General features: G+C 37.8%; 2 protein-coding genes across 3 annotated transcripts; one reads left to right on the forward strand and one right to left on the reverse strand.

The window, feature by feature from the left end:
* Positions 1-13,740: 13,740 nt before the first annotated feature.
* Positions 13,741-104,974, reverse strand: LOC132129789 (cadherin-11-like). 2 transcript variants are annotated; one of them, XM_059541554.1, is made up of 14 exons: positions 104,846-104,974; positions 78,269-79,274; positions 62,408-62,702; positions 62,107-62,226; positions 58,894-59,061; positions 32,353-32,534; positions 25,396-25,652; positions 24,276-24,412; positions 21,845-21,966; positions 20,015-20,132; positions 18,917-19,243; positions 17,345-17,549; positions 15,748-16,114; positions 13,741-14,928 (listed from the first exon to the last, which is right to left on the reverse strand). In XM_059541554.1, exons 2-14 carry the CDS (start codon positions 79,025-79,027, stop codon positions 14,023-14,025), a joined length of 3,963 nt encoding a protein of 1,320 aa, XP_059397537.1. In that variant the 5' UTR covers positions 79,028-79,274; positions 104,846-104,974; the 3' UTR covers positions 13,741-14,022. The 2 variants fall into 2 exon arrangements, with proteins under 2 accessions (XP_059397537.1, XP_059397538.1); XM_059541555.1 differs by lacking the exon at positions 104,846-104,974 and adding an exon at positions 96,277-96,399.
* A 56-nt stretch (positions 104,975-105,030) lies between these two features.
* Positions 105,031-108,194, forward strand: LOC132129791 (E3 ubiquitin-protein ligase rnf146-like). Its single transcript, XM_059541556.1, has 2 exons — positions 105,031-105,198; positions 106,843-108,194. Exon 2 carries the CDS (start codon positions 106,844-106,846, stop codon positions 107,945-107,947), a length of 1,104 nt encoding a protein of 367 aa, XP_059397539.1. The 5' UTR covers positions 105,031-105,198; position 106,843; the 3' UTR covers positions 107,948-108,194.
* Positions 108,195-129,360: the final 21,166 nt, after the last annotated feature.

Below are 129,360 nucleotides of genomic sequence, written 5' to 3' on the forward strand. Positions count from 1 at the left end.
AAACACAGCAACATGACATTCTGATTGTGCAACAACTGAGTGGTGCAACAAATTCATTCCATTAAAAATTAAGGACAATATGTGCACACCTGCAGTGTCATCTGAAAATAGCAGACAACCAATTAACAAACAAATCAGAGACAGAGAGTTTTATTTAAATTAATTGTATTAATATTGGCTAAAAACTCGCTTGTTAGCAAATGAACACAAATTTGTAATCACCACTCTTCTAATTATAAATACTTAACATAAAACATTATAATATAAAAACTTATTTTACAAATACAGCCACCTGACACTCAGCTGTGGAGATTGGTCCTCTGTAGAGGACATTATATTTTAGCAAATTTCTCTGTTTGATTTCTAGTTGAGAATCATCATTGTACAAAGTTTGGTATAAAAAATAAAAACTGAATGGTGATTAAAAAATAAAAATCCCCCCTCTATAGAAGAAATCATCTTGAAATATTACTATTATAAAAGATATTCTTATGTTTACTTAATAAAAATGATCTTCACACCAAAAAGACATGTGGACCACGAGCTGAATCGGAATGTTCTCACAATTATGGCTTTTATTTGCTAAAGAAATATAACCAGATGACTGAAGGCAGGTTATAGATTGCGTACAACAGGTTTTTCAGCAAAGTTTGATTTGGATGACTTATAAATGTGAGTACTGGATATGATACAGCAGGCTTTATAGGGTTAATCAAGACTCTTAACCTCAGGTAGCAGATTTGTGAAAGTCAGATTTGTGAAATTCACAAATCAGCTCATCACAGTGATATTGTATGATTGATTGAGATAATAATAACTCATGACACATCAGAGTGGCTGGAAATTATTAGTGCTTCACTTTTTCATGTCTGTCCAGTTATCCCAGGAATGCATCAACAGCAGCTTCTACAAAGATGAGTCTGGTCTCCTAGCAACCGGCTCCTCTCAGCCTCCCTGTGGCTGATGGTTCTGATGGGCATTGTCCTCACCACCACAAGCTTCAGGGACAGAAGATGGGTTTAATCAAATGCATTGGAAGAGAGGGGAAGAGTAGGACAGGGATATCATCTGGAACAGCCATCATATTTCATGTCATTTTATCTGAGCAGGAAATGAAAAAGGGCAGAGACATACTGTAGTTCACCTGAGCACCGAGTGCCAGGGGTGTGTACAGGATTTTATCATTTGGATGGGAGATGGGGGCAAGAGCAGAATGAGAGCTGGCATCTAGGTTTGTCATATAAACCAGTCAGGGGGCAGCAAATTATTCATGCAATTTCTGTTAATTGTGTAAATTAATAATTCAGTTTTCCGTTGAATTTTAATAGTAGGTTAAATAAATACAATTAAATAAAGCAAAAAAACAAAAACAAAAAACAAGAAGCCATAGTTTACAGTGTATTTATACCAGCTAAGGAGCGTTGTAGGCACGATGTGGAGCTGCTATAAATTCACTGTAAACCACGGCTTCAAGGGCTTTATTACTTTTATAAAATAGTTACCACCCAATAAAAAATATTTAAACCAAAAAATTTATATATCTGATGTTACATTTTTGAAGTAAGTTCATTAAATGCTGTCCTTTCGCTAAAAAATAGTTCCTGACAGCCGTAAGAATGTTCTGATGTAACATGCCTCATCTGATGAAGCTCAAATCACACGCATACATCTGCTTATCTCTCAGCATGAGAAAACGTCAGATCTCACGCATGAGAAGAGTTTATTTGACGGAGGAAGGGTGTGGTCTTGAAACTAAAGGTGAATGATGCAACATAATGCCATACTTCATTTAATAAATAACAGATTTTGATGAAATAATACATGGAACAGTTTTGAGGCTGTATTTATGCTGCTAAGGGTGTTGCGCAGTGAACCGTCAGGTGAAGCGGTCATAGCCATGCTTTATTGTGAATAAGACACAGAGTATGAAGATAGCATTTTTGCGTATTTAGGTTTAAGTATATTTAAGTATCCCTTTAAATATGACCTAACCAAAATGAAGAATTATGACAGTGTTGCTGACATTGGGCACACCATGTTACCATCAGGTTATCTGAATGCATTTGTGAGAACGTGACTGTGTGTAAATTTGCAAATGATCCCTAAAGCATCCTAGGTGGATATGCAGCGAATATCAAACCTAGGACTAACTTTACTTAAACTGGCAGTAATCACTTTTAATCACATTTAACACAAGTGCAGAGATCTGTAGAACAAGAAGGTTACAGAATGAAATGAAATACGCAAACACTAGCCATGAATAAGCGTATGCCAAGTCATTCAGTATAGTTACATTTTCACAAATCATGCTATAAACATTCACAAGAGCACAAGACAGTAGACACATAAGTTGTCAGCTAAATAATGGCTATATATAAATAAAAACTATAAAAGCAGTATGTATGGTTGCATGAATAATAAACAACTGATAATATTATCCACCCTCATAAATAAATTATTACCAAATTTTGATGCAATAAATAAGGTATGATTTAAAATGAATAATCCCTCTAAAACAGAGAAAACCTCTTTCACAAACTGTCATCAACATTTCTGTCTCTTAAAGTGTTAATTGTGTATATAATTAGTTGTATTTATAGGGGTTATTATAGCACAATTCTATAATGATGCTATAATGATGAGTGATCGAAATCTAATCGGGGATTCGCTGCTGTTTCTTTGGCAACTTTAGAAGACAATTAGATGCCGGGTCATTTTTATGACATCATTCAGAACAGACTAATTAGACATCCTTGCAGAATCTCTTCACTTCGATGATTTCAGAAACACGAGTTTTAGGGAAAATTTACCAATTAGATGCACTCTCCAAAATAGAAAAAGTATGTTCTCTGCTCGTTGATATACAGTTTATAGACTCAGTCTTAACTCAAAGTAGTGTGTTTCACATACAATCTGACAACTCTACATCTGACATTATAAGATACTGTCTGAACTGACAGTTTCAGACCTAAACACCAGACACCATTATGTCTTCATTACATGGCATGAATGCTTCTCCTGAAACCTGTGGGGAGGACATCCCAACGGGTAACTGAGAAAAGAGCAATTGAAATCCAAAATTGCAATAAATTACAAATAAAAAAAATGTCAAACCAAATGTTCAATCACAAAAGTGATATTTCAGCGACATTTTGCAGGCAAAAAAAGGTCCATTGTGAGCACAGCTGACTCAGAGCTCACTTTTAGCCTACAGGTGTAAAGATGCACAAAAATGCAAACAGTCTGTCATTACTTCTAAAAAGCACTTTTGTTGCAGTTTGTTTTTGTTGTAAATGGAAAATTTAAGTGACCCATGTAAAAATGAGTGAAATCTTTGGAGGAAATTGTTTTGCTCTCACTTGATTTTGCTGAGCAACAGTCAACATGACCACATTTCTTTTTTTTTGTGGTTAGATGTGTTTCTAATAACATACATACGGACTGGGATCTCAGCACAGCCTAAGACTGATCCGGCTGTTTCTGAGTCGGTAGGAAGCAGCAGTGAGATCGGTCACGTGCTGAACCTTTAACACCCCTATTTTTAAACAAGCAGCTTTCTATTGGTCAGTGCTGTGAATTTAACTGACCAACTTGAATGTAAGTGTAATCTGCAAAGGGGATTTTTTGGCTGTCATTTGATTTTACTGAGCAACAGTAAATGCGAAATTTTTCTAATAAAATACTATTTTTCTGATTTTTTTTTTAATATGCCAATGTGAGGAAGACAATTAGTGTTCTTCCAAAAACAGTGTTCTTCCAAAAGCGTTATGGGATCTCAGCGCAGCCAGATCCAGATGAGTCGCTGTGTGTCCCAGCTGTACAGTAAGTGCTCTTGAACTAACATCTGAACCTTTGACCTCAACATCTGAAACTATGGAACCTGAACTGGATCCGGTCGAAACTGTGTAATGGTGTATCCCAGATCCAAGCACTTCTGAATCGGGACCTTCATCTTCAGGAGGCTTGGTGGATGACATCAGCGATGCCATCTCAGAGCTTAGGAGCCTTAGGATGTCTTAAGATCTGACTGATCGAGCAGAGCCTTTGGCAGAAGTGGGAGGGAGCATCAGTGGGAACGATCAGAGTGGCACTGATGCTTCTCCTGAAACCCCCAAAGAGAACATCCCAACAGGTGAATGTCAACAAAGCAAAATGTGCATGATTAATCTGTTGTTAGAGATGATTTTAATAACATACAATCTTCTTTTTCAGAATATGCCAAGGTAAGGAAGATCAAAAAAATTAGTGCGTTCTTCCAAAAGCTTTTTGGGTTCTCAGCACAGCCTCAGAAGAATCCTACTCTTCCAGAGCCGCCGTGTGTCCCTGAGCAAGCGTTCCTGAGTAGGAACGTCAAGTGATGGAGCTTTTGGTGTCAGAGAACTATATTCCTCAAAACATTTCCCAGTTGAAAAAATGTTTGGAGCAATGTACTGTATACTGTATAATGTACTGAGACACCGGTCACTGAGGTCTGGCCCAACGTCTTCTTGGGAAATGAGTAAGTCTGCAACTCATATTGATGAATATAAACCATGTGATAAAGCAATAATGTAATGCAGGAATCAAACACAGTTGTATTTCTACAATATTAATCCTCTTTAGTGAAAGGCTAAATTAGGTTGTTGTGTTCTTGTGCAGAGAGACAGAAAGAGACCGAACCAAACTCAAAGAGATGGGTATTACCCACATCTTAAATGCTGCAGCAATGAAGAAGAAGCTGAGGGTCCTGATGGGAATGCCATGAGAGAAAGACCTGAAAGGAAAGATTAATACAGGGGCCAAATATTACCTTACATGAACATCAAATATTGGGGCTTGGCCACAACACACAGAGACGGTTGGGCAACATGGGCAAATACTTCTTAGCAGCTGCCAGATTCATCCACAAGGCCCTGAGGAACCCAGAAAGTAAGATCTTTTTATCAAGTGTTCTAAAGTTTAAAATTGTTTGGGGAATTAGTTTTTTTAAATTTTCTTTGTTTTATTTTTACAGATAAGGTATGAATTAAATGCAGTGATGGTGTCAAACACTCACCTAAACTTTTGCTTGCATATCTGATGATCCACCATGACATGATGGTGGACAGAGCCATCAATCGCGTCATAAGCAACGCATCAAGCCCTCCATAAGCTTCCTGACACAGCTGATGTCCCTCAGTGCTGAACATGTGGAGCAGTGTAAACAACAGCTACAGGGCAACCAGGCAGCAAAGTGCTGCTAAAAACATAGTGCACAGACTACTTAAAACTAACACTTAAACTAATTTCACATGAATTTGAATAAAATATAAAAAAATATGGCATTTTGTGAAGCACTGTTTTTGGTGTTCCTGTTGTATTTGGTCTTGCATTTATATAAGAAGTTCCCTGGATGTTTGTTTATTCTCAGTATATAAAATCAAAATACAACATGACTACCATTATGTAGGTATTTCTGTCCACTGTACATATATTCAGAAAATGTTTTTTTTCTACAAGAACACTTTAATCAAAAGTGACAGTAAAGACATTTCTAATGTTACAAAAGACTTCTATTTCAAACTTGAAATAGAACTTTCTATTATTCATCAATAAATTATCACAGTTTCCATGAAAATATTAAGCGGCCAAACTGTTGATTAATAAACAATAATAATAATATATTTTTTCTTGAGCAGTAAATCAGAATGTTAGAATGATTTCTGAAGGATCATGTGACACTGAAGACTGGAGTAATGATGCTGAAAATTCAGCTTTGCATCACAGGAATAAACTACATTTTAAAATAAATTCAAATAGAAAACTGCTTTTTTAAATTGTAATAATATTTGACAATATTACTGTTTTACTGTATTTTTGATCAAATAAATGCACCTGGGTATAGTACAAAAACATTAAAAATATATATCTTCATTATTCCTAACTGTGTTCAGTGGGGTAATTTCACAGTTCTGTTCTAAATCAAATTGACATATAAGTGTGTGCATTTGCCTTTTCATGCGGGGCCTCGCTCACATGTGTCTACTAGAGCCCGACCGATAACTCGAAAAGAGCCGATTTATAAGCCGATATTTTGATTTTAAAAATAATCTGGATATTAGACCCATTTCCTATAAACTGCACTTACACAACATTCAATAGCAAAATATCTGCCTGTTCTATGTATGTGGGCTGTATAAACCATTTTCCAGAATGGATTATGTTAAAAAAAAAGCCTTAGATTACAGTCTCAATGACTAAACAATTGCACATTAAAAGTATATATTTTTTAATGATCAAAAAACAGTCTGGTTTTAAACATTTAACACTTTTACTTTCTTCCAGTTGAAGCTGGTTTTAACAGTCTGTGTGTGTACTGTAAATAAATTATAATACTAAAGTTAAAGTATTTGCAGAAGTAGTCCCACACTTTGCTGCTACAGCATTCACCTTTTTCAGCCATCTGTAGGCAGAAAGAGAGACATAGAAAGAATAAGCATGTGTATTAATAATATCACCATGTATCATTACTCATGTCATCATTAGAATTATAATAATAATAAACTGGGATCTCCTACATAGGCAAAAATGAGAAATATATATATATATATATTTTATTTGTCAAGCAATAGGCATAACCTACTTATATTTAACAATATTATTTCAACATGTTCCTGTTATGTCTGTAAAGCTGCTTTGAAACAATATGTAAAAAAAAAGCGCTTGTTCAGCTCATTTATTTACATGTCCCCTCTGGTTTAATCATTTCTGACGCACCTACTGTAGTAACTGTAACTACACTATATTTGCTCTCACAGACACATTCACAACAGACCCGTATATCTTCTCCTCTTCTCTTTGTGCAGTCTGAATCAAAACATCATCTTGCCTACTATTACCGGAAGATTACGGAATCAATTCGAAGTTGAATGGTTAACGTTAGTGTCATGAACACACCGCTGTCAATTTTGAGAAGAACCACCTTCAAACAAGTTAATAGCAAGCATTTAAGGGGCCTGCTAAAAAGGAAGCTATATTAGCGTTAGAGTAACGTAACCAGCCTGAATTCACCAAATTGTTCTCTGGACCTGAGGGTAGCCTCTTCTTCCTTGCTTCTCTCTTAATTCTCATCAGCAGGACTAGCGCTATCGTTCGCTTCTTACAATGGGACAGATACATGTTGGCTGCTGACCGAAAGGAGGAACAACAGACTATGAAAGAGCTCCCGCTAAACCTTTTTAAAACTCCGCCTACGCCATAGCGCAGCGCAAATTGCGTTGTATCTGAAGGGCAACGCTGAACCCAGCGGCAAGCGCCGTGCATACCGCGTCCTGTGTGAAAGGCCCAATTACGCGGTCATTATGTGGGAAACACACCGCAATAGAATAAGAATAAGTTAAACGCTAAAGTTATAGTTTGACCTCCTATTAACGTTCGCGCTCTTCCACTGATAAACATGGTATTAGCTTTGTGGCTAATCTAATATAGCAATGCATTAGCGGCTGTAAGTGATGTTACAGAATATTTAGAAGTGATAATGATAGGACCGTTAGCTAGAACTACCACACACTTCTTTATATACAGGGTTTGAACTAAATCTACAATCATTTCACATGACGAACGACAGACTCACCGTCAAAACAGTACATCTCCGTGGCTTGGCTGATCGCTTTCTTCTGTAGTGAATTTCTGGCGCTGTTGTTAACTCTGGAGCTGCAGAGCTCCCTCTGGTGGGCACACTATGTAACACTCATAACATGAGTGAAGCATGAGACTCTGTTTCTCATGTTTCATCGGCTGTTATAAATGCCGATGCCGATTTAAATGCAATTAGCTTATATCGGCCGATAATTTCTGCCGGCCGATATATCGGTCGGGCTCTAGTCTCTACAGTACCTCAGTCCCTCTGACTGTTGTTCTGTCTCCAGGCTGAAAGCTGACAGTGGCGTCCAGTTTTCTGATATGATGTTCTTTGATGATGAGGACAGGAACATTGTGGAGGTTGGCAGGCTAGGTAAGTCTCTGCTTACTCTCCTCAGCAAACCTTTAATGGCTGCTTCAGAGATCTGGAACTGTACAGTGAAAGTTGGAGACTGTTTGTTCGGTTGAATCAGCAGCTGATTCCTGCTCTTTTAGGTGTTCACTGTGTGATGGTTGATAAAGCCATCACCTGGGATCTAGTCAAGAAAGCACTTGAGCAGTTCAGCAAGAAGCAGTGAAGGCATTTGGTCCTGTGGAGCTGCAGCTGCTGCGAATGAAGAAGAATCCATTTGCTGTGCAAAAAACTGACATGTATAAGAGTGTCATGTTTAGTGGTTATTTCTGTGTAATCAGCCGTCTTTAACTTGATTGACAAAAGCAATTGGCAAAGACTTAAAATTCAGTTTTATCATTTAAATAGTTTATTTAGCACCATTTTAAAATGTTATTTATGTATTTTTTATTTTTTTGGTAAGTTGAGGTTCAGTTTATTCATATTTTTATTTTTCAATGTATAAATTAGTAATTCATTTCTTTAAGTGAAACACCTAGACTTCCATAGAAATTCACTTTTGCTTATTTTTATCCAAAAAATACTTTGTTAAATGGAACTGTACATGCAGCATGCACAAATTGTAATACAAAATGCATGTGAAATTTCCAGATTTTCTGTACAAAGAATACAATGAAAAAACATTTTTAAATTAATAAAACACGTTCTTAATTTTTTTGTTGGTCTCTTTTTTTAAATGTAATTTTCTCTCTTATTTGTCTCTAAATTAATTTATTTCTCCACACAAAATACTATTTTTTATATAAAAGTAAACATTCTAGTTTGTATTAAAAGATGTAAATATATACCATTTTAAAATAGTTTTATAATGTTGTAATTGTTTAATTGTCTTATTTTTAGTACTTAAATGTAATAAATTAATACTTGTATTCAGCAAGAATGCATTAAATTGATGGAAATTGACAATAAAGACATTTACAATGTTCTGAAAGTTTTCTAGTTCAAATAATTTCAGTTCTTTTGAATCTTTTTATTCATCAAGAAATCCTCAAGTATCAGCTTCCATAAAACACACACACACACACACACACACAAAACTTTATAGCATTAACATGAACTAAAACCATAAAGTTTCTTTAAATAATTTTTTTTCCTTTCATTTCACTTGTTTTTCGTGTTTGATATGTCTCATTTTTAGTTTAAGTAAGCTAAAATCTACATATTGAAAAAGGTAGCCAAACAAAAGCACAACATAATTACTGAAACTGTCTAAAATCAAAACGAAAACCGAAAATATTACGAAAAAAAGTTTTACTTCATGAGTTTTACTTCAAACTACGAAGTAATGAAGTGCTCTTCTGAGGAATCAGCCCACTGTAATTCTCTTCTCCCTCACACAGTGGTTTTGAGGTAGTTTGGGAGAAAACAAATGTTAATTAAAGTCCTTCATGAAGGTTCATTTCTCCAGCGAGCACACAAACAGCCCGAGGATATCATCATCTCGGAGCAGGTGACAGCAGGAACTCTCATAATCCTCATGACTCATGTCATTAGCACAGCTACATTTTCCCGCTTTAAATAAGAGATTGCTAACGGCTAGGGACCAGGCGGCCATCACGCCCTGCCTTCAGCGCTACCAAAGGTAAATTACAAACAGCAGACGACGCTGTCTTGAAGGTATAGTTGCTTAAAACTTTAAAAACACTTTATCTGTGGCGGTTTGTGTGTTTTGCTGAATAATTTAGCATCAGCTGGCCGCATAGCAAAAGGGCTAAAAGCCCGCTGGCCTCCTTTCCCTCTAATTTAACGCTATTCCAGTTTATGTTATTAATGGCGGCGTGCCTTTACCTTCTAGATCCCGGCTTTCTTCTGAATAAGTGATTCTGTGTCTCGTTGTCAATCTGTGCAGATAAAAGCAGAAAGTGCTGCACATCATGCAGTTCAATAGACAGACGGAAAGATGCCTAAAGCACGCTTCTACCTCGCTTTCTTCTTCGTTTCGCTGGAGTCTTGAGTTAGAAACCAAAGTGACAGTGCAATGAAAATGCATTTTCCCTCTGATCAGAATCTGTGATAGCGGCCTTGTCAGATCAAGACACTAACTGGTTCTGTATTTTGGAAGTTTGCGGTGTGACGGTCTAGTGCTGCTAGATCTTAAAATAGTGTTAATAATTCACTCCTGCTTAAAAATGTATGCCGTGGATTATAATTACGCACTGGAGCCACACTATAGGCTATCATATTTAAAGTTTTCAATGAATTGCAAAAAAAATTAAAATACATAAATACTTTTGCGTAAGATGGGCATTTAAAATAATTTGATATGAGCCGTTATGTATAACAATGGATTTTTAGTGAAATTGAATTTTATTCTCAATGAGATAAAGCTAACGCACAACCGGCACATCCGGGAACGTAACTGTCAATTTCGTCACCGCCCCTTTTTAGGGGAAAATAAACGAAATCTCCCATAGACTTCCATGCATATTAGCGGCAAAAAGCAACGTCCGTACACAGCCGGCAGGCGTGAATAACTTAAGAAATCCCTAAGACTAAACATGTCAAGTAATTTTATCTCCACCCTGCGTGACACAGAGCGTGAAAGATACATCCACAAACTTAAGTTTGGTCAATTAAAAACATGTCGCTTCATTCTCCCAGTGTCAAATTGGTGTAACATCCCCACCCAGTGGCCCCCACCCAGAGTCTTACCCGGACATTTATTCGTAACGTTACCTCATCGAGTCACCAGGTGAGCCAGTGAATGATTTTACTTCATATTTGAAAGTAAACATCTTTAAATGTATATATTATATATTATATCATATTGTTCCTGTAGCTCAAATGGTAGAGCATTGCGTTATCAAGCACAGGGTTGGGGGTTCAATTCCCCGGGAACACATTATAGGTAAAAAAATTAAATGTAGGTCGCATCTGCTAAATGCATAAATTTATTTATTTTTAATTTATATATTATGTCTTTATATTTAGAGTACCGAGTGCATTTTTCTGTCAAGCCATACAACTAGCCTGGCTTATCTTTCGTGGCCTAGTGGTTAGAGAGTCAGACTCCCAATCGAAAGGTTGTGAGTTCGAGTCCCGGGCCGGCAGGAATTGTGGGTGGGGGGAGTGCATGTACAGTTCTCTCTCCACCTTCAATACCACGACTTAGGTGCCCTTGAGCAAGGCATCGAACCCCCAACTGCTCCCTGGGCGCCGCAGCATAAATGGCTGCCCACTGCTCCGGGTGTGTGCTCACAGTGTGTGTGTGTGTGTTCACTGCTCTGTGTGTGTGCATTTCGGATGGGTTAAATGCAGAGCACAAATTCTGAGTATGGGTCACCATACTTGGCTGAATGTCACTTCACTATTAGCATCATACGCAATTCATGATATTTCCAAAACAGCAAGATTTTGATAATGATGGCAGGTAGACATGAATTTCAAATTTGGGGTTTTACAAACATTATTGGTTCACCCAACCACACAACAACTCTTTGGCATGTTGTAAGGTTAGTCCACTTCTTCGATCCAATACTGTATGGCTTTGTATGTTTGATTTCCCCTAAAAATGGGCGTGACTCTGTTCATAGACATTCTATGATGCAGCGCTGGTTGTGCGTATAGACTGTAAAAAAAACATGGACGTAGTGTTGGTAGCGCATAACCGTGCATCACTCTGGGGTAATCAAAAATAGGCAAAAAGGCGGGAGTTGGTTGCTGAAGCCACGCCCACCTACCGCGACGGCGGTGACAGCAGCGGCAATCCACCTGTCCCTCTAGTGGCCACGCCCTTAATTATGCAGAACTTTAAGGCTTAATATAATTTAAATGGATGAGTAATAAAAAAATGCACCCCCTCACAGTCGTCATGAAGGGTAAAATTAGCTATATAGACCAAAATCATCTTTTGCACCAAGCTGTAAACTTTTTTTTCTGCTGTAAAGTTGGGCATTTTAACTCCCTTTTGCAGCTAGCCTCAAGCGGCCAGTCGATGAATTGCAATTTTAGTCACTTCCTTGTTGGTTTCAAGAGAGGGAGCGGGAGGTTGCCGCTCGAACGGAACACATTAATACATAAAGGGTCCTCAAGTCTCCTTAGGTTACCATCATAATCTCTCACACAAAACATAGTTAACCATAATAACCCTGCTTATTGCTACTTGCACATATTCAAGCTCACATGAATCAGATTTGTGCCAAATATGAATATGCACAAGCGTGAATGATATTTCAGAGGCAAACATTTTCGGTTAATGACTTGCATTTCAGTCTCTTCATCACACAAATCTGTCATACGATTTCAAAAGACTTGAGATGTTGCACTTGGCTAATAAACAAAACTACATTTATTATGCTTATATAGTGCATTTAGTCCTCTTGAGAGACTGACAGATCAATGCAAACTTTCACTTTATGGAAAAGAGCACTGTAAACATTTCAGTGGCTTGGTTAATTACTAAAGAAATGCACATACGTCTGTGAATCCACATTTGCCAAAGTTCACTGTACACTATTTATTGAACATCAGGTGACAGTCAGTTTGACAAGAGATCATACAACACATTAGAAATGATCAGGATCTTCCAGCTGTGATTTTAAAGTAGGACTGAATTCAACATTTACATAAACAGATTCAGATTACCATAAACTATCTGGTCCAAAAGGCTTATTAGATCTACAATGATATTTACATCTGTACATGAGAACGCAAACAGCATACAGGACAAAAAAAAACAAAACAAAAAAACAATATGAAACAGGATCACATTCAGTTCAGAAGTTCACGGTCTCAAAGTTTCAATTGCATAGGTCCAAAAAAACTAAAAGGGTTAAAGAAGTGAAGCAGTTCAAGAGGTCTAAACCAAGCTATAAGCATCCTGACTAGTAAAGAAGGAAAAACCAGTCTAAATAACGGATAGAAATAAGCCATGCGCAAATCATCTTTATGCATTGACGTGTGTGTGGTTGCAGTGACCTAGTAAAAAAACAGCCTTTTATCATACCGCTGAGTTTCCTTGCTGTCAAAATCTATGCGAGAGAGTCGCCTTATTAATACACAAGCGTCAATATGAATTCGTCAGCAACTGTACATATTTCATGAGATTATTTTTCAAACAATGGCGCTTGTAGGGCTGAAATCAATATTTCAGAAATGAGATGTTTCATAGCTTTGGCTTGTCATGGCGACGTGAATTATTAAGTGAAGTGTAACGGGAAAACGCTGAAAGAGACGACTAAGACACGTGCTGCTAATATGCGTGTGTGGAACAAGACAGGCCCTATTGTGGTGGATTCCCCACCTAATATGCCATATTTAATGAGAAATCAAATCATCACTTACATATTACAGGCTGTGCAAACTGAAACATTTCTGTCATTTACTGAATTGAAAAAATACTGACAGATAATTCAGATACTTTTTTATGATTTCACTAATCACTAATCCCTCAATAAATGATTTTAATAGTGATCAGAAGTGAAGAAATGAAGATTTCAAATGCTCTTATTGGGGAGAGACAAGCTTTCAAGTGTAATATAAAAATATAAAAAGATATTTTTGTATGTATTATTTTAAATTAAAATGATAAATTAACATTGAATTATATAAATAATACTAAAAATTACACTGGTGAAATCATTTAATATAATCAGATACTGCTGATTAAATTGTGAGAAAGCCATGTCTGTTGTGTTTTTCACATCTTGAGACCATAATAACGGATTATCTGATCACCAAAAAATTTACAATGTATGTTAATGCTGAGTATCAAAGTCTGAGACCACAATGAAAATCGGAGATTGAAACCTGGAAATACAGTATGTGAAAGATTTATATGTTTGTATTTTACTATGTTAGCACTGTGTGTGTGGCTGGACGTCAAATGAATGTGAGTACTGTAACTTACGTAAAACTCTCTGTTCCTCTAAAACACTGACATACTGGTTTTTGGCAGGTCAATATAAAATTCTCTTTGTCCAGATTGTGCTCATTGGCTCCTTTCAGCACTTATTGCTTTTGAAAGCTCACGACGTGACATCACATCCTTCCCCTTTACTTTCATTTCCTCTTTAGTGTATTGCTTCCAATTCTTCTGTGTTTTCCTCCTCGGCCTGCCATGTCTCGTTCAAATCAGTTTTTTCATCTTTTTTCCGAATTTCTGTCTCACTGTCGTCTTCTGTCTTGTTCATTTCCTCCTCCTGATGTTCTTCTTTTAAATGCTCACCCTGTTGTTTTTCATTATCCTCTTTTTCTTTCGCTCGTTCCCTGAAAATATCAAGCAACCTGTAAAACTTGGGTCCCCACTCCTCAAATCTGTGTTTCTGTCCCTCTGTATCTTTTTCAGCCTCACTTTCGAGTGAGCTGAGAGACGTGGCCTGTGAGCCGTCCCCCTCCAATCCGTATGTCTGCAGCGAGTCGTATGGTGGCTGCATGGGGTCAAAGGTCACCAGGGCTAGACGGTGTTGAAGGAAATCGCCCATACGGTTTGTCAACGAATCTGCACCTGCCTTTTCTGAGTTCGCATGGCCAAGTTTCCCATTCCCCAAGCCCCACCCCCTTTCATCCAGCCCCGCCCCTCCTGGGAGGGGCATCACTAGGTGTGGCACATAATTCTGCCCGCCCACCCCATACAAGCCCATTAGTCCAGCAGCTTCTGGGTAAAGAAGTGTTGTCCCAGTCAAAGGTATCCCTCTGCCGCCTCTTAGCAATGTACCTTCCATTGTTCTGAACGGCATCTCCGTCGTACCCAGGCCAGATGTGCTCTGACTGGTGCTGATGAGCGGAATGTCCCCATTCTTATCCAAAGCCGAAGCAGGGACGGAGTCATCTGTGGTGATGGTGGAAATGGAGGCACGTGTGGTCAAGCAGTGAGGGGACGACTCAGGTTTATGGCTCACAGAAGTGCTGGAGGCCTCTGAGCAGGAACCGCTCTGACTGGAGTCCTTCATGAACAGAACCTGATCCGAATGCACAGACTGAGAAAAAAAAACAGTGAGGAACATGGTCAGGCTGTTTAATAGCTCAGTATTTATGTACTACATATTTATGCACTAGCGTTCAAAAGTTTTCAAAATATATTTTTTTAATGTTTTTGAGTTAAGTCTCTTTTGCTCACCAAAGCTGCTATTATTTGATCAAAATACAGTAAAAACAGTAATATTGTGAAATATTATTACCATTTCAAATAACGGTTTTCTTTTTGGATATATTTTAAAAAGTAATTTATTCCTGTGATGCAAAGCTGAATTTTAAGCATCATTACTCCAGTCTTAAGTGTCACATGATCCTTCAGAAATCATTCTAATATTCTGATCTGCTACTCGAGAAACATTTTTGATTATTATCAGTGAAGAAAACAGTTGTGCTGCTTAATATTTTTGTGGAAACAGTGACATACTGTATCTTGGACACTGTACTTTTTTCAGTATTCTTTGATGAATAGAAGGTAAAACAAAAAATATTTTATTTAAAATAGAATTTTTTTTTGCAACATTATAAATGCCTATACCATAATTTTTGATCCTTGCTAAAAAAAAAAAAAAAAAAAAAAAAATGATAAATACATATATAAGAAGTTTGAAGTTTTAAGAAGTTTTTTTTTTCAATTAAGTCGATATCACACCAATTTGTGGCTTTAAAGGAAGCACATCTCATCGCTTTAGAAATGTTTAGAAATTATAATTAAAAGAAACCATTTGTTTATAAAGACAATAAATTGAATTTATACTCCTGGAACCCTGCTGTTCTGCTCTATAGGATAGTAATGTGATAAATATTAGTGGGAAGAAGTTTACCTGATCCTGGCTGAGTGTGTGGCTCTCAGAGATGACCTCACTTCCTGTTTCGCTCTCTTTTGGAATGCTGCTGGTGGATCCGTCTGCTCTTTTCTGTTTTAATCCATCCCTGTTCTTGCCGATAAATACTGAACCGGATTCTAAAGGGCTGCCAACCTGGCCTTGGCTGCCAGGAAGAACGTAGGCCAGTTTGGCGAGGTCCAGCCTGGAGCTGAATGGGCCGAGTCTGTTTCTCGAAGCTGGAAGTGTCTGGATACTGTAGCAGTATCGTCCGTAGAGAGGTGCAGAGACGGGACGGCGCGGGTCCAAACCCAAACTCTGACTCCAACTGAAGGTTCTGATGCTGTCCAAGTTATCCTGAGAATAACTGTTATAATAACATAGAAATTAGGAAATTAATATGGATACATTTGTTTAAGTATTGAAGCCTAAAAATTAAAAATGGTGAGATAAAATCAACTTAACTCATAATTATTACTTTTTTATTTTTTTAACAAAATTTCGACTTAGTATCTCATAACTTCTCAAAATTGTGACTTACTGTCTAATATTTTTGACTTATGTTATAACTTTTTGTCATGATGTTCACTTATATCTCATAATGATTTTGTGCTTAAGAAACTTTTATTATCAATATTGAAAACAACTGTGCTGCTTAATATTTTTGTGGAAATTGTTATCTCTTAATTATTATCTCATAATTTCTTACAATATATGTAAGAGGTCGCACGCCTCTGGAGCAACTAGGGGTTAAGTGTCTTGCTCAGGGACAGATTGGTGACTCACAGTGGATTCGAAACACGGGTCTCTCACACCAAAGGCATTTGTCTTACCCACTGCGCCATCATTTATCATAAATATGACCTTTTTACGCTTTACGAGATAGTTATGAGAATATGCAAATATTGCTTAAAGCTTCTGTTTAACTGCACAGATGAAGCATTTCATTGGGCTTTTTAAAGGAAAACAGCATTCCTTGCAACTTTTGCACCAATACCAGATAAACCAGATACTTCTAAGTTACCATAAACATTTTTAATTAAAAGATTTGCATTAGTCCCTGTCAGTTGAGTCTTTAAAAATAGTGTTAAGTGTAAAGTATTTCACCAACTTGCCCAGGAGTATTACAATGACATCAAATAGGAATATGATGAATAGAAGACTAGAACACAGAGTGGGTTTGAACAGCATAAATATTAACTAGATGAACTTTGCACTGAAACATCTGTCAGATTTGCATTGTGAAGGCTCATTAAACCGCACACACTTCTGAGTACAGAGCCCTCATTAATCAGATATACATTTAACATCATTTAACATGACTGAATGCATTTAGAGCAACCAGAGATTCGAGAGGAAGATACACCAGTTTGTGTTTGTGGTGAATGTCAGCTTATATTCAAGCTGAATGATTCACATGGACTATTGATATAATATGGATTTTCTGGAAGCCAAATGTCAAGAAATGACATGATGTGATTTGAAAGATCAAATAGTGGCAGCAATAAATCTGGGAGATTCAAATTATGAAATGAGATGTATATTTATGTGAACATTAAAGTCATTTCTAAACACACACACGCACAAACACGCTCACATATTCTTGCTGTCCCGAAGCCGCGGTGCTCTTTGCATGCTTTGGGGGGCACTCTTCAGGGTCGCAATATCGAAAGCGACCGTATCTGCTTCGCCCCCTCCCTCATCATCATACGTGATGATGTTCTCCCTGATCTCATCATCCTCCACTGGAGACTGTGTGTCCCGTTTCTGCCTCCGCAACAATAGTGAGAGCGCTGCCACTACTATCAGGCAGAAGAGAACGAGAGAAAAATGACAGGAAGTTATTGCCATATTTCATGAATAAGGTACAAAATAGACAAATTCTTGATTTCCACTAAATAATCAATGAAAAGAGGTGCTTGACCTTCAGTAATTATCCCGGCATTTGATGTGTTTAAAACTCCTTTTCTTGCTAGGCTGATTTTATATTAAGTGAAGTGAAGTGTCCCATACTCTTTTTATACTCATTTGTGATCTGCATTTATCCCATCCAAGTGCAAACACACACACAGCAGTGAGTATAGTAAACAAACACTATGTATAGAAGTTCATTAGTTTTCACAAAAAAAAAAAAAAAAATTATATATATATATATATAGGAATTATAAAAAAAAAAGGTGATAAACATCCCAATATGGCACAATATACTGCAATGGAAAATGGTCCAAAATCTAGTTTCTTAAAAAATTTCTTCATTATTCTTAATTTGGAACTGAAACTTCAATATAGTGAATAATTATTAAGGTTTATTCAATGGTGTTACTAAAAGCTTTTTTTAATGTTCATTTTTAGTTTTTGTCTGGAAAGACAAGAAAATACAAATGATAGCTGTGTTGTTTTTGCAGAAATGCAATTCTATCATGGTAAAAACTTCCAAGAAAATGTAATAATATAATATAATAATATCTTTAAAATTCCCAGTGAGAAAACTGTGCACTAGTACACTTCCAATTTCAGACAATTTTTTCATTATCATACAATGTTGCCTGAATGATACAATGTTGCCACAATTTTCTGTAAAGCCATGTTAGATAAAGTTAATCGATTAACAACAAATAATTTTGGATGCAGAAAGGCAGTTTGTGGAGGATTTTTGCAGGTTCCCATGAAAGAGTCACTTCAAAAATGGTTTTTTTTTTATTTTTGGTGGAAGAGGGGGGTTAAAGGTTATGTGGCTTTAAAACAGTTTAAAATTGCTTACTTAAAAACTGCCCTTTTATTTCAGACAATCCATTATTTTGCAGGTGAAACAGTGAGGGAAATTATATGTTGCCATATGGCTACACAACAACACACCAAATTGTTTTTGTAGAAAATGCCTATTCCACCTCTCACTTACTGCACTAGCAGCCTTATTTAGTAAAGTTTGAGTGTTCAGTGTCATTTGGGGAACCTTGAGGGTGGGATTCCATACAATGCCCTCAGCACTCACGACTCTCAAAAACACATACAGATATGGAAGAAAAGCTGCAATTTCAAGACAAGTCAGAAGGCAAAGGTGGATGAAGACAGGGAGTGATGGACAGATGTAGCAACAACACATCATTAAATCAGACGGGTACAAAGACGGCGCAAAACCTGACGACATGAACTGAAAATCAGAACTGACCCAGAAGAGTCGACACACAGGCCAGGATGGCCAGCATAGCGGCCGAGCTGACGCCCAGCAGCAGAGAGTTTGACGGTAAAGGCAAACACGCCACCTGTCTCTCCCAGTCCAGCACAGATACTTTATCCTTCTCGTTCGTTTGTTGTTTTCGTTCTTCTGCCCACATGCCTCCGTTTTGGCACGGACATACCGTAACGGTAACCGTTCCTGTACTGCTGAGGTCTGAGGCACCGTCACGAAGCATTATGGGTATTTTTAGAGTAGGTAAAGAGGAAAATCGAGGAAAAGCCTTTAGGGATGACAAGAGCACCAAACTTGCTGTGTGGTCTGAAAGCAAAAGAAATTAAAAACAAACAGCCATCAGACATTTGACACATTATGAACAAAATTTTTTTTTTTTTTAGTATGCATAGTATACTAAATGTATAGTATACTAAATTATAAACATTTTTTATAATTCAAAAGATTCTTTTTTCTAAAATATATTTTATATTCCTAGTAATCAGATCATTTAATAAACATAAAAATACAATAAATATTATTTAAATTGAATAACAGTAATATATAGAGAAATGTTATATTAAAAATGTAAGTTATTATTTATTAATATATATATATATATATATATATATATATATATATATATATATATATATATATATATATACATATATATATATATATATATTTTTTTTTTTTTCTCATTACATTTGATATATTATTTATAATACAGATGTTTTCCTCACTCAAGACTTTCTAATGTTTCTTTCTGTGTTCCACTGCAAAAAATAACAGCTTACGGGTTTAGCCAGACATGGATGATGAATACATTTTAATTTTGGGGTGAGCCATTCCTTACAGCAAATTAGAAATCAGCAGATTGAAGCGGCGAACAGGACAAATGAGCGAAATGAAAGAACGGATTGCCGGAGCACAGAGAAGGGAGTTTGCCGTGTTCACTGGAGTAGAATGTGACAAAAAAAAGATAAATGGATGAATGTAATGAGGGAGGATATATGTCTGGACAGAGACTGGGAGGGACATTAGGAAAACTGATGGGAAGAAAAGACAGATGGATGACAAGAAAAGCGAGCACACCTCCCCGCTCTCTAATGGAGAAGTTGAGCGAGCTGCTGGACTCTGCAGGAATACTGAAGTGGATGGGAGAGTTGTGGCTGCTTTGGTCTTTATCCATCGCTCGAATCACCTGCACCACCTGAAATGCAAATGGAGAAATACTGATACAGTGATTTGCAGAAATAAGTCTGTTTTTGCCACTGAACAGCTAAAGGATTAGCAGTCTAACATGCCACGTCATGTTTGGGTTGACTCACAGTGCTCTGCGTCAATAAATATATCAATAGCTTATAGAAATGCACTTTTCTGAAATGCATTTGGTAAACAAATCTCTTTACAGCGCATTCGGTTCACTTTTCCCAAAGAAATGCAGAAAGTATTATAATTAATTGGTCAGCTGATCACTATTGTAAAATAAACCCTGACAGGGTGATCAGTGTCAGAACCTGTTCCTGTCTTGTGTTTTCCTCCCCCATGTGCTCCATGTTATGTTTATACCCTTCTTTGGTCTTCCTGTTCCTGCCCTGATTGTGTTTATTTGATTCCAGCTGTGTCCCATTGATTTCCTTGTTTCATTTTGATTATATAAACCCTGTGTTTCTGAATTTCCCTTGTCCGGAATTGTTTGTCTCTCCCCAGTGCTATGTGTGCTTTCCTGGTGTTCTGTTCATTAAAGTTCTGTTATTATTGGAGTCTCCTATGTCTCCTATGTCTCCTACGTCTCTGTGTCTCCTCGCTCCAGCACATTAGGCATGCATGACAATCAAAAATAGGTGTTGGAATTTATTTAGCAAAAATGTCCAGCTGACTGCACATAATTCTACTTATATAGTTACTTGCCATAATGCCATAAATATTCAAAAGACATGCAATCATGATGTGACATAAATGATTTTAATATGCAACAGCTATTGTAGGAAATCAGTGATTAATTATGCAATAATACTTAATTGCAGACTGCGTCTATTGATCAATCTGAATTAAGCATCTCAGATTTGTTTATTCCAGAAGAAATATTTATTCCACTGGTGTCTTTTATTAAATTGCATTTGCCAATATGACAAGAGATGACTTGCATTAGTAATTTTACTGTGGTTAAGAGTTGTTAAACATACAAACTAAAGATAAAACACACCAATGTGCGTATACTCCTTATATTTTAATATTTGTATCTTTTTTATTCAATATTTAATACTGAATTTTATAGATTTTATTTTACAATTTATATTTTGTATCTTATTTTAATGGTGCTACTATTGACCAGTTAGAATCAAGCATCACAGATAGTTTTAATATATGTTAGACATTTAAGGCCCGTTCACACCAAGCACGATAACTATAAAGATAACGATAAAGATATAGTTCTAAAAATCGTTCTCAATATTAAAGAATAGCGGAGTCCACACCACAACTATAACGATAAAGGCACAGAGAAACGATATCGTTGGAATCGCCAGAACGATTTTTTTTTCTGATGAACGATAAAAACATTGCCAACCAATCAAAATCAATCCTGCTGTAATGAGCTCGAGAATTTAAAGCAGCAGACGCGCGTCCGCTTAGAATACACAGACAATATAGTTCGCTGGTGTGGACGCTAATATCGTTATCTTTATAGTTATCTTAATAGTTATCGTTCTTGGTGTGAACGGGCCTTTAGTCTTTATCTTTTCTATTTTATATTTAATTTTATATGTTTTTACATATTTTATTACAATTCTTCAGTTCAGTTGTCTTTCACTGTCTTCCACTGTGGATGCTTCTTGGCCACAATAATCTTTTAATGCAGATCACGCTGCGTCATTTCAGACTCATACCATTGCAGCCTTTAAGGGGTCAAAGATCACTGACCTGTCCAGCAGTGCTGGAGTCACACACAGCTGTGTTGTATTGTCGGTCCAGCTCGGGGGCATTGTCATTGATGTCCAGTGTCTCTATGGCAACCGCTACCCTGGTGACTTGGTTGGGGCTGTCTAAGAAACAGAAAAGAAAAGCATGATGGGATATATATATATATATATATATATATATATATATTAGGGGTGTAACGATACGCTTATTCGTATTGAACCGTTACGAGGCTTTCGGTTCGGTACGCGGTACGCATTATGGACCGAACGGTTCGTTGGACTAATTAATTATATTTGGAAAAAAAAAAAAAAGTGAAATATAATGATATGCGTTCAACAAGGTAGCCCAATAACCCAAACGACGTAACAGGCAACGCCCCTGACACCCCCGAAGAAGAAAAAAACACCAACTTATATGTTTATGTTAGGCTACTCAGTCAGGCGCTCGCTCACTCAGTAATACACGCTGAAGGCTCGTTGCAAAATGGCCAATGCGTTTAACAGACCAGAAATAGAAGATCCTCCAATAACCAACAGGTCTGGTGTTTGGGTGCACTTTGTATTCCCTGTAAGCTATAATGGATATACTACCAAAAGCAAAAAAAAAAAAAAAGTCCTGCTCTTCAATCTTACCTCGCCCATCGAGTGCTTGAAATGCGTCAGAAACAGAGCGCGCGCACGATCAGTTGTTGGTAATTTGTTGTGTAGCGTGCCCGACGCCGCATCCAATGTAGACAGCACTGCTTTTGTTAACACACAGCTCGTAGAAACGGGCCTGGCAGCTCGTGCCAGTTCTAGACACGGTGAAAGTTTCCTGATTGTGACGGAAGGCCGAATTTACATGACACATTATAAATGAGCATAGTCTGCGATAGATACAGTGCCAAAAAGAAGAGAAGAGGATAAAGACAGAGGTAAAGAGATGTAGTGAAAGAACAATTTATTGCATAGGAGTAAGATACTATAATTTCATGGCAGTTATTTTTACCTTAAACTTAACGTTAGCAGTTGTTCTGAGTTCTGAGTCCCCAGACTGTGAATCATGTCAGTTTTAAGACGCATTTTTTATTATCACTTTTTTATTAATGTTTTACTCTACAGTTGTGCAGTTTTGGGGGGATACAGTACAGGCCAAAAGTTTGGAAACATTACTATTTTTAATGTTTTTGAAAGAAGTTTCTTCTGCTCATCAAGCCTGAATTTATTTTTTCAAAAATACAGAAAAAAAATGTAATATTGTGATATATTATTACAATTTAAAAAAATGTTTTTCAATTTATTATAATTATATTATATTATAATTATATATATATATATATATATATATATATATATATATATATATATATATATATATATATATATATGCTAAATCATGAACACAATGACAGGGTGAAAAAAACACACTCAACATAAAGAGTTATAGAGTTCCATATAAAAAGTTACATCTTTGTATTTGTTCATAACTACTACACTAATATAACATTTTCATTTTTTTTTATAAGGAGCTGTTTTTGTTTTATACAGTATGCTGCTAAGAAAACACCATAGAAGATGGGTAAAGAATAGCTCCATCATTGTTCAATGTAAAAAAAACAAAAAACAAACATACTTTGTTAGTTTTAATAAATAAAACATTTTTTTAAAAATCAAGGAAATGTATCTGCCAATTTTTTCTTTTTGCTGTATCTAAAACGTACTGAACCGTACCGAACCGAACCTTGACACCAGTGTATCGTATCGAACCGAATCGTGAATTTTGTGAACCGTTACACCCCTAATATATATATATATATATATATATATATATATATATATATATATATATATATATATATATATATATATATGTATGTATGTATGTATAAAGTATATGTATAAAGCAAAGTAAGTTAGAAATCTAAAGTTTTTAAGCTGCAAGTAGGTCAGCTAAATCTGACTGACCATGAAACAGAAGTTAACTCCAATCTGTTCTGTTACTGTTCTATATACACTCTTTGCTCTTTTGGGACATAATGTTGCATCACGACCAGAAGTGGCCCGAACGTCATCTGATGTTCTGAATTTGACATTACATAAAGCCATAACAGAGGCACACTTATCGCATTCAGAGCGTGTGTCTAATAGGAAAGTAATTACCAAATATGAGCTGAACAAATCCACTAAAGACTCCGAGTCACTTCTGGGGATGCAAGATAGTGTTTTATGAGGGCCAACGGGAAGCACAAACAGGTGACCTTGAGCTCGGGTGGACCAGACTCAAAAGCAATTCGAGTTTTCATTCTATTTCTCTTCCATTTCTGTATGTACGTGTCTCTGCCATGAGATTTCATGTCCACGGCCGATTACACGCTGCTATCTGTGTGAAATTGTCAGATGCTCAGACGTGATGTTGTCTCTTTAAGAGTGGTGGTGCAGAGGAGTTCTGGTACCTCTCTGTGTGGCGATGACGGTAATGTTATGCCATTGCTCCTGTTCCCGATCCAATTCCACGGCAGTGGTGATGAGGCCATTGTCAGAGGCGATACGGAACAGCGCCTCAGGGTCCGACTCGGGATCAATTGAGTACCTGAGAAGAAATGGACAGGAATAAAAGGAGGAGGGCAGACAGATTAGAAGATATAAAGCAGCCAGTCCATCAATAACCCACTTAAGCAAGTGAAACGGAACAGGTTTAGTGAAAACAGCCCACATTCTTCCAGAGACAGAGACATGATGCAATATGAGTTTTTTAACTAATAATGTAAAAACTGTATATGCTGTATCTGTAAAACTCACAAAAACATGTCACGACCATATCCTGGTAATATTTCACCCCAAAATCAAAGGAATCTGTGTGTGTGTGTGTGTGTGTGTGTGTCGGTCCACACGGCTGTTCAAAAGTTTGGGATAAGTAAGATTTTTTTAAAGAGGTTTCTTATATTATCTCAAGCTGTTATTACTGCCTTGCCATTAATAATTTATAAAAATTAATAAATATTGATATGATTCTTTGTTTAGATCTGGTTTTAAAATAATATATATTTTTTTAATCATTAATTTTCATATTTTTGAAGTTTAAAATAAAAGTGGGTAACATGGGTAAATAAAATTAATTTGAAAAACAGCACTAATAATAATAAGGTCTTGGTAAAAAGTTTCCAAAATCAAAGTTTCTGTTTTAATGTGGCCTTTAAAAGTTCCTGGCTCATAAAAGTAATTGCAGTTAATAAAATACTCTAAATTTTAATTAAAAAGATTGTAAAATCACTGTATTACAGATCTGAGCAACAGCATTGAGAATTATGAAAGATACTAAATAAATAAATGATAAATACATCATGGCAAAAATACTTCGGGGGAAATATGCATACTGTAATTATCATGAATATGTCTCAATGCAGAATAATCATACTTCTAAAAAAAAAAATTTTTTTTTTTTTCATTTTCTATGCAAAATACTTTTGCATTGATTTTGGGGTGACCAATGTGTGCTTGTGGGATTCACCCATTTACATGTATATGTGACTAAAAGCAAGTCATACTGAGTAAATAAAGTAAAAAGGTGTTTACTTGATGTTGTTACTGAGGCCTGTATCCGGGTCCACAGCGGCCACTCTTCCCACCACACATGCTGGAGGACAGTTTTCCGACACATCCAGCCGGTACCGTGAACGGGAGAACTTCGGCGGCTCATCTGCGTTCAGAACCGTGATACGCACCATTGCCCGGTCCTTAAACGGACCTCGTCTGAGGAATCGTGAGTCCACGTTTGGGTTTTGCACCTCCACTGCGAGAGTGTAGGTGCTTCGCCTCTCATAGTCCACAGCCTGGTGTTCCAAGATAAAAAACGCTCCCTCGTAAAAAACACTCATTTATTGAAACTCACATACACCATCATTCTTTTTACTGTGTTTTGGCACCAGGAAGGCGCTCTAAAATATCTTTTCATTTCAGTGAGATGCTGAAACTCCCATTTTCACTCCTTTTTTATCTCTGCACCTCACTTACAAAAAAAGCAAAACCCATACAGTCAAAAAAAAGCAATGTGTCTGGGTTTCAGTGCTTCATAACTTAAACTACTGCAGGGCTTGCTCTGCTGGTATTAAGATGGAAGGAAGTCATGGATGTGGTTATATTAACATCCATAACCGCTTCAGAACTGTATTAGAGGTTGTGGATGCACTTTTGACGCTGGACAAAATGAGATTGGAGAACCGTAGGTGTCCACAATCAAAGTGTCAGAGGATGCAAGTGATGTAAAATAACAGGACAACATTATGAGCCGGTCAAGAAAGTTAATGGGGTCTATTTTGATGTCATGTTGACCTAAATGAGGCCTTAATGGGAGTGACATGAGCACATGATGTGACCAACTGTATTTACATAACTTACAGAGAATTTAAAGCTGTAGAATCGAACGCTTCTGGCTACTGAAGCTCAATTTAACATGTTGTTGCATTCCAAAATGTGTGCCTGCAATGCACTGGCCGAGAATTCACATCTGCATTTGCAGATTTGTGTAGTTTTTTGCTAAAGGAAAAGTGGAAAATAGAGCTGTTACATTTAAATAACAGTGGATGGATGGATGGATGGATAGATGGATTCTGATGTTGTGACATAGGATTTGGGTCACACTGCTCTTTCAAGTATAACTAAAAGTATAAGTGGATTTGAAAAATAAAATGCACCAAAAGTTTATAATACTGTACTGAAAGGTCAGCAGAACAGTGTGTAGTGGTGCGTGTGCATTGGAGCAATGGGCATGAGCAGCGCTGTGAGCCGCTAACACACATGAAATGCTCTGTCACTTGTGTTAATCAACATCTCCACACGCTTCCTCTCCCTTGTTACTCAGCTGCATTAGTCTCTTTGCGTTCTTCCGCTGTCTTTTCGTATTCACCCCCCCACCCATGTCTCTGACTCATCTTGTTTCACACAACCTTCTCTTTCCTGTTTTCCTTTTTTTCTGCGTATCTCCTCGTTCTGTTTGTTCTGGCTGTCTTTAGCTTGCACATACACACCTGTCATTGAAGTAGTGAGCTCAGTGAATGGGTAAAGATCTCTCACTCACTCTCTCACACACACACACACACACACACAAACACATACATGTCTGTCTTTATAAGCACTTATCAAAATAGTGAAAATAGTGAAAATAGTGTGCGAAAATAGTGTGCGATTCATTTTCCAGTTTGATTATTTTGAATCAGCTAAAAGGTGGAATCTCTTCTCTTCTCAATTAGTTACATGTGACTTACCATCACACAAAGTCATTTTATATGCAAAGTTTATATGCAAAGTTTGTTTGGTTCGACTGAATCGAACACAAGTTCATTTCGTCCATTGGTGCAGATCTTTTGGGCAGGTGTGAATACAGAAATCGCACTCAGGTACGGACCAAACAACCGCACCAAGACCCAGCTGAAGTAGGGGTCTTGGCCTGCTTCTAAATTAACTCTTGTATGCTGAAGAATTTCTGTCCAATTAATGAATGACCTTTAGCACATGTGTGGTTCACTTGCAAAAAGAGCATTGTGAATGCGAACCACACCAAAAAAAAAAAAAACAAAACAAAAAAAAAACACAACACATTGTATTTGACCTTGTATTTTACTTGGCAGTCTATGGGACAGTTACAAGCCTCCCGGTTTTCATCCAAAATATCTAAAATTGTGTTCCGAAGACAAACAAAGCTTTTACGGGTTTGGACATGGGGATAAGTCAGGGGTAGGCAAGTTCGGTCCTGGAGAGCCGCAGTCCTGCAGAGTTCAGCTCAAACACTAAAAAAACCCTCACCTCCCTATAAACTTATTAATCCTGAAGACATTGATAAGCTTGTTCAGGTGTGTTTGATTAGGGTTGAAGCTGAACTCTGCAGGACTGCGGCTCTCTAGGACCGAACTTGCCTACCCCTGGTATAAGTGACTAATGACCAAATCTCCATTTTGGGGTGGAGTATCCCTTTAAGTCAATCACAGATTTTGTTTAGGGTGTTCTGTGAGTTTCATTGCAAAATATACCTCATTCAACCTGACAAATCAATGCCTGTGTGTACACTCAGCGGACCAGGAGCAAATGTATTGTTTTCTTTTTTGGAACTGAACTACAAGAGTGAACACATCCTAAATGTTTCTGGGTGGTTGCCAAGGTGTTTCCTATGCAGTTGATTTTTGAGGGTTATTAACCCCTTACCAGTCACCCCCATTGTTTGGTATGGAGACATTGACATGTGGTTGCTGGAGTGTTCAGAGTATTTGCTAGGACATTTTTAGTGCACTGTGTGTTTGTCACGTTGGTAAACCGTGATCTCTGGGTTTTGCACTTTGTGGGTGAAGTCTGTGTGTTACGCGTCAGCACTGATTAGTTTGTGGGCGTCTCCGTTAATTGTCATCAGCAACAGCTGTCCCTCATTACTCATCCCTATATATTGGCTTGGCTTGTAATCGACCTGGCACTCCAGGTGGACGCTCGGATTAACCACCTGGGTAGACAAGTCAGTCCTACACGCCATTATGTCTCTCCGGAAAGGGGCAGCTCGAGTCGAGAGAACATGGTCGGTCCCGTCTACGATCACGAACCCATGCAGGTGGGTAGAGCTCGGCTTTCCCGGAGGGAGAGAGAGCGGCGGAGGTCCCAAGGACTATGCTTATATTGCGGTGGCTCAAAGCATTCCATCCATTCCTGCCCGGTAAAAAGAGCCAGCCCGGTATTAAGTTTGAGGCTACTATCGGGTGGGATCTCCGTCGGGAAGTCCTCAACCACATCATCGACTCTCCTTCCGGTGAAACTGCGGTGGGAGAACCACACTCATGACTGTCATGCCCTTCTGGACTCTGGGGCCGAAGGTAATTTCATTGACTCTCTCCTTGCACGTCACCTGAACCTTCCAGTCCTTCCTGTGTCTCATCCCATCCATGTCACCGCACTCAATGGCCAGGAACTGCCACACGTCACCCACTACACTGAACCCATAACTCTGCTCACCTCAGGCAACCACAGTGAAGCCATATCCTTTTACCTCATGGACTCCCCTATAGCTCCCATTGTTTTAGGTCACCCCTGGTTAATCAAACATAATCCACGAGTGGATTGGGGTTCCAACACAGTCACCTTGTGGAGTGAAAGTTGTCATGAGTCTTGTCTCGTTTCTGCTTGTCCTGTTGTGCCTGTTTCTGTCTTTCAGAAAGAGACCATGGTGTTATCAAACATGCCCGCACAGTACTTGGATCTGAAGGAGGTGTTCAGTAAGTCCCGTGCTGCTTCTCTTCCTATGCATCGTCCCTACGACTGTGCTATAGATTTAGTGCCAGGTAAGTCTCCGCCTAAAGGAAAGCTTTACTCTCTTTCTATTCCGGAGAGGGAGGCCATGGAGAAATACATTTCTGATTCCTTGGCATCGAGGTTCATCCGCCCTTCCTCTTCTCCAGCGGGGGCGGGATTCTTTTTTGTGGGTAAGAAGGATGGTTCTTTGCGACCTTGTATTGACTACCCGAGAGCTGAACAACATCACGATAAAGAACACCTATCCATTACCATTGATGTCTTCAGCTTTCGAGAGGTTACATGGAGCATCCGTATTCACAAAATTGGATTTACATAACGCTTATCATTTGGTCCGCATCAGGAAGGGGGATGAATGGAAAACCGCCTTTAACACCCCTAGAGGGCACTTTGAATATTTGGTGATGCCGTCTGGGCTCTCCAACTCGCCAGGGATTTTCCAAGCACTCGTTAATGACGTGTTGAGAGACATGGTAGATCAGTTTATATGTTTACCTGGATGACATACTGATTTTTTCTTCATCTCTCCAGGAACATGTTCAACACGTCAGACGAGTGCTCCAGAGATTACTCGAGAATGGGCTTTTTGTCAAGGCGGAGAAATGCGTATTCCATGCACAGTCTGTCCCCTTCCTAGGGTATATCGTCTCTTCCGAGGGAATACGTATGGATCCTGACAAAGTTAAGGCTGTGATAGATTGGCCATCTCCAGATTCCCGTAAGGCCCTACAGCGGTTTCTGGGGTTCGCCAATGTGTATCGACGTTTTATTTGTAATTTCAGCCAACTAGTCTCACCTCTGATGGCCTTGACCTCCCCCAGTACTCTGTTCAGGTGGTCGGATGCAGCCGAGACTGCATTTACCAACCTCAAGAGCCGCTTCGTTTCGGCTCCCATCCTTGTAGCCCCTGATCCCACACGGCAGTTCATGGTGGAGGTCGACGGATCAGAGGTGGGGGTAGGAGCAGTTCTTTCCCAACGTGCTGCCTCGGACGATAATGCATTCCTGCCCATTTTTCTCTCATCGTTTATCTCCTGCTGAACGCAATTATAACATTGGTAACAGAGAATTGTTGGTTGTCAAATTAGCTTTAGAGGAGTGGTGTCACTGGTTGGAAGGGTCAGGGGTACCTTTCATTGTTTGGATCACTTCTTTCGGTTACATGGCCTCCCGGTAGACGTGGTTTCTGACAGGGGATCCCAATTCATATCCAAATTTTGATAGGAATTTTGTAAATTGCTAGGAGCGATGGTTAATCTGTCTTCGGGTTATCATCCCCAGAGTAACGGGCAGTCTGAGCGAGTCAACCAAGATTTAGAGAGAACGTTGCGATGTTTGGTCTCAAAGAATCCTTCTTCCTGGAGCCAACAACTCTCTATGGTGGAGTACACTCACAATTCGTTACCAGTGTCAGCCATCGGCCTCTCTCCGTTTCAGTGCAGCTTAGGTTACCAGCCACCAGCTTTTCCTAGTCTGGAATCAGAAGTCGCGGTCCCCTCCGCTCACGCATTTGTCCAGAGGTGCCACGCACCTGGATCAGAGCCCGCGAGACTCTGCTCCGGATGCGGGAGTGCACTAAGGCCAAGGCCGATCGCCACCGGTCAAAGCCTTCCATTTACGTTGTGGGTCAAAAGGTGTGGCTTTCTATGAACAATATTCCTCTCCATGCTGTTTCTAACAAATTAGCTCCCAAATTTATTGGCCCGTTTACTATCACCCAGATCATTAGTCCGGTGACAGTCCGCCTCAAACTACCTCCAGCGTACAGGAGGATACATCCCGCCTTCCATGTGTCCGAAATTAAACCCGTGTTTTATTCACGTATTAATCCGCCTACCCCGGTAGATGGGGAACCGACCTATTCGGTTAATCGTATTCTGGACTCGAGACGGAGGGGACGAGGATTCCAGTACTTGGTGGACTGGGAAGGTTACGGTCCGGAGGAGAGGAGTTGGGTACCTGCTAGGGACATACTGGATCACTCCCTTATTGATGATTACAATCAGCAGGTAGGCCCTTCTGGGAACTCCAGGAGGCGTTCTTAGAGCGGGGGGTACTGTCACGGTTGGTAAACCGTGATCTCTGGGTTTTGCACTTTGTGGGTGAAGTCTGTGTGTCATCTCCGTTAATTGTCATCAGCAACAGCTGTCACTCATTACTCATCCCTATATATTGGCTTGTCTAGCATCTTGTGTTCGTGAGAGCGTTGTTTCATGTTTGTGACCTATGCTTTGCATTCTTGTGTGTTTCTGCGTTGGATGTCCGTGTCTCCCCGGAACCCCATCCATTCTACGCAACCCACCACCAAGCAACACCACTTACCTTCGGCTCGCTTCCCCGCAGTTCCTGTGTCACCCTCTCCTGCTGGCAACTCACCTCCGCCTTCCGGATTCATCATTCATCACCACCATTTTTGACTGTGCATTCCTCCCAGCGTTATTTGTGTCTTAGTATTGTATTGTTTCATTGTCTTCATTAAATCTCATTAATCTCGCACTTGCTTCCTGCCACTCCTTCACCCAGTCGTTACAGTGTTTGTCTGGGTTTTTTGAATGGTTACCATCATCGCTATACTGTTGTTAAGGGTAAAAAAATTGCTTGTTGCTATGCAGTTGCTAGTGTTTTGAATGTTTGATGTGTTGTTATGGTTATATATATAAAAAAAATCAACTTAATTTCAACTTCATCAGCTACATTCGTCCTCAAAGACTGACAATTTGCACTGTCATTTTGCAAGTACCGTATTTTTCGGACTATAAGTATAAGTCGCATCAGTCCAAAAATACGTCATGATGAGGAAAAAAACATATATAAGTCGCACCTGTCTATAAGTCGAATTTATTTAGAACCAAGAACCAAGAGAAAACATTACCGTCTCCAGCCGCAAGAGGGCTCTCTATGTTTTCAGTGTAGACTACAGGAGCACTGAGCAGCATTAGAGCGCCCTCTCGCGGCTGTAGAATTCATTCGTTTTGACAGTCAATGTAATCCATATGTAGGGCAGCTACATTGGTTGCCATGGTAATTCAAGTGTCAGTATGATGCCTAACTACATAAAAGAATGTCTGTGTGGACACATAATATGATATATTCCTCATTCACTACTTATGCTTTTTTCACTTTAAAGACAATCAACAGTTTTGAGTCATACAGACTGATATAGCATAAAATTGGATTTGGTTCTAATTTGGTAATGTATGGAAGAAAACAACATTACTGTAGGTATTTCCGTTTCTTCACTCCCACCTTGTTTAATAAAATCACAGCCTCTTGGTTCAATCCAGTTATGTTGAAGGTGTCCCCTGCCTCTCCGTCCACGATCATAAAGTCCATCCGAGCGTTTTCACCCAGGTCTGCATCTGTTGCCGAGAGACGACCAATCTCCACCCCGGGGACGGCCAATTCAGAGACTGAAAATGACCACATAACTGCAGGAAACAGGGATGGTAAATAATCAAACACACAAAACACAGCCATAAAATAAAATTATAAGATCATTAATCTCATTTACATGAGGTTACTGCATCCGTACAAAACCCCTACGGCCTTTTCAAATCAGCTTGACCTCTATCCTAAACTAAAGTTTCATATAAAGCACTGCAACGGAAGTCATGCCTTGCCTTTTGTTCTCAAAGACAGTTTTTCTAAGACAGTTTAATAACTGGCTCTTCTGTCTTTGTGTGCAGCAGCTAAATCGCAGGCCAAAAAAAAACCTTGAAAAAACCTGCTTGAGTGTGTTTAAACCTAATTAGAGACAGCAAATAACGCAGGCAATCTACTGCATTCCATAAGAGAATGAAAAGTGTTTCTCATCTCACACGAGAGACACGCATCAGATCTTATACCATGATCAATCACGATAACAGAAACAAATGTGTTGCCAAAGAGTTCTGGTTCTCAGTTAACTTTTATGTTGTTTCTAGGGTGTTTTGGGTGGTTACTTAATAGATCAAGTCAAAACAGTGATATTCTGGTACATAAATACAGTTCAGGTGTTGCTACAATGTAAGTCTATGAGTTTTTTTTTCATCCTTTTGATCATCCATAAACCATGTTTGAATGCTTTCAAAAGTAACAGTACACCTGTCTTAAACGAAGCATGTGATTTGAGGAATCATTCATGTTTGTAGCACAAACAGATCAGTTATTTAGTACACTTAGTTCTGTAGTTCAGATTAATTACATTTATTAGATTTTTATTGGACAATCCCTAATTTTAAATATAAGTAACAGTACCTGTAATATAAGAACCACTAACAATATATATTTGTATACAGCAGATAGACGGGACAGATGGACAGATGGACAGACGAACAGACAGACAGATAGATAGATAGATAGATAGATAGATAGATAGATAGATAGATAGATAGATAGATAGATAGATAGATAGATTATTGTAGAATTACTAAAGTTTTAGAAATAGAACATTTGAGGAGCATCACTATAGTATCACTGCAAAAACAGTAATTATTAATTCCAAACATGCTTTTGGAAGAGGATAGCAGAGAGTCCGGGTAAGAAAGATCCAAAAAGAGAGTGTGATAGAAATATGAAGCAGGACACTGATGATTCCTTGCTTCTTTTAAGAGCCAAATTTGCTCCAGAACAGAAAATGAATCATGCAAACAACAAAGGCTGAGACAGTGTGATTCACCAGAGGCAGTTTGTGCCAGCTAATAACTCCTAACATTCATTAAAGCTGAGTGCAGCCAAGAGAAGATGATCACAGAAACACACTGTGGGAATACAATATGGCTTCTTTGCACAGTGTATTAACACTGTGTATTATTCAGAAGAGGAGAAAGGGATGAGGAGAGATTAGGGGAGAGATAGAAAGAACAAAAGAGGAAACGGCAGCAGGAGACCCTGGAAACGAAAGGGAAAAGAGTCAGGGAGAATGAAAGACAGAAAAGCAGAGAGTGTATTCATGTAGGAAGGAGGGAGGGATAGGGTGGAAGATGTATTGTGTGTCTCCGAGCTGTATTTTTCAGCTGTGATTTTGCTGCGTACTGATGCAGAAAGCTCTGAACTTTAAATGAAATATTAATCATGTGGATTTTGAAGAGAGGATCTGTAGGAAGGCACTCTACAGACAGGCCGAAGCCCTCTGAAAGAGACGCAACACAGATCATCATTATCTCTGACACGGTGATAATAGTCACCAGAATCATCAGCACTATAATCTACTTCATAATTATAATACGCACTACAATACTGTAGTCATTCCTCTGAGGGCCTACAAGAGTCAATCTTTTTAGCGTTCACCACTAAACAATCATTGACGTGTTTGGAATAAATAATGCTAATCATTAGCTAAGGGTCCCTGCTGCAGTTTTTAAACACTTCTAAATACTGTTTGAGTGTACTTCGTAGGGCACTTGACTAATCCCACGCAGTGGCGGCTTGTGGGTTTTAAAATAGAGGAGACACACTAATTGTATTGGTCTGGAGATCCCTGCTGATTGTTATTATTATTATTTGCTTAACCACTTTAAAATGGCTTTTTGGTGGCTTTAAGTCAGAAAACATAAAGGTAATATAAATTCACTTAACGTTACCTGTCCTATCACTTGAAACAAACATCCATCCCTTCTTAAAAGTCTGTGTTAAAAGAGAGCTGCCTGTTGTGCCATTTAATCAGACCTACTGTTGGAGAGGGGGAGTCGTGGCATAGTGGTTAGAGAGTTTGACTCCTAACCCTAGGGTTGTGGGTTCGAATCTCGGGCTGGCAATATCATGACTTAGGTACCCTTGAGCAAGGCATCGAACCCCCAACTGCAGCATAAATGGCTGCCCACTGCTCACAGTGTGTGTGTGTGTTCACTGCTGTGTGTGTGTGCACTATGGATGGATCAAATGCAGAGCATGAATTCTGAGTATGGGTCACCATACTTGGCTGAATGTCACTTCACTTCACTTTATAGTTCTAGCTCCCATTATTTTAATTTGTATATATGCTGTTTGAATGACAGATAGGAAAATCTGTTGGCAATCAAATATTCAGTATCACTCCTCATCATAAGTACTTGGTAAATTATCAGCCGGGCCCCTACGGGAGACGTTCAAACTAATAGCACGTAATTTACGTCTCTATGATGATTGGTTGATATACCAGAAGGGAGGCTAGCTCTAAACATCTCCTCTATGATGTTTCTTTTCTCAACACTCCTCAGAGATGAAAGTGAACACTCGATGCTGATTGGCTAATTTTTTTAACAATGGCGGCACGAGAGCTCATCTCTCACCTGGCCTCCCCCTCCTCTTCTCTATCACTTAGATCACTTAGCGGTTGTAATTACATCAGCAGATCCGGCACATTCGCGATCATGTAATGGTATTGATAACTGTGAAATTACAAACAAAAATATATACATTCTGAGACATGAACTGAAATGAATTGTGAATTTTATTAACATTAAATCGTCCTCATGTTCACCTCAAAATTTTGGGGAAGCTGTGCCTCTAACTTGCTAGTTAGTGATGGTATTAGATGTTCAGTTTCTCAGAAGAGACAAAAGGAACATTTTAAACATCTGTTAAAAGTATATTATAAAATAAAGTTTCTTTATTGGAACTGGTTTCATGAAGAATGTTTAACATGGCAAAAGGTCCTTTATACTGAAAAAAAGCTTCTTTAGATTATTAAAAAGTTCTTCACCCTAAGAAACCATTCTTTTAAAGGAATAGTTCACACAAAAATGAAGATTTGCTGTAAATGTAATCACCCTCTTACAATCCAATATGCAGGTGAGTTTGTTTCTTCATCGGAACAGATTTGGAGAAATTTAGCTTTACATCACTTGCTCACCAATGGATCCTCTGCAGTGAATGGGTGCTGTCAGAATGAGAGTCCAAAGAGCTGATAAAAACATCACAATAAACCACAAGTAATCCAGGACATCAAAGAGAAAAGCTGCATGTTTGTAAGAAACAATCCATCAAGACGCTTTATAAGTCCTTTAAGAGTCCTATATCCATAATATTGCTTTCTCTGGTGAAAAAGTCATGTCCTCTGAATCAGGAGAGAAATATGCACAGATCAAGCACCGTTTACAAGTGAAAACAGTCCAAATTCTTAACAAAATGTCGGTGGATTTTGATGTGAGAGGACAACAGAGGATGGGCTTTTCCACTGTGAAGCATGATCATAAATGATAGATTTCATCCAGACGTGACAGTTTTTAATGTTAAAATGTCTTAATGATGTATTTGTTTCTAAGAAATACCCAGCCTTTCGATTCACAAGATGTTAACTGATGGACTGGAGTCATGTTGTGGATTATTGTGATGTTTTTATCAGCTGTTTGAAATCTCTTTCTGACGGCACCCATTCACTGCAGATGATTCATTGGTGAGCAAGTGATGTAATGCTACAGTTCTCCAAATCTGTTCCAATGAAGAAACAAACTTGTCTACATCTTGGATGGCCTAAGGGTGAGTAAATGTTCAGCAAATTTTAAATTCTGTTTGAACTATTCCTTTAAGAACTGTTCACTGAAACTTTCTTCTATGACACCGCTGTAAAAAACCCCATTAGAAACCATTATTTTTAAGAGTGAACACTAATCTGAAAGCTAACAAACACACACTAAAACCCAAATTTTTTTTATTTTTTTATTTTTTCCCCCATGAGGAGAAAAAGTATTTTCGGCATCTTTGTTGTTGCAAACAATACTGCATGTTTCCTTGTTTCAGACTAACGAGATGGAAAACAAGCAAGCGAGCGGCGCTCCGGAACCAAACACAGCACTTCCAACAAACACAAGCATTCTAATCTTTTCTGTAAACTTCAGAAAGTTCAGCATTCAAAAAACCCAGGAATCACTCACAAACAAGACAGGAAAACAGGCTGTTGGCACCTGTGCTTTTATCAGTATCATAAGGTGTGGTTTACATGCATTCGATTGGAATTCATTCTGACTAATATTGGCGAAATGAGGCGAGGCGAGTGGGTCACATTGAGTTACGAGTCCTATAGTCTCACGCCAACTCACTGGACATCTCTTGCTCAGAGGTGACTCAATACTCACTCACACATGCATTTATTAAAGCCGACAGATATGGACTGATAGAAACCCATAAGCTTTATCAAATCCACAGTCACTCACACTCACCTCTCAAACGTTGATATCTTACACACATAGCACATACAGCAAGCATCTTATCTTCATAGACATCATCAAATATTTCATACACACATACACACAGTTGCTCCCTATGCCCAAGAAACCAAAACACACTTTCATATCTCTCCTTCAAACACACAGCACAGAGGTTTTTAGCACTTCGAGAGAGACACGGCAAGAATGAAAGCATTCACAGATCACGGGTCAGCGGGCGCAAGGCTTGTTTGAGAGTGACACTTTTTACAATGCAATGAATCGGCTCCTGTTGAGAGTCACAACTCGATCCATACCAGGACACGACATCCTTAACACATCGGCTGGACCTGTAAACACAGCATAGTGTCCTGAGAGACTCATGGGATGTCAAGTTAAGATTCTCAGAGACTTGTTTGCTCACTCTGCAATCATTAATCTCATAGAGTGCTGAATCTCTGACGAGGATCAATGTACAATCACTGTAAAGCAGTGTTTTCCAGTCCTGGCCCAACACTACACAATTTAGATGGCTTCCTGATCTAAAGAGGATACAAGACCAGAATTTACCATTTAAAGCAAATCAGTTTAGCCAGGGACCCTATTTTTTAGCCATGCATGTACAGCTCCTATCGATTTCAATTGAGAAACACCAATATTTATGTAACTAAGATGTTCATATTTTAAATACAGAATAAAATCAGACAAAAACAGCATTATATATTGTTAATCTTTCATTTAAACATGCAAAAAGCAGCATTTTTCAAGTTGGTCAATGCACAGGTTCAATATGCTAGTTAAATGTACACTATCATTCAAAAGTTGATACGATTTTTTACTGTTTTTAGAAGAAGTCTCTTTTGCTCACCAAGTCTACATTTATTTGATCCAAAATATAGTAAAAACAGTAATATTGTGAACAGCATATTGTAGCTGTTTTTTAATTGAATGTATTTTAAAATCAAATATATTTAAAATATATGAAATATATTTTATAATTTAGTGTCACATGACGCTTCAGAAATCATGCTGATTTGATGCTCAAGAAACATTTTATTATTATCATTTTATCAACAGTTGCTGCTGCTTAATATTTCTGTGGAAACCATGATGCATCAGTTATGTTTTTTTCTTCTTCTCAGGTTTCTTTGATTAATAGAATGTTCAAAATAACAGCATTTTGTAGCACTATAAACATTTTTACTGTAACTTTGATAAATTTTGCATCCTTGCTAAATACAAAAATTTATTTCTCCTTCTATTGACCCCACGCTTTTGAAAGGCAGTGTATGTTAGTTGAATATGTAGTCTCTGGCAGGGATTCTGAAAGACAACATTTCTGACACAGTTTTACTAAACACTGCATTAAAAAGCATTAGCACCTTCATTATTTTTCATACATTATTAGCACTGTCAAAGATATCCTGTTAACCTAATGTGTTACATTAAGAGATTAATTAGGTAAAATGTTTTAGAGCATTTTTTTACATAGTTAACACATTCTTCTAATGTTTTTATTTTTTCCTGAATATTTTATTTATAGGCCTTTTTGCATTTATTATATAGGACAGGGAGGAAAAGAGAGAAATCAGAAGAATGGGATCAGAAAGTGAACACGCGGGCTGTATTTGAACCAGCATTCCTGTGATCATGTGGCTCTTAAATGTGCAAATGAGTACATCGGCTGAATTCAGAATATCATAAATTTGTCATACTGTATGTGCCAGAAATAGTATGCTACATGCTCTCTATCCATTGTGCCATTATATATCACTGTGTGACATTCAAACTGATTAATTCTCTTTTGTGCAATCTCTAAAAACAGGAATTAGAGAGCGGGCGTCTCTAAAACTAGAGCTGTCAAACAATCACACATTTAATTTAATTATTTAAATGAAATGGAAATTAATTAAATTAATTGCAATTATACATATACATTTCTTAGAAAATTTTACAAATGAAGGTAAATATGAATATGAAATATATGAAAATATTAATAGACAAAAATTCAATTCAAAAATCGATTTAATGCTCTGGCTCTTTATCCAAAATTATCACATTTTTTATTAGCCATTTGAAACTGCTTTTAGGCTCATTTTAAGCATGACCAAGTGAGTCATGACCTGTTTTAATATTTTAATATTTGATATCAGTTCAGCAGGACTGGGTGTTAACGAAGTTTTTACTTGATATCTGCTACACTAAAAATATATTACGTATATATTACAAACTTAAAGTTTTTCTTTCTTTTTTTATTTTATAAAAACTTTATAAAGGTAAAAATCCTGGGTGCTCAGGGGACAGTGTATTAACCCTCTGGGCTTCTTCGGGTCAAAAAAGACCGAAACCATGTACGTTTTAAATTTTTCAATTTTTTTGCTTCATCGGAGGGGGATGAAACTTGGTGACTTTTGTTGTATTACCTATGTGAACACACAAAAAAATCAAGGAGATGATTCTGATATGTTAAAGGGTCGTAAAAAAAAATTGCACACTTAGCTTCCTACGGGTCAAAAATGACCCACATAGGAAATGAATGGGAAATACAAGAAAATCCGAAAACTCAGAGAAACTTTGGTGGTACAAACTACAGATCAGCCACTGTGCAGAAAAAAAGTGTACAGCAATGAAGGGGTGACATTCTAAAACATCAAGAGTGCAAATAAGACACCCTCCCCCCCACACACACACACCCACACACACAAACACACACACACACAGAGAAATTAACTGGTAAGACTGAAACAGCAAATTTTGCTATATTTTACTATATAATCATAATAACTCCAAAACTATAGCAAGGAGAGTCAAAAGGTAGGTATCGTTTGAAAGAACTCTTTTTAAATTTTTCAAAAATATAAATTAGATTACATTTAGACATTGTCCTGCAGAGAAATTGCGGATAAAAGACAAAATATATATATAATTTGTATTATGATTTTGCATATCTTTCTTATTTGTCATGGAATAACTCAGGAAGGAAATAAGGTAGGAGGAAAATTCTTTTTTAGTGAAGTCCCCCTACATGTTAGCTGCATCTGGATAAAAAATAATAATAATTTGGATAAAGGAATCAAAAGTTACAGCATTTGGAACAGAGATAGCCTTTTTGTACAGTCTTTGACGCCCCCTCATGGGCAATTGTTTCTCCATGAAGAATATCTAGTCATAAAAGCAATAGATTATGTTAATTTTAGGCTCATTGTAATTGTAATAATATGCTGTAAAAAATGAAGTGCCATTTTCAATGATCTGTGAATGTTTCATGAGCTGTATGATGTTTTTGACACATTGCAGTACATTATTTTATAGATTATGAAAAAAAAAGAAATTGTATTTATCACCAAATAACTCAGCAATACTTAAGATTTTTTCAAAGTGGATACATTCACTGTAAAGGTCATACCCTAAGCTTTCAAATGACATCAACTTTGTGTTAATCAAGGCAATATTTTTGAAAAATATGGTAATGAATATTTTCGCAGCTAGGTGGCGCCTGCTGGCGGTACACTCGGTTTTAGAGGGATTACTCAGCACTCGTTAAGAGTTAATAAATGTGATTAGATGCATTAAAAAGCTGAGATCCTAAGCTTTAAAATGATATATAGATTGTGTTGTTCCATTCAGTGGTTGCTTAGTAATTCGATTTTTTTTCTTTCCAAATGGGAATAAAAAAAATAAATAAAAAAAAGCTATGGCAGCCTATAGGCGGTTACAGGACATTACACACATTTATTATATTTTAAAGCCACTGGATGGCGCTCTTCTCACTTGAATTTTTTTTTATTTTAGGCCTGCACTCTATTTTGATGTGCAATGGTGCATTTATTGAAAAAAAATTAAAATTAAAATAAAATAAAAATATATATATTAATTCTAATGGAAAAAATTGCTCATAAAAAATATATAATTAATGCAAAGTATCATAAAAATCTTTAAAAATTCTAAATAATATACAAAAAATATTATTGAACAAAAATATATTTGATTGGTTTTCCTGGGAAAAAAAAAGTTACATTTTTAAGGCTTCGGTCTTTTTTGACCCGGAGGAAGCTAAGTGTAACCCATTTACGAAGAAGGTCCAATAAGAGTAATTAAATAGCTTTAAAATTTGCAGAAATCAACAACCACTACTAGGGTTATGCGGGTATAATATGTTCCTGTTGCGATTAATTGCTAATGCTTTTATGTATTATCATGGTATTGAAATTTGAAATTTAGTTCATAATACAGTATAATAGGTTGAATAACTCTTTTATTATAACAAAACTTACTGAACATTTAAATACAATAAAGAAATACAGAAAAATATATAAAGTTTTACTCAGATTAAAGTGCAAAATAACTATAAAGACCAATCTGTGTTGTTACGCAGGGGTAACCACAAGATGTTAGATCCACGCAAGCTTTTAATAAGAAACATCGTGGTCGTACAGGCAGGAGTCAATGACAGCAAACACATCAGGGAAGAACAGGCAGAATCGTGTTTGGTACACAGGCAGGATGTCAGGGTATCAAGCTGAGAATCACAGTCCAAAAAACAAGCAATATAGTCCAATAGGCAGGCAGCAGTAATCGTAAACCGAGGAACAGACAAAATAAGCAACAGGCAGGCAATAGAAAATGCTCAGAAGTGTAAACCGTAGTAAAACAATACCTCGCGATGAACACAAGAAAGCTGGCAGCTTAAATGCTAAAATCCAGTGAGCTGCAGCTGGAGAGTAATCAGAGTCAAAGGATGGGACTTGTGGGAAATGTAGTACAATAGTCACTGTGTGTGTGTATGTGGTTGTAGGAAGAGTGGCAGGTGCAGGGTGAATGGGAAATGGAGTTCAATGGATATGTGAAGTTTGGGCATTGATGGGCACTCTCATTTGTGATTATGACATAACAACCCAACCCCCCCCCCCCCCCCCCCCTAAGGAGTGGCTTCCAGACGCTCCTAACTAAGAACAGTCCAAAGTTCAGGTGGGAGGTGGAGCGGAGGTGGAACAGGGGAGGGATGGAGGGCTAGGTCCACATGGAAGTGGATTGGCCGGGGACCGAGGCAGTGCCGACAGAGCAGGAATCCAGGGTGGAGCAGGTGGACCTGGAGCCCACCAAGGCAGAGCAGAGGACCCCCACAGACGAGCAGATGAAACAGATGCCCACCAGGGTGGAGCAGAGGACCACCACAGTCGAGCAGATGGGACAGAAGCCCACCAGGGCAGAGCAGAGGACCACCACAGCCGAGCAGACGGGACAGAAGCCAGGGCAGAGGACCACCATTTTATGTCAAATCATTTTATATTTTTAAATGTTTTAAATTCATTTTAAATAAATATTTTTTTTAAATCATTTTCAAAGTTTTTAAATTGCTTGTTTTATTTTTGAAATAATTTTTCTTCATGATTTTTACTTTCTTTTACGTAAAGCACTTTGAATTACCATTGTGTACGAAATGTGCTATATAAATAAACTTGCCTTGCCTACCACAGTGGAGTCGATGGCACAGGAGAGCAAGTCTGGTCAGGTAAGACTGAAACAGAGAATATAATCAGGTTAATGGTGGCCTCCGTGGCCATGATGAGGCGGTTAGAGAGTTCCCAAACAGCCTCCATAGCCATGACAGAAAACTCAGGAATGACTTCCGTGGTCATATCAAGGCAGAAAGGGGACTCAGGGACGACCTCCGTGGTCGTGTCAAGGCAGGCAGGGAACCCAGGGACGACCTCCGTGGTTGTAACAAGACAGACAGAGAACTCTGGAATGACCTCCGTGGTGATTTCAGGGCAGACAGACAGTTTGTAGGCCATAAGACTGGATTTCTGGGCAGAAATGGGCTCTGAAGCTGATTCAAGGATAGGAGCTGTCACTGAAGTAGATTCATGGTCTGAAGTGGATTCGAAGACTGGAGTAGGCTCTAGAATGGTTTTAATGAATGGGACACACTCAAGGACTGGGATAGACTCAGAAATGGATTTAAGCCCTGGAGGGGATTATGGGCTGAAGCAGTCTTTGGGACAGTCTCATGGGCTGGAACTGTCTCTGGTGCAGACTTGTGTACGGGAGAGGACTCTGGAGTCAATTCATGAACTAAAGTGGACTCTGGAATGGATTCATAGCTTGGAGCAAGTTGTGGAATGGATCCATAGGCTGGAGAAGGCTCAGGAGCGGACTCATGGGCTGGAGCGGAGTTTGGAGTGGATTGAAGGGTTGGAACCAGCTTTGGGGCGGATTCATGGACTGGAACCGGCTCTGGAGAGGAATCATGGACTGGAGCAGGCTCAGGAACTGGAGCCAATGTGTGCGTAGCCCACACATACAAAATGGTTGTGGCCATGATGACCAGTGCTGCAGTCTCCGTGAGTTCAGGCATGGCAGCCATCTCGGCTGGGGGCTCAGGTGCGGCAGCCATTTCAGCTGGGTGCTCAGGTGCGGCAGCCATCTCGGATGGGGGCTCAGGCGTGGCAGCCATCTCGGCTGGGGGCTCAGGCGTGGCAGCCATCTCGGCTGGGGGCTCAGGCTTGGCAGCCATCTCGGCTTGGGGCTCAGGCGTGGCAGCCATACTGTCCGGAGATACTGCCGGTTTAGCCATCTTGTCCATAGACACTGGTGTTGCAGCAGCCATCTTGTCCGGAGACATTGGTAGAGGAGCCATCATGTTTGGAGATGATGGGAGAGGAGCCATCTTGTCCGTAGACACTGGCAGAGGAGCCATCTGTTGAGACGTGACGAGGCTCTGGAATGGTCTGCTGAGACGTGACGAGGCTCTGGAAGGTCTGCTGAGATGTGACGAGGCTCTGGAAGGTCTACTGAGATGTGACGATGTTCTGGAAGATCTGTTGAGACGTGATGAAGTTCTGGAAGATCTGCTGAGACGTGATGAAGTTCTGGAAGATCTGCTGTGATGTGATGAAGTTCTGGAAGATCTGCTGTGACTTGACTTGACTCATGAAGTTTAACTGTGGTTTTACTTGACTCATGGGGTAAATAGTGACTTGACTCACAAAGATCATTGGTGATTTAACTTTGTTCATGAAGATCAACTGTGACTTGACTTTGTTCACGAAGATCAATGGTGACTTGACTTGACTCAGGAAGACCCACTGTGACTTGACTTGGCTCGCTATTTTGTGAGCGTATGCAGGATTGAGATCCTCAACAACAACCACAGTAAACGCTTATCCAGGAGTCCACAGAACATAATCCAAGAAGTTGCAGAATGATGAACGAGGACCCTCATGAATTACTTTAGACTTTAAAGGTTGATTAAGGCCATCACAGAAAAAGTCTATTAATAGACAGTCTGATAGTTCTGAGCCATTAGCTAAAGCCAAATATTCCCCAATGTAATGCTCGATAGTCCGTGTGCCCTGATTCAGTGCTAGTAACAGACTGGCTGTGTTCATACCTGACCAATGTTCGTTGGATAAGCCGCTGGATCCATTCGTGGCGAGGTCTTCTGTTACGCAGTGGTAATAACAAAACGTTAGATCCACTTGCAAGCTTTTAATAAGAAACATCGTGGTCGTTCAAGCAGGGGTCAATGATAGCAAACACAACAGGGAAGAACAGACAGAATCATGGTCGGTACACAGGCAGAATGTCAGGGTATCAAGCTGAGAATCACAGTCCAAAAAATAAGCAATATAGTCCAGTAGGCAGGCAGCAGTAATCGTAAACCAGGGAACAGACAAAAAAAGCAATAGGCAGACAATAGAAAATGCTCAGAAGTGTAAACCATAGTAAAACAAGACCTTGCGATGAACACAAGAAAGCTGGCATCTTAAATACTAAAATCCAACGAGCTGCAGCTGGAGAGTAATCAGAGTCCAAGAATGGAGCTTGTGGGAAATCTAGTGCAATAGTCACTGTGTGTGTGTGTGTGTGTATGTGGTTGTAGGAAGAGTGGCAGGTGCGGGGTGAATGGGATATGGAGTTCAATGGATATGTAAAGCCCAGTTTGGAGTGCCCTCTGGTGGCCATGACGGGCACTCTCATTTGTGATTATGACAGGTGTCACTTTACAATAAGACCTCATTAGTTAAAGGGATGGTTCACTTTCAAGTTAAATTTTGATATGTTTTAGCTTACCTAAAGGGCATCCAACATGTAGGTGTCTTTGTTTCCGCAGTAGTTCCCATTTTGATATTTTAAGGTCAAACCGTTCTTGTCTGTGACTCATATAATGGAGGTCTATGGTCACCACCTCAAAGAGCATGCACAGAGGAGTCCAAATTAAACAATTCCCCATCGTAAGTACACATTGATGACCTAAGACATGAAACGAGCAGTTTGTGTAAGAAAACGAACAGTATTTATATCGTTTTTAAGTTGTGTGACGTGTGTGCACACTCTGGCTTAGTCTGCGCAAGCACGGAAAGCGCCTGAAGTGATCTCTAGCGCGTGTACGTCACTTCATAAAATGATTTGAATATGTTTTAGAAAGTAGTGTAGCTGTTTTATTAATGGGGTTTCCATGGTAAGGGCTGCATTTTCTGCAGTTCAGCGCCATCTGCTGTCTGAGAGGGAATGTGCTTTCATTCAGCACGTCTCTCACTTGTTCCCCCATGTGCTTCTCATTTCTTGCAGAGGCGGACAGAGTGCACAGCTTCATTACTTGAGTAAAAGTACAGATACCCCTTGCTAAATTTTACTCAAGTACAAGTGAAAGTACTACAGTCAAATGTCTACTTAAGTAAAAGTACTGAAGTACTTGTTTTTAAAAGTACTTGAGTATCAAGAGTACAAGAGTACATTTTCTAAATATTGTATACAGCCACAGTGCTTACATTTATGTACAGAAACGTCCTACATGGAGTTATGAAAAAAGGTTCATGTTAATACCTTGGAGAATGTAAAAGGAATTGAAAGTAAAATCAAGTCATTTTCATCTTTTTACCATGTTGCTTTATTTAACATTTCTCACTTGCCCACAAGGCAATAGCACAATGGCAACACACTGACAGAAGAGTTTTAATGAATTTTTTGCACTCACATTTGAACCTGACTGTGTTAAATACACCGCATACTCAAGAACACCAAAGCAAATGCTCAGCTTACATTAATGTGTAATATCAGAAAAGACAATTCAGCAATTGTGTGTAAATGTGAGTTTCTCTTTTTTTTCAGCAATTAAATCAATAAACCTAAATCAGCAAAGAAGGCAATATAGCAATGTTCTGACACGCCTCTGAACCTGACCACATTATACATGCAGCATAGAAGAGAAAATAATAATGATTAAAGAAAATCAGGTAATCAGCTGTGTTTAGGTCAGTGTACAAAGAAAGAAAATAAAATTCAGCTCATTTGAGTGACAGTATTGAGCCCCTTTCTCTCACATTGACATACAGGCAAAGGCAGGCGAAAATACTTTCAGCTGAATAACACCATTCTCACACACACAATCTATGTGTGACAACTCTGCGTGTGTGTGTGTACTGTACTTCAATTCAATCAAATGTCATTAAGTCTTTGGCAGAAAGCTGAATGTTATTGCTGATAGGCTGTCCCAATCAGTGGCTCCTACACAATCCAATCATGTTTGAGAGGGAAACAACAAATTGAGGGTTTCTGAGATTTTTCTTTTTTCCTACACGGAGACGCGTTTCTGTGAATACGCACAATTTTTTTTTATCGGATAGGCGTTTCGTCCCCACGAAAACAGGCATTATGGAAGAGTGAAACCGATGTTTTTTTTGTTAAACCGGATCCCAGAGTGGATAAATTTGAAAAACGCGCCTTTGTGTTTTCATGTGGACAGCGAATACGTATATTTTCTGAAACGATGACTTCATCAGCCCACGTCTCGCCCCTAGTCAGACACCGCTACGTCACAGCAACAAAAAGATGAACAAACACTGAACGATTGTCTTTTTATTAACTAGCATTAACACAGATTGATAAATGTATTATTCCATGTTCGTTTGTGTACCACGCGCAAGGTTTATGAGTAAGTCCATGTCTTCTTCTCCATTTTAAGTGTATCTCTGTGGCAGAATTACATCGCCACCTGCTGGTCTGGCATGTATACTACATCGTTTTGTGGTTTCATGTGGACGCGGATATTTCTTGAGACGAGGAAATAAAAAGATAGGATTGGGGTAAGCTCCATCTCCATGTGGACGGGGCAGAAGAAGTAACGGGTACTTACGGTTATGGATAGAAATGTAGCGGAGTAAAGAGTACAATATTTGCATCTCAAATGTACTTGAGTAAAGTCATGAGTACTCCTCAAAAATGATACTCGAGTAAAGTACAGATCCCTCAAAATTGTACTTAAGTACTGTACTCAAGTAAATGTACTCCGTTACTGTCCGGCTCTGCTTGCTTGTTTACATCAGTGTACACCTGCATCTTTCAAGCAGCATATAGGGCGTTGTGCATTTTGACCAGTTAATGAGGAAATTATTCTTAAATTGCATTCCAAATTCTGAATAATTTGTTATATATAATTATTCACAGTATTAAGAAGTGCCCACGATATCAATATTGTGCATATTCATTATTACCATGATAATTCATTACATTTATATAGCGCTTTTCTAGGCACTCAAAGCGCTTACATTGTCAGGGGGTCTCTCCTCATCCACCACCAGTGTGCAGCATCCACCTGGATGATGCGACGGCAGCCATAGTGCGCCGGAACGCCCACCACACACCAGCTTACTGGTGGAGAGGAGACAGAGTGATGAAGCCAATCAGCGGATATGGGGATTGTTAGGAGGCCATGATGGTCAGAGGCCAATGGGCGAATTTAGCCAGGATGCCGAGGTCACACCTCTACTCTTTTCGAAAGACTTCCTGGGATTTTTAATGACCACAGAGAGTCAGGACCTCGGTTTAACGTCTCATCCGAAGGACGGTGCTTGTTGACAGTATAGTGTCCCCATCACTACACTGGGGCACTAGGACCCACACAGACCACAGGGTGAGCACCTCCTGCTGGCCTCACTAGCACCTCTTCCAGCAGCAACCTAGTTTTCTCAGGAGGTCTCCCATCCAGGTACTGACCAGGCTCAGCCCTGCTTAGCTTCAGTGGGAAAATGCAATGATATATTGCATTACCAAATACCGGCACATGTCTAACCCACTACTAATTTTAGACCAGTCTTTTTTTTTTTGTCACCCCATTAATCAAAACAGCCATAAGTGCTGGTTAGTCTATGAAAGATGCTTTTTACTTCCCATATTGTAAACATGATAACATAAATGCAGTACCATTCATCTTTAGGTGCAAATCTCTTATGTTCTTCATATTCAAAACAACAAATTAAATGTAACCCATTAAAAAGTCAAGGATGTTGTGAATTCATTTCTTCAGTTGCTTTTAAACTGTTTGTTTTCACAGTTAAGCTGCTGTTTGCTTTATTCACAAACCTGTGGGGCTAATTTGGAGTGTGAAGTATGAATCAGCAATCACAGTGAAAAATATGATTTAACATCTTAAAATGTTTTGTGAAATTAAACAGATTAATCTACCAATTAATTATACTTTTGCATAGAATTTTGTGTTGCCTTCTTCAGCTCCAAAACTTATGTGTTCTTTGGTTTACCAGCATGCTTTGCCCATTCTTGCCCACAGTTCTTTTCCACATTGTCTTGATGATGCTTGATGAGTTTTTATTAACTATAACAAAAGTGCACTGGACTGACCTAAACTAGACCAGACCAGATTAGATGATTAGAATCAAACCAAGTTCACTAGACTCGAATTAAAACAGAACAGAGTAGACTAGACCAGATTAGACAAGACTAAAATAGAATAAAGCTAAGTAGACGTGACTATACTAGAATAAACTAAAACAGAATAAATGATTTTGTCTTATAGCTTTTTTTCAGGGCAATTCTAAAAAAAACATACTGTTCTTTTGTAAGAGACATGTGATATAGAGATGGATTCAGGGAGTCGATGAACACAAGTGATTATATAATTGAAGCACAACAAATATCATAAGCTATGATATTCAGCTAACGTTATTACACATTTCTAGGGAAATAAACTATTTTGAACAGTTCATGCGATTGAATTATGCAGCTAACTAATTGCGAACTTCATGATTCTCTAGTGTATCGACTGATAGGATCACATCCCAATCAGAATATAATACAGTAGACGCAAGTCGGTCCCTCGTGTCATCTTTTGACATCACGCCCACAGTCTCCAAACCTCCACTCACGTCTTTGAGCTGACAATCAATTACTGCAATAAGACAGCATCCGCTGCATGAATAGTATGCGTGTAATAAGCTCACCGCGGCTAACAAGTGGACAGAAGTGCAGTCAGGAAAATAGAACAGAGTGATTTAAAGTAGAAGAGAAATAAAGCATGAATCCATTTCAAAAGGTTACATCATGTCACACACAAACCTGAATGCCCACATCTCTTCTCTTCCTGCTGGGTAGTTTGACCGTGGACGTGGAAACAGCATTTGTGATGTTAGCAAACGGTGCACTGCATGTCATAAGAGGAGCTAATGGGCAGTGTGTATGCTGACAGGTATATAAAGAGCCCACACTGTGGCTCCTTGATCTTCATAACAAAATAGCCAATAAATTCAGAATTGATTTGCTCTGAAGGAGAGCTCATGGAAAATAAATGAGACCAAACTAGACTAAGACTGGAACAGAACAGAGAACACTAGACTAGAATAGAACAAAACAGAGTAGACTAGTCTGAAACAATCTTATATACTAGTATTTATTAATATTTTGAATTGGCTTTTATATTTTTTTGTTTAAATTTTAAAGTTTTAGTAGTTTGTTACATGCTTTTGCTTTAGTATTTTATTAGTTTCTTTTTAAATATTTCTATTAAGCTTTAATTTATTTTTAGTAATAGTAGTACTTTAACTTATTTTATTTTGGCTATTTTTTCATCTAATATTTGTATTTTACTTTATTTAGGCTTTTTGTCAATTAACAAAAATAACTTTTGATAGATTTAGTTAACTAAAACAGATTAGATGACTAGACTAAAACTTCTGTAAACTAGATAGGGAATAAACAGCGTAGTGTACTAAAATAGATTAGAACAGACTAGACTGGAATAAACTAGGCAGGACTAAAATAGAAGAAAGTTAAGTAGACTAGACTGTACTATAATAGACAGAGTACACTAGTCTGGACTACACTAGACCAGAGAAGATACACTAGAAAAACTGGAATAAAACAGTGCAGTGTAGTAGATTAGAATATAACAGAGTGGACTAGACTAGACCAGATTAGACAAGACTACATTTGTACCAGACAAAAACAGATTGGAACAGAACAGAGAATACTGGACTAGACCAGAGTATGATAGATCAGACTATAACTGGTAGACTAGAGTAGACATGATCCTTCATAAAATAGAATAGAATAGAATAGAATAGAATAGAATAGAATAGAATAGAGGAGTAGACTACAGAAGATATGATTCCTTCATACAATAGAGTGGAGTAGAATAGAGTAGAGTAGAATAGAACAGAATAGTAAAGTGGAGATGAGTATATAGACTTAGACTAGAACATAACAGAACTGGACTAGACTAGACCAGCCCAGATTACACTAGACTACAGCAGATTACAATAAAATAAAATATAGTAATAAGTAATAGAATAGAATAGAATAGAATAGAATAGAATAGAATAGAATAGGAGAGTGGAGTAGACAACAGAAGATATGATTCTTTCATACAACAGAGAAGAGTAGATTAAAATAGAATAGTAAAGTGGAAATGACTATATAGACTAGACTAGATAACAGAACTGGGGTGCGTTTCCCAAAAGCATCGTTAGCCAACTATGGTTGCAAGTTCCGTCGTTACCCACATAGTTTGACGATTCTGGGCCCGGTTCCCCGATAACGTTCACTCTTAGCGCGCTAAGAAGACATCGAAAGATATATCTTACCAAAGTTGTTGATGTTTCTAAGTGTGTTCCCCGAAGTGTCCCTTAGGAAGCTTCTTTGCCTCTTACGTCCAACGTTACAAGAGCGCTGTCCAAAGTCAGGGTGCTGAATTAGTTGGCATCGATTGCTCATGAATCGATTTTCCACTTTACGCGAAGGTGCAACACAGCATTAAGAAAGACTACACGTTCTATGCAAATGAAACATTCCTCAAATTATTACAGTAACATTTATTTTAACATAGTTTAAGTTATCAGTAAAATATAGACTATAAATTAAATTATCAAAGGGTCAGTAATGTTCACACGATATGTTGTGACGGTAAGACAAACTGGGTATCCCTCGCTAATCATCCATCCCGTTGTGCCACTTGTGCCGCTTCTTGACATGGGTTTAACGACTTATAAAAATTATATAATACACTTTAATATTAATGGCAAGGTACTTTACAATTAGAATTGATTGGCAAGCAGCTGCCGTTACTTCTGTTTAATGCGGTATTGATTGCAATTGGTTTATGTTTTTAATAAAAAGCAACCTATCTACAATGAACAGAGAGAGAGAGAGAGAGAGAGAGAGAGAGAGAGAGAGAGAGAGAGTTAGATACAAAATATGCTGGGGAAGCAACGTAAAAAAGGGCACCAAGCCTCTCGTCAGAGGAACTTGAAGTGTTGCTGGACCTTGCCACCAGGTAAGAAATCACACCCCTATAGTCCACTATAACCTGCACATTTATGGCCGCGTCTTCCTTTCGCGATAAGTAGCCTACGCCTGATCATTCACTGATGGATTGGCGATAGGGATGAGTGCCATCCACCAGGATGCAATCCCCGGCATGGCGCAGAAGGGCGTTGGTGACAGTGTGGACGCACTTCCACACAGAGGTCTTGATTAGGCTGTAGGCCTGTCCCACGACCTCGATGAATCTCTCTGTAGCAAAAAAAAAAAAGCGCAGGTCCGGGAAGGTCCAGCTGCTCCACAATGAGTTGTCTTGGGAGGGGATTTTTTTAAATATAGCCACGTCAGGCAAAATGTCAAAAGGGCTTAAGTTTTGCCGAATAAAAAAACTGACATGGACTAAACGGCTCCGAGTCCGACTCCGTCTTTGATTCAATACAAGAACACGTTGGATCGATAGTTGGTCGCTTACTGGACACCACCATGCTTACCCATTTAAAGATCTTAGCCATTTAGAGCCAAATTGTTTGCCAGATTTTAATTATCAAAAAAATGATTGCCAATTCGCTTTAATTACATTACAAAAAAGCCTAGGCTAATTACCACCTTATTAGTTCTGTAACCACATAAAGTCAACTTCATAAATAGGCCTGTATCCATTGCGAACATAATTTATTATGAGTCTTAAAAAATAACAGAAAATCATTGTTGAGCCACAAAATTGTCAACATACCATAGTTTGACTTGTACTTCGCTGCGCTGGGCTGTACAGTAGCGTCATGAGCTCAAATAACGCTAAGAGAGAGCTACGAATGGTCCAGACCAACCTTACGAAACTATGACTTACAGAAGATATACTTAGCGTACGAACGTTTCGGGAACCGTGCCATAAGGTTAAGAGAGAGGTTAAGGAATAGGTTAAGAACTACTTAGCGATAAGAACGTTTTGGGGAACCGGGCCCTGGGCCCTATCATACACCCGGCGCAATGCAACTCAAGGCGCAGCGCAAGTTTGTTTGCTAGTTTCAGTCCGGCGCCATTTGCAATTTAAATGACATTACCTGCAATTAGTTTAACTTTTGAGTGATATTTTTGAACAACTTAAGTGGGACTTTAGTATATTTTATATGTGATTTGAAATATGGTAAATATTTACTTCTGAATAAGCAATTAATGTGAACTAAAATATAACATTGAATATACTTCAATGTCAAATATCAGGTAATGAAATAGAAATTTTGTATATTAAATAATAATAATAATAATAATAATAATCTCTTAATAACCTAGTTACAATCAAAGCAAAAACACAAAATGGTAAACCCTATACATCTATTGACAAATCAATCTCTAAAACAAATAAACAAAAATGTTTTTTGCTGATGCACAAGAAAAACCCTACACTATACAGTTACACCACTTCAACTCACTTATTAGAAAGAGTCTGGAGAACAATGTTAATTTCACCATCATGGAAAACATCATTCTGTAAGATGTGTAAACCTGTTTCCTCATTGGGGACCTAAAAATGTCCACAAGGTCAAAATTTACTGGTATTACTATACTTATGGAGTAATTTGGTCCCCATAACATATAGGATTACTAACACACAAACGACACACATTTAATACAAAAATTATCTATCCATGTACAACAAATGAGACATTATTGTAAAACATTACCAAAGTGGGTTACTTGTACAACTGGTTTCACAGACAAGGCTTAAGACCAGCTCAAGACTAAAATGTAATTCTGAGCTGTTTCAACTGATAGAAACTTTCACTGACTGATCTTTAAAAATACCAGTGCCTTTGTTTTGTCTCAAGATGCACACCAGTAATGTTTTTTCTGAGGCATGTCAAGGAAAATGACTTAAATGTCCTTATTGAACTATGATCCTGGCTTAGTCTAAGCCCTGTCTGTGAAACCAGGCCATTAGTTCTCAAACCTTTACTAGCACCAACATTAAACAGGACCGAAAATCTTCTTCTAAAATCTTACTCCAGCATTAGTGAATGCAAGTTTGACTTAATTAATTAATTAATTAAAAAAAAATAGACCTCCAAATGAACTTGCTGGGACGTGCTGTCTGTCAATGTCCCAGAAGCACTAAACTTCACGTCATGAAGCTGCACACCAGGTCTCCACAGTCTGTGTGAACAGATGAAAAAATGATCCAAAGAGGCAGGAAAGTCCAAAAAAATTCCATGAGGAAAGAAAGAATAACAATTGTTATAAATCATATCCAGCCATTATCAATGGTTATAGTTTCAGTCTAAAGTTTATATGCACCTTGCATATCAGCAAAAATGATAATAATTTAAGCAGTAAGAGGGTAGAGAGGTTAAAAAAAAACTGCCCTGATGAAAAAGTATATTCAGCAAGGTGTGTGTAAGCTTTTGACTACATCTCCATCACCTAAGAGCTGAATTAACATTACAACAATCATCAGGGCAACATGGTAGAAGAATACTGGGAGATGTTCCTTCAGATTTCCCATAAACAGCAGAATTCCACTGAGCACACCATCTTCATTGACACTGGGCTTTAAAATTAGATGACATTTTTACAAACATTTATTATTGCTACATTACAGGGAATAAAACATAACTCTACCAATTACCAAAAGTATATAAATATCCCTTTTTCTTATATATATGCCAGCCGTGGTACATACAGGAACATCCTTCGTGAAGATGTGTGAGAGAATTTTATATATATTAATCATGCCTTGCAAGCTTCTCTCACACATCTTCACGAAGGATGTTCCTGTATGTACCACGGCTGGCACAGAAAAGCTACTGTCCTCGTCCTTTGGTTTGTTACCTGTAAAATATATGTTGATTAGAGGAGGGTCTGTAAATGCACAGAAAGAAATATATTACTTGCAAATGGAAAAGATTCAAAGCAGTACAAATCCATAAGCATACTGACTTAATATAGCACTTTTAGCTTGTCATGAGTGATCAGGGTGAGCTGACTGGTCAACAATTCATTACAAACATCTAACATCACCTCTTCAGTACTGGTCTGTGTCTCCACACTGTATCTCCATTAACAAAACTGTACTGATACTGCAAAAATGAATAACTCCAGATAAGTAGAAACATATTACATTATAAACACAAGCAGCATCGGAATATCTCGCTCTTCAAATGCAAAAAGAAAAAGAAAAAACAGCATTATTTCTAGAGGTGGTTGATATTTTACTGGTGGTTATAATATTGATTATGTACATTAAATATTACAAGATCAGATCTCTGAATTTTGTTCAGTAGCGCCAATTTGTTTAGTCCACACACGCGATCGCATTCCAATATCAGAATGCAGTCAGAGATAAATTATGCGATTAATTCAACCTCCTGAGTTCATATAGTAAGAACTGCTGATGAAATGATGAAAGCCACACGAATGCCAAGACTAAATTAAGGATAAAGAAAACATATATGAAGATATACTTACTTGATTCGCTCTCTGCAGCACATAATGTCTCATCTGTAATCATCCAAACGTGATGCTCCGTTGTCCTCTTCTTGTTTGTTTCCTTCCTCACTCATGGCACACGCGCATTTTTCAAAAACTGGTGAAGTAGTGCACCATCATGACGTAATATTTTGGCGCATGTGCATTAAACAAAAGAGACACTGCATGGTTACGTATTATTTCAAGCTTTCCATTTCTACTCAAGTTCAAGTTGTTCTAATTCGTTGAATAAACTCATTCACCTAACTAAAAGTCAATTTACAGTGCAGTTTAGCCTATATTAGAAACCAAATGTAGGCTATTTGAATCCAAATTAATTTGGTTTAGATTGCTTGCAATTAATGCACTTAAATGTGTGTTTAAGTGACTTAGAGCAACATAATGATATTGAAAGTATCCTGTACACAGATGTAAATGATGGTACTATTACATACAAATACAGTACAAATTCAGAAAATATTATGTAGAAAATTTAATTTATAGAATTCACAGAGCAGGAGCTGGTGATGAAAATTTCAACAATTCAAAGTTTTATTGGAGTATACTGTATAAGAAAGTGTATTGAAGTTTTTATCAATTGCATTAATGCACATAGTATATATTATAGTCTAAATAGTAATCCATTTAAAATACATTAACAAATGTAATTTTTGAGAACACACTAAAGTTGAAATTTAAATAAATTATTTTACATGTGCTTTAGTATATTGATAAATATATATAAAAATACTTATTTAAAATACAATAAAATCAAAATTATGTAAAATGTATGTTTAAGTAATACTTAATTAGACATTATCATAAAGTGCATTTTTATAAAGTGCACTTAAGCATGTTAAGACCTATTGTCATTAAAGTGTAATCTCTTTAAGTACACTTAAGTGGCCTTTAATTTAAATTATATGATATTATCAGACGCGTTCTGTCTTTGCGCTTGACAAATTCCGTCGTGTAAATAGCAAATCCGTCATGGCACGAGCGCAACTGACTTTTAAAGGGAATGGAAGATGAGACTCTTGATTGGTTTATTGCACGTTACGCCCAAAAAACACCCATTACTTATTAAGAGAATAGGGACAACCCGTTTAGACAATGCGCCCGGGCGCGCCAACCATTTTTCCGTCGTTAAAATAGCAAAAGTGGATTTGGACACGCCCTGAGTGCACCTGCACTGTGCGCTTTACACTTTGCATTTAGATCGTTAAAATAGGGCCCTCTGTGTTTCCCAAAACCATAGTTCAAACGAACATTCACAAACAGCGTCGCAAACTTACATGGTAAAACTATACAGGTATTCAAGGACAGGCTCTAAGATGGTTTAGATCCTACCTGTCCGATCGCTACCATTTTGTTTACTTAAATGGGGAGTCATTTCATTTATCATCAGTAAAATATGGAGTGCCACAAGGATCCATCCTAGGTCCCCTTCTATTTTCAATATACATGTTGCCCCTTGGTAATATTATTAGAAAATACGGAATTAGCTTCCGCTGTTATGCTGATGATACTCAGCTATATATTTCAACGAGACCAGATGAAACCTCTAAATTATCTAAGCTAACAGAGTGTGTTAAAAATGTAAAAGATTGGATGACCAATAATTTTCTCCAATTAAATTCGGATAAGACAGAGATATTAATTATTGGACCAAAAAACGCTACACAGAATTTTGTAGATTACAATCTGCAACTAGACGGATGTACTGTTACTTCCTCTACAGTCAGAAATCTGGGTGTTATATTTGACAGCAACTTGTCTTTTGAAAATCATATTTCCCAAGTTACAAAAACTGCATTCTTCCATCTTAGAAACATTGCCAAGCTACGAAACATGTTGTCTGTTCCTGATGCAGAAAAGCTAGTTCATGCATTCATGACCTCTAGACTGGACTATTGTAATGCACTTCTAGGTGGTTGTCCTGCTTCTTCAATAAACAAGCTACAGGTAGTCCTACAGGTAGTTTTACAGTCTCTGCACTGGCTAAGTTCCGTATCAGTTACAAATTATCATTACTTACCTATAAGGCCCTAAATGGTTTAGCTCCTGCATACCTAACTAGTCTTCTACCACGCTACAATCCATCACGCTCCCTAAGGTCACAAAACGCTGGACTTTTGGTAGTTCCTAGGATAGCAAAGTCCACTAAAGGAGGTAGAGCTTTTTCACATTTGGCTCCCAAACTCTGGAATAGCCTTCCTGATAATGTTCGGGGTTCAGACACACTCTCTCTGTTTAAATCTAGATTAAAAACGCATCTCTTTCGCCAAGCATTTGAATAATGTATCTTAAAATGTGAGTGTAGTTGTATCAAATGTGCATTCTTATTCTTTAGCTTGGGTTAAACTAATTAATTTTACTTTGTTGGAACAGCAGCTATGCTAATGATGTCTCTATTTGTTTCTATGTTTTGCCACGGGATTTACATCCTGTGGTAACTAGGATTTACACAAGCTCCAGTCTGGATCCAGAACACCTGAGAAGAGATGATGCTGACCATCAGAGGACCTCAGATGATGCTAACCCTGAATCAACAACAGAACTAACAAATATTGCTACAAGTGTGACTGCATCATATAATAATTATTAATTATTAATAATATTAATAATGTTCATCATCTGGCTTGACTACGTCTTGTATTAATTTTTCTACAAATCCTGTCATACGTGCACAAACTGACAGTCACCACTTATAAGCTATTACTAAATATTGTAGAAACAATTTTCTGTAAAGTTGCTTTGTAACGATTTGTATTGTAAAAAGTGCTATACAAATAAACTTGAATTGAATTGAATGGTAGAAACAACAGCTCTCGGTCTGTGGTTAGAAGCATAGTTTCTCGTTAGCAAGGTGTATTGGCTTAAATAAATATGCTTTTGGGCACAGTAAGCAAGTTAACATGCAGTGTAACCTATATATTACATTATATTTAAATATAAATACATTTTAAACTGTATGTTTGTGTGTCCTCTAAAAGTGCCTTTTTTTGAAGAGTGCGCATTTGCACAAATACCTAAGGGAACCCCAGAGTATGACGTAAGAGGGAACCCGCCATCAATCAAACATCAAATAAAGCAACATGACAGGGACCAAAACATAGTACATTAGTCATCAGGTGCCATGTTCAATACAGCAGTATCTTAGAAATGTCTAATTGGTTAAATAGCAGAAGTTATTTCTCCACCACATGCGTGTGACGTCATCAACAATGGCCCTATGTTGTTGAACTAATGTGGTCCAAATGACGGAGATGCGACCGTGTTCGGGAAACAGTTGTAACTAGCTAGTTCAATGCATCATACTGTGGTGGTTAATCAGCGAGTTACGTCGTATGGGAAACGCACCCCAGGACTAGACTAGACTATAGACTATAGACTAGAACAAAACAGAGTAAACTGGACTAGACCAGACTAGACTAGACTAGACCAAACAACAAGAATAAAACAAAGTTTAGTAGACTGGGCTAGACTGGAACAGATTAAAATAAAATTAAGTGGCATAATAAAGTACAGCAGATTACAAGAATAGATCACAACAAAACATAATACCTTAAACTGAACACAACAGAACAATAAAGTGGAGTAAACAAGAGCAGACAGACTGTATTAAACTGAATTTGTGTTCTGGAGTAGTGCTGGATTCGTGACTCACTTTGAGTGAAGCGAGGTGGGTTGTCATTGACATCACTGAGGTGCACGGTGAGAGTGGTTGTCCCTGTCAGACCCCCTTGATGGCCGCCCATGTCTCTTGCCTGGAGCACCACCTGGTACTGCGCCTGAGCTTCCCTGTCCATATCAGGGACCGCTGTGCGCAAGATACCTGCCAAGAGAGACAGGAACAGATCACTCACAGCAAACCTCACTTTGCTTTGACAATACTGAGCAATTTTCATGCCAGTAAGATAATTAGGTAAAACTGAAGGGAATTAAAAGCAATCATATTGAACATCCTACACCATCACACTGCTGTCCTGCCATGAGTTTCACCCACAAAAACTAGATATGTATACAGATAAAATACAGATCTGACTGCTTCTGATGTGTCCAACATGTATTACAGTAGATGGGACAGTCACTTGTTCTTACATGTCAGTGAGAATTGTCCATTTATTGTACAACCATTTTTATGCCTTGAACACTTAAATCTTTGCTTTTCTTTGATGTATTCTACACTGTTGCTGATCTTGCTGACTTGTGACCAAGATAATCTTATCTAGCTGGGGAACATAGATTAAATTGCCAAATTGACATATTAATCTTCAAAGCATGAATCAGAATGTACTGAAAAACACAAGCCAATCAAAAATATTTTTCCTATGCCATCATTGCCGGTCTCTTTTGGAAAAAAATAAAAAATAAAAAATGTAACCTTACTGCTCCCACACTTCTGAATGGTAATACACACACACACTTCAAAAAAAATATATATATTTTTTTTGGAAAAAAAACTACATTTTTAATGGACAAAACATTTTATAAAAAAACAACTCAATATTTAATATTTTTAGTAAATTAAAAAACATTTAAAAATGGATCATTCTTTTGTGCTGAAATCTAAAAAATAGAGTAGAACAGAATCTAGTCAATACTCATAATCTTAAAAATAAAAGAAAAAAATGAGCTGAGTTTATGTGTCTAATGCTGTTGTTGGACCACAGCCAAACATGCTTTGTACTTACTAAAAAAATCCTTTACTTAAGGGGGTTATGAAATGTAGAACCAAAATGTTCTTCATACTTATAAGAGGTTACTTTACAGCAAAAAAATACTGCAAGTTTCATAACTCAGAACTAACTCTGCAGTAAAAAACATGAATTATTATTTTCTACTCTTCTGAAATGGCCAGATTTGAATTTTTATTGCGAATAAAATAAGCACATACTGTACTGTATATGCAGAGCCTTTTGTAAAACGACAAGTAATCATGGTACTTTTAAACTGATATACTGGAAATTAAGCAAGCAAAAGCAATGAACACATTGAAACAGACCGTTGCAATTATTGTGGTTGCATTGCATTGTTCAATTTCTTCTGCCTCAGGCTCAAACATATACAGCTCTATCACTGCACTTGCCATCTCCAGTGTCAAAACACATGACATGCTGTAAAAGAGGGGGTGTGGGTCAGGTGTGATAAAGATAGCCAATCACAGCTGTTTACTTTTGTTACCGCAAATAGTAACATCCTTTGAAATTGAGTGTTTTTCACAGTGAAAATGAGGGTGGAAAATGATTATTATTTTTTTACAAATATTAGACCTGTTTTGGTGAATTTTTTTACAATTTATAATTAAAATGCACAAATTAAAGAACACAGACACAGCCAGCGCTTTTCAATGCGCAATGCAATCTACCAAAAGCAGTGCACATAAGAGCAGGGTCGCAAACAAGAACCGATGCTAATCATGTACGTACATGCAATCTACTAGTGAGTGACATGACATACAGTCAAGTATGGGGACCCATATTCAGAATTCGTGCTCTGCTTTTAACCCATCCAAAGTGCACACACACAGCAGTGAACACACCCACACACTGTGAACACACACCCGGTACTGACAAAATCCATGCCTTTTCATCGCTAATGTTTCACTACGTGGCCCTACTTAAGTAGTGTTTAGTAAAGGTGCTGTATGTCATTTTTTGAATGTACTAAAGCATAAAAATATGTTTGCAGATATTAAAGAAAACATACAAAGTGCACATACTTTTTTCTCAGAAAAACAATGCTACAGCCACTATGAAGTGTGCGCTCCATGCCGGAATGTCTGTTTTTGCTTTGGTCTGTATGATTTCACCTGCTGCTAATTTACCCAATAGTATTCAACACCCCGGGTTGCCAGTTGGTAGAAAACACAACATATGAAGCCATTAACACAGAGCGCGTAATTTTGTCTAAAAACTAATGTTTTTCAAAAAAATGTGGTGCAGGTTGCCTCCTCCGCCCAGTTTCCGTCAAATAAAACATTTGCCATGTCAACTTGCTACTGTAAACCTTTCATTGTCAGATGTGTTTGTTCCTATTGTGTGTACTCAATCTAGCAACCTGCATGAATCTGAGGAGGAAGAGTGGGAGAAACTAACCCTCCAATATTTTGAATTAGGACTGCAGTTCCCATTTCAACCACTTGCTGTCAATATAATATACTGTATAACCTTTAAAGGCACAATATGTAATTTTTACCGCTAGAGACCGCACATACTATTCAAAACAAACAAAGAAACAAAGGCACAGTTTGATGCTGCTGTGATTGAGTGTGGAATCATGGGAGTTGTCATCTTCATCCCCACAGCCGATGCAATACAGCGGGACTCGAGCACTAATAATGTATTAAAGATTTATTACCATCACTGTAGTATGAAGCAGGGTGGGACTGAAAGCCATGGAAGCGAAATGAGGCCACAGGAGTGACTGCTAAAGAGAGACGAGTGCGACCCACAGCCGACCACTTCATGTGTATGTGGGGTAAAAGCAATGCTGTTTTATCATACTAGATACATTTGAGTGTGTTGAAAGTTGTGTTATAATGTTACTCTGTGCATTCGTCACGCATAACATATTAAAGCGTCTTTGGTGTTTCCATGTATTATATTAAATAAAACCGGAAATCAAGGGTGTATGACATTAAACATTCTTGGAAACATTTGGGATAATGTAAGTGCACAAGTCAGCAAAATATATTACACTGTTCTAGTGGTTTTTGGATACTTTAATCAAAAAATCTTGCATATTGTGCCTTTAATGCCAAAAGAGGGTTTGAGCTGGTGCAAGTTGTACGTAAAACGTGCCTTTTATAAACTAACCTTGAAAGACATAATATTAAATATTACATTTCTAATCATAAAGAATAAAACTGAACACATACCTGACTGCGGGTCCACGGTGAAGTACTGCTGGCCTTGAACCACTGAATACACAAGTTTGGCACTATTCCCATACGTTGGATCATCAGCATCTGTGGCTGTCACTTGAATAACCGATGTGCCTAGGGAGAGAGAGAGAGAGAGAGAGAGAGAGAGAGAGAGAGAGAGAGAGAGAGAGAGATGAAATAAAAGGTAGTTTTGACAAAGTCAAGGTTCAATGAGCATGTGACCTTCCGTCTTTTCTCCCAAACACAGCTGACAGCAGTCAGAGATCATTTGCGTGTGTGCAGCCAAGCGCAGTACCGATGTTGGCCATCTCAGGCACGGTGGCGCTGTAAGGGCCGTCCTGGAACACAGGTGGGTTGTCATTGATGTCTTGCACACGGATGATGAACTGGGATGAAGGCTCCAGGGCTCGGCCCGTCTGCCGGTCTGTTGCCGTGGCGATAAGGCGGTATTGGTCCTTTTCCTCACGGTCAAGGGGTTTGGTGACGTGGATGTTCCCTGTTCTGCTGTCAATAACGAACACCGAACCGGCCCCCTCACCTTTTAATATGTATTTGGTTCGTCCATCACCCCTGTCCACACTCGAATGAAGCTGGAGGAATGCATAAATGATAGAAAAACACAAAATATGTAAGAAAATTCTCAAAATCGTCAACAAATTCCATTTCTTAGAAGTCTGTATGCACAGTATTAAAGGCACTTATAATGCTGTATGATATGTATTGTATTGCAACTGCTTTTACTTTCTATGATAGGCTATATAATGTAGTAAATTATAATAATTTAGTTGAACACTTCAGCTTATCAGAATACTTTATCATAATTAATTTATTTCAAAAACATATTATTCCTCTCTGCTTAAAGAATTACCATATAAACTGTAAGTGTAAATGTAAGCGATTCATTCATATTAATATTAATATGATCTGTTTTTTGTTTTTTTTGCGTGCTCTCATTTAATATTAGGGGTGATTGAACATTCAGACTTGTATTAAATTAAATATTATAATATTTAAGTCTCTCTGTTACTGTTGGCACATATACTGTACCGTTGAAAAGTTTGTGATCAGTATGATTAAATAATAATAATAATTATTATTATAATTTTATTCAGCAAGGATGGATTAAATTGATCAAAGATATCAACATGTATCATGGTTTCCATAAAAAAAATAAAATAAAATAAAAATGTTGGACATCGATAATAATCTAATATTTCTTAAGTAGCAAATCTGCATACCAGAAAAATCTTTGCATCACAGGAATAACTTACATTTTAAAATATACTAAAAAAAATTACAAAATATAAAAACAATATTACCATTTTTTTTTCTGTATTTTTGATCAATTAAATGCAGACTTGGTCAGCATGAGAGACTTCTTTAAAAAACATAACCAAAATCTTACCAAACCAAGACTTTTAAACAAATTTCTTAAGCCACATACACGTATACAGTATATTCATAAATCTTTGCTGCATACCTGAAAGATGGCAGATAGATCTAAAGTAGACTTTGAGATATGAAGAGCAATATTCCCTAAATTTATAATAAATTTTATTCACAAGCACTACAGCAGGTGTTACCAAATCTAATGCTATTTTCTCACTTGGCTAATATTCTTCTCTAAAAACATCCCGTGAAGATAATGACTCAAGAGACAGACTGGTTCCATGTGAATAAATAACTCCATGAGGTAATGAGATGTCTTTGTACTTTTCTGTAACTGAGATCCTCTAAGGCCAAACCACACAAATTTAATATCAGAGTATAAAAAAATGATATTGTGAAAAACTGTCCGTAATAAACTAATGGCTTCCTCGTTTTTACAGCCAGTACTAATAAAAAAGCATTTCCCTTTTAATACTTTGTGACAAAGTCATAATTGCTCTGGTTGAGCTCTGTGCAGGCAGACTGATCCAGGATCACTGTGAAAGGGCACCTTTCACCAGGGGCTAAAAAAGACCTCACTATCCAGATATCCAGTGTGCCTGATACGAGTAACTCCAGGTGTTTTTGGACTGATAGGGGGCTGATGATTGGCCAGGCAGAAAATTCATTAGCTCAGCCGACCAATAAGGTCACGGGGAACTGTGAGGAACATGAACATAAAAGTGTCAAATAAACCTCTAAAACCAAACATGCTTTGGCTACAAAGAACAGAACAGAATACAAGCTGCACAGTGTTCACTGCATACCGCAGTCTACTTTAAATGAAAATATAATACGCATAACACAGCCTGTCATCCCTCCAAATAAATAATGAAATCCAGAAAATCATTTTAACTCTTGGCACTCTGATTAAATAATGATTCAATGACATAAAAAATCTTGGTTGATGATATATATATATATATATATATATATAATTGCAATTCTGACTTTATATCTCGTAATTTTGACTTTATATCTCACAGTTATCAATATATACCGTCAAAATTGCAGGATTTAAACTTGCAATTGCTAGTTATAAAGTCCAAATCTGAGGGGGGGGGGACTTATATTTGTGGATTTATTTCTCACAATTCTGAGTTAACTCCCAATTGTGTTATTAAGTCAGAATTCTAAGATAAAAATCAATTATTTTTTATTCAGTGGTGGAAACAGCCTTGCATATTATCTGGTTTAAGCTGTCTTCTAAAAACAACAACAACATAACACATAAAACGTAACATTACATAACATAAAATAAATAATAAAATAAAGCTGAATTACTGTCACAGTATTGAACAAATGTAGTGGCTTAGTCTGACATTACAGGCTACTTACAAAAAGCTGTAAACTATTGTAGATTGAAGCAAGTTAGGTGGGCAATATCTTGGTGTGTGTTTATATGCACACTACAGATGTAACAGTATGCTAGTATTGCAACATAACCATTCTCTGGATTTCCCCTTCCCCTACACACACACACACACACACATACATAATGGTAGTCTACATGTCCATCTGTTTTTTCCTCATGTTCTCCTCTCAGCTGTTTGCCTCTCACCCTCTTTGTCCATCTGTTTCACTCTCTCCCTCTCTCGGTCTTTCTGTTTGTCCATCTGGGTAACCCTCATCTAACACTCCTCTGTCATGTTTATCCATCCATCTTCCAGTCTTATGGAGCCTGCACGTTTTCGACAGCTCATATTCTGTCTTTGTCTGCATCTGTAAGCGTGTGAGAGGAGAGTTTAACAGGAATTAAGTTATTATTTCTAAGCTGGGTCAGTGTGCGAGAGAGAAAGTGAGCTGATTATTCATCCTTCAGTCTGGTCTTCTTATCTTTGTCTTGTTCTCACAGTTTTTGGAGTAGTACTTTAGTACAGAAGGAGAGTGTGTGTGGTCAGAAGAAGACTTTGCAGTGGTTTCCCATCCTGTGATCAGACTAACGCTCGGCATGCTGGGAAACTGAAGTGGGTTGAGGGCATGGTTGAGGGAGCCTGCGATTAAAGGAGCTCTTAGGTTCTTTCCTCCTGCGTCTAAAACCTCTTTCCCCTGCTTTTAGTCTTAAAACAGTGACACCTTTCAGTCTTTTTCCTTTCTTTTTCAATTCTTTGACTTCTTTGACTTTCTCAACTACCATGGCGTCAAATACACTCCCACATCCTCAGCACAAATATACAGCAAGTACAGACATACAGCCAGCCCTGTGGTGCACATATACTAGAAAATGATAAACTGTAAAAAAAACAAAAAAAACAATGCTATTAAAAACAATAAGACTATAAAACAATAAATAAATTGTGCTTAAAGTGTTTTTTTGTAATTTTTTGGCTCAACAATTTTAATCTGTTTGCTATTTTCTATTATTTTCTATTCTATTCTTATTATTCATTATTCTTTAAGTTTTTATTAGCCAATTTTTTTCTTGCAGAAACACACACACATAAAAACGTCTGGATTTAGCGATCTGTGCATTGATCATCTCTCATTATCATGTGCATTTTCTCTCATCACCTCATAAACACAAGCAGTGTACTGCTGTGCATCTGACAGCATGCATATTTAAATCTACAAATTAGCTCTGAAAATACCATAATACACACACAAACACACACACACACACACACAGACAGATGCATTTGCATACGTCAGACCAGAGCTGTATATTGAGAGATGGCAGCGCTCAGCCATAGCAGAATACGAGTGCACCAGCTGTCAGAATGTTTTAAATAAGTGAGGTAAGAACATGGATTCATAATCCCATATTAACACTCATTCTTCAGTGGAACACACACTCGCTGAAGGAACAGCCCTGCATTTATTCACACAGGTGCTATGTTTGCAATGCTATTTAAAAAAAATAAAATGTGTGTGTGTAAAAGTATAGTTCTGAATGAGAAAAGACAAAAATTTAAAACCTCTAGTTTAGCTCAAATTACACAATAAAATGGCTTGTCTAACTAGCTGGGACTTTTTTCGCAAAATGGTAACTTTGCATTTTCACAGTCTGATCAAACATTTAGTCGAGAAGGGAATGTTAAGAATGATGTTTTTTATAATTTCCAGTTCGATTTACAACCTATTTAAAGTAATTAAATTGCAGCATAGTCTATGAAAAAGTAATTAGTTATACAAAAAGGATGCTAAAGTTATGCTTAAAAAAAGTGACAATAACTTTTTAAATGCTATTCAGAAGACTTTTTAACTGTCCTTGAAGGATGTGTCTGATGCATCAAGGCTGCATTTATTTGATCAAAAATACAGTTATTACAACTTAAAATAACTATTTTCTATTTGAATAGATTTGAAAAAGTAATTTATTCCTTTGATGTAAAGCTGAATTTTCAGCATCATTACTCCAGTCTCACATGATTCTTCAGAAATCATTCATATCATGATTTGATACTCAAGAATCATCTTTAATTATCAATGTTGAAAACAGTTGTCCTGATGCATATTTTTTTGAAAACTGTGATACATTTATTCCAAGATCCAGGTTAGAAAGTTCAAAAGAACAGCATTAATTTAAATTATTATAATGTAATATTATAAATGACTTTACTGTCACTTTTGATCAATGTGTCCATGTAGAATAAAAGTACAATTTCTTCTTATTGACCCCACAGTTTAAAACGGTATAGTGTACATTACTAACAAATTAATTAAAAAAACAACAAAAAAAGTTTTTTAATGATTAATGTGCACATGCACACACACATAAGCTGATGTGATTTAAGATGACACAGAACTCAAGTAATTCATTGCATGCTGTAGGTTGACATTTAAAATTGTAGTAATTTTTACATTAACAAATACATTAATGATCTGAACAAACTCTGAATTTCCTAAAGTGGCTTGAAAGGGAGACTTGAGGGAGAGTGTTTCATTATTTCCTCAACTCGCTCGACTGTAAAAGCTGTCTGCACAATAGGCCTACAACGTGACATTAAAAACCAGCAATGTGACATTTTTTCACACATATTACCACTAGATGAGAAAAGTAGCATGTTTTTGGAAACAACAGTATTTTGAAAACAGCTGAACTGTTGTTATGCTATTGAATACATTAGCTGCTCTTCAGCTTTGCATGCACTGTAAAAAAAAAAAAAAAAAAAAAGTCCCGTAAAAAATGGTAATTGACTGGCAGCTACGGCTGCAAAACAAAAACTGTAAAATTCAAATAAAATATCATAATTGAAACAAGGAAAAATCTGTAAAATGTATTAGTTTTCTCTGTAAAACCTTTAATGAAAATGTCTGTAAAATATTTGTCTTTGCATTTTATTTCAACTAAGATATTTTACCTTTGTTTTTTTTTGTTTTTTTTACAGAGTGATAGTATGGTATTGTGAACACTACCTGAGACACTCGTAACATCCACTGGTTGGTTGAAAATTTGAGAGGCATGAAGGCTTTTGATCATAATAAGAGCTCTGAGGTACGCCGAGTGCTTTTCTTTAATGCACTCTGAAGCCATTTGTACTCAGAGAGAGAGCATGCATGTGTGACAGTGAGAGGCAGAGGAGGAGTCGCTCTTCTGAAGAAAGAAAGAGAGAATAACACAGAACAAAGCATTCGAGTAGATCTCAAAATCAGCTCTAATAGATATTAGCACCAGTCAGAGCGGCAAGACCAAGAAAGAAAATTACCACAGAAAAACTCTAAAATCTTCCGAAAAGCTTTCCCAGGAGAGCGGAGGCTGTTATTAACTGCAAATGGGGACCAAATTCATTATAATGTCTATGTATTCATGATGTCTGTTGAAGTAATGGTCAGGTGTCCTAATACTTTTGCCCATATTGAGCATGCTCTGATAAATGAGCAGTCCACAAATTCTCTTTCACTTCAGACATAATTTTCCTTTTTTTTTTTACAGGCAAAATATTGCTAACATTAGCCATAATCTTGCATGAGTTTGTGCAGCAACATTTCAATTTCACATATCAATGAGGATGTCACTACGTGACGTGATTGCTAAATATAAAATGCCGCCCATTGTGAGCTGTCTTAATATAAAAAGACATAAAAGACACACTGTGATGTCACACAGACTGCCTTGTACCATACGATCTGACAAGCAACCGCCGTGAAAGACAGAAAACAATTCAATATTCCTCCTTGTTTCATTTCGGAAGATTGGAGCTTTTGTAATATATTTGCAAACCCGCTGACAGTGGTCTCAAACCCGACACACTGACAAATGTTCTCTGAACTTCAGGGAATTCATTCTTGAATTCCTAAGAGCGAGGAGCTTAAGACAAATTCAGCCCCGAGTGATGTGAAGTGGGAAAGATTTACACTTCCTGCAGTCAGAGAGACTTCCTGTCCTGAGGGGGTCACACAGGAGGCACGCTTGGTTGATTTTGGGAGGCAGTAAAGCAAACATTGGTGTGTGTCAGACGAGGAAAAGAGCACGGCATCAAAGAGCAGCTTAGAGGAGCCTCTCTTTCTCTCTCTCTGTGGTGAGCTACATGAAGCCGCGGGCTGAGCGGTCTGCGTTCACGCGTGTGTGAGTTTCAGAACACAGCATGACCATGATGTCAAAGCGCATTCACTGCCTATTACTCTAACCAGTCAAAACATGCACACTAACACAGACGTGCACTTATTTAAAGTCAAAATGGACCCTATTCACTGGTCTGGTCTTATTGTGTGCAACTCATCAAAAAGCTCCATCCTACAATTTTCCCTGTTGAAATAATAGATCGCAATACAGAAGTGAAACGGGGCGCAAAAGTGTACGTTTTCTGACTTGCATTTTCAAATGAAATGCAAAAATAATGTAATTGTTAAAGTATTTTTCTATCTTTCTTTTTTTTTCTTTTTTTTACCATCACTGGCACATTTGCTCTGTAAATTAATTCATAAAATAATTAAATAATAAATAATAGATAGATGCATGGATGGATGGATAAAATCGAATTATTAATTTGAAAAAAAAAATAATAATAAACACTACAGATAAACACAATGCACAAATACATAAATCTAAATTTACAAAGCATACACAGAGACTATAGGAATCTATAGTCCTATAGTTACTATATCACTATAGGAAACAGAACACACGTTGTCCAGGGACTGTATTGCTCTGCTTACAGACCGTGTGTCGAACCTGACCACATGCTAAGATTGGCTTCAGCTCTGCTCCTGGTCTAGTGATGGGCAGGCTTACTGCCTACACTTCAATTATGACCCTCAGCTTCACACACACACACACACACACACACAGCTGCCAAAAGCTTCCAAAAGTGCCAAGCCTGAGAAAACATTCATAAACCCACCACTACTAGCTCAGGGCCGCCAGAGCCATCTCTAACTTTCCTTCCTCAGTAATAGCTCAAGCTAAACCGTAACCTGCCAACTAATGGCAGGATGACAGAATGCACACTGCCTCCTTCAGCACTAGTATTCAGAGTTTTAATCTCGGATGTGTTCATGATATATTACTCTTTTTTTTCTAAATACAGAAAGATTACTTGCCAAAATGTGCAGTATAAAGGCACTAAATCCCATAAGGTAAAGTGTTCAACTTGACCATTTACGACCTTCTTCTGGTGTGTATACTTTCAAGACAAACTGCAACTAGTCAAACTAGCAACTACAATGCAGTTTTTTTAATTATTAAAAAAATTATAATGTAATAATCACTCAGTAACTAAAAAAAGGAAATATATATATGTAGTTCTATTTTATTTTATTCAGTAAGGTTCCAGTGATAAGTAAAAATAAAATAAATGTATTTTAAAATGTATAAATTATTGATTAATTAAAATCATTCAATCAATAATTTAGTAATTCTCTTTTCATTTCTTTAAATCTATTGCTATATTTTTTATTATGATGATTATTCTACAGCAACAGAAACAACAAAAAACACGTAATAAAAATATAATAATTCTTAAAAAAATATTAAGAAAAAATCCAATCATCCGGCAGATTATTTTATTTATATTATTTATTTTTATTAAATTGCAATATAGTATAATATAAATGGTCTTCTTCTTCTTATTATTTTAAAAATGCATCAATGTTGTTCAAAAAAAGGTTTAAAAATAAAATTTATAATGATTCTGCAAGACACATGAAGCTTGATACTGTTTCCAGTTCAACCATAATCTATTTAAAGTAATGAATTTACTGTATTTTTTTCAATGGCTATTATTTTTTTTAATTGCTTGATTTTAGTTTTGTGTTATTATCTTATTACAAAGCATCAATAAAAATAAGAGAAACTGTTACACATTTAAAAAATATAATAGAAAATACACATTTAAAAAATATATTAACAAATGATTCTACAAGACACGATACAACTCAGACTAGCAGCTACAATCAGATAATCAGCAAACGAAAGAGAAGGCCAAGACAGTGGAACGTGTGTGCAGAAAGAAACATCACAAACTGCTGCCCACGTCTACTCAACCACTGTCTCATCCAGATTCTTCAGCTCGCTTTTCAGTTCTGTGCAAAATGAGCACAAGCTCTTATTCGGTGTTGTTCAGTGACATGTTGTCAGCAGCTAAAGCGCTATGATTTTACCGTGGGTACAGGGTGTTATTAGGCATGACATGAAGTGGCGGCAACAGCAATCTGATGAAAGACACCAAAGAAGACTAGAAGTGAAATGTAATGGAATAAAAACAACTCTTCCACCAAATCATATACTGCGTGAGTCTAATCTCAGGCAATTGTCAAGCAATTGCTATTTTTTCTTTTTTTTGTGATAGTTGTTTCTGAGTCCCTTGTTTGTCCTGAACAGTCAAACTGCCTGCTGTTCTTCAGAAAAATCCTTCAGGACCCATAAATTCATTGGTTTTCAAGCATCTTTTGTGTATTTGAAAACTTTCCAGCAATGACTGTATGATTTTAAGATCCATCTTTTCACACGGAGGACAACTGAGGGACTCATACACAACTATTACAAAAAGTTCAAACGGTCACGGATTCTCCAGGAGGAAACACAATGCATTAAGAGCCAGGGGTGTAATGCATCCTGCATTAAATTCATTAAAGAAAAAAAATCACTTGACAAAATCACTAAAACTTAAAATAAAATTAAAATGATAAAAAATAAATAAAAGGTGAATTAATACTACAATAGTATATATTGCATACCAGACAAAAAGCAGCATCATGTGTTGCAGGTGGGAAAAGCACAAGTATTACACAAAAACACTTTGTTCTGTTCGCATAAGGCTAAGTTCAGTCAGCTCCAAATGAGATGCAATCTCCCCTAAAAAATCACTGCACAGTCAAAAACAATGTTAAAAAAAAGTGACATCAATGGCTTTATACGATAAAAAGATGCAACTGTGCAAACTGAAAGATTAGATAGGGCGACGTTTGTCATGAAAATTCTCTTCATGTACTGTAGCCTAGGCTTTATCAAATCACACAAAAACTGCAGCTGAAAAAATGTCCATACGCAATCTATCGTCATTGAAAGTTTTGTTTTGGGCCGAAATGAATGTAAAACAATTAGTGGCATATAGTGGAATGAACAAACAAGCAGCCTTTCACTTCTCAAGAAGTTAAAGGGATAGTTCACCCAAAAATGAAAATTATGTAATTAATTACCCTCATGTCGTTCCAAACCCGTACATTTTGGTCCAAAAATAGAAAATACTATAAGTAAAAGTAAAAGTACTTCTAGAAATATTTACTCGAGTAAAAGTAAAAGTACTAGTCTGAATAGTTACTTGAGTAAGAGTAAAAGAGTATCGGATAAAAAATCTACTCAAGTAGTTAGTTACTAGTTACTTTGGGTCATATATACTGAGCCTATTTTTATTTAGATATATAGATAAAATGTATGTAATGTATGTGTGTGTGTATAAATATATATATATATTTCATCAGCCTTTACTCCAGTCTTCAATGCCACATAATCCTTCAGAAATCATTCCAATATGTTGATTTACTATCAATGATGTTCTTTTTTATCTTTCTATACATCAAATAATCTTAAACAAAATCTCACAGGTTCCAAAAAAATATTAAGCAGCAAAACTGTTTCCAGCACTGGTAATAAATCAATATATTAGAATTATATTTTGAAGGATCATAACTCTGAAAACTGGAGTAACAGCTGATGAAAATTCGGATTTGCATCACAAAATAAATTATATTTTAAAGTATGTATTATATATGTATAAATAACCTCTTACACAGAGAAGAGAGAAAACTCCTCACATGACCGCTAAGTTACCGAACATCTGAACATAACAAACCAAATGAACATTGATGGATCTTCTTCTGTCTGCACGCAGAAGTATATCTCTGCAAGCGTAAATATTGTCTAGGCATATGGGGGTCATCATGTGACACACAGCATCCACAGCATATTGGCAAATTATTATTAAGCATTATTTTTATTTATTTTTTTCATTTTTATTAGAAACATTCCCAGACGCATGAACTATATAATGAAATATCTTGATTCTCACATTTCATAGAATGTTAATAATGATAATATGCAATGGTCAAAGTAGCCTAATTATGTAATTTATTATAAAACCCTGTCTGTTTACTTAAGTAACAGATATAGGTGTCATGCCATAACATATTTTTAATACGACTGACTTTATATTAAATGTGAATTTAACATTGAAAGTTAATGTGATATAAAAATTGCTATTAATCTTTCATTGTTCAGAAAGAGAGCAAATAACATTTACATTATCAAAGATCATTTTCATTGACAGTCTAGAGCTCAATCAATCTCAGAAACTCCCATTAAAATCACTGTTGTTTCTGATGAGAGAATTCGCCAGAAAGAGGTCTCCAGTCAGTGAGCGAGTTAAGGAAGCACCGGCATTTTAGCGATGACTCATCGGAACACCTCTGATTGGCCATTGCATTCAAAAGCTCAACAGAAGCTTGTGTGATTGGTTATAATGCGCAGCGCTGTAAAAACGCATCTATCTCTGGCTCAGCGCCAGCAAGCGATCAAAGATCTGAATTTAGCAGCTGATGATATGACTCGCTGAATGTACTCGCACCGGTATGATTGTATTAAAATTAATAAAATCTTAATCGGCTATTTTTTGTCTTTTGAAAGCTGTATTCAACTTGACTTCCCTCTGTTATAAGCCACACACGTACAACAAACTAATGTCACAGTGGTATCGTGTAATTCATCTAATAAGGATCTCCATCGCAAGCAAATAATAGACTTTGCAGATTTGCTTTCAATTCAGTGCAGTTCTATAGCCACGTTTTTAACGCTGCTGATGTTCTTAAACATTACAACTCTGAGTGAACCGCTTCAGATGCTCAGCGCGTGCGGCAGGGAACAGAACAAATCATTCAAACTGATTCATGAACCAATTCACTCGTTTGCCGATTGGTTTGATCAAGCCTTTGAACAGAATTGACTCAAAAGAATGAATCATTCACGAATGGGCATCGCTCATTGTCCAGAGAAAAGTAGACGGCGCGTTTGAAATAAACTGAAGCAGTTATAACATTAATTTCATTAAGATAAAGTAACGAGAGGAGCGTCGCCCACAGTAACGAAGTAAAAGTACAGATTTTTCCTAAAAAATTTACTCAAGTAAGAGTAAAAGTACCCATCTTTAAATATACTCCAAAAAGTATTAGTTACCACAAAAAATTACTCAAGTAAATGTAACGAAGTAAATGTAACTCCGTACTACCCACCTCTGCGGTTCGCATACGCATTAATCCACAAATGACTTAAGCTGTTAACTTTTTTAATGTGGCTGACACTCCCTCTGAGTTAAAACAAACCAGTTCTTGACTCGAGAACGAGTAAATGGTTCGTTCGTTATCTGGCTCGGCTCGGTGTTCATCTTCAGTTCTCTCTTCACAGCAGTTCAGTCAGTGTACTATTTGAGTAAATGAATTACTCCGGGATATTGGTTCGTTTTAACTCAGAGGGAGTGTCAGTCACATTAAAAAAGTTAACAGCTTAAGTCATTTGTGGATTAATGCGAACCTTTCGAAACGATTCAGTTCGATTTGGTGAACTGGTTCTAGAAGATCCGGTTACATTGAGTGATTCGTTCGCAAACCGGATATCACTACTCTTCAGTGTGTTGAACTCTCTCACAACAGACACGGAAGAGAAGAAAATGCTGAATAAAGTCGTAGTTTTTGCTATTTTTGGACCAAAATGTATTTTCGATGCTTAAAAAAATTCTAACTGACCCTCTGATGTCACATGGACTACTTTGATGATGTTTTTCTTACCTTTCTGGAAATGGACAGTATACCGTTCACACAGCTTCAATGGAGGGACTGAGAGCTCTCGGACTAAATCTAAAATATCATTAACTGTGTTCCGAGGATTAACGGAGGTCATACGGGTTTGGAACGACATGAGGGTCATTAATGACATAATTTTCAACTTTGGGTGAACTATCCCTTTAACTGATGGACTGGAGTGTGGATTATTGTGATGTTTTTATCAGCTGTTTGGACTCTCATTCTGACAGCACCCATTCACTGCAGAGCATCCACTGGTGAGCAAGTGATGCAATGCTAAATTTCTCCAAATCTGTTCTGATGAAGAAACAAACTACAAAGAATCAAACAATCTACTGTACATCTTGAAAGGCCTGAGGGTGAGTAAATCTTCAGCAAATGTTTATTTTTGGGTCAATTATTCCTTGAATAAGTTGCACAATCAAAAAAGAGAGAAAAAACTCAGTTTGTAGGGCAGAATTGTTTAGATGAACTACAAGTGCAGCAGCAGTACTTGATTTGAGGCACCATCTTGAACCTCAATCTGTATTTCCGCATCCCATTTTCTTTGTTTCTTTCACCTCCTCTCAAATCTGTTATATAAATCTCCTAATCATCCTCTCTCAGATTTTTGCTTTAATTGCTCTACTGCAGTCATCTGTACTCTACAATGTTTCACTGTGGGAATGAAATGAATCCAATATGCAAAAAAAAAAAAAAAAAAAAAAAACACCGAAACAAATTTAGAGACAAAAAAGAGAGGCTGTAAAAAAAAAGAAAAAAAAAGATTGAAATTTGGGAAATGATCTCTGATGAGTTTCCCAGTAGGAAAAGCCCCTCCTCACTCCTAATTTTCTTTCATCCACACTGTTGTACACTCTTATCCTTGATCTAGCCATTTCTCTCTCTTTTTGATTCTCTGGTGTCCACATTTGTTCTTTCAGAAACACCACATGCATATCTCTCCTACACTTGTTTCTTCCTCCACTAATGAGTTCAAATGAGGCAAAATGCACACATTCACACACATATGTGCACACTTGATTTCTCAATGATAAAAACAGATATTGAGGTCCTTGAGAAAATAAAATTTTGAATAGTTGCTTCCAATATGCATGTCTACGCTTGGAGGTCACTGTAGCATTTAAATGGACCCAAGTGGCTCCTTTGTGTTTGTAGAGCAAAGGCTGTGATGGGTACGAATCTCTTAAAGGTGAAGTGTGCCATTTTCTACACCTCTAGCATTGATTGGACAAAAATAACAACAACAACGATTGTATACACTACAGTTTGGGGGCTTTAGGATTTTTCAAATGTTTTTGAAAGAAATCTCTTATGCTCACCAAGAATTCATTTATTTGCATTTTTTTATATTCAAAAAAAGTACAGTAAAAACTGTTATCTTGTGAAATATTATTACCATTTCAAATACATTTTTGCAGGCGCTAAGACAATTGCAGGTGGTAGAGAGCATTTCTAGAAGGCATTTTATTGGGGAAAAAATTTATTTTGCAGTTCTGGCTGAAAGGTGATACTGCTGTCTTTGTGATTTCAGTGATTTTTTTGTTTGTCTTTGGGATAATAATTATTCATATAATGTCAAATAGAACCTGTGTTTACACAACAAAACTGGAGCCACAAAGAAAACATGATTTGCTACTATTGCTAGTTGATTGCAAGTGGTAGAGAAAAGATTTTTTGGACAAAAAACAAAACAAAAAAAACTGCTAAATTCAGTTAATTTTGTAAACGTTTAGGATTACACTTGTTCGCAGATTGTCCCCAAAGCTAACAGACATACACTAAACTCTCGTTTTGATTTCATGAGGTCTCCACCTGCACTGCTGCATTTAACTAAGCTTATTTCTCATGTTAAAAAACCCACCGATTCAATTGCTTGACTACAAATCCAATAGGAAAGTTCCCAGTTGAAAGATCAACATCAGTGCTCGTGTCTGGCCTTGTGTTTCGCCTCGCAGCAGTGCAACGGTCAAGTTCAGCTATGTCTCCGAGACAGCTGCCCTCCATTCAGCCATAACTGATTCACAGTGAAGTTCTCTGGATCGCACACAGGTAAACGGCACATCGTGATGAACGAAAACAGTGACAACAGCATGTCCTGGCCCATCGAATAAACATTTACTCAGAAACAGTGTCAGCACAGTGATAGGCAGAGAAGCAGATGCAACATTTATGAGGTGCGCTCTCTGGATCTCGTGTTGGTTTAGCGCCAGACTCTTTAAAGCCTTGTGTTCTGCTGGCAAACTTACTCAGTGTAAATCGCAGCTAATGCGATCCATCCAGTGCAGCTCATTACCACAGAGCGTGTGCGAGCATCTGGGTTTTTTTAGTGCATGCCTTTGTCTGTGCATGTGTCTCTAAATGTGACCAGCGAGCATGTAATTGCTTTTTGCAGTCTTTTTTTCTGGGGACATCTAATAATTACTGTCCAAGTCCCATGTTTAATAAACTCTTGAGGTAATGCAATAGACTTGATTTATTTATAAAAGAACCTTCCAAATGGACCGAGGAGAGTGTAGGCATGTTTGCAAGCTTAAAATGTTTTGAAAAATTAAATAAAACTATAAAGGGATAAAAATTCTGTAACCAAAAGTTTCCTCATTTATTTGATAAAAAGAGAGAGAGAGAGAGAGAGAGATATTGTAAAATCTTATATAAAAAAAGGTTTTCTATTTGAATATATTTTAAAATCAAATTTATTCCTGTGATCAAAGCTGAATTTTCAGCATCATTACTCAAGTCTGCTGTTTGCTGCTTAAGTTTGCTGCTCTAGAAACATTAAGAATCCTGAAAAAAACACTGTTTTCAACCCTGATAATAATAAGAAACCTTATTAATAATTAAGTACCAGTAATAACTGATAATAATCAAACAATAAATCAGCATATTAGAATGATTTCAGAAGGACCATGTGGAATGATGCTGAAAATTCAACTTTGCATCACAATGTAATATTTTTTTAAGTAAAATATATTAAAATAGAAAATTGTACAAATATTTCACAATATTGCAATTTTACTGTATTTTTGATCAAATAAATGCAGCCTTGGTGATCAGAAGAAACTTCTTTCAAAAAATTTATTTTTTTCTTTCTTTCAAAGTAGAACATATATGCATTTATTTCTTCTTGCATTTCTTTTTTTGCTCACAAAAGATGTTTTCTTTATGAACAATGAAAACCATTTTTCAAAATGTCTTCTTTTGTGTTCCACATGAGGATTGCTGAATGAGTCAGTAAATGACGGAATTATCATGTTTCAATGTTCTACTCCTTTAAAGTCAACGTAAAAAAGTGTTTTGTCAGTGCACATTATTCCAAAGAATATGCATTTGTAATTCTTCCTATCACAATTCCTACCAAAACCTCTTCTGAAAAGACTTCCTTTTCATCTTATGTAACCAAGCCATTTTATTTTTCATCACGTTTCAACAAATTAAGTTGGTCGTTATTTTAAATAAACACAGGCATAACAGTGAATTATACAAATGTTCACCTCACCCGTCCAATCAGCACTGGTTCTGGTCCACTATATTCCTCTATCACAAAAAACTGGTTCCAGATCCAGCTTCTTCGGCTGCGGGATTGTGAAGGCATCTCATCCCGTCCAGTAAAGTTCCTGTGGAAATCCCCACTGCTGTCTGATTCCTGGTTTCCCATCATTACAGTTTTTTTTACTTCCTGTCCGCTGCTATTTAACCCAGGTGGAGGCTTCAGAGGGTTCACACTGATATCCAATGGGCCATCCAGAGTGGATCTGTCAGTTTTAGTTTCCTCTACTGCAGGAGTTCGATCAGTGGGAATGAAACGATCTTGGTCCTGGCTAAGAGTTAATAATGTCATCTTTGTGATTTCGGGGATATCTTTGGATTTGGGATAATAATTATTCATATTATGTGGAGTAGAATCTGTGTTCATACTCGTGCCATACAACGAAACTGGAGTCACTCTGATTTCAAATTCCAATTTTGCAGTTTCTTCCATCTGTGCATGATGCAGTCCTGATACAGACTCAATTGCATCTTTGTTTCTTTTTGGTGAAATCATCAAATGATCCTCATTTTTCTTTGCTAAACTTGGCGTTCCTGCTGTGTTGGTAAATGACATCTCACTTTGCCTTTCCTCCATGTCTAGACGCTCCACCTGAAATTCTTTCCTTGCTGTTTCCTCACTCTTCCATCTTTTTAGACGAGCACTGCTTCCCCCGAGCTCTAAGCACATGCACAGAAAGAGCAATGCAGCCCAGATATGGCCACTCATCGTGCCTCACTTCGTTATTAGTGACAATGTTTGCCACAGGGGGAAGTACAATAAGATAGACCTTCACTCACGCTCTGTCTCGCAGTGTGGGAGGCTGATCCATTCATCTCCTCTTCTAAATTCCTTATTCTTTGTGAGTCTCAGTTGTCATTTAGAATCTTATCTGATTTTTTGGATTATATTTCTCCATTTAGGTCCAGTTAAACACAGATGGTGATTCCCATATTTTTGGTTTGATCAGGGAAACCTGTTCAAAGAGATAAGGGGAACAATCAGTGCTGATCAAGAGTAAACGTAGTTTCCATTTGTGGTTAGTATTACTGAAAAAATAACACTTTCAATTAGGTAACAGTTTGGGTCTCTGCAGAGAATCATGGGTACAGAAACGTGCATGAGGGTTCATGAAACTTTCAATCACTTAAAATCTGGGCCTGCTCCAAAGAAGTCTTCCAGAGCTGAGTGGTTATTTTCCATTACTTGTCCAAAATAAGATAAATCAGTCTTTATTAAAGGCAAAGATGTGACACTCCCATTAAAACTTTTTTTGTGTGATATTCACTTCCTGAAATGTATGTACAAAACTACCTTTAACAATGCATTTTAGATAATTTTTAAATATATATATATATATATTTTTAGAAAAATCATGATAATATTAAAAAAAATTTCATGCCTTACAGTCGAATTAAGCAGATTAAGAACTAAGCAATAGTATAGTTTACATCATGCGATGATACAAGCAATCAAGCTGTTGAGATATTTTATACATTATATTACCGTACATGAGTATACATATGCAAATAAATTTGGACATACATATATATGTAACTTTATATAAAAAAACTGGGCGATGACATTTTGCGATCTTACAAGCAATCATGAAGCTGACATTTGCTTTATAGTATATATCACTTCATGTATGTATACTGTATGTATGCAGATGCATTTGAACATATATCCAACTTTATATAAAGAGCTAGGCAACAATATTTACTTTTTGTGATGAGATAAATAAATCTGTCAGCTGAGATTTTCCACGTAGTGTGTATTGCTTTACATGAGTGTACTTTATGTATGCAAACAATAGCTGTGCAAAAATATTATTTTACCTAATTTTTTTCTGCAATGATATAAAGAATCACAACAACACACAAAAGATATATATTACTTTATATCTAATACTTCGTTTAAAGATATGCTTTATATTTATGTGAAATGGACAAAAGCAGGTAGCTTGTCTAGTCTGAACATGTTCAAAAAACAATCTTGCACCTTTCCTGCAACATGTTTTAACAGTTTTAAAAGCAAAAACCAATATTGCAATATTCCTTAAACTGCTCTTGGCCATCTCACAAACTTTATGTTCATGAAATGTAATTACTGGCTTGCATTTTAAGTGGCTTAGCACTTTGAGACAGTCAGGGTCTTGAAAATGTGTTGATTTGTGTGTTTGAGCATTTTACAGGGATGTTTCTAACTGTAAGGACAAGGTTATTGCTGTCCATATTAAGGCCACAGTTTTACCATTTTACATTTTGGCAGCAAACCATATCCTCATTCACTTATACAGCACATTTTTAGAGGCCTTTTTAGATCTAAACTAACAACAGCTTGACCATTTCAACAAGCAATACTGACTATCTTTAAACAAGACTATTTGTAAAAAAAAAAAAAATGACATTTTAAAAAGTATTTGAAAAAGTTATTTTACAATAATTCAGCTGTACAACAGCTGTCCTTTAATATAACTTAAGTGTTTTACCAAATTCTAGCTTTACTAACTATGTGAAGAAGACATACATTTAAGCATACTTTTAACCTCATATGGAAATAACATACTTAAAGGTACAATTTGTAAGATATTTGGAGTAAAATATCCAAAAACCACTAGGCTAGTGTTATATATTTTGTCCAGCTGATTACTAACAATATCTCTAATGTTTTCAACTACTTGTAAATCATGAGAAAATTCCCATTCTAAACAGTGACACGGGGCAATGCAGTCATCTGTCAATGACGTTAGTTACCCTTTGTTGGCAAAGGGCCCTTTGTTGCTGCCTTTACTGACGTAGAAAACACATGACAACAAACGACAAACTTCAACTAGAAAGAGATGCCGATCTCGCTTGTGTATTAATCGACAGGTGAGTTGTTTTGCTTTGTATCTTTACAGAAAACGTATGCTATTATAACGATCAACAAGATTAGTATTATGGGGCATACATCCCAAACGCTGGGCATCGCGTCTGATACCGCGTCTTTGCATTGACTTTGTATGTAATCTACTAGCGCAAATCGTTGAACTCGCGTTTGCTATGTATGCCCAATTATTGTATTTGAATGTACATGAGTGTATATATTTGTTGAACAAGTGGTAATCGTTTTCATATCGTCTGATTGATGGCCGTCAGCAGTTGGGTAGAAGACAACAAATCCCATCATTCCACGCTCCTTCTTAGCATCATCAAACCATGCGATTGTTATTGTTTTGATAGTGCGCCCTCTAGTGGCAGGTCCTACAACCTATATACCTTTAAGTGCAACCTGAATGCAATGTTTTTAGACACTTAATTGCATATTAATTGCAATTAAATAAAAATGTATTATAGTTTGAATGTATATTAAATGCAATTAGCTGAATGCAATTAACGTTCTATGTTATCTGTATTTTTGTATTTATTTTTTTTACGTTTTTGAATTATGGTTAGTACCTTTTGTAAAACATACTTTTAGGTCAATTGTTCTGGAGCTTGTATGCCATGTATTTAAATATATTTGTAAATACACATTGAAATGATTCAAATATTAAAATGTAAAATATATTAACTGTTTAACTTTACATGTGCTTTAGTATGTTCATCTACACATCATAACATGTTTATAGAAGGCATGACAGGATATTTATTTAAAATGTGCACTTTTTAAAAGTGTACTGAAGTGTGTTAAGAAACGGTTATGAAAGTGTACTTAAGTATACAGTTTTTTAAATATATACTTTTAAGATTTGAAATGCACTACAAGTGCACATTTATTACAATATATCACCCTTCTTTTTCAAACAGGTACACATCTGAATTATTTTAATTATTTTATTTAATCTTTACCATACTCTAGCTTTACTGCATTTATAATGTTTCATTTTTACTGCATCTAAAGTATCTTACCTGTGCTGGTAAACTTTGTATTGCTTTCTCTAAAATCTTGTTGTGTTCTAAACAGTCAGACAGTTTTCCCTAAACAGATTAAGAGCAGGAGAGAAACAGTCTTGTCCTAAACCAGCCAACACTGCAGTTTTCCTCACACATTTAGGCAAAAGATAACAGCACACTTTTAGCAAAGTAATCTTATGGCCATGGAACTGGAGCTAAATTTAAGAGCTGTTATTTTGCCTTTTCCTTGATTATCTAATTACACACACACACACACACACACACATATGAAAAGACATGGCTAAATCCATCTTCAAATGCCTTGCTACGAGTACTTAGCAATTCTCAAAAAAAAAAAAAAAACAACAACACCAACACAGTCATGTTGAACCCGGTGCATCTCTCAAGAGACCGCAGTGGTGTAAGTAATCTCTGATCAGTGATTCAGAAGGAAACCTCAAATGTCAGCTTTCACAATCCTGACTGGCTCTGAGCTCAGCCTACATCAAAACTTTTAATTATCAAAGTTGTGTGACTCTTGGACCTCAGTGTTTGCACAGAAGTGGCATTTTGTAATTGTATTTCTTTACAACATGGGAGCTACCCAAGATGAAAGTCAAGAATAAAACGTACTTAAAAAAAATAAAAAAAACAAGCTTTTCTCCAAGTTTTCTCCAGAAAATGTAAGTGGTGCAAATTTGTATAGCTTTTTTGGTGCTCAAGCTTTTAACACTATCATGTTTCTTTTTAATTCTGTACAGCTCTAAATTGTTGAGATTATTTAGCATTACATTTGTATTCTCAGTGTATAATATTTATTTTCATTCACTATTGGTTATGTATACATTTTACATAAAGTATATATGATCACATTTTGTTTTAAGGTCCAGTTCTCACTATTAACTAACTATTAACTATGATTTTAGCTCAGTAAACTTCCAAACAAACTCTTTGTTAACTTAAGGTATTGGGTGGATTAAGGGTTTGTAATATGGTCATGCAGAATATATGAAGTGAAGTGAAGTGAAGTATGGTGTCCCATAATCGGAATTCGTGATCTGCATTTAACCCATCCAAGTGCACACACACAACAGTGAGTAGTGAACACACACACACACCGTGAACACACACCCGGAGCAGTGGGCAGTCATTTTTTTGCTGTGGCGTCCGGGGAGCAGTTAGGGAATCGGTGTCCTGCTCAAGGGTCTCACCTCAGTTCTGGTATTGAGGGTGGAAGAGAGCACTCCCCCCACCTATAATCCCTTCTGGTACCGAGACTCAAACCCGTGACCTTTGGGTTACAAGTCCGACTCTCTAGCCATTAAACCATGCCTGCCCTTTAAGTGCTTTATATGTACTAATTAACTGCCAATATGCTAATAGGCATGCTAATAAGTAACTTCATATATAAATTAGATATAATGAAGGGAGACGTGAAAAACGGACATCGCGTCGTTTTCATATGGATTACTTTATCACAGAATATCTGTTTTCGGCAGCACTTATTTAGTTTAAAAGTAGACATGTCAAGCTTTCTATAGATATATCTCTCATGTCTCTTCGTTGAGTATTCACGGAGTTACAGTTCATTTTAATGATGTGTTTGTAAATAAAGATCAGCGCAGACAAAGGCTGCAGACAGCACACCTTGTTTGTTATCTTTATTTTATAAGTGTACAAAGTTTTGTTGTTATTATGTCTGTATCCAAAAAAAAGTAGACCCTTTACAGATTCGATTGATGTATTGCTCTTATCTGTACGATTAAAACTGAAAGTGTAATTTAAGTTCTTTTCGGGGTTATCAGGAGAAAATGACTCATAACGCGTATCCGCGTTAATCGACTCCAGAGGGTTGATAATGAGAATTGGTCCCTATCCTAAAGTGTTACCCCTATGTTGAAAACAATTGTTCTGTTTAATATTTTTTTGTGGAAACTGCAATACATTTTTCAGGATTCTTTTATAAATAGAACGGTCAAAATAACAGTTTTTATTTGAAAACAAAAACAATTATAACACTGTATCTTTATTGTAACTTTTGGTCAGTTTAATGCATCCTTGCTGAATAAAAAGCACGTATTAATGTCTTTGTTAAAAAAAAGATTATAATTAATCAATTGCAGTTTATCACGGTTTCCTCAAGAAATATTAAGCATCACAACTGTTTTCAACATTGATAACATTTCTTGAGCATCAAATCATCATATTACAATAAAGCATATTAAAAAATCATATTACAATGATTTATGAAGGATCACATGAGGACTAGAGTAATGAATAAGGAGTGATGCTGAAAATTCCACTTTGCATCACAGAAATATATGACATTTTTGAATGTATTAACATAGAAAATGGTTGTATTAAATTGAAATAATATTTCACAGTATAACTGTTTTTACTGTTTTTTTATTCAATAAATGCAGCCATGGTGAGTAAAAGAGTCTTATTTCAAAAAACTTTAAAAAATCTTATTTATTCCAAACTTAGGGGTCTGTTCAATTGACAATACACAAGTGTAACTTCAGACAGACATCCCTGGAGTTTATCTCAAAGCTTTGTCACAGACCCTCTTCTCAGGAAGAATATTAAAACACAACCTAGTGCAAGACAAGCACATTAGACCTTCACGAAGATTGTTTTTCGACTGTAGTGAATTGCCATTTAGTTAAAACTCTGCAATGTCAGAAATGAGAAAACTTTTGGCATCAAGCCGTCGCATCACCACAGGAGTCCACGGCACCCCTGAAAAGTACATTAACTTTCATTTACTCTGAATCGCGCCCGTCCCCAGACTGAATTAAACATGTATGATATGTACAGTACAAATCCCTGTGACAGTCTGGCTTGCCCTGGGTCTGTGTTCACATCGTAAGAGCTTGTACCATCGGCCATGAAACGCATCATTAATAGAAAGCAATAAAGTCGCTGCACTGGCCGCCGCCTCCCCGGATGTGGATCAATTTTGTTTCCACACATCAGTGGCGGTGACAGCAACTGTATCACAGGAGAAAGTAACAGAGACAGGTGGAAGTGAGTGGGCTGAACATGGCTGTAATGGAACGTCAAGGCCAAACGTATGCGATTGAATCCAATCCAATCTGATTAAGCAGCCTTTGATGGGTGTGACAGTAAACAAGAGAATAAAGATCAGAACAAACTGACCTGTGTGATTTTTTTCCCATCACTGTGAGTCCAGTTTAATGCTGAGAAATAAGGGTTCAGATCAGGCCTATGACATTTTAGCTTCATTATATCTTAAGCATTTTATCATATTCCAGTTCTACTAAATGAAGCATTTTACACCAATTCAGCTCTAATACAGCAAGTACTTTACCATATTTCAGCTTTAATATATGTCAAGATATTTCCATTCATGTTCCCCATTACATCTCAAGCATTTTACCATTTGTCAGCTTTTTTACCACATCTATTTTACCATTTCCACTTCACTACATCAATCGATTACTTCTTCAAGCATTTTACACTATTTAAGCTTTTCTATATTTTAAGTATTTTACCACATATTCACATATTAAGGATGTTACTATATTCAAGTTTTACCACATCAAGTATTTTACCATTTCCTGTCTTTATTTAATCATGAGTGCTTTTTACGACATTTTAATACATCTAAAATATTTACAATAACAACTGAAGTATTTTACTGTATTTCCCTTTTTCTAAGACTTTACTATTTTACTGCGTTCAAGCTTGACTGCATCAAATTTTTACTATAGTTGATCTTTACCACATCTTAAATATCTATCAAAATCCAAGCTTTACTACAACAAAAGCATGTATTACTAGCCAGTTTTACTGTCTCTACAGTATTTTTTACTTGTGTGAATAAGAGTAATTAATCAACAGCCTTTGACATAAGTGACAGAGAACAAACGAATAAAGCTTGTGTCAAACTATGTTTTTCCTTGTCATCGTGATTCCAGTTTATGCTTACTGTGCAACAGGGAATTGTGTCAAGTCTCTCTGAGCTGATAATATTGTTTCTGACTGTTAGAGGTTGTTTTGTATTCATGCATGCTACACCAGTCATAAGGACAGTGAATTCTTTATATGAGGTAGCATTTTATGATTAACATGACATCTGATTTTGAATCACATTTCCCACCGTTCACTCCGAGAGGCCAAATCACAGAATCCACATTCAATTTAAGAAGTGTTGCTTTGCTGAGCTGAGAATTCAATACGGTCCTTCATGTGGGTCCAAATTGGATCTATACTGACTTAGGACCCCCCCAGGCCTTGCATCTTAAAGGAGTGCGAACTATCTCCTTGAGCTGATAAATTGAAACTATAAACGGTATAATTAATTCCTGTGTTCTGCACCCATACATTTAATGATCTGAAGTTCGTTAGCATTAGAGTCAGGTCCCAGCCATTGATCTTTTGAGCTCCAAGGCATGATGGAGCCTGTCACCAACATAACGAGACTTAAGAACTATAATTACCAGGCATTTCTCTTCCTCAATCCTATCTCCTTCATCCATCCAGCTTATCGTTCTCCCGAAATAAACACACACACACACACACACATATATATATATATATATATATATATATATTTTATAATAGAAAACTAGAAAATCTTCAGAATACTGCCATTCAAAAGTTCTAGTCAGTAAGATTATTTTTTTAATAATTATATTCAGCAAGAACTGATTAAGCTGATCAAAAGTGACAGTAAAGATATATACAGTATAATGTTACAAAAGATTTGTATTACAAACAAATGTTGTTCTTTTTAGCTTGTTCTATCCATCAAATAATCCTGAAAAAAAATGCATCAGCTTCCACAGAAACACGAAGTAGCACAAATATTTTCAACACTGATAATAGTAATAGAAAAACGTTTTTTGAGCAGCAAATCAACACATTAGAATGATTCTAAAGGATCACTGAAGACTGGAGTAATGATGCTGAAACCAATAAATTAGATTTTAAAATACATTCAGACAGAAAACAGTTAGGCTATTTTAAACTGTAATAATACTTCACAATATTACTGTTTTACTCTTTTGTCTAACAAGTAAAGGCACCTTTGGGGATCATAAGAAATATATTTAGAAAATATTATAAAATTCTTATCAACGTACCAAAGTTTTCAACATTAGAGTTTTAATCAGTATGCTAGCATTGCATTCCGAACATACCGTTTCATCTAAACCGAGAAAGTGAGAGATTTGTTTTTACATTGGTTAATACATTTTATGTGCAGTAAATAATTTTCATTAAGTTTTATTAAAACACGTAATAATTTAGTATTACCTCTACAGATCAACTCTGTGTTACCAATGTGCTGACTGTCAGTAGAGTAACCAGCTCGGCTGATCAAAACAAACAGATATTGCAGCTCTTTTTACATAGGATATGCACAGCTCAGCTGGTGCTCAAGACCTTCATGAAGATCTATTTACTGCAACTTAAAAAAAATATATATATATGTTAAAATACTTCCTATCCTATGCATAGTTTGATCATCCTGACTTCTGAATCAGCAAATGGTGGGATGGAATTATTTGTTTTGGCTGAACAATGCCCAGTGCCTGTCGAGGCGGCAATCCCCGAACCCGGTGGTGGACACCGGAAGTAAGGGATGCCGTCAAGCTGAAGAAGGAGTCCTATCGGGCCTGGTTGGCTTGTGGGACTCCTGAGGCAGCTGACAGGTACCGGCAGGCCAAGCGGACTGCAGCCCGGGTGGTTGTGGAGGCAAAAAATCGGGCCTGGGAGGAGTTCGGTGAGGCCATGGAGAAGGACTATCGGTCGGCCTCGAAGACTGTTTACAGTAGAGGTGGGGAGCTGTTGACCTCAACTGGGGATGTCATTGGACGGTGGAAGGAATACTTTGAGGATCTCCTCAATCCCGCTGTCACGTCTTCCATTGAGGAAGCAGAGGCTGAGGGCTCAGATGTGGACTCGTCCATCACCCAAGCTGAAGTCACAGAGGTATTCAAGAAACTCCTCGGTGGCAAGGCACCGGGGGTGGATGAGATCCGCCCTGAGTACCTCAAGTCTCTGGATGTTGTGGGGCTGTCTTGGCTGACACGCCTCTGCAGCATCGTGTGGCAGTCGGGGACGGTGCCTCTGGGATGGCAGACCGGGGTGGTGGTCCCTCTTTTTAAGAAGGGGGACCGGAGGGTGTGTTCCAACTACAGGGGGATCACACTTCTCAGCCTCCCTGGGAAAGTCTATGCCAGGGTACTGGAGAGGAGAATCCGGCCGATAGTAGAACCTCGGATTCAGGAGGAACAGTGTGGTTTTCGTCCAGTCCGTGGAACACTGGACCAGCTCTATACCCTCTACAGGGTGCTGGAGGGTTCATGGGAGTTTGCCCAACCAGTCCACATGTGCTTTGTGGATTTGGAGAAGCCATTCGACTGTGTCCCTCGCGGAGGCCTGTGGAGGGTGCTCCGGGATAATGGGGTCCGGGGCCCTTTGCTAAGGGCTATCCGGTCCCTGTACGACCGGAGCAGGAGCTTGGTTCGTATTGCCAGCAGCAAGTCAGACTTGTTCCCGGTGCGTGTTGGACTCCGGCAGGGCTGCCCTTTGTCGCCGGTTCTTTTCATGATTTTTATGGACAGAATTTCTAGGCGCAGCCAGGGGCCAGAGGGGGTCAGGTTTGGTGACAACACGATTTCGTCTCTGCTCTTTGCGGATGATGTTGTCGTGTTGGCCTCATCAAGCCAGGACCTTCAGCATGCACTGGGACGGTTTGCAGCCGAGTGTGAAGCAGCTGGGATGAGAATCAGCACCTCCAAATCCGAGGCCATGGTCCTCAGTCGGAAAAGGGTGGCTTGCCCTCTTCAGGTTGGTGGAGAGTTCCTGCCTCAAGTGGAGGAGTTTAAGTATCTTGGGGTCTTGTTCACGAGTGAGGGAAGGATGGAACGGGAGATTGACAGACGGATCGGTGCAGCTTCTGCAGTAATGCGGTCGATGTACCGGTCTGTCGTGGTGAAGAAAGAGCTGAGCCGCAAGGCGAAGCTCTTGATTTACCGGTCAATCTACGTTCCTACTCTCACCTATGGTCATGAGCTTTGGGTCATGACTGAAAGGACAAGATCCCGGATACAGGCGGCCGAAATGAGCTTTCTCCGCAGGGTGGCTGGGCGATCCCTTAGAGATAGGGTGAGAAGCTCAGTCACCCGGGAGGAGCTCAGAGTAGAGCCGCTGCTCCTCCACATCGAGAGGGGTCAGCTGAGGTGGCTCGGGCATCTGTTCCGTATGCCTCCTGGACGCCTTCCCGGGAAGGTGTTGCGTGCGCGTCCCACTGGGAGGAGACCACGGGGAAGACCTAGGACACGCTGGAGAGACTATGTCTCCCGGCTGGCCTGGGAACGCCTCGGTGTCCCCCCAGAAGAGCTGGAGGAAGTGTCTAGGGAGAGGGAAGTCTGGGGTTCTCTGCTTAGACTGCTGCCCCCGCGACCCGGCCCCGGATAAGCGGAAGAAGATGGATGGATGGATGGATGGGCTCAACAATGACAGACAGGAAGATTTTATTGGGATCCATTCAGTGAGACCCAACAGTTCAGAGTTTGCCAGATCAGGGTCCTGTCAGTCCATGCTGGTCAATGTTGAAACTACAGCTTGCAAAAAAAAAAAACACTTTCACCATTGACAGCCAATCAAAACCAGTGGTTACACTTTATTTCGATAGCCCAATTCAGACATTCTACTAACTATAAATAACTTTGCAACTACATGTCAGCTAACTCATTAATCTGCAACTACGTGTCCTCTGCAGTGAATGGGTGCCACCATAATCAGTCCAAACAGCTGATAAAAATGACACAATAATCTACAAGTAATACACATCACTCCAGTCCATCAATGTCCATCATCTTGTGAAGTGAAAAGCTTAGAGAAGTTTTTAAACGAAAAAAAAAAAAATCCATCAAGATATTTTACGCTTCCTCCAGTTAAAAAAGTCCAGTTGTCTTCTCACATCAAAATCCACCTACACTTTTGTTAAGAACTGTTTTGGCTTGTAAATGGCAGTTTATCCATTAATGTTTCTCTCCTGATTTACGGGAGACATTTTTCACTAAAAATGAAAGCAATATTATGGATAGAGGACTTATTTTTTAGCCGGAAGCTACAGTTTGATGTTAAAACATCATAAAGATGGAGCTGTTTCTTAAAAACCCACAGCTTTTCACTTCACAAAACATTCTTGAGGGGTGTGGCTTGTTTATGGATTATTGTGATGTTCTGATCAGCTTTTAGAATCTCATTCTGACGGTACCCATTCAATGCAGAGGATCCAGCATGTGATGACCATGTGATGCAATATCAAGCAACTAAAATGACAACTACGACTAACTACAAAACACAAATTTTATTCACTATACTGACACAAGCCACTAGATCATATCATATGATAATAGTGCCATATACAAATACATAAATATACAGGATAAATATATAAAAAGGTGTGCATTGCTTAAGCCATGTTTGCATCAAATATTCATTTGTGATGTAAATAGGCCTCTACCTTCTAAAATAAAACCTTCACTGTGTAGATGTCACATATTTTAAATTATTTATTTATACCAAAACAAAATGAAAGCACACCCTTGAAACTCTGAAATATACACACACCGCACTTTTACAAATCCTTTTTAGTATCCTACACTTTTCCAGGTCTCTACACCACAACACGATTATAACCTGCTCAATAGCTCACTAAGCCTCATTCATTAAAATGTAAAAAAAATGTACAGCTGCCTTTTATTGATAAAAATAATATAGTGTTTACCAAAGAGATGAAAAAAGACAACAAATTTTCATTTTTTCTATAATTCACCACTGCTCTGTGCCATAGGGGAGCACAATAAGTGTTCTGAGCTTCTGATCATAAAACTTTGACTTACTCTATGGCTCAATCTCTGTTTTCTCTTCTTTTCCCCTTTCTCGACCCATTTTCACAGCCCCTCTCAAAGGTAAAAAAAAAGGGGGGATAATGTCATCTCTGCTAGAGCTGCTTTTAGGATCACATTAACACTTGCTCATCAATATTAACAGCAAACTTTCCTCTCCAAATGCATCCTTCCTTCTCATCTCATCGCATGCCCCGTCTGATACACTTCAGTTTTGCTGAGGCCCTAAACCCCTTTCCCCAACCCATTAAACTCACTTTGGCTCTGGCTATATTTGGAAGAGCACCATGTTACTCGTACTATTCCTGCAGTATATAATTTTGCAGCATGCAAACAGCCTAAATGTACTGGATTCCTGGATGACCTACAACATTTGCCAAAATGTGCATTATACAACCAGAGTGCACTTGCAGAATAATGTATCCTACAATGCAATGCATTTAAGCAATAGGGCACCCAAAAAAGACAATTTGCTGAAAATATACTCACCCTCAGGCCATCCAAGATGAAAGTTTGTATCTTCAACGCAACAGATTTGCATGAATTAAGCATTACATCACTTGCTTACCAGTGGATCCTCTGCAGTGAATGGGTGCCGTCAGAATGAGAGTTCAAACAGCTGATAAAAACATCACAATAATCCACACCACTCTATTTCATTAGTTAACATCTCATGAAGTGAAAAGCTGCATGTTTGTAAGAAAAAGATTTCTCATTAAGGCATCTATATATCATTCAAAACATTGCTTATGGCCAAAATATTTGTCCATAATCCATAAAATGCTTCCTCAGTTTGAAAAGTCCATTCCCTGTTGTCCTCTCACATCAAAACCCACCAACATATTTGTTTAGACATATTTTGGACTGTTTACGCTAATAAACGGTGCTTGGCCCATGCGTTTTTATCTCCTGATTCAGATTTTCACTTGAGAATGCAATACTATGAATAGAGGGCTATTTAGTTCAGAAGCAATAGCCTGAAGTTAAAAATTATTAATGACAGATTTGTTTCTTACAAACATGCAGCTTTTCACTGAGCAAATGATGTAATGCTACATTTCTCCAAATCGGTTCTGATGAAGAAACAAACCCATCTACATCTTGGATAAGCCTGAGGGTGAGTAGGTGAATTTAATCTTGTTCTTGATAGAGCTGAGGACTTTTTTGCAAAGAAAAAAAAATATGTTTGCATATACACACACACACACACACACACACAGACACACATATATATATATATATATATATGTATACACATTAGACCTAAAGGTTGGCTCTTTTGACTTCGACCAGCAAGCAATCACCTAGCAACCATCCAGAACACCCAGCGACTACATAGCAACAAGTAAATAAAAAATAAAAAAACTCAGAACACCACAGCAGAGAACTGCTCTTTAATATGTGAAAGTTTTAATGTTTCACATAGTACCGAACCTAGCCTCTGTTTGAGGTTGCTTAAAATGTTTCTGATGTTTAATGCATGATTTTATACTTTCAAATGGCGAAAGTGAGAGGTTTGCTTTGTAAATGCCCAACAAACAAAGTGTAAAGTTAATCATTTAGCACTACCTCAAAACACAACTTTTCTCTGAGAGTCATTATGGATACCATCCTGTCTATAGACCAAATTATCAAAAACAAACTCTGTATTGTTATGGAAAGTAGATAATGTTATTTGGAATACACACAGCTTCTCCAGTGCATAAGACCTTCTAAAAAAGTATTTTAAATCCGATTTAATATGCCATAAGCAAACCTTTTTTTAAGGGGTTACTACTGTTTTGGGTGATGGTTAAAAATAAACTTTATTATAAGAAAATAAGAACTTCAGAAACTGCATAATGTTAAAAAATACATCATTTTGAAGAAAAGAAAATAATCTCTCATCCTATTAATAAGCAAGTTGTAGACTGATTTCCCGTCTAAATGATAAAACCTGTTAAATAATAAAAAATAAAAAAGATTATATTATTGTTTTGAAGAATATATGCATTAATTATACAATTTATCCAACAATATGAAAAAAATTTGAAAATAAAAAATTAATTATTATAAAATATGAAATAAAAATATTAAATATTTTTAAAAGAAAGCTATGGAATTTGTAGGCTGATTTCCCTGTTTAAATTATAAAACCTGTTTAAACAATAGCAGAAAAAAGGTCTAGGAATAGTAAATTATATTCTTGTTGGAAACAAAATTAAACTAAGATATTTTAGTGATTTAAAAATGAACACATCAATAGTTAGAAATAAGAATACAAAAATGAATAAATAAATGAAATATATTAAAACGTAGTTAATAAAAATGGATGATAACATAATATAATATTAAATAAAGATATTAAAAAAAGAATGTTATGGATGAAGCCAAATGTTAGTTAGAGTGCATGTTAGAAATAGTGAGAGGTTTATGAATATTTGTGATCATGCAGGCTCAGTTAGGTAATGATGAATGGTCACTGAATCTCAAATGGTAAATCGCTGTTCCAGTCTCACTTCACTGGACTCAAACACAGCCGCCAGTAAAAATAACCCGCAAGCTTGTCAGATTAATGGGAGACACACACATATTGCATGTGAGAGATTCAGGGAAACCAAACTCACTTCAGTATCGCATGCAGATCTGAGCTTCTGCTTGCAAACAGAGCTGAATGGCACATTCCACCCTTAACAGGCAGACTGGGACTGATAATTTGCAGAACATTTGTTAAACAAATTTGTTTTTTAATGAACAAGCTGAAGCACATGAACACACTTTCACACCCTGACTGGGCAAGAGTGTAATGACAGTGAGTTGTAGCAGTAATCTTGCTTTAATGCTCAGACTGATGCATGAAATCCATTAAGAGAGACAAACTAAAGACCAGAAATCAACGAGAAGCCAAAACACTTCCCCATAAATGCCAGTTTGCCAGGTTTGAGCTGTCAGAAAGCTCATTATTTTCTTGCAACAAGTACTGGAAGCCATTTCAGATTTTCTCACACATGACTATCACTAACAAAGTATGTTCATAAAACAGCATGGTAAATGAATATAGTAACCCTTTGGTAAATACTTGATTGAGAAATTAAGGCAGGCATAAATATTAAAATTATACTTTTATAGTTGTAATGTAAAATAAAATTATTATTATTATATTTTTCATGAATAAATTTTTTTTAGTAAAATATTAGAAATTTTATATTTTGTTTTTATTTTTATTTTGTAATTCTAATTTCTATATTTTATAACAGTAATTAATATTTATTATTATTAATTATTTCATAATAATTATTATTAACATTTTTTTATTTTATATTATTTGTATTTTAAGTTTTATATTTTTATATAATAATAATAATAATAATTTCTCTTAATTATTTAATAATAATGATTATTATTTTTATTATTATTATTACTTTACAGACATATTGATTTATAATGATACACTTTTGGCCAAATTGTGCAGCCCTACAAAAAAGCAAAGCAAACCTTGATTTTTTATTGTATATTATTTATCACATTTTAAATCGCAATCACGATTTATTGATTTTTCTGGGGAAAAAAAACATTCTATTTATTTTTTTTTTTTTTTATTATTTTTTTTTTTCAAATCATGCAGCCCTAACTTTACTAGGGTACTGCCACATTTTAGGATTTACATGAAGGCTCTTTTTTAAAACCTTGTAAGTTACCTTGCTGTCTGCTGCATCTAAATAAAATGGAACCTCATTAGTGTCTGTTTTGGAATACTCTAAATAGGTGAGATATAAATTAGATCAAAACATTTTTATCAATACTTCTCAGTACTGAAATTAATAAATGAAATTCAACTTCAGTTGAGAGTAAATTAAATGTAACTATATTTACAATGCTTACAATTACACACACACACACACACACACACATATGTGCAATGTTGGCTTAAAAATTGCTCAAAGAAGGTATCTTTTGGAACAGACTTCATGTCTGGAAGCTCGTTAGGTTGTTTTGGAACAGAGCACTAGACTTCTGATGACCTCCCATATTCTTCAGTTGTTCTTACTTGAAACAGTTTATAACTACCACATCCTAATCTACATTTTGGATTTTATACATGACGTGGTCAATTTATGAATCTTTCTAAAAAAGCCCTAACAAGTACGTTTTACGGTGTCTATGGGGATATTTTCAGAAATGTGTCGTACGAGGAAGTTCTATATTTAAGCAACAAGATTTTGAGTCAAAAGTCCAATTACATAAATGCTTGTTTTTCCAACCAGGGATTATTAATGTTTGTCTTAAATTAGAGTATTTTTCCCCTCTAATTGGTATACTTATAGGCGTAAGGTCAGGGTAAATTCACATTCGTTTCATATGGTGCAAAATTCATTACAATATCCGTTGTCAAAATAATTATTCAGAGTTTTTCATTTTAGCAGCTTAATGCTCAGTGTCATTAATAATTGTTGTCCAACTATAAACATTATTTAATATATTAACAGAATATAAAAATAATAAGATAAATACTTCCTTTATGGCATTCAGTGTGACAATACATCAGACATTAACGTTTAAATAAGCTCTTGTTCTTTTTTAAGTTCAATATCTATCTATCTAGACTTTATATGAAAGAATCAAAGGTGTGACAACTTGCCCCGCTGTGTCCTATAGAGTAACATGCACGCACACACAGATGTTCTCTACAATAACGGAGACAATCAGAGTGAGGTTGTGCATTTAAACCCCATAAGGCTTGATTAACTATTGTTCCTGAACCGCTCCATGAATCAACCATGTGTCTTTGATCAAGACAGTAAACCTAAGGTCATTCTAACAGGACTCAATCTGTAAAAAGTGACCCGAAGACACTGAATACGAATGGAGCGACTAATTAGTAAATGAACTGAGCAGCCTACAGTGCGCTGCGAGTCCGTGCGCTCCGGTAACCGGTCACCAGTGCGCGCGACGCGGCTCCATCTGTCACAGATTCAACCGAAGCGAAAGCAAAAGATGTATGTCCCAAATGCATCCAAACGAAACGCGTCCAACCTGCACACATCAGCGAACATCTGCCTTTTTTCCACAACACATGTTTATGGACGCACCACAAGTGCCTGTAGTTATCCATACATTCAGCGTATGTTTTTGCTTTAATAAGTTTGATTATGCTGATGATAAATAGACGGGTGTTCTACATGCAACCTGCCTCCTAAAAAAAAAAAAAAAAAAACACACAATAACTTACCTACGGGAGGCTGATTTTAAATGACAGGTGGAGAGTCTTGTGTCTTGTGTTGGTGGAGGTCTGGGAAACAGACACATGCACATTGAGGAGAGCGTACTGTCCCCAGCGCTCTCTCTCTCTCTCTCTCTCTCTCTCTCTCTCTCTCTCTCTCTCAACACCACTATTCAGCGTCGAGAGCTGCGCGCGCACACTCCAAATAAAATTAAGGTTTCTCTCTCGCTCCCGCTCTCTCTTAAATTCATGAGAGAATAAAGGCATTTCAGGAACCCGGAACTTAAAGAGTAACTAAACCCTAAACCAAATTTTTTTAGGTAATGATCTATAAGAATGGGGCTTTATTAGTGCTGTTCATTGATTCGAGTAACTTTTTTGACATTTGAGTATTAAGTGTTTTAATTCTACAATATATGGTGTAAAAACGTGTGAGTGCTGCCCTCTTCAGGTTGAACGGTGGCTACTGCAGTTGATTTTTCCTATTGGATGTTGCGGTGGCAAGTGACGTAAGTGGTGGCAGGTGACGTAAGCGGTTTCCAGCTCACCACGCCCCTTGGTACGAGCTACCACGCCCTTGGCAGTATAAAACCATCAAAATCACTGTAGTGAGTCAGGAGCTGGAATTGCGAGTATTGGTAACGACCAGGATAGACTATTGTGGCATCTATTTAGCATAGCAATTATATAGTTATTTAGATTTTCAAGTTAGCGTAGATTTATCTGTACAGTGCAGTGTTTAGTACAGTGGTCAGGATGGTACGGAGGTGTGTTGCTGGTTGCTACAGCACTGCTGGACTGCATAGTTTACCAGCAGACTTTAAAATTAAGCGCCAGTGGTTGCATGCATTTGGCCTGGAAGACCGCAAGTTCCCGCCTAGAGCTCGAGTGTGCAAACTGCGTTTTACACGGGATTGCTTCTCCAACGCAATAGAGGTGGAAATGGGCTTCTCCACACAGCTCGCGCTGAAAAGCGATGCGGTGCGGGAGGTAAGACCGCAGTTTGAGCCAGCGGCTCGAATTGATATGAACAGACACCTCGACACCCTCCACTTCAGGTAAAAGTGGGGGAGAAAAGTTCTCTACTTCAAATGATCGCTCTGTTGCAAAGCTACTTGCGTCATTACAGTCACTCTCCATTTTAGCGTCTCTGACAGCAGCTGTCAATCAATCCGTCACTGCGAGTCTCAGGATCACACTGCACTCGCTCAGCCCCGCCCCTAGGTTCGTCCCCTCTATCTCCGCTGTGATCTGCCCACTTTTCAGCATTTTTCAAATATTGTCAGTGGGTGGAGTCAGGCTCTGAGTAGGGGTTTAGTTAACCTTTAAATATAAAATAAAAAAAATATGAGGGATGTCGGAAACATTACGTGAGGGATATTGTTGACTGTATTTAAAATGTATTAAGCGTAGGCTACGTGGCAATAGGCCTATATTCAATCGTTCATAATCGCTAAATAAATAAGTTTGCTATATTGGCCGCCTGACCATAAATTATTCCGTTTATTACACGGCTACTTGCCAAATAAATTACTGTGTATAAAATAACTGATTCCAACTAAATTTCTCTACATTATAATTTTTTTTTTATCCATCTCTCCGTGTGCATCTTTGAGATTGATTTGTTTGTTTGTTTTTTTCATGCCAGGGATGTTTAATTTTCATACTTGTAATACTTTCAGGCCATTTACTAGTCAGAGGATAACCATTAGATGGCGCCAATTAGCTATTCAAGCTTCTGACATGTTCTAAATAAGGGATAATCAATTCTTTATTAAAGGTGGGGTATGTATTTTTCTAGAAAACTGAGTCAGGCCAAATACCAAAACAAACTTGTAGCCAATCAGCAGTAAGGGACGTGTCTACTCATGACGTGGAGGAGAGAGCGCTCAGTGCACAGGATGCACATTAGCGGAGCCAAACAACGACAGAAAGATAGAGATTTCACTTTCCAGTGCTGGAAAGAACTCAAGGAGCCTGAAGGCCTGCGATCGGAAGCCAATGTTACTTTGTTGTTTCTCGATAGGCGAGTAACATTGGTACAGCAGATAATAATACAGCAGATTCCGCCATAATCGGTGCCTGGGTTGCGCATGTAGCTACAGTATGTGTGGGGTTGAGCCAGAGCCGTTTCTAGCCAATTTGAATCCCTATTGGCGCTCCCCCAGATTTTATATATATATATAAATTCTTTTCAGACACCAGTTTCTTGTCACATTCAAATTGGTTGTCATAGTAACAACAGTAATTTGTGGAGATTCAGCTCATTATTTGTAAATTACTGAATGCATTTATAATACCATTGTGTTGCCACAAGATGCCTGTATAGCCATATGTAAAAATTCCCAGTAACTAAGGCTACGTTCACACTGCAGGCTGAAATGACCCAATTCCGATTTTTTTGCTCCTATGCGACCTGTATCTGATCTTTTCATGACAGTCTGTACGACACAGATCCGATCTTTTCAAATGCGACCCAGGCCACTTGGGTATGTGGTCCTAAATCCGATACGTATCCGATCTTTTGAAATGCGACCTCCGTCTGAACGGCTAGGTCACATGTATCCGACCCGTACGTCATTGATACGCTACAAACGTCATAATTCTGCGTTGAAGTAGGCGGGAATGAGAAGATAAACAACAACCATGGCGGACGATGCTGCTTAAATAACTTTAATATTGCTAAACGAGCTCCGCTGTTGACTACACTGTTGTTGACATCCATGTTTAGCTACTTCCGCAAACAACGAGTGACGTCGTTGGCCGTTGAGTACTCTTCTGCGCATGCGGATCACTTCTGGGTCATTTCACGTTCACACAGGAGATCACAAAAGGTCACATTTAATTGGAATTGTGAACGGCCTTGCAAAAAAATCTAATTTTTTCAAAAAATCGGAATTGAGCATTAAGCCCTGCAGTGTGAATGTAGCCTAAGACTTTGCACATAAATCACACATAAATTCATTTTATTACATTTGGATCTGGATACATGTTTAGTAGGGGTGTAACGGTACGCAAAAATCACGGTTCGGTACGTACCTCGGTTTTAAAGTCACGGTTCGGTTCATTTTCGGTACATTACATTACATTTACATTTATTTATTTAAAAGACGCTTTTATCCAAAGGGACTTCCAGATGAAGACAGTGGAAGCAATCAAAAACAACAAAAAGAGCAATGATATATAAGTGCTATAACAAGTCTCAGTTAGGTTAACACAGTACACGTAGCATGGGATTTTAAATAATATAATAAATAAAAAGAAAAACAGATAGAATAAAAAAAAAGAATAGAGCAAGCTAGTGTTAGAGATCTTACACATACACACACACACAATTGCATAATAAATGAAAAGAAAATAGAATACAAAAAGATTAGAAAGGTAGTTAGATTTTTTAAAGAATAGAATTAGAATAGTGAGTGTTAAACAGTAAGGGAAAGAAATGCAAACATTAAACTGCAGGTTGTTTATTACTATAAACTTTTTTTAACAATTTGTTTACACTTTTTTTAAATACTTATTTTAATAAAATATATATAAAATAAAAAAAGAATAAGAAATAAAATACTGCTGCAAAGTTCTCAACTAAATAAAATACTCTCGGTCTCAAACCAATATCATATAATAAGATATAATGAAAATATAAATAAATAACTATGATTACAGTGCAGCACTACCAATCCCAGCTTGTAGGCCTGCTCATATTTAAAATATATATATATAACTTTTCCAAAGTGTAAAGTGCAGCATCAACAGTTTCAGTTTTGAGACCTGCTCAGATTTCATTATTGCATTGGACCGATCGGAATTAAGAGCAAAGGTCTGTTTAAATACCGACGGGAGCTGCGTTTGAATTACAATAGTTTTTTTTCCTAGTTGTAGTGTTGTAGCACACTCGTGTGATGCCTTTTGAAAACCTTAGGCCGGTGACACACTGGCATATTGCACCTGTCAAACATAGTCTATTTTGCTGTCAATACTGTTGACGGTGACCTTTATCAGTAGGCTTTATATTTATGCTCAACATGAAGTTTTGTTGTCGTGAAGACAAGATCCTGGTCTGTCGGCGGTCTCCCTCTATATCACCTACAGTAGCAGCAATGCGCCTCGTCAAGCACGCTGTGTAAAGACACAGAAAACGCGAAGCAGCCATCACGCAACTGACACGCAGCAGAAATGCCACGCTCACGCCACGCAGCCAGTGTGTTACCAGCCTTAGAATCAGCTGCAGGGTGGGATTTGCGCTGAACGCGGAGACTTCCGCCACTTAATATGTTCACTTGGAAACACGAAAATGTACCTATGTTCCGCATACAAAATATTGCATTCGGTCATTCGGTACACACATGCACCGTACCAAAAGCCCTGTACCGAAACGGTCCGGTACGAATACACGTACCGTTACACCCCTAATATTTAGCTTTATTTATCTGTTTTTTGTTCATTTGTTTTGTTGTTGTTGCTTGAAACATTGATTTAAAGAGTTAGTTATTGCATTATTATTTCAGTCAACACTATACAACTCTTTGTTACTCCAAACTACATATAAAAGCCAGGTCAGTGGCATAAAAGTATTCAATGCAGCTACTTAATCCTTTGCTAGGCTACTCATTAACGCATGAACTTTCTCTTTGTGAAAGAAATAATGTGACGCTCTGCCCTCTATGTGAATGATGCGGTTCCCATTAAGTGCTGTTAAAAGTGATTTAATTGTTTCAACTCAACAAAGCGGTTTAATAAAGGATGTATTGATTTCGTGAATTGGCGAATTTGACTATACCAATATTTTTTAATTGGCTGTTAAAGTTTATATGGGAATACTGCATGACACACTGATCCTTTAATAATGCATTGGCGCAAAAACGCACACCTTTTCGACAAATCTCGCAACATGATTTATCAACTGCCACAAATACTGCCTAAACAAAATACGGATTTTGTGCACTTTATTTACTGTACCAATATTTTAAATTGGCCTTCGAACATGGCAAAAAAAAAAAACACACACAAAAATCTTCTCTTTCCAAAGTTGTATGTGTGTGTGAATTACTGTGCGTCTCTCTCTACAAACAATTTGTGAGTTTAGTTAGCCTACTTAAACAGAGATTTTACCTCCTCCTTGCTGAGGAATATAACGTAGTGATCCAGTATCTAAGCCATTTTATAAATAAAAGTCATGGGGCAGCATTGATAAGTTTATTTTAGCCTACTCCTGAACGTTTCTGTGTGCGCAGCAGGATCTCCGATCTCTCTCTCTGTGCGAGTGGTGTGTGTGCGTTTGTGTGTGTCAGTTAAAGTAGTGCTTTAATATTGAACGGTGATTAAACTGCCTTGGACTTACCTTTGCATTAAACCGTTTTAATACATACCTGCCAGCCAATCAGAATCCAGTATTCAGAAAGACCATGGAATAGTTCTAATAACTTATTCTAGCATTTGAATGTACGCGACTTGGAGATCGGCTTCCTGGAGGGATGAACCTCGATTGTTTAATTTTTTTTTTGTTGACAAAACCAGGATTGGGTATTTCCTGGAATATTATAATAACATTATACAATGGTGATATAGGCCATGTAAAATATTTTAGCTATTATTCTGTTGGTTACAGTAAAATGTCCTGATAACAGCTTAAAGTGATTCTGGCCCTCCAGCAACGGAGGTAAGAATGGCGAAGACAGACAGAACAAACGACCATCACGGTAACACATGACATGAAAATAATTCACTAAATAGTAGAAAAATAATACAAACTACAATATTTCATTGGTCATAAGGCCTTAGGATTAATTTGTTTAATATAAAGCATATTTTTGTATTTTCATTCACATACATTATAACATAATTGCTGCTTTCACCCATACAACATTAACCTGATGGATGATAAAAACAATTCCACACTTGAATAATATACAAGGGTGGACACCAAACACCTTAGCAACCACATGACAATGCCCTGGCAACCACTCAAAAATGCGATGAGGGTTTGTAAAGCACCACTCACATTTTTTATTTTTATTTTAGTATATATATATATATATATATATATATATATATATATATATATATATATATATATATATATGAAATGCTTAGATTTACAAACACACATTCTTATTATAATTAGTGTACCACAAATTACCTGACTGTAATGTTCACTCAATCATTTAACAGTCATTTAAGCACAAGAAAAAAAAATGCAGCCATTAATGTTTAATGTTTCACCAGCATAATCTTGAGCTTAATGCTGCTCTGTTTTGTTAAGGTTTCATAGCCTTGAATGTTAAATTAAAAATTTTACCATATACATAGAATAACAATGACTGGGTGAATATTTGCCTCACATGCAGCCCCAATAACTGGAGAAGATGAATGCATGGCATACTACTTTCATACCTGCGAGTCTGTGTGTGCGTTCATTGCAACATCCCAGTTTAGCTGCCTCCTCTCCTCTGCTGTTGATGGTATCTTATTGTTTTCCAGGTGGCTGCCAGTGACAGGAGCACTGAAAAACTGCTGACAATAAGCCACGGCTCAAAGGAAAACGTGAAAAAGGACAACACGCGAGCAGTGTGGTTCTTCCTCGCGAAGGCGTAGGGAGTGAGGAAACAATGTTAGAAGGGAAAGGAACGAGATCCCCGGGGAAACGTTCCAGCAAGTTCCTGTGCTTTAGATGATGGTTCATAAACTACCATCACCCTCGAGGGCCTGGGGAGCCCAAGCTGAAATACTTCAGAAGTGCCAATAAATGAAAAAGTGAAAATTAAAGGAAAGCTTGGCGAGCCGAGGGGTGTAATGGAGACCGATGGACCATGGGAAAGAAACCCCCCCTGAGGAAGAAGTGAGGTCTCGTGTGAAAGATCTCTGTCATTCACACTGAGAGGGTTGGTGTACCGTCGTACCAAGCAGCTGTGGAAAATGAGCGCTCATTGATTTCATGCATATGGCACCCACGCATGTAAACACACACACACTGAAGACTCCAACTCTACAACACAGCGTAACAAAGCCACAGGGAATAAAGCATTCTTTTCCGTTCTAATTTAAGAATTTCTCATTTAATGCCGTGCATTACACACGATTGCACACATGAAATGATTATCTCTGCATCACGACACCAAGACCATTTTCCCCCAAGAAACTGAGAAGAGTTATTTCATCTGCTGTAAAACAAAATTCTCTTGAGCTCAGATATGATAAAGAACATCCAGCAACACCAGAATTTAGTCTAATACAGGAAAGCTACAGATCGACAGCATTGTGTCAGTTGAACATGCTGTTACTTAAGCAATGCGTGAATATCATATTTTAGCATATGCACGTCTGTTTATTACTGGACTGCCTCTTATAATTGAGATTAATGCAGTTCAATGGGCATAACAGCAAAGATGCCAACATAATTATCCGATCCCTGGTGCCAGGTGTCAAGTTTTCAATCGCAGTGTAATAGAAAACTACTATCTGATGTGGTCTTAACCTACATGCAACACATAAAAATAGATTCCTTTTCTACTTGAATTAGTTGGTAATGTAGACAGATTTACTGCTTGTCCCTTGGGGATCAGCAGTAAATCTGTTTCTCTCCTTTATTTCTAACACAATTGTGCCCTCTAGTGACTGTCTTGAAAATAAAGCATAACGCAAAATGTACGCATATGGTCCATACCTAGAGGCTCTCAACTCTGGCCCTCGAGGTCCACTTTCATGCAGAGTTTAGCTCCAAACCTAATCAAACACACCCGAACAAGCAAATCAAGGTCTTCAGGATTACTAGAACGTTACAGTTAGTGAGTTGGATCAAAGTTGGAACTAAACTGCAGTAATTGGACCACGAGGGCCAGAGTTGAGAAGCCCTGCATGGTCTAGCATCATGTTATAGGCTATTATATGTCAAACCAGTTGCTATTACAAAAGGTACAGCTTATCCTTTTACAACTAAATACGTTATTTATGTTAATTAAAATTAATAATCTGTTTTTATAAAAACTTTAATAGAGCTAAAAGGATAAGCTCACTTCCAGAATGAAAATTCTGTCATTTACTCACCTTCCACTTGTTTCAAAACTTTAGTGTCTTTCTTCTGTTGAACACAAAAGATGATATTCTGAAAAATGTTTGATGAAAAATTATTTTTTTCTACTATGGAAGTCAATGGTGCCCATCACCTGTTCGGATCCTAAACATTTTTTAACATTCAAAGAAACTTAAACCCCCACTTGTTCAAAGGTTCGGAACAAGTGGGGGTAAGTAGCCTAAATCATGACAGAATTTTCATTCTGGAAGTGAACTTATTCTTAAATAATGTGAGTCATACAGGCCTTAATTAATGATCTACAAAACCTGTACAAAGATTAGAAAATAATAATAATTAATCTACTAAGAGTGTGTTGTTAGACAATTGTTAAGAATTATATAGAAATGCATAAATAGGGCGATTTCTGACTCTTGTTTGAGCTGATGAACCATGGTTGGCCAGAGTTTTTTTTTTTTTTTTCTCATTAAAAAAAAAGTAGGCCGAGTGTTTTTCTTATCCCCCGAACACTATGATGATGTGAAAATACTCGATATTTACAAAACTTACATGTTAGGTCACAAGATGTAAGATGAACCCTTAAACGTTGATATTAAGATAATGTTTGTCAGCAGCTTGAGCACTAAACACGACCGGAGTATCTCATTGTGTCTGAGTCGGAATGTTTTAAGGTTCTGCGCAAGTTTTGCGCAGAGCGGATGCGCATGAACACATATCAGCAGTCTTATTATCTCTGAGGAGCCGTGAAAACATTGTTGTGTTCATCTGTGTCGAGCGAATTCTAACGGTACCGATCGATTTCAGTCAATAAACGAACAATGAGCGATCATCCGGCGACTAGCAGATGAGCCAAATCTGATCGTCGCTGAGAGAAAGAGGCGAAATTTCAGCTATTTTGTCAGGTGAGTGAACTGAAAGACATTCAGGCAAGACGCAGCAAAATCAGCAAAAATATTAATATTTATTCAAGAAATCCAACTGAGGATGTTAATATGTCGATTCACTTGTTCGTAGTTTATAATTCGATCATTTGGAAGGGTTTAGTGACTGTGTTTTAATGTGAAATAAGGCTGTTTTTGCTGTGTTTTGGTGAGGGGTGTTGTCCTGTCTACAGGCCTCAGTCTGATCGATCATGATCTGATCTCAACATAAGCACATACAAAGCCTCATAAAACCCTTTCATTAATTGTGTGTATTTAGATCATGTATTAATATGATACCTACAAGTGTAAAAGGTAGATTTGTGTAATTCTTGCTTGAGTTGTTGAGGAATTTGGGCCTGTAATGCAATATGAAAACACATTTATCAGTTTAACTTATTAACCCAGTTTATTTAGTCTCATTATGTACATGTAACGTTATTAGTAAAACATAGATTTATATATTGTTTTATTTTACTTTTAATTGATTTTCAGTCTTTCTGACCTTTTTTGCTTTCGTTGATGTAACATTTTAATTATTTTTATTATTTAATGTTTTAATTATTTAATTATGTTGTTGGTTTAAACCTTTAAAAAAACTTTAGTGTAACATTTGTTAAATGTAGCATTATTTATGGCTACTATTTATTTAAATATTTGTAAATGCATAATTTATAAAAAACAAAAATGTTTTTTTATTTATTTCATTTTTATCTTTTTTTCAATCTGTATGATTTCTTTTTGTAAATACATTTGAAATTTTATTGATTTAAGTATATGTGTTTTAAATATAAACTGTTAAATATTAATCTTAAAAAAACTATCTTGAAATTTAGATGTTTTCAACCAGTCAGACAATTTAGTTTAACTTTTGTTAGCAAATATAACTGATTCTTTATGGCTGGTATTCCTATAAATGTTTGCAAAGAAATATTATATGTTATTATTGTTATTTATTATGTTGTCTCGGTTTGTTTAACCTAAACTAATATAACATAAAAGTAATGTCTGATATTCTATTGTATTCTGTACCTGCATCATAAAATGTCCCGTAAATAGTTTGGATGTAAAGGATTTGGGTCATGACATATTTAGAACATTTCTGCGTCTGATTTGGGCCGCTTGTATTATGAGTATGCACGGGCTGTCCTATCAAGCCAGATATTTATGTAAGAGTCAGATTTATAGATATGTGATGGTACAAAGATTTTAAGTGTAAATGAAGAGATCAACATAGTTCTTCCTCTCATTCGTTGTGCTGCTGGTCTCTCTTTGAATCTGTTTTTAGATATTAATAGCAATTTTTATTTTATGTGTTGAACAAGGCTTTGGTTTTATGTTGACCGATAATACATGAATAGCACTCTTTCTTGTTAAAGTGGAGTAATATTTGTCAGATGAGAGACTGGAAAAGCAAGAGCATTAATCATACAGAGCAACAGTGAACAAAGAACTCAAGCAAGCACTGTTTACTCGTGACTTCTGTCGATTTGAGCAATGTAGTTTGGTAAACAGTGCCCCAGTTGTTACATCTGCTTATGCACCGCTGACGTTTGCTTGTGTAGGCAGCACATTTCTCCAAACTTGTTTTTCCTTTGAAATAATTGTATTTTCTTTTCTTCACAGGATGGCTAACTGCGGCGAGGTTAATCTTTCCATGGACTCCCTGACCACTGGCAAGAAGGTGAGTGGGGAGTCTGTGACGGAGGGAAGTCCATCCTCTTCGTCTCCTTCGCTGCCCATTCCAGAGTGTGCAATCTGCCTGCAATCCTGCGTCCACCCTGTACGCCTGCCATGTGGCCATATTTTCTGCTTTCTATGCATGAAAGGAGCTTCCTGGCACAGCAAACGCTGCGCCCTCTGTAGAGGGGAGGTCCCCGAGGACTTCCTGGAGCGTCCCACTTTGCTCTCGCCCGAAGAGCTGAAGGCTTCGGCAACAGGCGGACGCGGTACAGGGACTGGTGGCCACGCATGGTACTACGAGGGGCGTAACGGATGGTGGCAGTACGACGAGCGGACTAGCCGAGAGCTAGAGGACGCCTTCAACAAGGGCAAGAAGAGCGCCGAGATGCTGATCGCTGGCTTCCTGTATGTGGCTGACTTGGAGAACATGGTGCAGTACAGGAGGAACGAACACGGCCGCAGGCGTAGGATGAAGAGGGATGTGGTGGGCATCCCTAAGAAAGGTGTGGCGGGATTAAGACTCGATCCAGATCCCAATCCCAGTCCTGCAGCGGGAACAGCTCCTGCAGCGCCCGCCGTTGCTGATTTAAACGCAAGCATTGATGGCGCCACAGCTGAGCGAGAGAGTTCAGCAGACGGAGCGGACACTGGAGTCAGCGGAGGACGTCCTCAAGGCATCTTTGCTTCTGCTCCCGTAAGGCCGCCAACTGTCTTGGGCGGTCACCTGACCAGCCCTGCTTCCTCCAGTGATATTCAGCTTGTACAGGCTCTCTCCCATCTCAATATGAACGCCGCTGAGCAAGAACCAGAAGACGAAGACGCAGACGATTCGGCCGCTCCGGACCAATCGAGGTACGAATCTGAGTCTGGCACGAGTGAGGATGAAGATGAACAGGCAGAGGACGAAGGTGAAGATGAGCTCACAGAAGGCTCCCAGGGAAGGCATAGACTGCATCAGTTGGACAGACCACCCCCTGGTGGTGGCCCTGCGCATAGCAGCGATCGCTCGGGGTGCCCCGACGGTCAGTGCACTGTTACAAAGGTCTGACTGCAGCACATCTACAGAACTTCTACCCAACTCCCACAACCGCTGGGTATTTCTAACCAATCTCTGGAATGCAAAAAATGAAACAAGTAAACCATCCAAATCACTGAAATACGGTCTTGAATAAGGTTAGAGGCTGGGGACTGATGGTTTTAGTGTAAGAATAGTGCTTGTCTCTTTCAGTCTGTACCAGGGCTGTATTTTTTAATGGATATTAAAGGCAAAACTACAATAAACATTCGTTTATGATTAGGGCTGTGCCGATCAGGATCGGCCGATCGTTAATGCGCATCTCGTCAGTAAAGCCGGTTCTCTAATCAGCAGTAAATTCCATCATGTGCGTGATTTCACATAGAGCTGTTGTTACTACACAGAGCCATTGTTAACTGAGAAGATGCGCAAATAAACGCTGCAAATGAACGTGGATTTGCGCATCTTCTCAGTTAACAATGGCTCTGTGTAGTAACAGCTGCTCTATGTGAAATCAAGCACCTGATGGAATTTACTGCTGATTAGAGAAGCGGCTTTACTGACGTGATGCGCATAACAATCGGCCGATCGTGATCGGCACAGCCCTATTTATGATGCCTAGAATACTGTAAATTGGTCCAGCCATTACACTTTCATTTGCATTTTTGTAATAGAAAATAAAAATTCCGAAAAAATTTTTTTAACATTTAAAAATAAAATAAGAGTATAAAATATAAATTTGCACAAGCCTATTTTGAACTTTATGACCATAGATATTTTTATGTTTTCATAACAGGTTTGCACATTTCATCCTAAATTCTCATTACTCTAATGCTTTTGTTTTATTAGTTATTAATCTCAATGCTGATTTTCACTCATTTCTTATTACTGTGATACTGAGATTTGTGTAAAAATTGTATTTATTATATTGCATTAATGAGAATTTAGGGGGGAAGTTTGCTTAATTGTGCACAATGCAAAGAAATCTTGATTTACAATACAGACTTCATTTCATTATGTATTTTTTTTCTTCTTTGATTTTGTGGTGAAATTTGACCCAAACATGTTCTTGAAATTCCTGTTTTCCTGTCCTGAGATTTCATTACATTTAGCATGGCTCAACACCATTATGCAGTGGTTATGGAGTCATCACTAATGAAGTTACTTTTCATAAGTATATGCCATATCAGCTTTTACCCTGAGGCATCTGCAGTGCCATTGCTAAAATAAAAAAATTACATCTCTTGGTAGGAAATCCATATACATTGTGTCTTTACTAATTTTATTGTTTTGATTATCACGATTATGCTGTAGATCAAAATGCCTGACTTTATTTTGCAAACAGTATTTTCATGGAAATGTAAAACATTTTGTAATGCACCACCTAGTACAGAGCCTTCTAGATCTTCAACAAGTGGTAAGAACGCATCAGGTTATTTTTGGTGAAATGACAAGCATTAGATGCAAAACCAGCATAATTTCAAATGCAAAACCTAACAAGAAATTAATTTATTGTAGTTTTGCCAAGGAATTCCTCTTTAACATGCTCTAGTCATTAGAAAACCTTCAGGCATCTTAAATTTACTACTTCTAGTGTTTCATGGTGTGAGGTTTAAAACACTTTAATGGCGTGTGTGTGCATTTGCGTTTATTTTAAGCAACTTGTCTTTTATTCTTCTGTCTCATCTTGGTGTGCTTTATCTGTTTCGTGGCTGTGCATGTGTTGCTGTGAATGAGGATGGAGCCCTGGACTACGGCGCTGTGAACTCTGGGAAAGGCGAGTTTTATCAGATATTGCAATTTGTAGTTGTAAAGTAGTCCTAAGACTGCAGCACACCGAGTGAATGAGGGGTTTTCAAGCATAGCTGTCCAATTTGAAGTTGAAATTTTAAGGTTATTTTCAGTCCTGCTAATTCTCATTTCAGGTTCTTTGTTGTCAACAAAACAAAATTAAAATAACTTCTTTTTGCTGTATTTTTGTTTTAAATGTGTTGTTTTGTTACCAGGTTTACCTGAGAAATAAAGTGTTGTCTTTTACCTGTCTGAGATCAAACTGTCCTGATGTATATTTCTCAATTTAAGAAGGTTTACTTTAAAGTATGTTTATTATTATTATTATTATTTTTTTTTATTGTTCCACCTAGTATTATGTATGGTCTTAACATGCTAAAACTAGAATTGGCCACTAACGCTCCGTTTTAGAAATCGGCAGCAAAACTGTCAGGACTTCAAAATTGTGTTTCTTTACAGCATACATTTAAAATAACTGATTTGTAGACGTGAAACTCACATTCTGAATAAGTTTTTTTCTAATACGGTTTGAACCCAAGATGCTATTAAAATATCTATAGTTTTTTTTAGGAATAGGAGTAGTTCTTCCTGAAAGATTCTCATTTGATTCATTTTTGCAGTGAACCGATTAAAATATTGTGCATACTGACTTCCAGAAACTGCATAAAGCAAGCTGATTGGATTTGCGATTTTTAAGAAAGTTCTTGCTGTTTTTGTGTGCAATATGCAGATGATGATGAAACTAGTTGGTGGCAATCTACAGTGTGGGTAAGATTTACACAAAGACTTTAGACTCAAGTTTTATTATTCCAATACTGTATCTTAAGGTGTAAGATAAACTTACTGATGCTGTATGTGAAAAATATCTTACTTTAAGAAGAAAAGTTCCAGCATCTTAAATTTAATAGTTAAAGGAATAGTTAACTTAAAAATGAAAATGTACTCCCCTTCAGGCCATCCAAGATACTGTTTGTTTCTTCATCAGAACAGATTTGGACATATTTAGCATTGTATAATTTGGTCACGAATGGATCCTGAATGAGAGTCCAAACAGCTGATAAAAGCATCACATTAATGCACAAGTAATCCACACCACTCCAGTCCATCAGTTAATGTCTTGTGAAGTGAAAAGCTGTGTGAATTTTTTTTTTATATATAATTAAGAAATTTTAACATTACTTCTGTTCAAAATACCAGTAAATAATCCATAATAACACTTGAAATGGGGAAATAGTCCATTGACACTGGGTTATTGTGATGTTTCTGAGATGATGACACCCTTTCACTGCAGTTGATCCATTGGTGAGTAAGCAATGTAACGCTTAAAGGATTAGTTCACCCAAAAATGAAAATGATGTCATTAACAACTCACCCTCATGTCGTTCCAAACCCGTAAAACGTCCGTTCATCTTCGGGACACAGTTTAAGATATTTTAGATTTAGTCCGAGAGCTCTCAGTCCCTCCATTGAAACTATGTGTACGGTATACTGTCCATGTCCAGAAAGGTAAGAAAAACATCTTCAAAGTAGTCCATGTGACATCAGAGGGTCAGTTAGAATTTTTTGAAGCATCAAAAATACATTTTGGTCCAAAAATAGCAAAAACTATGACTTTATTCATCATTGTCTTCTCTTCCGTGTCTGTTGTGAGAGTTCAAAACACAACAGTGTAGTGATATCCGGTTCGCGAACGAATCATTCGATGTAACTGGATCTTCTTAAACCAGTTCACCAAATCGAACTGAATCGTTTTAAACGGTTCGTGTCTCCAATATGCATTAATCCACAAATGACAAGCTGTTAACTTTTTTAATGTGGCTGACACTCCTAGTTAAACCAAACCAATATCCCGGAGTAATTCATTTACTCAAACAGTACACTGACTGAACTGCTGTGAAGAGAGAACTGAAGATGAACACCAAGCCGAACAAAAGATTGACTCATTCTCGAGTCAAGAACCGTTTCTGTCAGACGTGTCTGATTCGAGAACCGAGGAGCTGATGATACTGCGCATGTGTGATTCAGCGAGAAGCAGAATGACACACAGAGCGTCTGAACCGAACTGATTCTTTTGGTAATTGATTCTGAACTGATTCTGTGCTAATGTTATGAGCCCAGGTAAACCGAAGGCTTGAATCAAGGGCAATCATCGCAAATGAAGTCATTAGGTCGAGCGCAAAAGACCGGTGAACCGTTTTCTTCAACCGGTTTATTGAATCGAACTGTCCGAAAGAACTACTGGTGATCCGAAAACCGATGCAACTGGTTCTTGACTCGAGAACGAGTCAATCTTTTGTTCGGCTCGGTGTTCATCTTCAGTTCTCTCATTAAATAAGTTAACAGCTAAAGTCATTTGTGGATTAATGCGTATTGGAGATGAGAACCGTTTAAAACGATTCAGTTCGATTTGATGAACTGGTCCAAGTGGTTCAAGAGTTATTAATGACATCATTTTTATTTTTCGGTGAACTAACCCTTTAAATTTTTCTAAACCTGCTAGTGAAGAAACAAACTTATCTGCATTTTGGATAACCTGAGGGTGAGTTAATTTTAAGAAAAAATCAATTTTGGGTGAACTTTTCTTATAAGTTACGTAATGTTTACAAATATGTTGATGTCTGTATCCTTTAACTTTCACCATACATTGGTTTGTACATTGTGAGTACAAGTTTCAGGCCAGAAAAGTCCAATTTGAATTTCACTGGGTCTTCAAACTAGTTCAGATTTGTGTAACTGATGCAATAGGACATCGTTTGCAAGACAAAGTATGGATACGTGGGATTGTGAGAAATATAGTGACATAGAATATAACCATGACAGTCTCAGTGAACCATATTATGGTAAGGATTTAGTTCTAGACTTCAGACATAGCGGAGTCCAAGATGCATGAACCTAGGCGTCTCCCAGGACAGACCCCTGCGGCACCCCGGGAAACTTGTTAAACTGTATGCAGTGACCCAAATGGCACACCCTTCCTCTTGTCTGCCAGACAGACATCCATCATTGCATCTCTATCCCACCACTACAGGGGGGATGGATTGATGGATCTAAAGTAGCATCGCTCCTTGAATAGCAAATGGACTGTTTGTATAGATCCTGTTAACCTTTATACCTTTAACCAAACTTGGCAACCTGATATTTCAGGATGTGCTTTGGGCCTTTACGGGCTTACTTTAGGGATTGAAAATGTATTTATTGTGTGTGTGGATGTGGGTGTGTATTTGTTTCTGGCTGATGGTATTTAGCGAACATGTTGGCGCTGTGTCTGAGATGATCTCATTCAGTTATGTCTGTGTAATCATTAATAACTTTCATACGACACCTCACTGTGCTGATGACATCTCAGCTCATTTTCTGCTGTGCTCTGGTCACGGCGCCGGCAAGTATGCATGGGTCATTCCCCCCAGATCAGATCACAGTCTGCTTTTTAACCAGTCAACGGCTTTAAAGGCACAATATCCAGGACATATGTACGTTTTTATTATACAATAAAAACACTATTTCAGTTGTTTGTTTGTCAATTTACTTTCCATTTCTTTGTAATTATTTGTTTGACTTACCAGCAAGTTCTGAGTAAATAAATTGTTTCACCACCCAAATTTTTGTATATGTATATTAACAGTGTGAATGTGTATGTTATATTAAGCTGTGAATGTGTTGATTTTATTGGCTGTAAGTTTCTGTATTCAAACTTAAAAACGCTTTAAGCTTTTTCATCTTAAAGCGTGCAGCATCGCCAAACAGAATAATAATCTCTGTTTTCAAATTGTTTCCCGACTGCCATGTTGTAGTGTCAGGGTGGTTTTACTGATTATTGATCTCAATATAAACCTCTAACTTTTTTGCATTAGCTCATAGGTGGAAGAATCTTTTACTATTTAACCAAATTATAAATATGAGGCAGATTGCTACTGTAAGGAGTTTCTGGTCTCCTGTGCTGATATTCCTCTGGTCTGAGGGACAGTATGGAGATCAGGTGATCATTTTCTCTCTGACACCAGCGGCAGAGTTCATATTTCCAAGTCTCAGAGTGGCTGAGAGTGTGATTTTCTCACCCTCTTGAGTTGCTCTATTCTTCACTGTCTCTTTACGTGTACTCAGGCAGCAGCTTTTACGCTCAATAGAACTTTAGCCTTATATATCTCAAATTGTTCCTAATCACTAAGAGTTTCTTTCTTCTCTTGAACACAAAAGAATATATTTTGAAGAATGTGGGTAACCAAACTATAATTAATAAAAATAAATAAAAGACTGTTTAAGACAATGGAGACCATAAAGCTTAGGGCATCCACTTTCTTCAAGATATCTTATTTTGTGTTCAGAAGAAGAAATAAATTATTACTGGTTTAGAACAACAAATTAATAACATTCTCCCCGAAATCACTTACACATAAAATGTGACATATGCTTAGTCTGAATCGCCATAGCAACAGCTGACAGTCTAAATTTATCAGAGGCTGTTGTAATACTCATGTAAAGGATGATATTAAATGAATGAGCGTTCAAGCGATGTTTCTTCACCGATGCTTTATCATGAATGAATACAAATGATGTGTATTGCACAAGTGCATAGTCTCACACTTTTCAACGGTACAATCACAAATGCATAGTATCAACACAGTATTGACTTAGATGCTGTTACTGTAACCACAAATCACAATTTATGACTGTGACGTCCCTGAGTCTCCTGATCCCATTGGTCCTGGACGTGGGAGTTCCTGATTGGTCTTCCTCATCCTAATTGATAATCAGTTGTGTATAAAAGAGTGTTGTGTCTTGTTTAGAGGGGGCACTCCATGGGGATACTCTCCTCATGAGTGGCTCATTGTGTTTTGCTTACACATGTTGTCAATATTTTGTTTTCCCTTAACCCTAGACTTTTGTTTATTATTATTATTATTGTTACTGTTTGTTATATGTTTAACTCAATAAATCTTATTTTTGAATGAACATTTCCGTTTGATCCCTCTTTTGTGTTATGGCTTGAGCTGGTCGTAACATAAAATTGGGCGCTCGTCCGGGATTGCTGCATGTGTAAGTAAATACATTAATGTCCTTAGTGTGTTTACCTTTTTGGAATGAGTAGACTTCATGTATTTAGTGTTCTCAGCTGGGTTAAAATCCTTCCATCGAGACACTGTTTGTTATTTTTTTTTGTTATTTTGCCTTTCTTATTTTTGAAGGTTATTCTGGGCGGAGGTTTTAAATCTCTGTTGGGGGTACGCTTCAGGCTTTTGGTGTAAAACGCCAATTGTCCATGAGTTTAGCGTTTAAATACCACCCCGAGTCCGGTACACCTTTGAAGATTAGTTAGGTTTAGTTAGTGTTGTTTATAGTTAGGATCTGGAGTCTCTCATTTTTCATTTAAGGTAACACTTTGTTGTTTTTCTGTATCTCTGCGTATTTGAAGCCTGCTGAGTATGAGGATAATTTGAGCGATGACTTTCGGTAAGTCTTTATTTATCTCATAACCAAGGTGCGGGTTGAAGCTAGAGCGTGTATGTGTGACAATTCCGGGCGAAGTGGCTGATGGGATTTGTAGTTCTAATGCTCTAGTTTAGCGCGGCGTCTCACGCGTGTTTTTGTTTTGCTATTGTGTTTCTCTGCTGCATCTTTTAACAGATATGTCGTCGGTAATTGAGGATTTCTTCTCATTTCCTTCGGAAATTCTACTGGAAAGATGTACGAAGGATGAGTTGTTGCAGATTGCCGAGCGCTTTGATGTGGAGGTAACGAGTAATGATAAGAAGCTTAAAGAAACCCTGTTGAAAGTTGTGAAAAATGCACTTTTTGAGCGGGGCGTTTTAGAGGTAAGAGCTCAAGATATTGATCCTGAAGAGTCTTTAACCTCTCCTCTTTATGCTGCCGATCGAAATGTGAAGTTTAGTGAGATGTCTTTGCAAGAGAAACAGTTAAGTGTTGATGCGGAAAAACTACGTGCTGAGCGTGATGCTTGTGCACTGAAAGAACGTGATTTAGAAATGAGAAAATTAGAGTTACAACAGAAACTTGAGTTACGTAAACTGGAGTTGCAATCTGAAAGGGAGGAAAGAGATTTTCAGTTGAGGAAATTGGAGTTAGAATTGCACGCCCAAACAGTTGAAACTCCACGTCGCGCATCGTCTGTTGAAACCTTGTTTACCGCACCTGTTTTTGATGTTTACAAAAACATTAGACTTGTGCCACTGTTTTTAGAGAAAGAAGTAGAGAAGTATTTCCAACATTTTGAGCGCGTTGCTGAGTCTTTGAAATGGCCAAAAGAATTTTGGACCTTACTGTTGCAATGTGTTTTAGTAGGAAGAGCTCAGGAAGTTTATTCAGCGCTGACTATGGAACAAAGTGGTGATTATGAAATCGTTAAGACTGCTATTTTGCATGCTTATGAACTGGCACCTGAAGCATATCGCCAGAAATTTAGAAGTCATTTTAGGGTTGAAAACTGTTCATATCTTGAGTTTGCCAGAGAAAAGGAAAATTTGTTTGACCGCTGGTGTACTTCAGTAAAAGTGACCACCAAAGAACAGCTTAGAGAATTGATTCTTTTAGAGGAATTCAAAAACTGTGTTCCAAATGCTGTTGCTATGTATCTCAATGAGCATAAAGTCAGTAAAATGTCAGATGCTGCTCTTATGGCAGATGAATTTGTTCTTACTCATCAAATTGCTGTTAATCATTTTAATGATTCAAGTAGATCTAAGTTGAGCGTTTCTGTTAAACCTAAAAAGATGGTTTCACACCAGAATGCGGTGTCAAATTTTCCTGATAATACTTCCGTTACACGTATGAAAGGTGTGATGGTCTGTTTTTATTGTAAGAAGCCAGGACATAAAATCTCAGACTGTATTGCTCTCAAAAAGAAAGAGAAAGGTGTTAAACCTGTTGGTTTAATTTCTACATCAAATGTGAATCATACTCCTGCTCGAGTTAACAAACAGATTGAACAAGTAGATATCACTGAGATGGAGAGTGTTAAACATAGTGTTGATTTTGCACCATTTATCACCGAAGGGACCGTGGCTTTGCCCAATTCGGATGAGACTGTACCTGTACGCATCCTACGAGATACTAGGGCGGGGCAATCTTTTTTGTTGGAAGGACTTTTGCCCTTGTCTGAACGTACTGATACAGGAACACATGTACTGGTTAGAGGACTTGAGATGGCGTTTATGGAAGTTCCACTACACCGCATATATCTTGATTCTAAACTTGTGTCAGGTGAGGTGATAGTTGGAGTTCGTGCTATGCTTCCTGTCTCAGGTGTCACTTTCATCCTTGGCAATGATTTAGCCGGGGGAAATGTTTGGGAAAAGTCAGACACTGGGGTTCCACCTATAGTAGCTTCTGCTGTTGATAAATTAGATGGATCTTCTGACTGTCCGAATTTATACCCTGCATGTGCCATAACTTGAGCAATGGCTAAGAAAAATCTGCCAGATGAAACTGAAAATATTCTCTGTGATACTTTTATCGTATCTGAAAATTCCTCTCAGCCAGAATTAAGTACTGTGTGCACAGATGTGGAAAATGTGATCTATGATCCACATGCTGTTGATGACCATAAGTCTAATCTTCTGTCAGAATGTCCATTTATCTGTGATGACCCTGTTAACACATCTTGTTCTTTATCTCCGCTCTTTAGTGTGACTCGAGATGATCTTATCAAAGCACAGCAGGCAGATGATACTCTTCGAGAATTGTTCTCTTTAGCTCGTGAACAAGACAAGACTTCATCTCCCTTCTATTTTTTTCAAGATGGTTTGCTATATAGACAACAACCTATGAGCTTTGACTTTTCACTCGATCCTAGGATCCAAATTGTGCTTCCACTTGATTTCCGTCAAGACCTCTTAAAACTATCACATCAGAGCATGACTGGACATATGGGGGTACGAAAGACCTATGATAGACTCTTACGAAAATTTTATTGGCCTAGGTGTAAGCGAGATGTGATTAATTATATACGTGCATGTCATACTTGTCAAATGACAGGGAAGCCAAATCAAAAGGTTCCATTAGCTCCTTTACAACCTATTGCTGCAGTTACAACACCTTTTGCACACTTGATTATTGATTGCGTTGGTCCGTTACCGCGATCTAAGGCTGGACATGCATATTTACTTACCGTAATGTGTCAGACTACACGTTACCCTGCAGCTTATCCTCTGAGATCCATTACTTCCAAAGCTATTTTAAAAGCTTTAACAAGCTTCATGTCAATTTTTGGCATTCCGGAAACTATTCAGTCTGACCAGGGTTCAAATTTCATGTCCCGAAACTTTTCTAAGGTCATGCGACAACTTAAAGTTAAGCATAATATCTCAAGTGCCTATCACCCGCAGAGTCAAGGATGTTTGGAGAGGTTCCATCAGACTCTTAAGTCACTTTTGAGGTCGTATTGCGTTGAGCTTGACTGTGACTGGGAGGAAGGTCTACCATGGATGTTGCTCGCCATTCGTGAGGTGGTGCAGGAGAGCATAGGGTTTAGCCCTAATGAGTTGGTGTTTGGACACACTGTTAGGGGCCCTATTGCTGTCTTAGCAGATGAGTGGACGAATTTTGATTCTCCTGAGAATGTCTTAGACTATGTAAGTAGTTTCCGTTACCGACTGTATGAAGCTAGAGCTATTGCTCTACGGAAGTTAGCCAAATCTCAGGGAAAGATGCAGAGGTTGTTCGATCGTAAAGTCAAGTCCAGACAATTTCAAGCAGGTGACCAAGTGCTGGCATTGTTACCTGTGTTGACTACTCCTTTTCAGGCTAGGTTTGCTGGACCGTATACGATCGCGAAGTGTTTTCCAAATAACAACTATTTATTAAATACACCCGATCGTCGAAAGAAAATACAGGTGTGTCATGTTAATTTACTAAAATCTTATGTGACTCCTGTTCCTTCTCTTTTTGTTGATGTTGTGACAGCTACTGAGACCGCAGAAACAAGTGTTTCGGAAACATCTATAGAGGCGGAAGACCATCTAGAAGAGGTGAAAGGTCCCTCTCGAGGAGAAGTAGAAGGCCGGTTGAATAATTCTGAGATTCTTGTTAACTTGGCTCACCACTTGTCTCATCTGTCTGAGTCAGAGAAGGCTGATATAATTGAGGTGGTAAGCTCGTTTCACTCTCTCTTTTCTGATATTCCGACTCGAACTTCTGTCGTTGAGCATGATATTGATGTGGGCACGGCTCAGCCAGTGAAACAACATGCATACCGTGTCAACCCTATCAAAAGGAAGTTACTTCAGAGAGAGGTGGATTATTTGCTTGATCATAACTTGGCGGAACCCAGTTTTAGCTCTTGGAGCTCCCCATGTATTTTAGTGAGTAAACCTGATAGTTCATATCGTTTTTGCACGGATTACAGGAAGCTCAATTCTTTGACAAAACCAGACTGTTACCCTCTACCAAGAATTGATGACTGCGTTGACCGTGTTGGCTCCGCACAATTTGTGAGTAAATTCGATCTCCTGAAAGGTTATTGGCAAGTGCCATTAACATCCCGTGCTAAAGAACTATCTGCTTTTGTAACACCTGATAGGTTTCTGCAGTACACAGTCATGCCTTTTGGCGTTCGAAACGCTCCTGCTACATTTCAGCGGTTAATAAATCGAGTGTTGTCTGGGATGACCGGTTGTGAGGCTTATCTAGACGATGTTGTTTTATACAGTTCTTCTTGGTCGGAACACCTTGATCAAATTAGAGAGCTTTTTGTGCGTCTAGCTAAAGCCAACTTGACTGTCAACCTTGCCAAGTGCGAATTCGGAAAGGCTACTGTGACGTACTTAGGAAAGGTAGTGGGCAGGGGTTGTGTGAAGCCGATTCACGCTAAAGTGAATTCAATCTGTAGTTTTCCCAAACCAACTACCCGTCGTGAGTTACGACGATTCCTTGGGATGGTGGGTTACTACAGGGGGTTTTAATTTTGCAAGTGTAGTTGCCCCTCTGACTGATTTGTTAAGCCCTAAGAGACCATTTCAGTGGTCAGAGCAATGTCAGTGTTCCTTTGAGAACGCCAAATCCTTATTGGCAAATGCTCCGGTGTTGGCTACTCCTAATTTTGAAAACCCTTTTTTACTTGCTGTTGATGCAAGCGCTTATGGTGCTGGTGCTGTTCTTCTACAGGAGGATTCTAACGCAATCGAACATCCAGTCAGTTACTTTTCAAAAAAGTTCAATCGTCACCAACAAGTGTACTCTACAGTGGAAAAAGAAGCGTTAGCCCTTATTTTAGCCGTTCAACATTTTGAGGTCTATTTGAGCTCTGTATGTGGTCCGATTACAGTATACACCGACCACAATCCGTTGACTTTCTTAGATCGCATGCGCGGTAAGAATCAGAGAATAATGAGATGGAGCCTTATTCTTCAACCTTTCCACTTACAGATTAAGCACATACGTGGCAAGGATAACATAATTGCGGATGCTCTCTCGCGTATGTAGACTGTCCTAGTAGTGTCTGGTACTCTTCTTCTCTCTCTTTTCTTTCTCCTTTATCTCTCTCTGATATCCTAGGGCCCAGGATTCCGGGAGCGAAATGGAGTGGGATTTATTGAGATGAGTATTAAGTGTTGGATATTCACATTAAATGCTTATTTTGCATCAGTTCTATTTTTTGTTATTTCTGTTTTCTTTTGTCGGTTCTTTAGAGAACCTCCTTTTGGATTGGGAGGTGTGACGTCCCTGAGTCTCCTCTTCCCCTATTGGTCCTGGACGTGGGAGTTCCTGATTGGTCTTCCTCATCCTAATTGATAATCAGTTGTGTATAAAAGAGTGTTGTGTCTTGTTTAGAGGGGGCACTCCATGGGGATACTCTCCTCATGAGTGGCTCATTGTGTTTTGCTTACACATGTTGTCAATATTTTGTTTTCCCTTAACCCTAGACTTTTGTTTATTATTATTATTATTGTTACTGTTTGTTATATGTTTAACTCAATAAATCTTATTTTTGAATGAACATTTCCGTTTGATCCCTCTTTTGTGTTATGGCTTGAGCTGGTCGTAACAATGACACAAGGCCAGGTATGTAAATAGGTCCACTCGACTACATAGTCTTCTCAGGGCATCATACATACACTATCAGTGAATAAGCATGAAATAAACTCATAACAGAAGGAATAAGGAATAACAAACATATATAATGAATAAAGCATAACATGAAATGCATACAACAGTACATACGTTTTACTTCCATGTCCTAATAACCAGCGTGCTAGCTAATCACGGCACATTTATGCTAACCATGTGCTCGGATTTGATGGTTAACATTAAACCGAGTTTATGAACATATCAATCATATGCATCTCGAAAAACAATCAATATAGAGAACAGCCTTTCTTACAAAACGATTACAGCAATGATGGTGTGCCTTGTGTACATTTTATACCTGTAAAGGATGATATTAAATGAATGAGCGTTCAAGCGATGTTTCTTCATCCAAGGCTTTATCATGAATGAAGCATATCGTGATAAATAACTCCCTCACGCAGTGGCGCGCACCTTTTCATTCAACCAATCACACACATCTATCTCCAGCTGAAAATATACATATTAAATCGGAACGATAACTCTTATGAAAAATCCCGAATAGTTGTAACATGTATTTTGATTAACACAGCATTTATAATATGATTGAAATTATAGAAATCAAATATAAATCAAATCAAGGAAAATGGATATTGATAATGGTGCATCATGTCACATGAAATATACACAAGAATAAACTGATAATAATTATAATTATGATAATTATTCAGGATACCACACTCTCCCCCTCAAAGTAAAGATGTCGTCCCGACATCAAATTGCTTAATTAGTCACAGTAATGCTCAATTCACAGTATTTAAACTTTTAGGTTTAACCAGCAGTTATCTCCGATATCAGATATTACAGTACTGTTATCAACAATTTCCTTGTACATTTTTTTTTTACAATGTTTTTCTTTAACAAGCAGAAATTTACAATGGTGATATTGCCCATTTTCAAGACAAGAGTCCTTAATAGTCAATAGACTAGAGGCACATGGTTGTAAATAGTCCCATAAGGTAGTGTAAATTATTTTTTTTTTAAGCTGCCAACAAGTCTCTTTAAAGAAAAAAAAACAGTCCATTCATCTGCTCCAGCAAAAATGGCAAAAAGTTCCTCGCAAAGGGAAAAAGATTCAAAAAGTGTCATAAAGATAGTCTCTAAGTGTCCACAGTTTCAAGACTGCACAACAGTCCACTTTCTTAATATCTGATAACAGTCCATGGTTTTTGTTTTGCCATAGTTTACTATGCGCAGTACACAGTCTCTGGTTAATGTGCTATATAGTGGCATTTCATACCTTCAACACAGTCCATACAGTAACTAATTATGGGAGTTAAGTTCATGTGGTAGCAATTCAGTTAATAGCACATACTGTATGAGGGCTGGGGGTAACAAAGTGGTGTAGCTAACCAGGGTGCCACAGCTGTCATTCCCCTAGATGCAAAGTGTGGGTAGTGGTTATTGCCTACTATCTGCACATTGTAGCATGATGGGGTCCCAAGGTTGTCATATGTAAACTTTTTTGGTGGCTGTCGCTTTCTCCTGGTGAACTGGTACCTATTTTCCTCCTCTGAGGTCCTGTCCTTGGACACAGGCACTTCAGTTGTTTCATTAACAGGTAAGTCTCGTTGCATTGTGTCAACAGTTGATTTGTTTTCATCAAGTTCTTGTCTTTTTTCAGGTACAGAGGCAGGATCTGGAAGACCTATCTCTAGTTCGGCTTGGGGTGACTGTGGGCTTGGTTCCCATCCTGGAGAGCTAGATCGAGGTACAGAAGATACTGGCTGTGGTTGTAGCATATCCAGTTTTTCTAGAGAATCACCACTTTCTCGTGGTCTTATCTGATAAGGCTCCACTAGGAAGAAGTACTCATCCTCTTCGCTTTCATTATCACACTCTGGTTCCATTCCTCTTTCCTTGGGAGGCTGAGTTCTGCTGCTTTTTGGTTCCTTTGGTTTGGCACTTTGAGTTGGTGTGATTTTAAGAGGTAGATGGTCACATGGAAGAAGAAGATTGCGATGCAAAACTCTTGATCTACCCTTACCCTGTTCAGGTTTTACTTCGTAAATTGGTGCATCACTTGCAACCTGGCGTGTGACAATGTGAACTTCATCTTCCCAGTAATAAAGTTTTTCACGAGGACCCTGCTTCCTGGGAACAGATCAGTACACCTCACTTTTTGATCGTAATTTCTTTTGTTTCTGTCAGCATACTTGTTTGCCTGTTCTCTTGCTATCTCACAAGCTTCCTGCATCCCTTTCGTCCATTGTTCCATGTACTCACTATAACTTTGAGAGTTGTTGTCTGAGTTGAGACCAAAGAGAGCATCGATGGGCAGCCTTGGTGTACGACCGAACAGCAGGTGGAAGGGTGAGAAGGCAGTCACATCACATCTAGTACAGTTACTGTATAGGCAAAGATTAATTTGTTGAGTGCATCCTTCCAATTAGATTTTTGTTTTTCAGTCAGGGTTTTCAGCATCTGCAGTAACGTCCTGTTAAATCTTTCCACCTGCCCATTTCCCTGTGGGTGGTTAGGGGTGGTCCTTGAGCCAGCGACACCACTGTACTTCCTGAGTTGGGTGAGTACGTAGCTGATTTTCGAATTCTCCCCCTTGGTCGTGGTGAATCCTGGACGGAAACCCAAACTTGAGGGCAAAATCATTGAATAATCGTACAGCCACTGTTTTTGCTGACTTTGAGGTTGTGGCATAAGCCTGTGCAAATCGGGTGAAGTGGTCGACAATTACCAAGATATACTCATAGCCCCCCTTGCATTTGTCCAGATGTAGAAAGTCAATGGACACCAATTCAAAAGGGTGGGTCGTTTTGATACTTTTAAGGGGCGCTCTTGTCTCACGGCATGGTTTTTTTTTTTTTTGATGCAAGAGCAGGTTCTCAGGACATAGTTCTCAATGTCTTTCTGCATGTAGGGCCAGAAGAACCGATCCCTAATTAGGCTTGTGGTGCGGTCGAGGCCCTGATGACCCATCTCATCATGCATTTCCCTTAGAACAGTTTTTTTTAATTGAGTTGGTAATACCAGCTGTGTCCTTTGAGATGTGTGGCGGAAGAGAATGCCACGTTCATCCAGCTTCAGCTTATCCCATTCTTTCAGAAGAACTTTGGATAACGAGTTGGCCGAACGCCACTGCTGAGGAGGCCTAGATCCTGTTTGTAAGTGTTCAATGATTCCTCTAATGTCCTTGTCATCCTTTTGTGCTTGTCTAATATCTTCTTTTGACAGGGGTTTGAGGAGTCCCTCATTTTCCTCCCCACATATTAATACATTCTGACAGGCTACAGCAAGGGAGACATCTGGATTATTCTGGAGCTCCACCGCTTGAATCACAACTCCACACAGTCAGCGGAGAACTCCTCAGTACATTCTCTCATTGTCGTTTCCAGATCCGCTGGCATCCTGGAGAGTGAGTCAGCATCTATGTTTTCTTTACCTGGACGGTAGCGGATGGTAAAGTGGAAGTCTGTGAGCTCTGACACCCATCTACACCCGGTGGCATTCAACTTTGCAGATGTCAGCACATAGGTCAATGGGTTATTGTCACTAAACACTGTAAAGGTTGGTGCATAATACAGGTAGTCTCTGAATTTTTCAGTGATTGCCCATTTTAGAGCTAAGAACTCAAGCTTCCCACTGTGCAGATGATAATTTTTCTCTGCTGCTGTCAAGGTCCGGGAGCCATAGGCAATTACTCTCAGCTTGCCATGCTGGTTCTGGTATAGAATGGCTCCTAACCCTTGATTGGATGAGTCTGTATGGAGGATGAACGGCTGGGAGTAGTCTGGAAATCCTAAGATTGGAGGCTCGATCAAGCAGTTAATCAACTTTTCAAGGATCTCTTGATGGTGTTCTGTCCACTCAATTGGTTTACTTGATGACACCACATAATTCCGTTTGTTATTTTTTTATTTGTGTCTTCCTTTTCTCTGTGGCCCATCACCATCAGCCTTACCTTTTAGCAGGTCGTAGAGGAGAATGGCGATCCGGGAGAAGTCTTTAATGTATTGTCATTACATTTTTCTCATATTTTCGTCTGCTTTGCCTTTCAGACTCATTGGAACAAGCCACATTGAGTTTCTCCAGCAACACTTCATCTAGAATGGTGGGGTCTGATAGGTATGGTTGAAGTTAACTTTGGATGCAGTCGTTTTGCAATCTAGTCAAGACTGTGTGCAAAAACATATTCTGAACTAGGGCAGGATCATATTTTAACCCTGAGTCATCCTCCTGAGAAGCAAACAAAATTTTCTGTCTCAGATCAAGAGCTCTTATTAGGAAGCTTTGTGGCGTTTCTCTAGAGCGCTGAGCTTCTGTGGTGAGCTGCTTATATAGTTCAGTAGCATTTTTTTCCTGAAAATGAGAACGGAGTATCCGTCTGAGCGTTGGGAGTGTTAGTCCTGCCTTTCCTTCTAGATAGCTCCGCAGCTGAAGCCCTGGTGTGATAGCTCTGATGACAGAATCTACTATTTACTGTTCTGCATAGCCCTTATTGAGTCCACCTTCTATCTGCCGTGCCAGACTAGAAAATGAGAGCCGGTCTTTCTGCCCTAGATCTTCTATGAGACCAGAAATCTTGAAGTCTTTCTGCCATGTTGGGGTAACTTGTCTCTGAATTGTGGGTTGAGAATAAACTTGGCCATGGTCTTCATATGTATGTCTGTTTACTGCAATTTGTGGTGCTGTGGGACTAATGTGCATGGCAGAAAACAATTCAGTTGCACTTTCTCCACTTTCTTGCATTGCCCTCTGGACTGTGTTAACATCTCCAGGTTTATTTTCCACTCTCTCTGTAACCTGTTCTGAAGCATTAATTGTTATTCCCATTAGCTGGCTCAGTTTATCATTAATTGTTAAAAGTTCAGCCATGCCGCCATCTTCTAGCTCTTCTAGCTCAGCTCTCAGTAGATAGTTACTAAGAAGTCGCAACAACAGGTACAAACGAGTTACATTTGTCTCATCCTCTCAAGGAAGATACTGAGTTTTGCCAGCTTTTCAAGTGATAGTGTGCATAATTTCTCCCCAATTTCATCCTGAAGATGTTTAAGCTCCTCCATTTTTGCTACTGTGTAGACAGGCTGTTGAGAGTAGTGTTTACCTTACTGACTTGACCTGGATGCCACTGGTCACAAACTGAACCTCCAGTGCATGCACTGCTCAATAGACTTTTTTTCTTTCCACCACTCGTCCTGAGTGCCTCACACTGCAGTTCATCTGGGTCACTAAAAAAGGGGATCAAGTTGCTAAATGGGCTCTACCGGTTAGGGAGTCACTCCATCGTACATCAATCCCAGCGGTGCCTCCAAAATTGTAATACTCCTGTAAAGGATGATATTAAATGAATGAGCGTTCAAGCGATGTTTCTTCACCGATGCTTTATCATGAATGAATACAAATGATGTGAATTGCACAAGTGCATAGTCTCACACTTTTCAACAGTACAATCACAAATGCATACTATCAACACAGTATTGACTTAGATGCTGTTACTGTAACCACAAATCACAATTTATGACACAAGGCCAGGTATGTAAATAGGTCCAATCGACTACATAGTCTTCTCAGGGCGTCATACATACACTATCATTGAATAAGCATGAAATAAACTCATAACAGAAGGAATAAGGAATAACAAACATATATAATGAATAAAGTATAACATGAAATGCATAGAACAGTACATACGTTTTACTTCCATGTCCTAATAACCAGCGTGCGAGCTAATCACGGCACATTTATGCTAACCATGTGCTTGGATTTGATGGTTAACATTAAACCGAGTTTATGAACATATCAATCATATGCATCTCGAAAAACAATCGATATAGAGAACAGCCTTTCTTACAAAACGATTACAGCAATGATGGTGTGCCTTGTGTACATTTTATACCTGTAAAGGATGATATTAAATGAATGAGCGTTCAAGCGATGTTTCTTCACTGATGCTTTATCATGAATGAAGCATATCGCGAGAACTCCCGCACGCAGTGGCGCGCACCTTTTTCATTCAACCAATCACACACATCCATCTCCAGCTGATAATATACATAGATACAGATGGTTGGTCTGGGAACACCCCGTCACGTGATGTGAATTTATCCCGTGGGGGAAAACAATGCCTTGGCGCCAATTGAAATACACGGGACAATCATGTCGAAGAGTTGCTGTGTCGTTTTCTGTACCTCCAATAAACTAACAAATTATGAATTGAAGTTCTACATCCTTCCTAATAAACACACAGAGCCGGAAAGGATGACAAAATGGCTACAAGCAATAAGTTGTGAGGATGATCAAGGGAAGTTGTGGAATCCCAAGACTAAGCATGTGTATGTGTGCAGTCGGCATTTCATCACAGGCAGGCTATATTAACATCGTGTTCATTATTAACGTTATCAAGACTGTGTAAGGTTGTTTCAGAAAGTGGCGTACATATATAATTAGCCTTATCATTCTACCTGAAGCAAAACTATGTAACGTAAGCCTAGTGTCGAACATTAACCCACTTAAAAAAGCGTGTGGACATGTAACAACTTAGTTTTGTGTCAGATCTTTTACACTTTCATTCATAAATTCACCCCGTCTGTGTTTGCGAAACGACTGAATCGCGGAATCCAGTCAAAAATAGAACTTGCTGTATAAAGCAGAACGTCACGGAATTTGGCTATTTTTGAATGAATACATCTATATTAGGGCTGTAAAATGAATCAAATATCGATATGGACTAGTGTATATGAATTTTAAAGTTAAAAGAGACTACAATTGTTCTACATGTCTCTGGGAATGAGCGCTCAATATGTGCATTTTTGTCATTCAAATACACACGATGTTCGCAGTGTTTTCCCCGAGCGGCAACCTCCCGCTCTCTCTAGTGAAGCCAATAAGGAAGTGACTAAAACTGCAATTCATCGACTGGCCGCTTGAGGCTGGCTGCAAAAGAGAGTCAATCCCATAGACTCCCCATGTTAAAATGCCCATATTTACAGCAGAAAAAAACATGTTTTCAGCCTGGTTCAAAAAATTATTTTGGTCTATATAGCTAATTTTGCCCTTCATGGAAACTGTGAGGGGGGTGAATTTTTTTATAACTCATCCGTTTAAATTATATTAAGCCTTAAAGTTCTGCATAATTAAGGGCGTGGCCACTTGAGTGACAGGTGAATTGCCACTGCTGTCACAGCCGTCTCGCTAGGTGGGCGTGGCTTCAGCAACCAGCTTCCGCCCTTTTGCCCATTTTCGATTTTCCGGGAGAGTCGAGCGGTGACGCGCTGCCAAGATGGCGACGGCTCGCTCTGCATACTTTAGGCTTCAAAAACTCTCTTCAGGAGTCTACGGGTGATGTCACGGTCACTACGTCCATGTTTTTATACAGTCTATGGTTTTCCACCATGCCGACTCCGCCCTCGCCACGCCCCCAGCTATGATTAGATGCCGACTGTATGTATATTAAATCGGAACGATAACTCTTATGAAAAATCCCGAAATAGCTGTAACATGTATTTTGATTAACACAGCATTTATAATATGATTGAAATTCTAGAAATCAAATATAAATCAAATCAAGGAAAATGGATATTGATAATTGTGCATCATGTCACATGAAATATACACAAGAATAAACTGACAATAATTATGATAATTATTCAGGATAATTACTGAGCTATATCTGATGTGAGGACAGTCCTTTGGATATGACCATGCAATCAGCAACCTCTTTTAACCTGTCTGTGGTGTAGCACTAAATAGAAGTGTCTAAAATGCCTGTCATTATAGGTTGAAAGGTTTTTTTTTTGTTTTTAACTGACAGCAGTCTCTCTCAACATTTAAGGACGAGCTGTATTTTTTTATTTATGTGCAATGCCATGCTACTCAAATTTACCTTCTAATGCTGAGTTCAAATGACTTTTTTATTGTGAAACATGTGAAGCTCATTTCAGACCATCCCACAGTTTATATAAAGAACATGTATACTTTATGTTTTTGAAAGTCTCTTTTAAATACCAAGGCTGCATTTATTTGATCAAAAATACAATAAAACAGTAATATTGTGAAAAAATTATTACAATTGACTCAATTTTTTTTTTTTTTTTGTAACAGACATTGACTGAAAGCTTCCATTTAGCCTCCTTCAGGAATGAGTTATAAACAGGATCAAAGGAAAATGAGTTTTACCCAGAATTTGGAAAAAAGGCACAAAAACTGTCACTGGAGCAGAACCTTTTCCCAGTCCTGAACAGTCTGTATTGATACTGTCCAAGTGACCATTGTTGTACTTTTTTTCTGAGAGTGTACTGATGTGTAAATGGTAGCAGCGATATGCATAAAAGTTGGAAAACCACTAAGTGTTTCAATAACAGAATGGTGCATTGTCTAAAATGGCACCAATTTAACTGCAATTTAACAAGTTTTATGTGTGAAATTTCTTTTTTTTTTTGTGGTAACATCATATGTGCAATAGATGCCAATAAAACTTGTTTTGTACCCAACTTTATTCAATTTAAGATCCTTATTGATATGTAATGATCATTGAACCACTTCAAATGTCATTGTGAAAGTGACTCAAGGTTGGGCTGATCCTAGATCTCTTGGTTCTAGTTTGGCTCAAAATGCAAGGAACAAGC

Source organism: Carassius carassius, chromosome 46 (assembly GCF_963082965.1).
Source record: "Carassius carassius chromosome 46, fCarCar2.1, whole genome shotgun sequence".
Lineage (NCBI taxonomy): Eukaryota > Metazoa > Chordata > Actinopteri > Cypriniformes > Cyprinidae > Carassius > Carassius carassius.

Coding starts and splice junctions, on each gene's coding strand:
- LOC132129789 (XM_059541554.1), bottom strand. CDS start 79,027: ATGAGTGGCCATATCTGGGCTGCATTGCTCTTTCTGTGCATGTGCTTA. Junction 62,227..62,407: donor GCCTGAGATGGCCAACATCG/GTACTGCGCTTG, acceptor CTCTCTCCCTAG/GCACATCGGTTATTCAAGTG. Junction 25,653..32,352: donor CTGTGATTTTATTAAACAAG/GTGGGAGTGAAG, acceptor TTGGAACACCAG/GCTGTGGACTATGAGAGGCG.
- LOC132129791 (XM_059541556.1), top strand. CDS start 106,844: ATGGCTAACTGCGGCGAGGTTAATCTTTCCATGGACTCCCTGACCACT.